The sequence below is a fragment of the Alnus glutinosa genome, chromosome 10, assembly GCF_958979055.1.
Source record: "Alnus glutinosa chromosome 10, dhAlnGlut1.1, whole genome shotgun sequence".
Taxonomy (NCBI): Eukaryota; Viridiplantae; Streptophyta; class Magnoliopsida; order Fagales; family Betulaceae; genus Alnus; species Alnus glutinosa.
This window is the reverse complement of record NC_084895.1, coordinates 15,068,662-15,205,865: the sequence shown is the minus strand read 5'-3', so window position 1 is coordinate 15,205,865 and position 137,204 is coordinate 15,068,662. Positions and strand designations below refer to the sequence as shown.

The following is a 137,204-nucleotide window of genomic DNA, read 5'->3' as shown; positions in this document are numbered from 1 at the left end:
CAAAATTATTTTAAAATTATAGGGTGTACATCATCCCCATTGATCTTAATTTGATACTAACGTTCAATTGTTGGATTTATTATACAACTATCTTTATCTTCAGCTTTTTTCTCCCACAAAAGTACTACACCTCTTAGGCCTACCCAAAAACAAAAAGTTTGTACGGACATGTTGCATATAATTTTGGTTTTAGGTCAGCACAGAGAAATGATTCATTTTTTTTTCCATGGTTTTTTTTCCCATCTTCCTTTTTTCTAAAAGAAATGATACATAGACATTTTTACACATCTCCATACAACTAAGTTTCAACTTCACCAATAGATTTATGAGACTCACACGTAGGAGATGTGTAAAAAATGTATTTATATTATTTCTCTATTCAAAATCACAATTAGATATGTGAGTTCCACACGTGGCCACATATCTAATAGTGATTTTGAAAAGTGAAAAGATTAGACAAAGACCGTATAAGAGCATTCCTAGTAGCCTCACCAAATTTTACTCACCAAAATAACTAAAAATTACTTTTTTCTATTCTGATGAGCCACTTTATTAAAATTCCTCCAGCAGCCTCACCATTTTAACTAGTCAATATTCACTATTCCATTTAAATAATAATTTTTTCATATTTCTTTATTTTTTTTCTATATAATATTTTTATAAAAAATCATTTATATCTATGAAATAAGGACATTATCGTGTGAGAGATGGGAGATGAGAAAAGAAAATGAGAGAAAAAAGGAAAAAAGTGTGCTAATCATGTGAGAGAGAAATGTGAAACAAAATTTGGTGAGTGAGTTGTTGAGTGAAAATGCCTGGTCTAATTTGACTAGTAATTTCAGTCATCAAATTTTTTTGGTTAAAATGGTAAGGCTGCTGGGAGTGGTTTTTAAGAGTTTTCATCAAATTGGCTCACCAAAATAGCTAAAAAACTAATTTGCTGAGGCTACTAAAAATGCTCTAAGGATGCATAACACGTCTCCAGTAGATATCTTCTGGTTGGTTTCTCAAAAAAGAAAAGAAAAATTATCTCATGTGCATTTTTAAATTTTTAAAACCACATGAAAATCACACACTTTTATCACAATTTCAAGTGCTTTCTCCATACTCTCCTCCGACACAAGATTCCCATTTTGCAGGAGGACAAGGTAAACTTGTTCAGCAGAAGTTTTCCGTATCTGGGTTATAATAAGAGTTAAAACGAAAGAAGGCACAGAACCAAAAAGTAAGGATCCATAATCAAGCATACTCTTCTTCATAGCTTATGATTGAGTTGCTTTGAAGATACTATCCCCTAGAGAGAACAGGAGTAAAAGAATAATAAAAGCAAGGAACTTCCCATTAAAAAAGCAATTCAATTTTGATGGTTCTGAAAAGGTTGGATGGGAATGTGAGTGGCAATTCATAATGATAGAGGACAGCCTATTGAAGCAGGTAATAAAGATTGTGGAGGAAGTGTCTATTTACCTTTAATAGAAACAATGACTTTAAGATGAGAATTAATTCATGCCAGTAATCAACATACATGTAAGATTCATATTGCAGGAGACTCTAAGCTGCTTATACACACTCTTATCGCCAGGGCTAATATTCCCTGGAAATTGCTAACTTAATTCAGGGTTGTTGTAAAATTTTGAATAATATTAATGGGGATATTGAGATAAATCATCTTTTTGGAGAAGCTAATCAAGTGGCAGATTTATGGCTTTTATGGGCTTAATTCTTTCTCATACTCTTATTTCGATTTAAAACTTTCCAGTTATTCTATATAGGATCACGTATGAAGATGTTTCTGGTAGAGCCTGTGAGAAATTTTGTTCTGTTTAATTATCCCCCCCAAAAAAAGGTAGATACTTGAATTTATGAGAAAAAAACTACTAAAAGCCTGTGACCCTACACTACAAACCTTAGGATAGCGATGGCCAAGGAAAGTGAGAAGATGAGAGAAGGCCTGAGAGTTGATGGGATCCAAAAGTGAAGCAATATATCCAAGTATTGCAATGCCTGCATATAACTTAGAGAAGTCCTTTGACCCCTTCAATTCGATTGTGAGGGAAGCCAGAACACCAGCACAGAAGATTGGAGTATGAGCCTGGAAAATGATATTGACAGCAGGTCAACTTAAAAATTTCTTCAGACCAAAGATTTATGGCAAAGGGGATATATAACCAAAACACAAAGGAACCACAGTCGTGCTTTTAATGGTTTATACAATAACAAATGATTTAAGTATAATGTCCATGTTACCTATCAAAAAAAAAGTATAATGTCCATGTCAACACCACTGCAAAAAGAGAAAAAGAACGAAACTTCACTTGGTCCATGTTAAAAGATCTAGTGGATAATACAATTGCAACATTTCTGCAGAGTTCAGACAAAGGGATGATGGGATGATAAATGATTAGCAACATCCAGGAACCTCTTAACCAGTTCACCTTTGTAGAATTCCATGTAAATTTTTTGTTAGACAAGCCTAATTTATCCCAGCCTAGAAGAGAGAACAATCAATATAAAACATATAACAAATATCACACTTGGCTATTAGGTACCATTCATCTGATGCCCCTCTCCATCAGATGGATGCGGCCAAACTGCACCAATGACTAATACTTGTGGCTAAGTATGATTGTTGTCAAGAACTGGGGCTAGTAAAAGTGAGCTGAAATAATCTTTTTGCTGAAAAGAATCTCGATGGTCTGAAATAAAGAAGAATTTCATCTAAGGAAAGCTTCAAAAAATAAGGATATAAAGCACAGTAGTATAGGAAGGACATTGTTCTTAAAAAGAAAATACATACACATTGACATATACTGGTACACATGCACATACATAATCAACAAGTAGAGCGCAGAAACATGCAACAGAAATGTTAAAACCAAGGAAGTCCATCGGCCTATAATGTATAGTAGTATAAAACAACTAAATAAAATATATGCAAAGAAAATAGGAAAAAGTATATATACCCCCCTCAAACTACCACAAACTAAAGATTGCATCAACGCCCCCTCCAAAGTACCAAAAATTTGCAATGTACCCCCATGTCCCGAAAAAAGACAAAAATGACCCTAAAAAGTTTTCAATAAGAGAATAATAAACCTATAAATTCCAAGAGAGAGAGAGAGAGAGAGAGAGAGTGGCGGACTGTAACAGAGGGTGGCCAAAACCACCCCCAAATAGCCGAAAAAAATTGAGGGTGTGGCCGAACCACTTCCAACGAGCATGGGAGCGGTTTGACCACCCCTAGATATGGCCAAAGGTGGTGGCCAAACCACTCTCTGGCCATTTGCGGGGTGGCCGCCCCTCCTCCAACCCCCTTTTTCTTTAAAAAATAAAAAATAGTTTGGATTATTATTATTATTATTATTATTTTGGAGGGGGGTAACATTGCAAATTTTTGGTAGTTTGGGGGGTATTGATGCAATCTTTAGTTTGTGGGAGATATTACAAATTTGGTGGTAGTTTGAGGGGGCTATGTGTGCTTTTCCTAAGAAAATATTAAATCATGCACAGTATACCCAAAATATGCAAAATACAGTCTTATCATGGCCAAGTTTCACTAAAGGGGAGTTGGAGGGGGCAGAAGGGCAATCGGACTTTGATACCGATTTGGTGCATGGCTCCATTGTGTTTGATGTGGTGTGTATGAAGGGAATGAAATACACACTGTTTTGAAGATTGTGAGACTGATTTGATAAACTTGAAGAAAATGATGCTACAAACGTTGTTTATGTGGAGAGAAAAAATCCATTTTATGCATGAGTGTTCTTATTTTGAATTTATAGATAGGTGCTCTCTTTTTTCTTTGAATTAAGGGCTTCATGTATACGTCATATGTACTATGGGTTGCGCCCCTTTGCGCTTTTTGAATATACTTATCAAAAAATAAAAAATAACTTTCACTAAAGGAAACCTTCAATTACAAACTTAAACTAATCTTTCAGAAATAAGATGTTTCTAGTAGGATTAATAAGATTAATCATCACAATGAACTAATTAAACTAAAAGTATTGACAACTACTGTCTTGTAGAGTATGGTACAGTTTCTAAGGCAATAGGGAACCTTGACAGTTGATTATCTTTGTGCTCATATTTACTCTTTTTGTTTTTTCTTATTATCATAGTTATTCTTGAAGAAAAAAACATTTTAGCAATCCAACTTGCTTCAATTTATTGTTAAACAACTTTCTTTTATGACTTCTCTGTTGCTAAATTTAGCTAATAAAAATGAATGGCTGATATAGGCAACTATGCAGCCATAATCAGATGGTGATGATCCAGACATACTCTGCATTAGACTGAATGTAAGATGAGATATGCACAAATGGAACCAAAGAGACTACAAAAACTGCAGGCAACCTGCATAAAAATGGTATAGTTTTTTATAAATAAAACAATCAATGAGGCTTATAGCACCATAGCACGCATATCTGATTACAGCTCATGACTTTATATTCAAATCTAGATAAATGGGGAAGACTTGAGCCTCGGATTAAGGGAACCAATCAAGGCAACAAACCATTAAGCAGGTTTGCTTTCTTCAGACGTAAGTCTCACTTCTTTTTCTCCTTGTACACTTTGTCAACAAGAAAAAATATAGTCTGATTACACAGAGCCTATTTCGATTCCTTAACAAATTAAAAATAGGTGTTCTGTAGATGTCTCTTGTTCTCATGATATGAGACGAAGATATATCAGTCTACTGCAGGAAATGACTGGGTTAAAAAAAATAGGAAATAAGATCATCTACTATTCAGTTATTTATGTATTTTGCAGTCTGATCAGAGCAAGCCACATCACAATACACGAAGTGTGGGTATCTTAATTGTAGAGCAAAAGTCATAAGGAAAAGAGCCCTTCAATATTATCTCTATTTTTTAAGTAAAGCAGAAAATAGTCATGTTTCCTACCAAGAGCTTCTCAGTGATTTTACCTTCAGAGTGGGTACAATCACTCTTCACATCTTTTGTACTGATGAAAAATCCAAAGGATGTCATTAGAGAGCATAAACTCTCTGGACATTTTCGCATTGAGGTCTTCTGTTCCAACTGCTTGAAGAAACTCTAACAATGCTGAGATTGATGCCTTCCTCAGTGAATCTTGCAAACCACTAGTAGAGGCAACTAACCCAGATAGGACAGGTCTGCTATAACAATCAAATTGAAGTAACTCTACAAAACGTGGATATGAGAAAGAGGGTGCCTACAAGCAAGTACACAAGGTCCGAACTCAAATTACTTATTAAGTAAACTGTAAAAGAAATGACCTATGCATACTTACACCCCATTGTAAACCTGCATCATTAGGAACAAGTTCTTCCAGCTTTTCCCTGTAAGGTATATACGGAATATAAACCATTTTGTTGTACAAAATCCTTTGAAGAACCTTTGCAGCTGCTTCTCTTAGTTTGTCCATCTTCTCTACAGCTTGCTTACAAATTCCTTCAACCAAGATGGAAGCAAGATTTGCATCAAAAAGCGAGTCCATCTGGTTATTTTTAACCATGACAGAATTTGGAAGCTCTTGTACAGGTTCAACTTCATCTGATCTTCTAGTAGAACCAGTGGAATCTCTCTTACAAAGGATATATGTACATCTCTCCAGGCCATCCATAGCAGCATCACGAACCCAAGAACCCACATCACCTCTGTTATCAACAGAATAGTCCTCTAGAGCTTCAAATAAACTCATCATCACTTCATTTTTTAGCAGAAGAAACAGAGACATGTCCCTAGACTGGATATTTGAATCTTCTCCAGCCCGAGTTAACATCTCACAGACAGATATGAATCCTTTGACAGCATTTACCCGTGCTTCAGCATCTCTGTCTTCTGGGTTATCCTGCACATAAAAAATAAGTAGTTATGTGACTCATTCACTAGTTCTATAAAAGTGGAACATTTCAATGACAAATGCAACTTCTAGTAGATTTACCTCAATAGCACAAGAGCTACAAAGCTTCAAAACCACGTCCCTCCACCTATTAGCCAAAAGATCATAAGGCAAAACACCAAGTGCCAATGCAGATCCTCTTCTTATAGCAACATTCGGATCTGTCAGCATTTGCAGTACTTTGACGTTATATCACCAGTACCTTCAGTGTCAGCAGCAACCAGATACGCTCGAACAAAGTGTTTGAGAGCATTAATAGCAGCATTCTGTACATCATAGGGGGGAACAAAAGTTCAGGGTGTTGCATTGAAATAACATCAGCTGATGAGCAAAATAATCATACCAAAAGACAACTACCTGTATCTGAGAATTGGGATGTCTACGATTCTCATTCAAAGTTTCAAGCAAACTTCGTTTTGTCTTTCCTGTTAATGACAAATGAGATATAGAGATACATTCGATAAACCGGGAAACAGCTGAACGCATTATCTCTCCACCCTTTCCACGATAAAGCCGTGCTTTCTCGATAGCAGGAACTACACCAGCAACAAGCTGCTGTTTATCTGTTGTAAAAGAGAAATTGGACAAAATGATTACATGTTTCTGCATTCATAAGATGAGAACGAGCAGCTAATCACCTTTATTCATAAGCTAGGATACAGAAGAGGACATATTTACCAACTAATGAAAATAGCCGACAAGATACTACCAAATAGCCGACAAGATACGACATATTTACTCGTGGTGGCTGCTAGATCTATGTGGCAGCCACCTTGGTGGTCACTAGATCTACGGGGCAGTCATTGCAATGGCTATCGAATATGGGATTTGATTCTTGTACAACAACTGTACAACAACCCCTCACATGAGGGTAGGCCCCAGTATATGGGACTCACCCTCATGTGAGGGATTGTTGTACAGTTGTTGTATTGGTGTTGTAAATCTAACATTTTCCATCGAATATATCTAGCGGCCTCCACCCCTCACAGACAAGGGGTGCCGGCCGCCACCGTGGAAGCCAGCTTTTAGCAAGCCCAATATTTTTCATTTTCTTTTTTTAATGTTTTGAAAAAAAAAAAAAAATCAGAGTTAAATCAAAACACTTTTCAAGTGACACTTCAATTACCAAACAAGTTCATAAATGTGACGCTGCCAAACATCACTTTTTCAAATGTGCTTCTACAGAAAACATTTCGATTTTCACTTTTTCAAAACACCAAATCAAAAACACTTGTCAAAAACTTTACCAAACAAATCTGATTCATAAAAAATAATTAAAAAAAAAAAAAAAAAACTTTACCAAACAAATCCATAGTTTTTTTTTTAAAAAAAAAAAAAAATCTTCTTCTAGAGTATCCATACATATTTTAATTCATAATTGCCAATTACATAGAAACAAAATTATTGGATGAACCCATTTTGGTGCATTTCAGCAAGAACCATTCAATGCAAGTCATTTACAAAGAAAAAAGTTTATATTCTTCTCTTGTTCAATTGTGAAATTTGTTTCGAGTCTTTCTATGATTTTTTTTTTTTTTTTTCGAGGTATGATGCCTTAGATTTTGTTCATATATTTTACCTCGTTATATATTGCATGTCTTAATATATTTTGTAACTCTTAGAACTAAATCAAATTAATAGATGTAAAAACTAAATGTTATGATCATGTAATTTCATGTAATATCTTATGCTGTATTAATCTACCATACTTTTAATGCTACACTATTCAGTAATATCCAGGCTTTAATTTCACATTTGACATGTTATATATATGAGAATTTATGCACAGTTCCATTACTAGACAAAGTGCTTCTAAAATGTTACTGAAATATTCTGTTTTCCAACCCAAATTTAATGACACAACTGAAAAAAAAATTAACACCTGGCACTATAAATTCCATTCTTAAAGAAGCAAGCATTAAAATATGGACTAAGTGAAGACCCTTAAAGAAAAACCTTTTAGTATATCAGAGACTAATAACTCTAGAAGGACCATAAATAACAAGTCTTTAATACTCCCTCTGTGTTGCAATAAGTACTACAAATGACACACAGTTTAATAAAACAAACACACTTCCTAACATACTCTTAGATGGACCAAAAAAGACCAGTTCAAATCTGTAAGAAAGTAGTTCAAAATTGAAAAAATGTGGATTCAAATCTAAGAGTACCATAGGAAGTTAAATTTCTTCGAAAACTTTCATCAATTATGGTACAACCAAAAAAGGAAAGCACATAATCTATTATCAGACAGTGCGAGTACTATGAATAAGTACTTGCATTCTGATTTGGATCAACTACATAAATTTGAAGAAGGTAAGAGTACCAACCAGAGGAAAGAACACAATCACATTGATGTAGAGCTAAAACAAGTTCACCAGCTGCCAAAGTCGCACCATGGCGCATGCACAAATCAGATGAGAGAGTACAAGGAATTAACTTTTCCACTATGGAGCTTGCAAAATATTCAGGATCATATTTGACAAGAGCAGAAAGAGCCTCCGCAGCAAGTTCTCTCAAGCCTTTATCCTAATCACATCAACCATGAGTAAGCAATGTATTTTATAGATCCCAACAAAATTAGAACAATTAAGATAACTATAAGTAGCTCGTGGTAAAATTTGAATATAGTAAGAAATAACAACTATGAAATTTCCAGCAAACAAAAAAAAAAAAAAAAAACAAAAACAAAAGAAAAGAAAAACAAATAAGTTCAATAGAAAAGGAATGGGGAATAAGGTATCCAGTCGCCAGGTCCCTGCAGAAGGAACTTATTGTTGTTTGGGAAGGACAACATCAAAATAATTACCAATGGCCATCGAATGCTGCATTAAAATTAGTGTGAATTTGCACAAGTAATGAAGACAACCCAGCTCAACCTTGACCCCTTCCCGAGAATCAGAAATTAGTAACATGCTTCACATATTTAAAATTACACAGCACTGAGGATCTCCTTTTCAAACAGACATATTTCATGACTTTTGAGCACAACACTCTTTAGAAGTCCTTAAAAGGTAAAAATGTTTCCAAACTACGAGAAAATATTTCATTTTAAACAAAAAAGGTACATTAACAATTATTTTGCATAGTTTTTTTTTTTTTTTTTTTTTTGATGAATCAAAAAACTTTATAGAACCAAACTCATCAATAAGGTTGAAAATACAAATCTGAGAAAATGGGGAAAAAAGGGAAAAGCAATCATTATATTCACAATTTAAAATCTAACTGTGCAAAACATAAAAACCCAAGCTCTCTCACCTTCCCCAAAACGTCACAATCAAAAAAGAAATACCTCAGTAAGAGAAATATCATTAAAAAACATAAAGAGCAGACAAGTACACAAGGAGTATACAAGAAGCAACTAGTGCGGAGAAGAAAAAAGAACAAAAAAAATCATGAAAGCTAATCACTAAGGGAGTTAGGAACGCAGTTGTCCAAGAGAACAACGAATAAAAAAAAAGAGTTCCAAGTTCCTCAATCGTCCTTTCTTTGTCTTCACAGTTTCTATCATTTCATTCCATCCATAGACACCAAAAAAGGCAAGAATGAACCATCTTCCACATTATAGCACACCAAGAGTGACCACTCGTCTACCAGTAGACAAATAAATCAACCACCTGAAGAGGCATAACCCATGACAAACTGAACCGGCTGAAAATGGCATTTCATAAGGCACGAGCAACCTCACAATGGAGAAAAAGGTGGTCCACAGACTCCCCATTCATTTTGCACAAACAATACCTATCAATCACAATGACATGCCTCTTTCTGAGTGTTCAGTGTAATTAACCAATGTGATCTTTAATATTTGTAATTATAACATAAGTCGATGGCCTGAACGATCAACGTAGGGAGGAATTGGGCCATAAATTGGTTATGCGTTGTAGAAGGCTAAAAGAGACAGCAGTCAAGTACAACAGGTACATGATAAATGGAAAACTGTTCCGCACGCTTGCCCATGATGTGGGAAGGCGGACTCAGAACAGTGGCGTATGTGTTCCAACCGTTGAAGGTGAAACGTGCTACGGGCAGTTAACCGATATAATTGAGGTCGAGTACTATGACAGGACTACGTACGTCCTATTTAAGTGCAATTGGGCAAACCCCACGATGGACAGAGGATTCAAAATGGACGAGTATGGCCTAGTGTTTGTCAACTTCAATCACCTCATCTACAGGGGAGAACTGATTAATGACGAGTCGTACGTGCTTACATCTCAGGTAGATCAAGTATTCTACGTCGAAGATGGAAGGAACCCAAATTGGGTTTGTGCAGTGAGGACTAAACCGCGCAACGTGTACAACGTTGGTCAGGGGGAAGGGAGTAATGAGACAGGTACAACCTATCACGAGTGCGTACCGCTCGTACTAGCCACTGATGAACAACCCAATATGAATGATGAATTCGAGTACAACAGGCCCGACATTGATCCGATTGAAGCTCCCGTTATACAATGATTGATATATTTATTGTTGGTACAATTCGCTTGAACTCAATATAATTTTTTAATTTGCCTAAATTTCATTGTATAATTTGCATATTCATTAGTAATATATGAAATACAAAATTTAATTAATTTGTCTACATTTGTTCGCAGGTATCGATAGACCAGATACTCCTTCCTTGTGCACATCGAGCACCCCGCCTACCCGTGCCCCCACGACCACGCCCACAGCTTCGACGGCACTATATACTGCAGGGTGGCCACACCACCCAGATGCCACGTACAGATCACTGTTGCCGGGTACGGTGGCCGTGTCCACGTCAGATCACGGGCCCACCAGCACAGCTGGATATTCTTGTTCTCCATATGAGATGCCGCCGACGTTCTCACAGATGGGGATCACCTCACCGAGTCATGTGACTCGATGGTGGGTGCGAGAGGGGATGGGGCCACATGGTTATGCGCCGTACTTTTCGTATCCCTATACTGGACCTACGCCCTGTGGATCAGATTGTGAGACACAGGATGATAGGTTCCCGCTGCTACAGACGGGGGAGATGTAGATGCCGGCTATAGAGTTGAGACAGATGCCAGCACCATCAGCGATGAAGGGCCAGATTATGGGGTCGAGACAGATGCCTGCATCGGTAGCGAGCCAGGGGCCGAGGCCTGGGGAGAGCCAGGTGCCTTTATCTGGGGAGAGCTAGGTGCCGATATCTGGAGAGAGTCAGGTGTCACTTTCCTGTGAGAGTCAGATGCCACCTGGCCACGTGTATCATAGTACACACGGCAGACAATTTGCCATGTGTACACAATACATGCGGCTGACTGTCTGCCATGTGTACTGTGATACATGTGGCACAGTGGACACGTGTATCATAGTACACGGGCAGACAATCTGCCACGTGTACACAATACACGCAGCAAAATGTGCATTTAGTTATAACCGGATCTAACACGTGGCCATTGACATGCAGCCACCTGTTAGCCAAGTGTACAGTGTCCATATCACGAGGACCTCTCATGAACTTTTTAAACCATAGGGAGTAAAAAATAATTATAGTATACCACAGGGACTAACGGTACAATTATCCCTTTTCAAAACACCAAATCAAAAACACTTGTCAAAAACTTTACCAAACAAATCCATAGTATTTTTTTTTTTAATCTTCTTCTAGAGTATCCTTACATATTTTAATTCATAATTGCCAATAACATAGAAACAAAATTATTGGATGAACCCATTTTGGTGCATTTCAGCAAGAACCATTCAATGCAAGTCATTTACAATGAAAAAAGTTTATATTCTTCTCTTGTTCAATTGTGAAATTTGTTTCGAGTCTTTCTATGATTTTTTTTTTTCGAGGTATGATGCCTTAGATTTTGTTCATATATTTTACCTCGTTATATATTGTCTTAATATATTTTGTAAATCTTAGAACTAAATCAAATTAATAGATGTAAAAACTAAATGTTATGATCATGTAATTTCATGTAATATCTTATGATGTATTAATCTACCATACTTTTAATGCTACACTATTCAGTAATATCCAGGCTTTAATTTCACATTTGACATGTTTAGACAAGTTATTATTCACAGAAGCAATTTCACAATAGGTCTTGCTTTATGTTATATATGAGAATTTATGCACAGTTCCATTACTAGACAAAGTGCTTCTAAAATGTTACTGAAATATCCTGTTTTCCAACCCAAATTTAATGACACAACAGAAAAAAAATTAACACCTGGCACTATAAATTCCATTCTTAAAGAAGCAAGCATGAAAATATGGACCAAGTGAAGACCCTTAAAGAAAAACCTTTTAGTATATCAGAGACTAATAACTCTAGAAAGACCATAAATAACAAGTTTTTAATACTCCCTCTGCGTTGCAATAGAAGTACTACAAATGACACACATTTTAATAAAACAAACACCCTTCCTAAAATACTCTTAGATGGACCAAAAAAGATCAGTTCAAATCTGTAAGAAAGTAGTTCAAAATTGAAAAAATGTGGATTCAAATCTAAGAGTACCATAGGAAGTTAAATAGATAAATCTTTCGTTCTTCGAAAACTTTCATCTATTATGGAACAACCAAAAAAGGAAAGCACATAATCTATTATCAGACAGTGCGAGTACTATGAATAAGTACTTGCATTCTGATTTGGATCAACTACATAAATTTGAAGAAGGTAAGAGTACCAACCAGAGGAAAGAACACAATCACATTGATGTAGAGCTAAAACAAGTTCACCAGCTGCCAAAGTCGCACCATGGCGCATGCACAAATCAGATGACAGAGTATGAGGAATTAACTTTTCCACTATGGAGCTTGCAAAATATTCAGGATCATATTTGACAAGAGCAGAAAGAGCCTCCGCAGCAAGTTCTCTCAAGCCTTTATCCTAATCACATCAACCATGAGTAAGCAATGTATTTTATAGATCCCAACAAAATTAGAACAATTAAGATAACTATAATACTATATGCTTCCACACCATGAGTTGCTCGTGGTAAAATTTGAATATAGTAAGAAATAACAACTATGAAATTTCCAGCAAACAAAAAACAAAACAAAAGAAAAGAAAAACAAATAAGTTCAATAGAAAAGGAATGGGGAATAAGGTATCCAGTCTCCTGGTCCCTGCAGAAAAGAAAAAAGAAATTCAAATTCTTCCTACCGGAAAGGGAGAATTAGGAAAAAGAAAGGAATATGAAAAAGTTTATTGTTATGGAATATGCCTGCCCGAAATAAAATATACAATGGACATGTGTAAACGTGACTTTCAAGGAACTTAATGTTGTTTGAGAAGGACAACATCAAAATAATTATTAATTACCAATGGCCATCTAATGTTGCATTAAAATTAGTGTGAATTCAAGTAATGAAGACAACCCAGCTCAACCTTGACCCCTTCCCGAGAATCAGAAATTAGTAACACGCTTCACATATTTAAAATTACACAGCACTGAGGATCTCCTTTTCAAACAGACATATTTCATGACTTTTGAGCACAACACTCTTTAGAAGTCCTTAAAAGGTAAAAATGTTTCCGAACTACAAGAAAATATTTCATTTTAAACAAAAAAGGTACAATAACAATTATTTTGCAAAGTTTTTTTTTTTTTTTTTTTTTTGATGAATCAAAAAACTTTATAGAACCAAACTCATCAATAAGGTTGAAAATACAAATCTGAGAAAATCGGGAAAAAAGGGAAAAGCAATCATTATATTCACCATTTAAAATCTAACTGTGCAAAACATAAAAACCCAAGCTCTCTCACCTTCCCCAAAACGTCACAATCAAAAAAGAAATACCTCAGTAAGAGAAATATCATTAAAAAACGTAAAGCACAGACAAGTACACAAGGAGTATACAAGAAGCGACTAGTGCGGAGAATAAAAAAAATCATGAAAGCTAATCACTAAGGGAGTTAGGAACGCAGCAGTGCAAGAGAACAACAAATAAAAAAAGAGAGTTCCAAGCTCCTGAATCGTCCTTTCTTGTCTTCACAGTTTTTATCATTTCGTTCCATCCACAGACACCAAAAAAAGGCAAGAATGAACCATCTTCCACACTATAGCACACCAAGAGCGACCACTTGTCCACCAGCAAACAAATAAATCGACCACCTGAAGAGGCATAACCCAAGACAAACTGAACTGGCTGAAAATGGCATTTCTTAAGGCACGAGCAACCTCACAATGGAGAAAAATGTGGTCCACAGACTCCCCATTCATTTTGCACAAACAATACCTATCAATCACAATGACATGCCTCTTTCCGAGTGTTCACTGTAATTAATCAATATGATCTTTAATATTTGTAATTATAACATAAATCGATGGCCTGGATGATCAACGTAGGGAGGAATTGGGCCACAAATTGGTTATGCGTTGTAGAAGGCTAAAGGAGACAGCAGTCAAGTACAACAGGTACATGGTAAATGGAAAACTGTTCCGAACGTTTGCCCATGATGTGGGAAGGAGGACTCAGAACAGCGGCGTATGTGTTCCAACTGTTAAAGGCGAAACGTACTACAGGCAGTTAACCGATATAGTTGAGGTCGAGTACTATGACAGGACTGCTTTTTAAGTGCAATTGGGCAGACCCCACGATGGACAGAGGATTCAAAATGGACGAGTATGGCCTAGTGTTTGTCAACTACAGGGGGAGAACTGATTAATGACGAGTCGTACGTGCTTACATCTCAGGTAGATCAAGTATTCTACGTTGAAGATGAAAGGAACCCAAATTGGGTTTGTGCAGTGAGGACTAAACCACGCAACGTGTACGACATTGGTCAGGGGGAAGGGAGTAATGACGCAGGTACAACCTATCACGAGTGCGTACCGCTCGTACTAGCGACTGATGACCAACCCGATATGAATGATGAATTCGAGTACGACAGGCCCGACATTGATCTGATTGAAGCTCCCGTTATACAATGATTCATATATTTATTGTTGGTACAATTCGCTTGAACTCAATATAATTTTTTAATTTGCCTAAATTTCATTGTATAATTTGCATATTCATTAGTAATATATAAAATACAAATTTTAATTAATTTGTCTACATTTATTCGCAGGTATCGATGGACCAGATACCCCCTCCTTGTGCACATCGGGCACCCCGCCTACCCGTGCCCCCCAAGACCATGCCCACAGCTTCGGCGGCACTATATACTGCAGGGTGGCCACACCACCCAGATGCCGCTTACAGACCACTGTTACCGAGTACGGCGGCCGTGTCCACGTCAGATCACGGGCCCACCAGCACAGCTGGATATTCTTATTTTCCATATGAGATGCCGCCGACGTTCTCGCAGATGGGGATCACCTCACCGGGTCATGTGACTCGATGGTGGGTACGAGAGGGGATGGGGCCACATGGCTATGCGCCGTACTTTCTGTATCCCTATACTGGATCTACACCCTATGGATCAGATAGTGAGACACAGGATGATAGGTTCCGCTGCTACAGACGGGGGAGATACAGATGCCGACTATGGGGTTGAGACAGATGACAGCACCGGCAACGATGCAGGGCCAGATTATGGGGTCAAGACAGATGCCTGCATCGACAGCGAGCCAGGGGCCAAGGCCTGGGGAGAGCCAGGTGCCTTTATCTGGGGAGAGCCAGGTGCCGATATCTGGAGAGAGTTAGGTGCCACTTTCCTGTGAGAGTTAGATGCCAGATCTGGGGGGGGGGGGCAGATTCCCCATGAGGGAGACGTTGCGATGTTGGGTCCCAATCAGTTGGCCCTCGATAGCCCCCAGGATATGCTTTCAGATGATGATCAACAGCCTCCCCCAGCGGAAGGGGTTGGCGAGAAGGTCGCAAGCGACCCAGCGCATACAGATTGACCAGATTCAGTTGATAGGTAAGTACATATTTAAACATCATTAAAACTCATATTATGTTACCAAAAATTAATATTAAGTTTGAAAGAAAAATAAATTGAATTTAAAATTTATTAATATAATTATGTTTTTTAGTGTTAAACAATTAAATGTTGTATATTTTTGCATTAGGGTACAACCCAGACGGAAGCATATATTATGAGGTGATTAGGGACCCAGATAGAAATTGGGTGCTCCCGAGAGGGAAGAAGATTGTGTTACAGTACAATGCTGCGACACAACCTGTAGGACGAGCCTGCAATCGTTTTAGGCAGGCTACAAGCATGCTTATCAGGAGCGGGTCCTACATACATATGCGGGACGAATGAGCGAGGGTAGATAAGCAGATTAAACAGGCTATGTGGCACGCGCTAATGGTATGGTTATGAATCTAATTTATTTATTTATTTAAATTAAACCTAAGATTAAGTTTTTTTTCTTGAACTTTTAAAATTAATGCTTACATTGAATGTGCAGGAGGAGTTTTATGTACCTATATCAATAAACGAGCGCAAGGCACAACAAGAAGCGTGGAATGATATTGGCCGCAAGCATCGCTCGTGAAAGTCGAAGTTCAAAACCAAGCTAGATATTCAAGACAGTGACACGCCTGAGATTATACGTGCGAGAGTGCCGAACAAAGTTTTTGCGAAGTATGACGTAGAAGATGTGGAGTTCCTGCTGAGTGACTAGTGCACTGAGCAAAAAATGGTATGTAGGTCTTTGATTGTATGATAAAAAAAATGTGTTTTTTTAATAACAGTTAATTTAATTTTGATTACTACTTTAATGGTGTCAATGCTTACATTTTTACCATCATGTTCAATGCGTAGACGACCTCTGAACGGATGAAGCGTTTGCGGGAGCAGAATGACCTCCCCCATTGTACGGAATCCAAAAGTTATGCCAAATTTAATTACGAGGAGGTATGAACAAATATATATAAATACAATATTTGTTACTAATTGTCAATATTTTCTTTTTCTCTGTATGTTATATATTTCAACTGGATGGTGACAGGCATGTACATCTGGCACGCCCCCCACTCGCACCGAGTCGTTCGTGAAGACGCACACAAGGAAAGACGGCACTTACCTGAATGAATGTACACGGGTCCTATACGTATGCTACTCATCTATTTTACTAATATTTCTAAGTTATGTGTATGATATGACATTTTTCAATATATGTGTATTTTATGTTGACGACGTACAGGAGAGGATGACGCAGAATTTATCCAGTGATCCAGCCACCACACAGAGCGTCTCAGAAGACACGGTGCGTTGGGCACCGAACGACGCGTACGAGCAGGCAATTGGGAGGCTTGAGTACGCGGGGAGGGTTCGGCAGGTTGGGTCGAATGTTACTTCTGTTCGTGGGACGTGTTTCTCGTACAGGGCTCACTCACAAGGGGCACCATCTGCGGGCACATCTCGGGATTGGGCCGAAAATGACCAACGGATGTCGGAAATGCAGGTGATGCTACAAGCTAAGCGAGAGAGGAATGATCTCTTGGAGCAGCGCATGCGACAGTTCGAGGCCTTCCTGTCCTCTATGGGAGTATCACCTGCATATGTTGGTGCTCAGCAGTCTTCAACTGCAAACGTAGGTAGTACGTCGTCTGTTAGTAGTGCATCTGCAGGTATAATTCATATTGTGTATACGACAAAATTATTTTAAATTTGTTTTCATTACTTGTTTAAATTTGCGTATAATATTATATATTTTAATTGTTTTTATTACTTGTAGGTAATGCGACAACGATTGGTCCATTGTCGCCCATTAGACGACGACTGAGCCAGCACTCCCCTGTCAGGACACCATCGCCTACTACATCGTCCCTTGCGCAGCAATCGCCGGTAGGCGAGTACACGCCTGGGACAGTACCTCGTGATCCGCAAAGACACCCTTCAGATTCGTAGATATTTTATGTAATTATTTTTTGTTAGTAATGAATATGTTTATTTTTTGTAATTATTTTTTGTTTGTAAAGATTTGTGTAGTTAACAAATACGTTATTAATTAATGATTTGTGTAATTTGATTTTGTGATATTTTGGGGTAAAATAGATTTCGCGATATTTTTGGCTGGAAATAACAAAATTACAACCCAAAAAAAAAAATTATTTAAATTAAAAAAGTAATTAACCCAAAAAAATTACAAAACACATTTAAAAAAGAATTAAATTAAAAAATTAAATTAGTTAAAAAATTATATTAAATAAAAATATAATTTAAATAAAAAATATAATTTAATATTTATTTTTTAAAAAACATTTTGCTATGTGTACTATGATACATGTGTCCACTGTGCCACGTGTATCACAGTACACATGGCAGACAGTCTGCCACGTGTACACATACAGCAACAAAATGTGTATTTAGTTACAATCGGATCTAACACGCGTCGAACACGTGGCCATTGACACGCGGCCACCTATTAGCCACGTGTATAGTATCCGTACACATAGCGAATTGCAAGTGGCGAATTGCAATTTATTTTGTAGTGATGTAATACCAGATAATAAAATTGAGTAATATCATAAATGTGACCAACATATTATTTCACTATTTCTTTAGAAGGTATATTGGACTTTGCATTTGTTTTTAATGTCTCTCTTATTGAGCATTAAGGTGAGTAAGTGACTGTAAAATTACGTTTAAAAAAAAAAGGTGTAAATGTAAAAAAGATTGAATTTTTTGCTCCGTTTATTTTGACATGAAATATTTTTCATTGGAAAATATTTTCAAATAAATCATTTTTTAGAAAAATATTTTTTGCTAAAAATATTTTCGGCACTTAGAACATACGGGAAATCAAAAATATTTTTTATAGCCATTCAATCATATTAAGCTATAAGAATAGATTTTTATTCGTAACATAAAAATATTATGTAAAATAATTAAAAAAACAATTAAACTAATAATTTGAGTTCCAGCAATGGCATGGTAGAGGCTCGTCGATGATTCAGTGATGGCCTGCGGTGGCCCGGTAGTGGTTTAGCGATGGTCTAGTGATGGCTTTGTGGTGGTCCGGCGGTGGCTTGGTGGTGATTCAGCGTTGGCCCGATGCCATCTCGTGATGTGTCGGCAGTGGCCCATGAGTGATCCGATGATGGTTCGGTTGTGGCCAATTGCGGTCTTGTGGTGGCTCAGTAGTGGTCTGACAATAGCCCGACAGTAGTCAAAGGGTGGCTCGATGGTGGTTCGGTGTTAGCCCGAAGGTGGCTCGATGGTGGTCCTGGGGTGGCTTGGTGATGGTCCAAGGGTGGCTTGATGATGGTCCGTTGATAGCTCAATGATGGTATGAGGACGGTTCGGTGGTGGTTTAGGGATGGCTTGATGGATGGCTTGATGGTGCTCTGGTGGTGGAAGAATAAGAAGCTCAAATTCAAAAAATAATTTACGATTTTGAAAAAGAGAACATTTTACAGAAATTAAAAAAAAAAAAAAAAACTTTTTCAGTCAAACCAAAAATGTTTTCAGTTGAGTAATATTATCGCACTAAATACCGAAAAATACAGAAAATGTTTTCTAAAATTCAATTTACGCCGAAACAAACGAAACCTCACATTGAAAAGATATCACAAATATGAGTAATTAATATAGTATAATCGGGCAAAACCTCTTACTAAAAAAAAAAAAGATTTAATGTCGTTTGTACAAAATAACACTATTTAGCGCCGTTTACTGATTAAACGAAACTAATTTAAATTTGGTGTGGTTTAAACAATAAAAATCGTTAAATTTTAATCTCACGTTGATGTTGATAGATAAGCTAAAAATAATCTACCACTATAACCTGATGGAAAAAGATTTCTGGATAGTGCTAATTATTATTTGTTATTAAAATACTTGAAAAGTTGGAAGAAAGAATATACACGTACAAATATAGACTTATAGATGTTTTCTTTATATTATTCGATGGTTTTGGAAAATAATTAAGAAATTATAGCCGCATGCTGTAAAGTAGAAATACTTATCAAACTTTATCATATCCACCCCAAGAAATTAAAATAAGCACCTAAGTCTAATTCAATAATGAAATGAGTTTTTTTTTTTTTTTTTTTTTCAAAAATAGACATTTTGTGTAACACTGATATCAAGAGTATAGGAGAAAGAAAATCCATTCAAGTTAGATACTTCTATATATATACTGAAGCTTAATTAATAGTTGAGATTGTATGATGTGATTTTGTTATATTAATTAAACATTTAATATGTTTGCCTCTCTATTGGTCAATTTTGATTCCTTTCTTTATAAATATTTCTCCTCCTTCATTAATTGATGACTATATGGCCTCGTTTGGTTTGCGGAATAGCCATTCCATCAGAAAAATGTGACAACTTTCACCCAACTATTCTCTTTTTCATGAAGTATCTTCAATCCAAGCTTCATCATGGATGTCTTCTGCCGCTCTTAGACCCAGTCCTCCTTCATTTTTCGCAGCATTATAGCAAATAGGAATGCCACCCCACCAAATTGATTTTCTTGCTACCTTCAGGATTAGACCATAGAAAATCCTTCTGCACTTTGTCTACATAAAGAATGCGTTTTGGAAAAATAGTTATTCCTGAGAATAAAAGCTGGTGGAATGGACTGGCTATTCCTATTCTTTTGTTTAGTAATAACTCACACATTTTAATCGGAGTTCAAATACAATTACTAAAAAAACCCTACATTATATTATTTTTTTTTTTTAAAAAAAATCAAATTAAAAAAATTTGAAATAAACTAGTGGGTGGTCGGCCATCCCCGATGGACTATAGGGGTGGCCGCGGCCACCGCCGAGGGACCCCAGCCACCCCCGACGAGAAATGAGGGTGGCACAGGCCACCCCCACTTGTTCCGAGGGTGGTGCGACCACCCCCGGAACGCCTCAGTGGTCCCCCCGAGGCATTCCAGGGGTGGTCGCACCACCCCTAACCCTCTGACCAACCACTTTGGAGTTTAGATTTACTTTTTTTGTTTTTTTTCCTTTTTGTTTTTTTTTTTTTTATATATAAAAAATGAGTTTTTTTTTTTTTTTTGAAAAATGTTGTCTTTACCTCAAGGAATAGCTATTCCTCTAAAAAATTAAAGGAATAAGTATTCCTCTTTGTAAGGGAATAGCTATTCCATAGAATATATCCCTACCAAACTAAAGAATAGTCATTCCATTCAAATGGCCTATTCCGCAAACCAAACGAGGTCTTAGTATTTTAGAATTACTTTCATATATCTAATTTGTGATGGAGTAATGATAGGCAGGGGCAAACTAGCAGGCCCCTGCCCAACCCTTTTCATTTAAATGAAATTTTTTTTATTAAAAAAGTCGGCTGGGGGATGGTAAAACGTCCCCCAACTATCATTTCCCTTTGTGATGATTTAATTAAGGATATGAGTTTTCGTGAATTTCATCAATTATAATATAATGATGGATGTCTCTTGCTGATTATATTAATTATATATATTAATAGGCTTTAAAATATTTGATTATACTGAATTCTAGTATAATCAATTTTTTTTTTTTTAAATAGGAAAAAGTGTTTCATGTCGTGTGTCAAACGCAAGGATAGTAGGTTTAATTGTAATGCCTCATTTGTTTCCTCGCACGTAGATTATGCACAAGGAACAATGGTTTCCTGGCCAATATTAGTTTGCTGGCACATAATATGGGCCAGGAAAGGTTTCCTGGCACATAATGTATGTGGCAAGAAACTTTCCTAGGTGAAACTATGCTTTAATTGTTTAGTTATTGTGTGAAACTCGGTTTTATAAGGATTTATAGAGAAGCTAGCTCCAAATTAACTAGTGCTTTTAGGGTAATAGCACAAATGTGGCTACAGCTTTTTCGTAAGTCATTAATGAAAAATCTCCTTTTAAGACAGTGAGTTGGAAATCCAACTAGATTAGCTTTTGTTGAATCTTTTAAAATTTTATTAGACTATTCCCTTTGTTGCATGCTAGATATATATGTCACCACTTGAGCATGGTTTCATGAACTTTTAATTAGACCACCATTGACCACAATAATAATGTATAAGCTACTACACAAAAAATAGTCTTTCACGACCAATTTTTTAGCAATGACCCACAAGTCGTACCCAATAATCACTTTTCAAAGACAACATTTTGGGGTCGTCGCCAATGTCATAAAAAGTTTTAACATCAGCGACAAAAATTTTGTCATTGTTAATATTGTGGTGGAATTTTTTTTTCTCACATGAAAAGTATTAGCGACAATATTTAGCTTATTAGCGATTACTATGTTGTCGCTAATAACAGACGTTATTAACGATCACAATAGTCGTCGTTAATACTTGACTATTAACGAGGGCTATTCATGTCGTCGCTAAAATCATCCATAAATAATATATTTGACTCAAATTAACAACGACACATTTTTGCTAATTTGTCATGTATTTTTAACTTACATTAAAAAAAAAAAAAAAATACTTCCACGAAAATATTCTCCGCAGGAGTCTTTGCCACACTCACCAAAATTCCCCCCCAATATACCAAAAATTTCCCTTTGTTTATACAGCTAAGGGCGAAAGCCCGATCCAACAATATTGCGTGAATAAGAGGTAAAAGGAGAGTTGCTCTTCCCCTCCTCAGTACTGGCAATTAATTCTTTGGACGAACCTAGGGTTAGTCATCCTTTAATTTGCTTTATTAAGGTCTCCTCGGAGGGAACAAATGTTTGGTCTTAAGCATCCAAGTCAGTGTCATAAAAGAGTGGACATATAAGCAAGTATACCTAGCCTTGGATTAAACTACCAATACAGAATAGGGGACTTCAAGCAACCGTATTTGAATATAGATATAATATATGGAGAGATCACCCTTATTGTGATCAGTTCCCGAAGTGAGTCAATGAATTGATCCTAGTGCATTAGTGAGATGATCGCGATACGATCAAATGATCAGTCGAAATGTTTGGATTTTGTATTATCCTTATGCATTAGTCCGATCAATCGTAGTGAGATCGAATGATTGATCATTAGTCCAATCGATCTTAGTGCATTAGTTCGATCGATCGTGATACGATCTACTGATCAATCGAACTTTTATGGATTTTGAATTATTTTATTCTTTTGCATTAGTCCGATTGACTGCGATACGATCAAATGATCAATCAAACTTGATACTATTAAAGGTTCGATCAAACGTCTTATTAATCATAGTGCACTAGTCTGATCAATTGAACTCTAAGGATTTTATATCATCCAAGTGTATTAGTCTGATCGACCGTAATACGATCAAATTATTGATAGAACTTGACACAATTCGAGGTTCGATTGAACATCTGATCGATTCTAATGTATTAGTCCGATCAATCGTGATAAGATCGAAGGATTGATCAAACTTGACATGATTGAAGGTTTAATTGAACATGAAATTGCCTCATTAACGTCAATACTATTTGCGACGACTTTGACTGGTCGCCACTAACGTTCGATCGATCATAGTATACTAGTCCAATCGATTATGATAGGATAATATGATCGATAAAAGATCCGATCAATTCTAGTGCATTACTATGATTGATTGTGATAGAGTTCGATCAATCAAACTTGACACAATGAAGGTTTGATCTAACGTTTGATTGATCCTAATGTACTTGTCTGATTGATCACGATAGGATCATAAGATCGATAGAAGATCCGATTGATCCTAGTGCATTACTCCTATCGATCGAATATCCAATTGATCCTAATGCATTAGTCTAATCGATCGTGATAGAGTTTAATCAATCAAACTTACACAGTGAAGGTTCAATTTACTATCTGATTTATCCTATTGTACTAGTCCGATCAATCACGATAGGATAGTAGGATCGATAAAAGATCTGATTGATCCTAGTGCATTACTCCAATCAATCATGATAGAGTTCAAAAATTCAAACCTGACATAGTGAAGGTATGATCTAACGCTCGATTGATCCTAATATACTAGTCCGATCAATCATGATATGATAATAAGATCGATAGAATATCCGATCAATTAAACATCCGATTGATTCTAGGGCATTAGTCTGATTGATCGTGATAGAGTTCGATCAATCAAACTTGATACAGTGAAGATCCAGCGTTCGATTAATCCTAATATACTAGTTTGGTCAATCATGATAGGATCATAGGATCGATAGAAAATCTGATCGATCCTAGTGCATTACTCTGATCAATCAAACATCCAATCGATCCTAGTGCATTAGTCTGATTGATCGTAATAGAGTTCGATCAATCAAACTGGACACAATGAATATTCAATCTAGCGTCCGATTAATCCTAATGTACTAGTCCAATCAATCATGATAGGATCATAGGATCAATATAAAATCTAATCGATCCTAATACATTACTCTGATCGATCGAACATCCAATAGATCCTAGTGCATTACTCCGATCAATCGTGAGTATATGAATTCTGTATTATCCTAGTGCATTAGTCCGATCACAATCACGCTCTTATGAAATTTGGTTGAGCTTATAAGATTTTTTCCATTGAAGGTATTATGAAAGAACTTTGTAGAAGGGTGAAGCAAGCTAATGAAATTATCCCTCAACTAGATATATATTGACACTTACATGAAGGTAACCAATTTGCAAAATCAGTAGTATACTTTTCTGTAATATTCCTAAAATTATGGTAGCTGGGTACATTCTCTTACCATCCCTTTGCTAATGACAACTTGATTAATAGTCCATTTATATTGAAGGACTAAGAAAACTCTCCAAACAGATTGTTTTACTGAAGAAAATGATCAATGATCATGGTCCTATCCTCACTCTAATTGACAGTGATTCTGTTATCATTACTGGCTTTTCAGATTCTCGGGCTAAACAATTGTGCAGACACGCTTGTAGGAGTTGCAATGAAAAAGGGAATTTCAGGTGGTCAAAAGAGAAGGATGACAATAGGTTATGTTGAATGCAAAGTTTACTTGTGTTCCCTTGCTAATAACTGTTTGTCTAAATAAACTTCCAGAATTAGGTATGATTAGGACCCATTTCTAATACATTTGAACATTTTTTTCTCTCATCATAATATAACTTTCCTTAATGCTCTCCTTCACCAAGGAAAATGATTATTGGTCCAACAAAATTAGCGAAACAGGTTAAAGCTCAGTCCCTTTTTAATGCAAATTTATACTACAATTGCAATATGGGTTTGCTATATATATCACAATTGCAATTGCTATATTTTTCTCTTCAAATTGTAAATGGTTTGACATTCAAGGCTTAAAGTTTGTCTTGTTGTAACTTGAAACTGCATCTTAAACTTGGTAAACTGCCTTTTAAATTAGAGAAAAATTTAGCATGGAAACTAAACCTGTAGTAATAGTTTGTGATTGGAGAGATACAAATTTTTGCCATGGACTATTTGAAACTTACCACATCATCTATAAAAAAACTATTTAGAAGAGAAAAAGAGGAAAAAGGAAAATCTTACGAATGTAACGAAGTGAGAAATATTTGAATTTACAAGAGCAATTTGGGTGAAGAGGTCATTAGAACCATAACAATGGAAGATGTTATGTAGTAACTATTACAGGTTGGTTGTGCAAGCTATGGTTGAGGGTACTTTTGTTATAGTAAAATTTGGTAACTATTGCATACTTCCATAATTCATCAAAAGAACTAGATGATTTTATTCAATTAGAAAAAACTTAAGCTTACGTTGCTTAATATATAATTTTTCTGTGACAATAACATTTATCCCCTTATTGTTGATGCACTATTCTGAAATGTTAGATTAGCCAAATAGATAAGATATTTGTAACGCAACTGTTAATCATCTAGGTTTTTCTGTGGGTTTCTGTAAGGATTATGAATGGATTGTAATAAAGAAATGGATATGAAATGATTGTATTGAAATCTAAAATGGAAAGTTTACAAGAACCGGCCAATTTCGAGGATTGAGCCAACCTCCATCTACAAAAACTAAGCTACATATTACAACTAACAAGATACCAAGATTCTGAATGAATACGAACTGTTTTAGAGGAGGTCATGATTATAGATGTTTACAAAAATATTTTTAAGATTAAATTGTAATTAAAAAAAAAAAAACCATACATGATGCGGGTTATATGCATTATCTTAATAGCTCAAGTTTTTTAGACTACTTGAAGTTTGACTTATGTAGATGACAGTGGTAAGGTTGCCTTTCTACTCACAGGGAGGAGTATGAGGATTATACTTCACCCACGCTAGCTTCCAACAATTTGGCTAAAAGTAATAATTAATGCACATATTCCTGGATACAGCTTCTTTGGCTAGTCGCCATAAAAGTTTTGTTGATCTGATACAGGTATATAATTAAATTTGTGTTTTAATAATATGCATTATTTGTCAAGAAATTAAATGTTAATGTTGTTTCTTCTTCGGTCTTCTTTGTAAGGATTTTGATTTTTGGAGAATTTCTAACTTTGAAATTTATAATGTAAAATCAATTGAAGCACTCACAAATCTAGATTTAAGACTTGGAGCCTATACAAATCATAATTGGTTAAATTTTTGGATGCACCCATGTGATAAGCACTTTTCACAGAGAAATTCTCATTTGACGTTCCACTCCAAATTAATTTGTCAACCTGTCTATTGGGGCTTATAGGCAAAGTACAAATTTTTTCAGCCTCATCGGCAGTAAAAATCTCCATTACAAGTTGCATATTCCACCCCCATGTGTCTTTGTCTATGAGACCCTTGAACCTTGCTTCCCTATTTAGTCTCAGAAGTGGTAATTGCACTGCAAACAATGGAGGTGATGGTATCCATTTGTCTTCCCAAATTTTGATAGACCCATTTTCCACCAACCACACCAACCCTACCTTTGGTAGATCCTTCGCCTGCCAAATACTCCTCCACGCGTAAGTCGGCTTCTGACCCAATTCAAACTTCAAAAAATTCTCATTTGAGTAGTATTTCTCCTTAAATATCTATGCAACCAATGTATCAAGCCTTTGGACTAGACGTGTAATAATTTCATTTCTTTTGATGCCTACAATTCACGTTCATAAATAAGGGGTTTTCCATGGAAGTTAATAATTAAGGTCCTCCAACGTCATAAATTTTTTAACGTATATAAATTTCTGGCATATCTACTTGTTTAACTTTTCTATTTTCACATTCATGAAATGTCCATTGTGCATAACTTTTTCCAAGATGGTAATGTCAATTTCAATTAAATTGTCACTAGAACATGGAAAGTCTTTGTTTCCAATATATCCAACATCAATCTAAATTGAATGATGAGAATAATATGAAAGTCTTCAAAATGCATAAATTTCTATTGTTTGCACTATGTAAAACATATAGAGTCGAATGGAGATCACTCTTCAACATCCCACATTTTTTTGGCATCATATTGTATTACAAATCACTCTTTTATAACTTTCAATTTTCTCTTTATTTTTTCCTCCAAGTTTTATTCTTTTATGTTCTTAAATCAAGTCATAAACCTAAGATCAATAATGTCACAACAAATATTAAATTGATTAACTATATTATAAATTGAAAATGAGATGTTAAAAAAAGTTGAACGTAAAAATTTTATTAATAATTTTGCATCTCAAAAGGTGAGAAGAATAATTTCTATATAAAAACTAAAATTTAAGAAAATGTCATCAAAATCTATTGAGTCGGACTTGTATATATATAGTTAATATAATTTTTTTGGTGAATCTCTTGGGACCACCACTGACTATGACATCAGCTACCTTTTAGTAATTAATGTTAATGAGACAGTGAAGCACATGTTGGCTAATGTGAGTTGGCCCAAAGTGTTAGACTTAGATGTGCAGGCCATAGGCCATTGATATTGAGCTTAGATATCTTAGTAAAAATTAGATCAAAGCCTTAAAGGAGCCATGAGTTTTTTTTTTTTTTTTTTAAATTTTTTTTTAACAATAATAATAATAATAATCAATTCCATCTCTAATGATATGCCTGATTTAATGGTTTGATCCATGGGACATGACATATAGGGCAATGAGATTTAAAATCTCATGATTTCAACTTAATATAAATTTTTAATTAATAAGGTGATTTACATACTATTAACCATTGTTTATGAAATTAATCTTTGCGTGATTTTAAGCTCATGCTCCGTTTGATTTGGTGTAAAATGGTTTTCGTCTTAAAATATTTTTAGGAAAGTTATTTTTCAAAAAAACATTTTCCGTCAAAATCATTTTTCGATGTTTGGCGTATACGAAAAATTACAAATATTTTTATTCAATCATATTAATTTATAAAAATCAAATTTTATTCACAACATAAAAAATATTAATGTAAAATTATATATATATATATAAGGAAGGCTTACGGTGTGCTTCTTCCTATGCCAAAAGGCAGTAGGGATATCAAAACAAACTTCACTTTTGATCCTGTCTTCAAAGAGTTGGATTATTTGTTGAGGGGTCTTTTGGCTTAATTGTTCTTCAATTCTTTTAACCTTAATCTCCTCTTGTAAAAACCCTATCTGTTGGGTCTTTGACTTGATTAGGTTAACAGACTTAGAAATTGAATTGCTTTTGAAAGCATTCAATTGACTTAATTCTGGTTTGGCCAGAAACTTAAACTTAACATTTTCATCCATGGGATAGGTAATTAAACCATCCTGGTCTGTTGTAAAAGGATACAACAGAGTAATGAAAGGTAAACCTAGTATGACTTTGTCAGTCATATTTTTAACCAAGACGAATGATGTTTTGAAGCAAACATTGTCTTGACACACATGGGCTTTGCTTATTTCAAAAGTAATTTGCATTTTGCTGCCATTAGCAGAACGCAAATTCTCTTTTGACTTACTGTAATACTTCGTAGGAACAAATCCTTCTTGTATACAGTTCAGATCTGCACCTGTATCAATTAATACAACTACAGATAACTCAAAATCATGAATCTTAATCCTAACCTTGGAATACCATTTCTTAATATGGATTCGGTTGATTAGACTTATACAACTCTCTTCAAATGGAGGAGTGTCTTCAGGCTTAGGCTCAGGTTCGGCTTCGCTATTAGAAGAACTACTAGCGGCTGACTTAAGCTTGTGCTCAATTTTCAAGAGATTAACATCCTGTTTTAACTCTTGATTTTCTTCCTTAAGTATTTTAATCTCAGACTTAATTTGATTAACTTCAAGTTGCAAATCTTTTATTGTGATTTGTTCCTTTGGTTTATCAAATCTTTTAAGCGTGTTGCTTAAACTTATATCAAGACTTTTAGACTTATTAACTTCTCTTTTTGTTAGAAGTTTTCTTAACTTTTCTAAATATTGTCTTTTTAACTCAGGATTCTCAATTTTACTTATAAGATCAAGAAGCAATTCTTCTTGCTCTTCTTCTTTGGTCATAACACCAATTGTTTTGCAACAAGTGTCGTTACAACCGAAACTTATGTTTGGACCGGACTCAGAATCATTGTTACTGCAGGAGCGGTAGCTGTTATCACTTGAACTAATACTTAGTTCAGACTCATAGTCACTGGGCTCAGTGTCTTTTATCTCTAACATTCTTATTAAATTTTCTTTTTCTTCGTTAGAGACTTTTAGGGACTTAATGGTTTCCTTAGCTTTGCAATCCTTTGCAAAGTGACCGGACTTACCACACTTATAACAACCATCTTTGTTGTTCTTAGATCTTTTCTTAGGTTTTCTTTTATCCCTCTTATGGAAATCATTCGGCTCAAAGCTTCTTTTCTTGAATCTTTTAAACCGTTTCTTATGCTTTCTATGTTCTTCATGCTTACGAGACTTCTTATGCTTCTTAGATGGTGCTATTGAAGGTAGACCATACTGCTCACAGAAATTACCCATTTCATACTTAGCCTTCTTCTTATCCTTATTAGCTTGGTTCGATATTTTCATATCGATACACATCTTAAGACCTTCTTTTTGGATAGCACTTATATATATATATATATATTATTATTATTATTATATTTGGCGCATACATATTTTGGCAAAAGTGGCCGGAATTTGGCCATTTTGTGCCAGATAACGGCAAAGATCGCCAGGAATCCGACACAAAACGGTTGGATCCCAACCAGTTGGTCCGAAGACGGCTGTCCTAGTCGAGATCCTGCCGTTCTGGGAGGATCCCGGCCAGATGGCAGAGGATCCGACCGTTCTAGCCAGATCCCGACCGGATCCAACCAAAACAGTCGGATCCGTCAAGGATCCTCGATCATCTCTGTTCTGGCCAAATTCCGGCCAGATTGGATAGAATCTGGCACAATACTGTTGGAATTCGGCGATGGTAGCCAGACATTACTGTTTTCTGGTATAATTTGGCTTGTCGGAATTCGGCAATAATCGACTATTTGAACGTAAAGGTCAACTGAGTTTATCATCAAAGAAAAAGATTTACGCTTTTAAAAAGTGTAAATCATTTTCCAAAATTTACTAAGCATTTTTTGTCAAACGGAAATCATTTTCTGGTTGGCCATTATTTTTGCTCCCTACCAAACACCAAAAAATATCAAAATTATTTTTTAGAAACCATTTTTTGGCAAAACAAACGGAGCATTAGTTCATGAAAATTTTCCGGCAATTGACTGCCTATGGTTTGAAAGAAAGAAAAAAATTACATAGCTCTAACCTTTAGAGTATTCGCATAATGTAATTTTAAAAGTCAAATTAATTTTAAAAAGACTCACAAAAAAAAAAAAACATGAATTTTCTTTTTAAAATTACTCACGTAGGACACATGGTTACCTCATACAACGATCGTGAAAGCTTCACACAAATGGAAAAGGGGACAAAAAAAAAAAAAAATAGAGTTCAACCTAATTCTCACATAAAGACAAAATTTGCAAGGGTAATTAGGACAAACTTATTAGCCGTTCAGTCATTTCTTCTGATATGTCAAAACTTTTTGTAATATTTGGGAGGGCCACGACCTTTCCAGTCTTAACGTGGCTACACCATTGTTTGATGGAAGAAATTGATTTATGATTTATGATTTTTTTTTCTTTTTCTTTTTCATGAACATATGTTGTAGTAAGAAAGATTAAGAAAAAATGTTGAGTTCAGCAAGAAAAGTTTATGTTAGACATCATATGTATCTGAGCTAACCAAAATCGTGAATGTTAATTGCTAGCTTTTCACTCACTTTTTATTTGTTTGTTTGTTTTTTTATTTTTTATTATTCATTTCCAGGAATTGAGATGACAAAGACACGAGGCCAAAATGTCTGGGCTGTTTTGGAAAATTATTGCATTGGCATACTTCTTATATCATGTTATGTTTCGGTAAGTGCCTTGAGGAAAAAGAAAAAAAAAGAAAAAAAAAAAAAAGAATAAGAACTAAAAAAAAAAATCCCATGAACTAACAGTTACTTTTGAAATAGCCCCATGCAGTGACAAGTGCGTTAATGTGATACATCAAACTACCGATATGTTTTAAAAATGTCACTTTTTTTATTATATTTCTATAATACCCTTATTTAATCAAAAACTAAACTAAACTGTTTTTTAAAACAAAAAACAAAAAAAAAAAAAAAAAAAAAAAAAAGAAGAAGAAAATGGAAAAGTACACATATCTCATTCAAACTACCACTTAATTGTGAATGTCTCCCATAAACTACTAATTGTGTCAGTATCTCTCCTCAAACTACCAAAAAATGTCAATGTCATCTCTAAGACCAACGAAAATACAAAAATGACCATAAATTTTTTAAATAAGACAAAAATGTCCCTATAAATTCGAAAACAAAAACTACGACTAAAAAAAACAAAAGAAAAAATAACAGAAATTATAAAAACAATTTATAAAAAAAAACAAAAAGAAAAACAAACGAAAGAAAAAGAGAAAGAAAAAGCAATTTTTTATTAAATTAAAAAAACGAAAAAGAAAGATTTTTTTTTTTTTTTTTTTTTAAAAAGTAACTGAAAATTATAAAAACAATTTTTTTTTTGGTCATTAGGGTGACATTGACATTTTTTTTTTTGTAGTTTAGGGCGAGACATTAATACAATTGGTAGATTGGGGTGACATTGACAATGTGATAGTGATTTGAGGGGATTATGTGTACTTTTCCAAAAAAAAAAATAAAATAAGGGGGTGAATTAATGCAAAAAAAAAAAAAAAAAACTATTTTTTTTTTGGATAAATGCATTTTTTTTTTTTGACATGTTCACACAAGAGGGGGAGGAGGGATTCGAACTAGTGACTTTCGCTTCATGAGGTGGATAAATGCAAAATGAGTCAATGTAGTTGGCTTAAATTACAAATCGCTTCTTGCGGTACAAAAAATAATTCATAAGTCCTTAGGGTAAGCTAAAATAATAATTTAGATCATGCAGTCAAAACATTTGACAAATTTCGTTAGCGTTTACGTCAATACCAATAAAATGATGAAATGTGTAACTCTTAATTAAAAAAATATAAATATATTAAAAATAGGGATCATTGCAAAATCAGTGTCTGTGGTAAATTACAAATCACTCATTATCGTATCAAAGTGAATTCATAGGTCCCTGGGGTATGCCAAAAAAATAATTTAGTCCATAGAGTCAAATTACATTAAAACATTTTATGGATTCCGTTAGGTTCTACGCCAGTGCTAATAAAATAACCACATGTGTCACTCTTAATAAAAAAATACTACATTTATAAACTTAAAAAAATAAAAAATATCATTTTTATAAATGTATATTTTTTATATATTTATATTTTATTTAGTAAGAATGACACATCTCAGCATTTTATTGGTGCTAACGTTGACTTTAACATAATTGGTCAAGTGTTTTTAGGGCATTTGACTACAAAGACTAAACTTTTATTTTGGCCTACCTTGAAGAAGCGATTTGTAATTTAAGCCAACCACATAGACTACTTTTACATTTTTTTTTTTAAAAAAAATAGTTTAGTTTAATTTAGTGTTTTATTTTATTAATTTATCATTTTACTTTGGGGAAAATACATTTAACTCCCCTAAATTTTAACCACTTTCCAATATTGCCTCAAATCTTTAAAAATTTACAACATACTCCAATGAAGTTTTCAAATTTTTCATTGTGGTCACTGTTAGTAATTTCTGTCTGCTCTAATAGAGAGGGCCTCACATGCTCGGCACATGATTTTTTTTTTTCACATGAGTTTCTCCGTTTTACCTTCAAACAAACCCTCAGTTTCTCCGTTTTACCCAACAGTCGTTGTACAAGGACCCATGGCACTAACCCACCTACCCGTATGTCCAAGATTTGTCGGAAAGTTCGAATAGCCATTCTGAAAATGAAAGTCGCAATCAGAGTCATCGAACAGAGAGAATAACCTCGCTAAATCGTTCCTCGATCTTATGATTAGTTCAATCTTTGAAGCTAAGCCATCAAATTCGCTTTCGGCAACTGAAAAGGAGTTAACGTTGCCTGAGGAAGAGTTAGATTCTTTTAAGCGATTGAGGTCAAGGTCGGATCGAAATCGGCGACGAAGCCAGAGATGGCGTTTACGGTGCCGGTACGGGGAGTTTTGTGGTTTTTCGTTTCAGTTTCAGTTCTGGTTCTTTTATTTGATTGGTTATGGTTTGTCGTCGGAATCCAACTCAGATTAAAGAAAAAAAAAAGGTTTGCCCCAAAACTAATGAAAACCATGATGGGAGAAGAAATCTAGATCAAAGCTCGCTCGTCTTCTGCCAAGTCTAGCGATGAGTTTAGGCTAGTATCACCTCCAGTAAACCATGAAGGAAGGTTGCCTATAAAGTACACGTGGGAAGGCTAGGGTACGTTGAAGAACTTGTCTCCGCCGTTGGAATAGTACAATGTGCCCGACGAAACGAAGACCTTGGCCTTTGTGGTTCAAGATATCGATGCTTCGGACCCTAGTGGCCCAATCGTGTCGTGGACCATCTAGGTGGTCGATGAACATTCCTATCATGTTGAAGAGGCTGCCTGAGGGGTTCCCTGGGAAGAAAGATGAACTGGGTGGTGAATATGCTGGAATCAAAGAAGGGCACGATGATTGGAAGGTCTCGGGGTGGCGCGAGCCCAAGTTGCCCTCCATTCGGCGATTCTGGGACCTTCTCCTTGAACTGCCGGTGACGACCTTGGATCAGAAGCAAGCGGCTGTTGATTTCATGGTTTGACCGGGTCCAACTAAGGGTAAAAGAGAAGTTTGCATGGTAAAACTCACGTAAAGAGCACGTGAGGCCCTTTCCGTAAGAGCAGACGAAAATTACTAAAATATTGACCATATTAAAAATTTTAAAAACTTTGTTGGGATACATTGCAAATTTTTAAAAATTTGAGGCAAGATTAAAGAAGTAATCAAACTTTAAGAGCGTTAATTAATTGTATTTTCTCCTTTTACTTTTTAAGACAATTAAGAATATAATAGAAAAGTGGTATTTTTGGCACATGTTGATAGTTTGATGTATTACTTTAGCACACTTATCACTTTATATAGCTATTTAAAAAATGGTTACTAGTTGAAGGTGCATTTTTATATTTTTCCTAAAAATAGAAGGAGAAGAAGGAACCACTTGACTTTAAATTTATGTTATGTTCAAATCAATGTATGTTAACTTTAGCCTTCTCATGATATGCATGATAATGATTTATAGGCGCTCTGGGTTGCTTATATGTAACACCAAAACAATTATCAAATACCTATGAAAATTTAACACGTTTATAACACATCGTTAAGAAAAGTAAATTAAGCTTAGTCAATTGACATTTCACAACTGTTGTGAAGTCAGTTTTGTAAGTATTTATTTATCTCATCTGCTCATTCATAAATTGAGACATTTTGGGTTCCTACTACTGCGAAACATATTCTAAGATTAATAATACTCCTTAATCTATAAATAAAATTCTATTTTCAACATTTCTGGTATACTTTGAATGTTTCAGCATTTCTTTCTTTGAGTGAATTTGGAACTATAGAAATGTATAAAAAATATATAAAAGATGTATGTATATCATTTTTCATAACAAATAGACAAGAAAGAAGACGAAGCAAAGATGCGTAAACAAAGGAGGATTTGTTCAATTTTTGAAAACCTCATTCAAGGGAGTAATCTACATGTCATATAAATGTCCATCAAGTGTCCATCAAATAATGATGTGGCTTTTAAAATTATCATTTGATCAAATTCATCATTTGATTAATTACACGCCCAATAGTGATTTTAAAAGCCACCTCATTATTTGATGGACATTTATATGACATGTAGAATTACTCCATTCAAGGCAGTGAATTTGGCACAAAACATAACGAAATAAGACAACCAAACAGATTTGAAGTGGTGGGTTAGCTTGCTTCTGAAAATATTTTTATTGGGAGATAAAAAGAGAATATAAAAAACAAATAAAGCAGAATTTAAAGCCAACATTCTTTTGGAAAACTTGAATATATAACAGAAAAGAAGAGAGAACAAATAAAAAAAAAGGAAGGATTGAAATAACAAAACTAACAATACGCGCCAGGTAGGGGTCGAACCTACGACTTTCTGCTTAGGAAACAGACGCTCTATCCACTGAGCTACAGGCGCTTCAATGCTCACGTTTAATGTTTTTAGTTTTATATACATTATTTATTACAATATATAAAAATACAAATATAAAAGAACCTCCTTTCCCTCTCTCTCTCTCTCTCTCTGCAACCCTAGTTCTTTCTCTGTCTTTCTCAAATTGAAAACTTTTGACCGGTTTCGTCATCATATCAGACGATCTCCGTGAGCTTGGTGGTTCAATCATCCATCTAACCATAACCCACAGCAAAATTGAGCTCGATGGCCGGTGGTTCCGATGTGGTCGAGACCACTTCTCTCTCCTGCGCTCGATGTGGAAACCCTGCGCACCTTCAGTACGAACAATCTCACTTCTTTAATCAATTCAACAAAACCTGATTCTCTCTTTTGCTCTTACAATCATAAGAACTTCATCGAATTGTAATAAAACGGATAATTTCAATGAAAAAGTCTTAAATTTCATTGAAACTCATCGTTTTATTGGTTTTTATAGTAGTACTAAAGTTCAAGCTATTTGGGCACATAAGAGTTTGTGCATTGTATAAAATTAGATTCCTTTTGCTTTCTTGGCCTTTGTAAGTGCACTTGGTAATTTAATCGGACTAGCATTACTAGGAGATCAAGGTAATTGCGTTGTAGATGAGCTTCGCGATTGGTTTGATTGTTTTTTGGCTGGACTTCTTTGGTTTTGACATCGAGGTTTCTTTTATATTTGTTTAGAATGGTCGATTTATTGGATGGTTAAACAAGGTTTGTTGAAGATGGTTAAAGATTCTTATTCTTGAATTGACTTTGGTTTGTTTTCAGGTGTCCCAAGTGCATGGAATTAAAGCTTCCTCGCGAAGGCGCTGCTTTCTGGTTTGCAATCTTTTCCTGCTTCATGATTATTAATTTGAACAAATATATGTAAATTATCTTTGCATGATTCTTTTTTCAATTCAATTGTTTTTGGGTATTTGAAATAATGTTCATACTGTTACAAAGACTGATTTGGGTATTAATATTTTAGTTTGAAAGCAAGCTTGGAGCCTTCTGTTTGACCGGAAAATCTGATTTCTTGAAGTGGGTGTGTATGGATATTTTCCTGCAAAAATTGTGAGCATGACTTGCCAAATTTAGCATGCAGTACTAAAACTTGATGAGATTGGGTCTCTGTAGAAAGTTGGCATTTTTATGGGAATTCTGATTTTCAGCACCTATCAAGTCATCTAATAATATGTTTACATGCATGTGTGTAAGGCCTTATTGATCACATGACAGTAATGACTCATCTTTGGATCTGAGTTGATTGTTAGTTGTGAAACCTTGGTTGAGAACTCATGATGGAAGGTTAATTATTTAGTGTATTTAAACTTGGGTGTGCTACATGCAGAGCTTGCTCTAAAATCTATACACCTTATTTAGTGAAACGTCATATTCTTTTATATGCCTGGAGGGATCCATTTTTTGAATGTTTGTCCGTCGTCTTGAAAACAATATCATAGGGAATCTGGAGGTCCAATTGAAATTGGCTTGTCCCTTTGAGTTCTATGACACTACACTGAATTTACTTTTCTTAACACTTGTATCTATCAGATAATATTGTAATAAATATATTTCTCTATGCAAAAACTTAGTGAACATTGCATTCAAATGCTATGTAAAACACATTAAATCAATTCAATTTTTGTGGGTGCTGTTAAAGACATATCTAGCCCTAATCTAGATACACATTCAAACGGTTGTTCTCAGGATAGTGATAACTCTAAAGAAAAGATTAGCTAACTCTAAAGATTAGCTATTTAAATTCAAATACTAGATAACTTATAGTTCAGATTTACTTCAGTGTAACACTTAGATTAGAACTCTTAATCTCTTCTCTTATCACTTTGTAATCTCCTAGTTCTTTGTAACTACTTCTCTATAAATACAAGAGCCTTAAACCAATATTTGTTAAGGCAGCACAAAGCATAAACTCAAATCTTTATATGGTATTAGAGCTACACTAGTGACTCACGTCTTTTTTTTTCCCATTTTCGATCATGTCCACTACAAACCCACCACCACAGCCCCCACCCGCCACCAACCCACCTCCTGCTATCATCTCCACCCATTATCAACCCCCTCCATTGGTCACCTTCACCAATTTTAATCCTACCAAACTCACCAACACCAACTATCCGGTCTGGCTGCCTCAGATCGTTCCGCACCTCAAGGGTGGCAACATAGTTGGCTACGTTGATGGCTCCACACCCTGTCCTTCTCCCACTGTGACTTCCACCAAGGATGGCGTCACCACTACGTCCCCCAATTCGGCCTTCCTCCACTGGAGCATGCAAGATCAACTGCTGCTCGGCGCTATCAACTCAGCTCTTTCCGAAAAGATGCTGACCCATGTCACTCGTTATTCTACCTCCCGAGATGCATGGATGACTTTGGAGACTCTCTTCACGTCTCAAACAAAGGCTTGCACCATGCAGGTGCACTATCAATTGGCAACTCTCAAAAAAGGCTCCTCCTCCATCGCCGACTACTTTCACACGTTTCAGACGCTGTGTGACGCCCTTGCTGTTGCTGGCCAACCTCTCAATGGCTTTGAGAAGGTGTCCTTCCTCCTAGCAGGCCTAGGATCTGAATTTGATCCCTTTGTAACATCTGTTACAACCAGAGTTGAACCCCTCTCTGTGGACGAAATCTACGGCCATCTCCTCTCCCATGAGATGCGCTTAGAGCAGCATCAAGCTTCTCTTGATCTCTTGGTTGCCGGTGCTAACTTTGCCACCCGAGGCAACTCTTCTCCACACTCCAACCGTGGCATGCGTGGTTCCCGCGGTCATCACCCTTTTGGCCGAGGCTTCTCTTCTGGTACTTCCAGGCCATTTCGTGGCAGGGGCCGTGGACACTCATCCGGTCGTGGTTCCTCCTCCAACCGCCCATTATGCCAGGTATGCAACCGATATGGACACGTTGCTCTGGACTGCTACAACAGATTCAATGAGGCTTACACTCGGGAACAGCCATTTCTCAAGCTCAGGCCTATCTCTCTGCTCCATCCAGCAGCACTGATTAGAATTGGTACCCCGACTCTGGAGCAACACACCATCTAACGTCAGATCTGGCCAATTTGAACATCAAGGCTGAAGACTACTTGGGCTCGGATCAAATCCGTATTGGCAACGGTAAGGGGCTCTCAATCAAACACATTGGTACAACTCGACTCTCTACTCCTATTTCCCATTTTGATCTCCTTGATATTTTACATGTTCCTCATATCACAAAAAATCTAATCTCTGTTCAGAAATTCACCAAGGACACTAATACGTTTTTTGAATTCCATCCATCCCATTTTTTCTTAAAGGACCGTCGCACGGGGAAACTCCTCCTCCACGGGCCGAATAAACATGGTCTCTATCAGTTCTTCCCTTCCGCAAATAAACACCCCCGTCATGCCATGGTGGGTGAACGTGTTTCTACTTTTCAATGGCACTCACGGCTGGGCCATCCCACCTTGAAGATTGTCCGTTGTGTGCTTTCCCGTTTTCAGCTTCCAGTTGCTTCTACAAAAGACTCCACTGTTTGCACTGCCAGTCTTGGTGCAAAGAACAAGCAACTTCCTTTTTCTTCAACTACCGGATTTGCCAATTGTCCTCTTGACTTAATCTATACTGATGTATGGGGACCAGCCCCTGTTAGCTCTAGGTCCGGTGCAAAATATTATGTTTCCTTTCTTGATGCTCATAGTAAATATACTTGGCTTTATCCAATTTCCTTAAAGAGTGATGTTCTTTCAGTTTTTTGCACTTTTAAGTCTTATGTTGAACGGTTCTTTAGTACCAAAATTAAAGCAATTCAATCCGATTGGGGTGGTGAATACCGCCCTGTCAATAATCTTCTCAAGCAACTTGGCATTCAACATCGTGTATCTTGCCCACATACTCACCAACAGAATGGTGCCATCGAACGGAAACATCGACACATTGTCGAAACCGGTCTAGCATTGCTTTCTCATGCTCATTTACCCTTAAAATTTTGGGATGATGCCTTTTCCACTGCATGCTATTTAATCAATCGCATGCCTACCACAGTTCTACAAAATCATTCTCCGTTTGAAACACTTTTCAAATGTTCTCCCGATTATACCTTCTTACGCACCTTTGGTTGTCTTTGTTGGCGGGCCCAACTTACGTCCATATAATTCAAACAAGTTTCAGCCACGATCTGTCCCTTGTCTTTTTCTCGGCTATAGTCCTCTTCACAAAGGCTACAAATGCCTCCACTTACCCACAAATCATCTCTGCATCTCAAGAGATGTTATTTTCAATGAATCTACTTTTCCATATACTCCTCCCTTATCCTCCATTGAGTCTACCCCTTGCAATACCCGGCAACAGCTCTCCCTGCCCATTCTCATACCACAGCCGGCAGCACAGCTCCCACAACCTGTCCTAGAGCCCTCTTCTCCCCATTCCTCTCACTCTCTGCAATCTACATCATTGCAGCCTCTCTCTTCAGCTTCTTCCAGCTCTGCCGAGTCCCCACTTCCAACTGATTTTTCAGCCTCTTCCATTCCTCCTTTAGTTCCACCTGCATCCTCACATCCCATGGTTACTCGTGCTAGAAATAACATATCCAAGCCTAGAGAGTTTACCGATGGTCGAGTTCGGTACCCTCTCCCGAGAGCCTTACTTGCCGAGTCCTCAGCTGTTGAGATAGAGCCTACTTGTCACTCTATAGCCGTGAAGGATAAAAATTGGAGAGCTGCCATGAACACAGAGTTTGATGCCCTACTGCAGAACCGAACTTGGACACATGTTCCACCTGACTCAGCCACAAACATCATTGGCTACAAATGGGTCTTCGGCTGAAGAGGAAAGCTAATGGATCAATCGACCGGTACAAGGCACGCCTAGTTGCTAAGGGTTTTCATCAACAACCTGGAATAGACTATGGTGAAACCTATAGTCCAGTGTTCAAACCTACTACGGTACGTATTGTTCTGTCTCTTGCTCATTCCCATGGATGGCCCATCCATCAGATTGACATACAGAATGCCTTTCTGCACAACAACATTTCAGAAGTGGTCTATATGTCTCAGCCCCCTGGCTTTGCTCACCCTCAGTTTCCCAATCATCTATGTAAACTCCAAAAGGCCTTCTATGGCCTGAAACAAGCACCAAGGGCTTGGTTTTCTAGATTTAGTGGCAAGCTACTGACACTCGGGTTCAAGGCCTCACAATCGGACACTTCTCTATTTCTCTACCAGTCGGCCACATGCACTATCCCAGTGCTAATCTATGTAGATGACATCTTGATCACTTCTTCCAGCTCCTCTGCCGTCCGTAACCTCTTGTCCACATTGAAACAAGAGTTTGCTGTTAAAGATCTCGGCCTTCTCAATTATTTTCTGGGACTTGAAGTTCTTTCCAGCTCCGGTGGCTTTTTACTATCTCAACATAGATATATACTTGATATTCTCAGCCGGACAAAGATGGCAGAAGCAAAACTGATAAATTGTCCTATGGCATCCTCTACTCACTTGTCAGCACATGAAGGTGACTTATTTTCTGATCCCACTCTCTTCCGCAGCACAGTGGGTGCACTGCAGTATCTATGCATCACCAGACCGGACATTTCCTTTTGTGTCAACAAGTTGGCCCAATTCATGCACAATCCTACAGATCTTCACTGGCAAGCTGTGAAAAGACTACTACGATATCTCAAGCAAATTGTGCACTTTAGCCTTCAATTCTATCGCACAAACTCTGCTTCCATTCAAGCCTACTCCGACGCTGATTGGGCCGGAGACCGAGATGATCGTCGCTCAACGGGCGGCTATTGTATTTTTCTTGGAAAAAATCTCATCTCCTGGAGTTGTAGAAAACAGCACACAATGGCACGGTCAAGCATAGAGGTTGAATACAAATCCCTTGCCAACACTGCAGCCAAACTCTCCTGGATCCTATCTCTCTGCTCTGAGCTTGGATTGAAGCTCACCCAACCACCAACACTATGGTGTGACAATATTGGAGCTACATACTTAACCTCTAATCCGGTTTTTCATGCTCGCACCAAGCATGTCGAAATAGACTTCCACTTTGTCCGGGATATGGTTGCTAAAAAGATCCTACTGATTCAGTTCATCTCCAGCAAAGACCAGTTTGCATACATCTTCACTAAACCACTATCCTCCGCCCGGTTGGCCTTTCTTCGGTCCAATCTCAACGTTCTTCCCATACCGTTGAGATTGCAGGGGCGTGTTAAAGACATATCTAGCCCTAATCTAGATACACATTCAAACGGTTGTTCTCAGGATAGTGATAACTCTAAAGATAAGATTAGCTAACTCTAAAGATAAGATTAGCTATTTAAATTCAAATACTAGATAACTTATAGTTCAGATTTACTTCAGTGTAACACTTAGATTAGAACTCTTAATCTCTTCTCTTATCACTTTGTAATCTCCTGGTTCTTTGTAACTACTTCTCTATAAATACAAGAGCCTTAAACCAATATTTGGTAAGGCAGCACAAAGCATAAACTCAAATCTTTATAGGTGCCAACTTGGTCCTTGAATATGGGTTGCCGAGGTTGTCTCTGTAGATTAAAGGTACGTTTGGTACGCGGGATGACTATTCCATTAGGAAAAATGAATAGCTTTTATTAGGAATGAAAGAAGGTGGAATATAATAGCTTTGAACAAGGATCATATACTCTAAAACTTAGAATAACCACTCCCATTTTAGAGGAGTAGCTATTCCTCAATTTAAGGAATAGTCATTCCCTCATGGGCTATGCGAATGGCTATTCTAAGGCTCTTTCATTCTTAATAAAAGTTATTCATTTTCCTAATGGAATAGTCATTCTGCGTACCAAACGTATCGTGTGTGTTGAATTTATATGCAGACAGGAGGTGTCTTGCCTTGGTGGTAATTCACAACCACTGTTGAATATCTGCTGTGGGATCAACATAAAAGAGTTCAGCGTAGAAACTGCCATTTGTAACTTTGCTTGTTTTTGATACTGTCATGTATTAATATTGGACCCAAGGAGAAAGATGTCTGTTTAACTTCTTTCAATATGGTTTGCATATTGGCCCTTTGATGACAACTTAAATTGTGTATGTTCCTTGAAATTTGGAGTAAACTATGTATTTCTTTATTCTCATATAATGTATTTCTTAACAGCACTCAGGATTGTTTCAAGGCTTCTTGGAGCTCTCATAAATCAGTGCATTTGAAGGCAAAGCTGTCCTCACTTGGGACAGGTCCTCCGCTTGAACAAAATTCCGGCTTACTTGATGAAGGTTGGCTATATTGCTTGAAGAAAGGACAGGCTCGAACTCCAAAACTTCCCCATTTTGATTGGACGGGGTATTTCTCAATGACTACTTCTGCTTCATATTCTACATAACTTAGCTGCTGCTCTTGGCAGACTTTTATGTCTGATGTTTCTGATGCTACTTCTAAGTTGGATAGTTTTTTTAATTACCACATTGTCTTTCTGATTTTTAATTACCAAACATCCACCATTCATCAATTACAAAAAAGCTTATGGACCAATGTGGAAGGGCCTAAGATATTAGATAGTGTTGTTAGCTGGTGATATTTGACTGAGGCGTCTTTATTGTTTTAAATGGTCTTAGAAATATGTATAAAATCTCCTACATTTATTTGGAGATAATAGGACAACTGCCTGAGTAGAAATTTTCTCACATTATGCGAAATAGAGAGAAGACAGATAGTATGCGTGCAGTAGATTATGAAAATTTTGAGTAGGAGAAAAACCAGCCACAGCTAATCTTTTTTTGGGGCAGGGTCCTGATTATGGGCCTTTATTGGAATTAGTTGTGCTTTTCACCTTCTTGTACCTTTTTACGAAAATATTTTTTATTTCTAACTTCTAACATTTTCATGATGTTTGTTGAAGTATGCTTTACTCTTTTAATTTCTTGTTATTGTCAAACCATGACTACTGTATGTTATTGTTCAGGACACTGAGGCCATATCCTATATCTACTAGACGTGCTGTACCTGCACCTATTGAGCAACCTGACTGGGCAGTTGACGTGAGTTGACACATTTATGTGGTTTGATAATTTCTTCTATACACGTCAAGTTTCAATGTCTACGCATACTTGGCATGTGTGCTCTCACTAATGGATGTTTCATCCACAAATATGGATAGACTCAAGTTTTTGAAATGTACTTTGTCTTATTTGATTTAATTGAAGTTGAGCAAAATGCTGAAGCTGCATTTTGTTGTCTCCTCTCTCTCTCTCTCTCTCTCTCTCTCTCTCTCTCTCTCTCTCTTACGCACACACACACACCTTTTATATGGTGTCTAACGTAGTTTTCATGCAACTTTCTTTGCCTTTTAACTTGTAGGGTATCCCAAAAATTGAGCCAAATAGTGATCTGCAGCATGTTGTAGAGGTAGACTTGTGCTCTCAAGTTTGAGTGGCATCCAATGATTTGTATTCAAATTGGACTTTTCCCTTTCTTTAAGTCTCGCCTCTATTCCTCTTTGTTAATTGATGTATTTGTTTTGAAGATCAAAACTCCGGATCAAATCGTGAGAATGAGAGAAACTTGTCGAGTAAGTTTGAATTATAATCGTTCTTTTTTCTTATCAGAGCATATTCTCCTATTCATGCCAATATTGCATCATTCTCTCATCCATGATTTTCCTAAAACTATGCGTCAATTAATTTCATGACTATATGCGTGTATGGGAACACGGCATCCTTCATGCTCTTAAACATAATACAATGGTGTCATCTGATCTGTATCATCGTTCCTAGGGGGAGTGAATCTGGTAGCACTGGCTGGTCTAAGAGTACATTCTAGGAAGACGAATTTTGCAAACATATTTGAGCCCTTCAGTATTGTTGAAATATTTTATTTTTTCATGACTTTTCTCTTTTTCTTTTTATTATTATTATTTTTTTAAATACAAATTATATATGTGGGTGTGCTAAATTGGTTTTGTTAGGCTATTTAAAGTGCCTTTATTGATAATACATATTGAGTCTTTTCTCTACAATAATATTTTACTTATTGTAGGTATCTATTATTTTTAGTTGTACTGAACCTTGGCATATTTATTAAGCCCTTTTCATTGACATATTCTGAAGTTTCCTATTTTACAATCATTATCCTTAGATTGCAAGGGAAGTTTTGGATGCAGCTGCTCGTGTAATTCGTCCCGGTGTGACAACTGATGAGATTGATCGAGTGGTTCATGATGCAACTATTGCAGCTGGTATGAGTTTTTATTCTCCAGAATATATTAGTACTTGTTCTTTTTATAATCCCTCTTTTTTTGTCCTCTTTGAACTCTTTACTCGGACTTTACTTTTAAGCACCAAAGATATGACTGGGTGGAGTAAGTATTATTACATGTTGATGAGAAAGCAAGCAAATTACTTTACCCTAATGGTACTGCACCCATCCTCAAATTGCTGAAGTGGATTCAAATCTTGCTGGCAGTGAAAATTTGAATTTTTTAAAATACATGTGTGCATCAAAGAGGGTGATATTATTCCTCCATTGATTAAGAATTTCAATTTCTGTGAAGTATCATGATCATCCTTTGCTGACGTAAATTGGTTGATGGGTCTTATAGGGGGTTATGTTAGACTGGCCAGGTTAGCTGAAATTGACAGGTTTTGACCTGTTTTTCTTCCTTGTCTGATCTTTTAACTGCCACAAATAGGAAAAACGTTGGACCTGTTCCTTGACCTGACTTCTGTGTTGGTCTACTCTGGAAATTATGGTTTCTATGGGGCAATGCAATTGTTTGTATCCATTATCAAATTGAAATGGATGATGCAATGTCAATACCTTTGATCTATGTTGGACACTGATGCCTGTAAATTCTTTTGGGGATTTTTTATTTTTTATTTTTGATAATTAATCAATATATCACTAAAAGTGTAAGGCGCCTCAATGTACAAGTATACAAGAGAAGCCGCCTAGGTAGTAGGGGCAAAAAGAACAAGAAAATCATGATACCTAATTACTAAGTATTATGATTGTTGTACAACTTTTGACACAACTTTTGTACAACTCCAACAACTTTTGTACAACTCCAACAACTTTTTTTTCAAACTAACCATTGGATCTGTTTTCCTACATGTGGATCCTACATATCCAATGGTTGATTTTAAAAAAAGTTGTTAAAGTTATACAAGAGTTGTACAGAAGTTGTAAACATATCATATCTCAATCACTAAAAGAGAAGCATAAGTAGATGTCCAAAGATTCAAAGTGTTGAAAAATAAAGATTTCAAGTCCTCCAAAGTCCTCTCGCAGTCCTCAAAACACCTATTATTCCTTTCCCTTCATAGACACCACAAAAGGCACAAAAGCACCATCTTCCAAACAGCAGCACTCCAAGTAGTCGATCTTGTGGGTTTTGTTCACTGAATTAGATTTTGGAGTGCCAATTGATCTTGCCAACTCATTCTTTTTGGCGTTTTGGATTAGAAGAAAGGGCACTTGTACAGCTTAAACGATATTCTTTTTTATGCTTGTTTTGGAGAAATTTTTATTAAGGTAAGGTGTTTAAAGAAGCTGCCAAGTTTAATTGGCTAATGATGATGATTGAAGGTTGGGAAGATTTGCCATTTTTTTCTATTACAAAATTGGAGCCACAAATATAGGCTGCCATCATTTTTTGGGTGATAGATTGTCTCAATGCTTAGATTTCTTGGACTATAACTAGGACTGTTGAGCAGAGTGATTGTTATCTTGTATGTAGTGATACAGATGGTAACTTGACTGTCTGAGTCATACTGTAATGTTTGGCCTATTTTTTTTAATTAGGAAATGAATAATGTCAAAGCACACGCCAGGTACGTGTCGAACATAGGACTTTTTTAAGAAGACTCCAAGAGTAATTATCCTTTTTTATATTGATATTAATCGTGGATTCTATAAATCTGTCAATAACATCAAATCAGATTCCTCGCAGTGTGATTGGTTTATGTATCATGGCCATTGGTGGTGTGTTACTTTAATTTTTTGGAGTGCTAGACTATGGGAGTTTGAATTTTTAGCTATATAATCAATTAATGGTGTGCTGAGTGTCCTTAAATATGACTTTACTGCAGGAGGATATCCATCTCCTCTCAATTATCATTTCTTCCCAAAGTCTTGCTGCACGTAGGTACTTCGTTGTATTTATTTACGAACTTTCTCGTGATTGTAGGGTATTGATAAAGTAAATCTTCTTCAATTTTTTTCCATGTTGCAGGTCAATTAATGAAGTAATTTGCCATGGAATTCCAGATGCCAGGTCCATGTTATTTCAATTACATTTGTTTCCTCTTTTAGTCCTGAGCAAATTCCTGTGCATTGTCTGCTCTCTCTTTCTCTCTCTCTCGGGGCAACCAAATTTTGAAACAATAAACTTCTTTCGATCTTGTAATCACCTAAAGTATGCTCTAGCTTTGGGTTACCTGATAATTCTATAGTTATAAAATAACACATTGGTAAGTTTAGGCTGTTTAGCTGGACTGACAGCTCTAAGTCTATCACTTTTAGTTAGTAGTGAGCACTCCTAGGATGATATTTCTGGGAATTTGTGGTACAAGGTGTTACATACCAATGTTAGGAGGCGTAAAAGCATGCAGGCAGTACAGGCAGCCGACACAGCAAGAGAAGAATATGACGAAACCCTAGCTGCAGCAAACCCTAACCCTAGTGGCGGCTGATCCGAATATGGAAAGAGGGAAGGGACAAGTCGGTGCTTGGAGAGCATGACTTGTGGGTAAGAAAATTCCTACGAATAAGGGATTGATATTCCCATTGATAGTAGCTTCCTAAGAATAAGGGACCCAAGTAGTGGCCCTTTGTTGCCCAAAGCTACATTTGTCTCTTCTAACATATAGACGATTAGCTCTTAAAATTTCAAAAACACAGGTTAAATGATGTAGATGATCCCCCCAAGATCAACTATAGATTAATATATCATAAAAAAAAAAAGAACAAACTTACGCAGGATTCTACCAATTTACCAAAGATATCATTCATCAAGGATTGGAAGGTAGATGGGGCATTTGTAAGGCCAAAGGGCATGACCAGAAATTCAAAATGCCCATGGTGTGTCCGGAATGCGGTTTTCTCCACATCGTTGTGGCGGTAGTGGTGGTGTGTTCGCTGGACCCGTGGTTCTTCTCGGCTCGAAAAAATTTTGGGCTCTTCGTTGTGACTGCAATCGCTCCTCATACAGCCTTGCGAGGCCTACTGCTACCGTGAGGGTGGGGGGTCGGGAAGCCTGGACTTCTGGCTTGATTCTTTCCTTAAGGTCGCTTAGGAACCCTTCAATCTGTTGTGCTACCGAGAGTTTGCCAGCCTGGCTCAGCAATCACTCATTCTGTCCTTAATACTCCCTTACAGTCCCTGTTTGTCGCAATTTTGTGAGGTCTCCAAAAAAATCGTTGAATTGCGTAGGACCATACCTTACATGCAACCCTTCCTTCAAGTTTCCCCACAATGCACCCTCCTCAGTTTCTTTAAATAACTTGTACCATAACTGCGCCTCGCCTTCAAGATGGTAAGCCGCCAAGACCACCTTGTCTTCTTCTGCCGTGTCTTGAAAGTCAAAAAATTGCTCTGCACGGCATACCCAACTAGTTGGGTCTTCTGTACCATCATACTTGGGGAAATTCAATTTGGCAACCTTTGGGAAAGAGCTGCCAGATTCCGTTCAGATGAGATCCTTCCCGGCTCGGGATCTGGTGGAACCTGCAGAATTGCTTTGACCTTCTCCCTATAGTGGCTGGAGCTTGATGGCAAGAGCAGCCAATATCTCTTCCATTCTTTTGGTAAGTCTTTCTTCCAATACTGATCCCAACTCCTTTGTGCGATCAAATCTTTGGTCTGTCATGTTGAAACGTGGCTCTGATACCAACATGTTATGGGCCTGTGTTTGGGAATGAGTGATGGGTTTGGTGAGAGGCAAAGCCGCCAGATCGGTTTTCCTGCGCTTACCTATGGTGAGTGTGATAGTAGGGTATTCGAGGTACCCTTGCCTCCCAAGCAACTATAAGAGTTGAGTAAATATTTTCTGCATACTTGTTTATTTCACAAAACCCCTATTTATAGGGTTGCGATTACAAGATGCTAATAAGTGCATAATGGCTAGTGTCTTATTCTTAGGAACTCTTTCCATCTAACAAAGGGGGAATCAATCCCTTATTCTTAGGAAGCTACTATCAATGGGAATATCAATCTCTTATTCTTAGGAATTTCCCTACCCACAAGTCATGCTCTCCAAGCATCGACTTGTCTCTTGCCTCTTTTTATATTCGGATTAGCTGCCACCAACATGTTTGCTACAGCTAGGGTTTCGTCATATTCTTCTCTTGCTGTGTCGGCTGCTTGCATGCTTTTACTCCTCCTAACATAGGTACGTAACACTGCATTCTATATTTTAGGGAAATCAGATCAGGCCCTCTTATGCCTTTTGCTGTTTTGACTTTAAGACCCCATTTTTCAATTTGATAAATTTAAAACTCGAGTTTAGACCGATTATAAATTTGAGACCTTGTTGTTAGCATTTTCTGTTGATTTTTGACAAAAATGATTGTGAAAAGACCATTATTGTAGCACCTCAATTTTTCATCTATTTCTTTTTTTCATATATATATAAAATTCTTGAGGCTCTACTACTATGACGTGACTTTAAGAATAACAACGGAATTTAATTGAATTACGATTGTAAGTACAACACCAGAGCACTAACTGAAAACCTAATTTACACTTATTCACACAACTATACAACTTTGTTTATATTTACATTCTATTATTGTTTCACACTACTTGAAACTATGTTTACATTTTTCTAAGACTACATATATAAACAAACGATACTATTACAACACAAACTTGATCAATCTTCAGCCAAAGCCTTGCCTGGGTTTAAGTTGATGTATTCAACAAGACTCTTCTAGGTAAATGGCTTTGGAGATTTGGGCATGAGGAGCATTCCTTTTGGAGACAAGTGATTGAAGCGAAGTATAGGCTCAAGAGACGAGGTTGGTGCTCAGAGGAAGCTCGATTTCCTTATGGGGTGAGCCTTTGGAGGAATATTAGAAGTGGTTGGGGTTCTTTTTCCAATTTCCTATCCTACAAGGTTGGTGATTGTTCTCACATCAATTTCTGGCATGATGTATGGTGTGGAATAGAGCCACTTAAGCATTCTTTTTCCGATCTCTATTCCATTGCTCAAAACAAGGAGGTCTCTGTGGCTAATTATTTAGACCTGTCCAGTTCCCTTATCCATTGGAATCCTAGTTTTATTAGGGCTGCACATGATTAGGAACTGGAATCTTTTGACTCATTCTTTAGTCTCTTATATTCCTCAAAGTTGCATTCAGGGAAAGTGGACAACTTGTTGTGGACTCCCTCTAGTAGCCAGAAATTTATAGTGAAGAGTTATTATACTCTGTTACAGTCAGAAGTGTTTGGAAGGTCAAGGCCCCTCCTCGCATTGCTTTCTTTTTGTGGCCAACAACACTTGATAGAATTCTTACTGTGGATACTCTTAGAAAGAGGGGCTTTTCTTTAGCTAATTGGTGTTGTTTGTGTAAAAAGAATGAAGAGACGACTAATCACTTTCTCATCCACTGCAAGTATACTTCGGCTCTCTGGCAATTGATCCTTAATCTTTTTGGAGTCTCGTAGGTTATGCCTAACAATATCCAAGAACTTCTTCATTGTTGGAAAGCACAAAGGAGGGGACATCCCAAAGAGACTATCTGGAAAGCTATTCCTGTCCTCCTAATGTGGAACATTTGGAGAGTAAGGAATTGTCGTATTTTCGAGGATAGTGAGACAAACGTGCTCTTTCTAAAATATTTCTTTTTGAGATCTCTCTTGGGTTGGGTTCTTGTTAATGTTCCTAACTTTGTCTCTACAAATCTGGTTGATTTGATTAGCTTTTTACATTGTAGCAGCTTAGAGCATTCCTAGTAGCCTCACCAAATTTTATTCACCAAAATAACTAAAAATTACTTTTTTCTATTCTGATGAGCCACTTTATTAAAATTCCCCCAGCAGCCTCACCATTTTAACTAGTCAATATTCACTATTCCATTTAAATAATAATTTTTTCATATTTCTTTATTTTTTCTCTACATAATATTTTTATAAAAAATCATTTATATCCATGAAATAAGGACATTATCGTGTGAGAGATGGGAGATGAGAGAAGAAAATGAGAGAAAAAAGGAAAAAAGTGTGCTAATCATGTGAGAGAGAAATGTGAAACAAAATTTGGTGAGTGGGTTGTTGAGTGAAAATGCCTGGTCTAATTTGACTAGTAATTTCAGTCATCAAATTTTTTTGGTTAAAATGGTGAGGCTGCTGGGAGTGGTTTTTAAGAGTTTTCATCAAATTGGCTCACCAAAATAGCTAAAAAACTAATTTGGTGAGGCTACTAAAAATGCTCTTATAGGGTTGAGTCTATATTGTATACTCTTCGTGTACGTGAGTTTAACCCTTTTTTTTCTCAATAAGATCTGAATTATTCAAAAAAAAAAAAGCCTCGCTTGGGTTTTCAAAATACTATGTCTTCCTCAGCCTCAAAGGATAGTAGTCAAAGCTATTTGGCTCTCTTGAGTCTGTCCTTTATAACTGTAAATTTATAACAATTTACAAGTGGAATTGTGTGTTCATGGTTCAGTAAGAGCACTAGTAGCAGTTACCCTATATTGGTTCCCTTCCCTATATTTAGGGAAAATTTCATGAAAAACATCAAAAAACCTCCCACAGCAGATGCCCTATATTTAGATGAGGGGGTTGGGAATGAATAGTGATTCCCAATGTATACATGTCTACTATTCATTCCCTATGTATTATTTTAATATAAAAGAAGTATAATTAATTGATATAGGGAAGAGAGAAAAAGTAGGAAAGAAAGAAAAAGAATAAAATAAGAGTAAAAAAATAATATTTAATTGATATAGGGAAAGGTAAGGGAATCTATTGTGGGGTATTTTTTTATAGGGAAGCAAAAAGTAGTTTTGTTCCCTAAACATAGGGAAAATGGTTGGGAATCTGCTGCTAGTGCTCTAAGCAAACGCTATCAACCATGTTGTGTGTGTACTTAAGCCATCTTTTAAAAAATTTCTCTCTTGTTATTGCAAAGAAAATTATTTTTTACTATATCAGAAAATGAGAGACTTTTCTATTTTTCAAACTTCCTAAACATGTCTATACTGAAACATACTTTAAATAAAGCATAAATACACAATCTGAATTACGTTATTGAACTAGTTTTTCCCTTGGACAGTGTTGAACTCCCTACCCCGTTCGACGTGAGGTTATTGAATGTTCTCCCCCATTCAACCAAAAAGGATTGAGCAAACCACCCCTCTCAACTAGGGCTCCATAGATTAACCCCATACGGATTTGGCATTGTTGAATGTTCTCCCTCATTCAAGCAAAAGGGTTGAGCAAACCACCTCACTCAACCAGGGCTCCGCAAATTAACCCTATATAGATTGGGCTTGTTGAGCGCACCACTTTGCCTCATTTGGGCACGTTGAGTGTACTACCCCTGCTCAACCCTGGGTTTTGAACGTATAATCCCCGATTGAAATGGGCTTGCCTTGAGTAAACTTTCCTATTGTAAACTTTATACTTTTCTTTATTCATAAAACTATTCTTGAAAACAACATTTTAAATATACTTTGTACTATATGTATTTTTCATGAATTTCTTTCGAAAACTTTTTTCTCAATTGCAAAAGTTGTAAAGAGCATACTCATATTCTCAAAGATATTCTTGATAAAATCTCTATATCATTTTAGTAAATGCAAGCCAAAAAAAAAAATGTTATCATTGCTGGTAAAGAGATTTACTTATAAATGCATGTAAAAAAAATCTAGATGGTAAGAATATTTACTTACAATGCATGTATAAACACATTTAATACTTAAGCTGGTAAAAATGATTTACTTACGGGTTTTGCTTAAATCTTCGTAAGCTTTTATTTCCTCCATGTACTCATCTGCAATATATCATGTTCATTAGCTAGGATTCTTTGTCTTTGAAAATCCTAACATTTTATCAAAACCCTAGTCAATTAAGTTCTCCAAATTTTCATTTGGCCATTATCTCGTTCGAACGAGATATCTTGCCTTCAATTTTTTGACGTAAAATTTATTCCAATTCCCAATTTTCTCATCACCCATCACTTCCTCTATATCATATCCCAATAATTAACTGAACATGCATTCCAAAATATAAAATGTACTATCAAAATTGATTTATTCTAATCAAAACCCTAATCTTTGGTTTATTTGATCCTTTTAACAATTCTAATGTAATGTAAGCATCATAACATTTAATGCATTGTTACTATAAACATTTAGCGGGCATAATTTAATCACTACTTGAATAAACGGGAAGAAAAATAAGTAGAACTGTTACCTCACTGAGCTTCCTTCGAAGTTTAAATGCAGGGAAGAAACTTATGAATTTTTAAAATCAGAATAACCCTATTTATAGGAAATCTTTACTACTCGTTTGAATGAGATTTCTTCTCATTCGAATGAGAATGTATGTCCAGTCGCTAAGGAGTTTTGACACGTGGCATGACGTGTCGTCTAGGGTGGCAAGACGCCTGACATATCTCGTTCAAACAAGATTGTTTCTTAGCCATTAAGAAATCGTCCTACGTGTGACATGTGGCACCCGACGCAATTTTTGACCTTGCACATGGCTTCTGATGTGGCATCAAGCGTTATTTTGCTGATGTGACAGTGCTATATAACATCTGGCTTGACACGTGGCATGGCATGGCACTGAACGTTGTTGTTGATGTGGTTGATGGTGTGGTAGTGCTGACGTGGCGGATGCGTGTTCGTGCTGACATGGCAAGCTTGTTCGAACAAGCCTTGCCTCGTTCGGATAAATTTTTTTTTAAGTTTTCTCTAGTTTTCATTTTTCTTGCCTTTTATTTCTATTTTCTTCTATCTTTTATTTATTCAAGGTATTACAATTGTACCGTCTAGATGAAAAAAAGAAAGAACTGGTGGCTCATGCTCAAGGTATTACAATTGTACTGTCTATTAGGGGTAACTGTGAGCCAAGTCCTTTGTCAGGGATGGCTACGAACAACCCGTGTCAGGGGTGGCTTGCCCACCCTGCTGTTTAGGGGGTAGCCATGAACCACCCCCTCTATTAGGGTTGACCTCCACACCCCCTCTTTTGGAGGTCATTTGTAGCCACCCCCTAACCCCGTGCGTTGAGTTGTGCCACTTGCGGCCACCGCCATTGTTGGGCGAGGTGAGGTAGCTCAGCTTTTTTTTTTTTTTTTGGGGGGGGGGGGGGGATTTGAGGGTTTTAAAATAATAATAATAATAATAATTAATTTGGGGTAAAAATATCTTTTCACAGCTATTTCCGTTAAAAATTGATGGAAATGCTGGCAGAGGTCTTGAATTTAAAATGAGCCTAAATTCGGATATTAAATTTATCAAATTGAATACAGGGGTTTTAAAGTCAAAATGGCAAAAGGCACAGGGTCCTGATTTGGTCTCCCCATATGTTATTTTATGCGGTCATCATTCTAATGGGGTCCAAGAATTGAGCTTTTGTGTGGCTCTCCTTTTGTGAGCTTTTGCAGTATAAGCATGTATAAGCATGTATTTATCATTGTTCCTGTAATGAGTTCTGCAAGTTTTCAATATTATTGTCTTTAGCATCCTTTATTTTGAGGTTAAGCATAAAGAAAACCTTCCTCAATGGATGCTATTCTATTTGCTGCAGGAAATTAGAGGATGGTGATATTGTCAACGTGGATGTGACTGTGTACTATAAAGGTGTTCATGGTAGGAAGCTTTATACCAATCTGATAGGAGTTCGAATATTTCCAAAGAAGCTGCATATTTAACCAATGGTTGACTCATTATGCAGGTGATCTCAATGAAACATTCTTTGTGGGGAGCGTTGATGAAGAGTCTCAACGGTTGGTCCAATGCACTTATGAGTGCTTGGAGAAAGCAATATCCATCGGTATGTGTTGGATAAACCAATTAAGTGATATCTGAACTTTGTAGGATCTCTCTCTCTCTCTGTGGTTGTGTTTTGGCTGGGACCCTAGTTTTGCCCCTGTTGGGTCTTCGAGACAAAAATGCTCATAGGAGCGGTGCTAATTCCTAGGGCTGTTCATACTGCTGATGGGACCAATAAGACCACATGCACAAACATTTTTGTCTGCTTCTGATAGTCTGGTTTCTGTTTTAGGAAACAGACACCATTGGTCCGGTGCTCAGATTTGGAGGTAGTTTTCCAACAATTACGGAACTAACTGAAGGGGATTTGAATTTTAAATTCCCAAAAGTAAAACTTCTCTGTTTCTTTTCTATATCACCACCACCTCTCTATCTTTTCTTAATTTTAGTTTCCACTTCTGTTATTTTTCTTTTCTTTATTCTCCCTCATCTTCTCCATTCTCTCTCTCTCTCTCTCTCTTTGTATCTTCACAGTTTTTCCCCTTATTTCTCACTGCTGCCCCTCTTTGCATTATTCTCGTTCTTCCCTGAAATCACCTCATTCCCTCCACACCCCCCCCCCCCCCCCCCCCTTTTCCCCTCCCCCAATAACCATCTTTACTCACCCCCAGACGCTAATCTCCACTGCTCTGTTATAGATCTTCATTGTTCTAGTTGACTGTCTGTATCTCTCTCTCTCTCTCTAAAATTGTGAAAAGTTTGTTTGTTGAGATCAACCTGTTTGATCTGAGTTTGCAGAATGTATTATAATTCTGCAAAGATTTTCAGTCTTGTATACAGTTTAAGATCTTGAAATTTAAAATTTGATGTCTGATTCTGGTTTTTTTTTTGTAAAATTTAGTGAAACCTGGAGTGCGATTTCGGGAAATTGGGGAAGTCATTAATCGTCATGCTACAATGTCTGGGTTCTCCGTGGTATGTGTAAAACTGGTCTGCAGTTGTAAGCAACTTTCTATCAAAATGGTTGACAGTGTTTGGTAATTCTTTGCTCTTTCTGCTGCACACATAGGTAAAATCTTATTGCGGTCATGGTATTGGAGAGCTCTTTCACTGCGCACCAAATATTCCTCATTATGGAAGTATCCTAAATTAAGCAGGCTTTTGAGCCCACTATTTTCTATGTTATTGAAGTCCTGTCATTTCGCGTGGGAAGTTACTAATGAAGTATCATAAATGAACTCTCTTTATAATGCTGTAACAATAATTTTTTTTAAAAAAAAATAAAAAAAAAGGAAAAGAAAAGAAAACCTATTCTTTCTTGCTTGCCTCATGTATTTGTGACCTTAACCCAAGCAGGAAATAAAGCAGTTGGTGTGATGAAGGCAGGACAGACCTTTACAATCGAACCAATGATCAATGCTGGTATTTTGCAAATTGTTTAAATTTGTGAGCATACTAGTTGAATTGATTCTTTATTTGCTAGCTACATCTAAAGAAATGTTCTGAATAGGTGTTTGGCGTGATCGGATGTGGCCTGATGGATGGACTGCCGTCACTGCTGATGGCAAGTGCAGTGCTCAGTTTGAACACACTCTTTTGGTAACTGTGAATTTCCTTCTTCTTTCAGCATTGTTTCTTTGGCAGTTTGGTCTAAGTAACTGTAACTGCTTTACAATGTTCATATAAGAATATAATTGAGACTCCCAAGCCTTCATCTAAAATCTTGTAATTCAGGTGCACTGTCCTTTTCCTCCAGGAATCATCACCCTTCTTGATAATTTTACATATGCACGAGACATTCTTGATTTTCTTCTAAAATCCTTAATCTTAGGAATCATTTGTGAGGTTTGTTGGGGTTCTTAGTTTTAGTATGTTACCTCAGTTGATTCAGCTGAGCTCTTGAATTTAGAAATGCTAGGATGGTGTGGTGTTTACGTGCATGCTAGCCGGATAAGTTAATTATTCAAACTTGTATAAACCTTAAGTTTTATTATGTCAGCACCATAGTTTTCAAATTATCCAGGGCAAGGCTAGGTGTAAGCCTCGAGGCCCGATGGTCATTCTCAACTTTTGAGTTCTTTTTTGTTATAAATAAATAATGAATAAAGTAAAAGGTTAGAAATTGTAAATTACAAACTAAATTGACTTTTTTTTTTTTTCAAAAAAAGGCTTAGTTGTAGCTTTGTTTAAAGCAATAACCCAATACTCACAATAAAAGTGAATATCAAGAATAATCTCCTGATATAGAATGTTATTCCATAATATGCTTTTTCTTCATGCAGTTCATTAAAAATTGTAACATGGCCTGAGGATGTGATAAATTGGTAGAACTCGTCTCAAGTTGAAAGGATTAAACAAACCAACTAAAACAACTGAGCAAAGCATTAAAATCCTGAAAAATTAGCAAGAACACTTTCCAAAGAGTGAAAATACTATAAGTTTCAATATTTGACCTATATGTCTGAAAATTGAGAATGGTGTGAGCAAAAGACATGAATAGTTCTTTGGGGGCAGAAGAGGGTGTTGGAGGCCTGACTTCTAGTGCTCGTTGACTCTTGCTTTCGGGAAAAAAAACAGAAGAGAAAAATTAAAGGTGTGTGCATACCCATATGAGGTGCCCACCTTTTAGGCTTCCAAATGTTGGCAGTTTGTGGCATTTGGTTCTGCCTGAGATAGGTGCATGCGTGTAAAAACTATGATCAGCACCCATGAAATTTATCAATCAGGCTTGTGCTCTTATTGACCTTCCTTTACCCGTATCTCTTGTCAATGGAATTATAGTGCCACCATTGGAAGAAACACAGAGAGCAACAAGTTGTGTGATTTTTGACCAGTCGATGGTATTAGCATTTTCATAGTTGATGCAAATTCTTTTACTGTGTAACCGAATTCATGACCTCGTTTGTGTGATTTGGGTTCTGTATACATTTTAATAAACCTTGTGAAACATCACATCCAATACCATTTATGCTTTATGTATGTTGGTAAATGACAATGGTCTCATGAGTAGATGTTTATGACTTAATTTATGCTCTTAAATCCCTCTTTAGAAATTGGATATGCATAATTGCTTGTGTTGGATAGGTCTATATCTCTTTCCTGTGTTATCTATCATTTAGGTGACGGAGACCGGAGTTGAGGTTCTTACAGCGCGGTTGCCTTCCTCCCCAAATGTGTTTCCTTGGCTAAGTGCTTAAGCGTTGGCAGGTGTCTATATGGTAAACCTGGATGGTGGATGCAAGAGAGTGATCTACCAATACCGTACCATCAGTAAACCGCAGTAAATCATCGAGTGAGGAATTACTACGATTTCCTTTTGCTGGATGCGGAATGTTGTTTGTAACTTGATAAATAACCATCAATTAATATAAAACTTCCCAATTGTGATTTGGTGTTTCACAGTTGCTTTGTGCACTATCTTGTCCTTTTTCTAGTTGCTACTGGTGCTAGTTTTGGCCCATCGGATGCACCAAGCATGCTATTTTGTTTTTTTGTGGTAACTATGTAATAAAATGCAGGCTTTGATCTTAATTTGAAATCAGAGCTTGAAATTTCAATCGTATGAATTTCATCTTGTAATTTAGAAATTTTTGCTATTGGAACTGTAATGAATTTCTGTTAAATGTAAGTTATACTTGAGATCTAATTGGGTACAAAAAAATATATATATATCTCCATGTAAATGCAGATGGTATTTGGGCATGTTAAAATCCTTGATCCATAGTTAGACTTAAATAAAGATATACCATTTTGGCTTTTTAGTGCCCATATAAATCTTGAATGGTTTCTATACTCTTGGTTAACGGTAACTCAATTAGGATCTAAACCAAAATTATTTTAAAATTATAGGGTGTACATCATCCCCATTGATCTTAATTTGATACCAACGTTCAATTATTGGATTTATTATACAACTATCTTTATCTTCAGCTTCTTTCTCCAACAAAAGTACTACACCTCTTAGGCCTACCCCCCCCCCCAAAAAAAAAAAAAAAAAAAAAAAAAAAACTGTACGGACATGATACATATAAATTATTTTATTTTATTTTATTTTTTTAGGTCAGCACATAGGAAAATGATTCATTTCTTCCCATGGTCCTTTTCTCCCATCTTCCTATTTTCTAAAAGAACTAATACACGTACATTTTCTACACATCTCCATACAATCAAGTTTCAACTTCACCAATAGATTTATGAGACTCGCATGTAGGAGATGTGTAAAAAATGTATTTATATTATTTCTCTTTTCAAAATTACAATTAGATCCGTAAGTTCCACAAATGGCACATATCTAATGGTGAAAAGGATGCATAACACGTCTCCAATAGATATCTTCTAGTTGGTTTCTCAAAAAAGAAAAGAACAAAGATCTCACGTGCATTTTTAAATTTTTAAAACCACGTGAAAATCACATACACTTCAATCACAAAAAGAGCTGAAGCGTTGTGGCATAGCAGTTGCAAATGAGAAGGCATTCCAAGCTTTAGGTTTAAATACCTCTTGAATTCACTCTGCTCATAGATAAATGCTCTCAAGAGATACATCAATACAACTTTACCAAAAATGCCTTAATAAAAAGAGGTTGAAAATTAACAATAAAGTTAAAACACTCAATTAAACAATCAGAACCCAGTTGACCCAACTAAAGAGGAATACGATGCATTTTCATCAGCAGGAGTTTTCTTCCGGCCACCCTTGTTTGAAACATCGTTAGTCTTGTGAAGTAGTCCTGTTTCCAGACCAGCCAGATTGAACAATTCCAATCTTTGTTGCTTTGCCACCTCTATATCACCTTCCCAGCAAGTTTCAGAAACAATTTCAAGTGCTTTCTCCATACTCTCCTCCGACACAAGATTCCCATTTTGCAGGAGGACAAGGTAAACTTGTTCAGCAGAAGTTTTCCGTATCTGGGTTATAATAAGAGTTAAAAGGAAAGAAGGCACAGAACCAATAAGTAAGGATCCATAATCAAGCATACTCTTCTTCGTAGCTTATGATTGAGTTGCTTTGAAGATACTATCACCTAGAGAGAACAGGAGTAAAAGAATAATAAAAGCAAGGAACTTCCCTAAAAAAAAGCAATTCAATTTTGATGGTTCTGAAAAGGTTGGTTGGGAATGTGAGTGGCAATTCATAATGATAGAGGACAGCCTATTGAAACAGGTAATAAAGATTGTGGAGGAAGTTTCTATGTACCTTCAATAGAAACAATGACTTTAAGATGAGAATTAATTCATGCCAGTAATTAACATACATGTAAGATTCATATTGCAGGAGACTCTAAGCTGCTTATACACACTCTTATCGCCAGGGCAAATATTCCCCGGAAATTGCTAACTTAATTCAGGATTGTTGTAAAATTTTGCATAATATTAATGGGAATATTGAGATAAATCATCTTTTTGGAGAAGCTAATCAAGTCGCAGATTTATGGCTTTTATGGGCTTAATTCTTTCTGATACTCTTATTTCGATTTAAAACTTTCCAGTTATTCTATAGAGAAATGATTGTTGTACAACTCTTGGCACAACTCTTATACAACTTCAACAACTTTTTTTTTTTTCAAACTAACTATTGAATCTGTTTTCCTACATGTGGGTCCTACATATTCAATGGTTGATTTAAAAAAAAAAAAAATTCTTGAAGTTGTACAAAAGTTATACAGAAATTGAAAACGTATCATATCTCTATTATATATAGGATCACGTATGAAGATATTTTTAGTAGAGCTTGTGAAAAATTTTGTTCTGTTTAATTATCCCTCCAAAAAAAAAAAAAGGTAGATATTTAAATTTATAAGGAAAAAACTACTAAAAGCCTGTGACCCTATATTACAAACCTTAGGATAGCGATGGCCAAGGAAAGTGAGAAGATGAGAGAAGGTCCGAGAGTTAATGGGATCCAAAAGTGAAGCAATATATCCAAGTATTGCAATGCCTGCATATAACTTAGAGAAGTCCTTTGACCCCTTCAATTCGATTGTGAGGGAAGCCAGAACACCAGCGCAGAAGGTTGGAGTATGAGCCTGGAAAATGATATTGACAGCAGGTCAACTTAAAAATTTGTTCAGACCAAAGATTTATAGCAAAGGGGATATATAACCAAAACACAAAGGAACCACAGTCATGCTTTTAATGGTTTATACAATAACAAATGATTTAAGTATAATGTCCATGTCAACACCACTGCAAAAAGAGAAAAAGAACGAAACTTCACTTGGTCCATGTTAAAAGATCTAGTGGATAATACAATTGCAGCATTTCTGCAGAGTTCAGACAAAGGGATGATGGGATGATTAGCAACATCCAGGAACCTCTTAACCAGTTCACCTTTGTAGAATTCCATGTATATTTTTTGCTAGACAAGCCTAATTTATCCCAGCCTAGAACACATAACAAATATCACACTTGGCTATTAGGTACCATTCATCCGATGCCCCTCTTCATCAGATGGATGTGCCCAAACTACACCAATGACTAATGCTTGTGGCTAAGTATGTTAATTGTTGTCAAGAACTGGGGCTAGTAAAAGTGAGCTCTTTCAGATTAATGCATTGCTCCTGATTGAATTCACCTGGAACATAGACCACCACCATGCAGGAGGAAAATAGGCACCGGAATGCCACTTACCCATATTTCTTTAGGACAAGGTGGAGCCTATATAGCCCAGGTAGATTGGTTCACAAGTAACAATGTCATTAGGTGATTTGGAGCCGAGACTGTCTTTCCACTTGATGGAAGACGACGCATAGAACCTACTTCTAAATTGCATAAGTAATTCAACACTTATAGAAATATGCTTGAAATAACTGACCAATTTAAGGGCACAAGACAATCTACTCTTTATTTGCATTGGTATCTTGATGTGTAATGGTCACTGCCCACAAAAATTCATATCTTTTTTAATTTAATCTCATTATAAAGCGTAGAGGGGAAAACTTCATATCTTTTTAGTTTCAGGTGATTGCTTTAAAAGTGAAAAGAAATACAAAGAAACTGTTGGGTCTCTGAACTTAGTGTTCTGGTTTTGCAGCATGTTTTGGATTGTGTAATACAGATTGCAGTTTCTAGGTTAGTGGCAATTGTGGTAATCCAGTTCCTTATAAACATGCTCCGGAACAGTTGTGTTAATAATAACAATAATTATGAGATAATTTTTCAGCTCCAATGCAATTAGAAGAAAGAAAATGAGATACTAACAGCATTGATAAACTGGGTGAGGCAACTGAAAAAGAAAAGCTCACAATTTTTCAGCTCCAATGCAATTAGATGAAGGAAAATGAGATACTAACAGCATTGATAAACTGGGTGAGGCAACAGAAAAAGAAAAGTCAACTAACCTCCATATTTAAGAATATCTTTTTGCTGAAAAGAATCTCGATGGTCTGAAATAAAGAAGAATTTCATCTAAGGAAAGCTTCAAAAAATAAGGATATAAAGCACAGTAGTATATAGGAAGGACATTGTTCTTAAAAAGAAAATATATATACATAGACATATACTGGTACACATGCACATACATAAGCAACAAGTAGAGTGCAGAAACATGCAACAGAAATGTCAAAACCAAGGAAGTCCATCCGCCTATAATGTATAGCAGTATAAAACAACTAAAGAAAATATATGCAAAGAAAATAGGAAAAAGTATATATAACCCACTCAAACTACCACAAACTAAAGATTGCATCAATGTCCCCTCCAAAGTACCAAAAATTTGCAATGGACCCCCATGTCCAGGAAAAAGACAAAAATGACCTTAAAAAGTTTTCAATAAGACAATAATACCCCTATAAATTCAAAAAAAGAAAGGGGTGGGGGAGGGGGGCTATAACAGGGGGTGGTTTTAAAATGACTGAAAAAATTGAGGGTGTGGCCGAACAACTCCCAACGGGTGTGGGGGTGGTTTGACCACCCCTAGATATGGCCGAAGGGGGTGGCCAAACCACCCCCTGGCCATTTGGGGGGTGGCCACCCCTCCCCCAACCCCCTTTTTCTTAAAATAAATAAATAATAGTTTTGATTGATTTTTCTTTTTAGTGCTTTTCCCAAGAAAATATTACATCATTCACATGAAAGTTGTATAAGAAGTATACCCAAAATATCCAAAATACAGTCTTATCATGGCCAAGTTTCACTCCTTCAATTACAAACTTGAACTAATCTTTCAGAAATAAGATGTTTCTAGCAGGATTAATAAGATTAATCATCACAATGAACTAATTAAACTAAAAGTATTGACAACTACTGTCTTGTAGAGTATGGTACAGTTTCTAAGGCAATAGGGACCCTTGACAGTTGATTATCCTTGTGCTCATATTTACTCTTTTTTGTTTTTTCTTATTATCATAGTTATTTAAAAAAAAAAAAAAAAAAACATTTTAGCAATCCAACATGCTTCAATTGATTGTTAAACAACTTTCTTTTATGACTTCTCTGTTGCTAAATTTAGCTAATAAAAAAGAATGGCTGATATTGGCAACTATGCAGCCATAATCAGATGGTGATGATCTAGACATACTCTGAATTAGACTGAATGTAAGATGAGATATGCACAAATGGAACCAAAGAGACTACAAAAACTGCAGGCAACCCGCATAAAAATGGTATAGTTTTTTATAAAAAAAAAAAATTAAAAAAAAAAAGAAAAAAAAAAAAGAAGAAGAAGAAGAAGAAGAAATCAATGAGGCTTATAGCACCATAGCACGCATATCTGATTACAGCTCATGACTTTATATTCAAATCTAAGATAAATGGGGAAGACTTGAGCCTCGGATTAAGGGAACCAATCAAAGCAACAAACCAGTAAGCAGGTTTGCTTTTCTTGAGACATAAGTCTCACTTCTTTTTCTCCTTGTACACTTAGTCAACAAGAAAAAATATAGTCTGATGACACACAGCCTATTTCGATTCCTTAACCAATTAAAAATAGGTGCTCTGTAGATGTCTCTTGTTCTCACGATATGAAATGAAGATATAATCAGTCTACTGCAGGAAATGACTGGGTTAAAAAAATAGGAAATAAGATCATCTACTATACAGTTATTTATGTATTTTGCAGTCTGATCAGAGCAAGCCACATCACAATACACGAAGTGTTGGTATCTTAATTGTCGAGCAAAAGTCATAAGGAAAAGGGCCCTTCAACCGTATCTCTATTTTTGAAGTAAAGCAGTAAATAGTCATGTTTCCTACCAAGAGCTTCTCAGTGATTTTACCTTCAGAGTGGGTACAATCACTCTATCACATCTTTTGTACTGTTGAAAAATCCAAAGGATGTCATTAGAGAGCATAAACTCTCTGGACCTTTTCGCATTGAGGTCTTCGGTTCCAACTGCTTGAAGAAACTCTAACAATGCTGAGATTGATGCCTTCCTCAGTGAATCTTGCAAACCACCAGTAGAGGCAACTAACCCAGATAGGACAGGTCTACTATAACAATCAAATTGAAGTAACTCTACAAAACGTGGATATGAGAAAGCGGGTACCTACAAGCAAGTACACAAGGTCCTTTTCGTCAAAGAACTCATTACTTATTAAGTAAACTGTAAAAGAAATGACCTATGCATACTTACACCCCATTGTAAACCTGCATCATTAGGAACAAGTTCTTCCAGCTTTTCCCTGTAAGGTATATAGGGAATATAAACCATTTTGTTGTACAAAATCCTTTGAAGAACTTTTGCAGCTGCTTCTCTTAGTTTGTCCATCTTCTCCACAGCTTGCTTACAAATTCCTCCAATCAAGATGGAAGCAAGATTTGCATCAAAAAGCGAGTCCATCTGGTTATTTTTAACCACGACAGAATTTGGAAGCTCTTGTGCAGGTTCAACTTCATCTGATCTTCTAGTAGAACCAGTGGAATCTCTCTTACAAAGGATATATGTACATCTCTCCAGGCCATCCAAAGCTGCATCACGAACCCAAGAACCCACATCACCTCTGTTATCAACAGAGTAGTCATCTAGAGCTTTAAATAAACTCATCATCACTTCATTTTTTAGCAGAAGAAATGTAGACATGTCCCTAGACTGGATATTTGAATCTTCTCCAGCCTGAGTTAACATCTCACAGACAGATATGAGTCCTTTGACAGCATTTACCCGTGCTTCAACATCTCTGTCTTCTGGGTTATCCTGCACATAAAAAATAAGTAGTTATGAGACTCATTCACTAGTTCTATAAAAGTGGAACATTTCAATGACAAATGCAACTTCCAGTAGAATTACCTCAATAGCACAAGAGCTACAAAGCTTCAAAAGCACGTCCCTCCACCTATTAGCCAAAAGATCATAAGGCAAAACACCAAGTGCCAATGCAGATCCTCTTCTTATAGCAACATTTGGATCAGTCAGCATTTGCAGGTACTTTGACGCTATATCACCAGTACCTCCAGTGTCAGCGGCAACCAGATATGCTCGAACAAAGTGTTTGAAAGCATTAATAGCAGCATACTGTACATCATAGGGGGGAACAAAAGTTCAGGGTGTTGCAGAGAAATAACATCAGCTGACGAGCAAAATAATCATACCAAAAGACAACTACCTGTATCTGAGAATTAGGATGTCTAAGATTCTCATTCAAAGTATCAAGCAAAGTTCGTTTTATCTTTCCTGTTAATGACAAATGAGATATAGAGATACATTCAATAAACCGGGAAACAGCTGAACGCATTATCTCTCCACCCTTTCCACGATAAAGCCGTGCTTTCTCAATAGCAGGAACTACACCAGCAACAAGCTGCTGTTTATCTGTTGTAAAAGAGAAATTGGACAAAATGATAACATGTTTCTGCATTCATAAGATGAGAAGAAAAAGAAAAAAGAAAAAAAAAAAAAAGAGCAGCTAATCACCTATATTCATAAGCTAGGATACAGAAGAGGACATATTTACCAACTAATGAAAATAGCCGACAAGATACTACCAAATTGAAATTTTACAAGTTCTTCCTCGATCAGCACACTTATGCTATCACCAAGATAGCTGGATGAGGTGGCTCTGACTCATGTCAGCCTGGAGGGGCCTAACCTCAACCTCCTTTAAAATTTAATCCTCAACCATTTTTCACTTTGTGGGTTGCAGGCAGGTGGATAGATGAGATTTATGATCCTTGGAGTTCCATCATTCATTTGAATAAAGCTCGCTTTGATGCGTATTCATACACACGGTGTGTCATAAAAAAATAATAGGCCGAACACAATTTAACATACATTCATATGAGATACTTCCAAAGAATTATCTTGTCCTTAATTCTAGAGTCTTAATCAATAATTTCGTATCTATTGATTCTGAGTGATCAAATTACAAATTACACACATTGTTCACCCTCAAAACCTAAAAAGTGCTTCAAACATTTTTCAAACAATAGTTATCCAAATGAGTTTTTAGATGTGGCCCCATAGAAAATAATTTTCAGTTTTCGTTTTCAAAAACACTTTTTAAAGCACAAAACACGTTACACTTTCCACAAAAATATTTTCGTTGTTTATTTTCTAGAAAACATGTATGGTAATTGGTCTAAAAACTGGTTTTAAAAATCAAAAAATAGAAACCAGTACCCAATATGTGCGGTTTGAAAGTTACAAAAAAGAAAAAGAAAAAAAGTGTTAGATATGTGTCTAGCCTGATGGTTCTGTGTGACAAACCCGTGTGGCGGCCACTGTGGTGGTTGCCGGATCTGGCTAGCAGCCTCACGGTGGCTGCTAGATCTATGTGGTGGTCACTAGATCTATGTGGCAGTCATTATTATGGCCATCGAATCTATCTACTCCACCCGTCACAGACAAGGGGTGCTGGCCGCCACCATGGAGGCCAGCTTCTAGCAAGCCCAATGTTTTTTTTTTTTTTTTTTTCTATTTTTAATGTTTTGAAAAAAGAAATCAGAATTAAATCAAAACACTTTTCAGAAACACTTCAATTACCAAACAAGTTTACAAATGTGACCCCGCCAAACAACACTTTTTCAAATGTGGCCCCCACAGAAAACATTTCGATTTTCAATTTTTCAAAACACCAAATAAAAAACACTTGTCAAAAACTTTACCAAACAAATCTGATTCATCAAAAAAAAAAAAAATTAACTGTACCAAACAAATCCATAGTTTTTTTTTTTCTTTTTATCTTCGTCTAGAGTATCCATACATGTTTTTTTTTTCGAGGTATGATGCCTTCCTTAGATTTTGATCATATATTTTACCTCATTATGTATTGTCTTAATATATTTTGTAAAACTAAATCAAATTAATAGATGGAAAAACTAAATGTTATGATTATGTAATTTCATGAAATATCATATGCTGCATTAATCTACCATACTTTTAACGCACACTATTCGGTAATATCTAGGCTTTAATTTCACATTTGACATGTATAGACAAGTTAATTCACAGAAGCAACTTCGGTATGCAATAAGTCTTGCTTTATGTTATATATAGAATTTATGCACAGTTCCATTACTAGGCAAAGTGCTTCTAAAATGTTACTGAAACATTCTGTTTTCCAACCCAAATTTAATGACACTACTGAAAAAAATTTAACACCTGGCACTATAAATTCCATTCTTAAAGAAGCAAGCATGAAAATACGGACTAAGTGAAGACCCTTAAAGAAAAACCTTTTAGTATATCAGAGACTAATAACTCTAGAAGGACCATAAATAACAAGTTTTTAATACTCCCTCTGGGTTGCAATAGAAGTACTACAAATGACACACATTTTAATAAAACAAACACACTTCCTAAAATACTCTTAGATGGACCAAAAAAGATCAGTTCAAAATTGAAAAAATGTGGATTCAAATCTAAGAGTACCATAGGAAGTTAAATAGATAAATTTTTCGTTATTCGAAAACTTTCATCTATTATGGTACAGCCAAAAAAGGAAAGCACATAATCTATTATCAGACAGTGCGAGTACTACGAATAAGTACTTGCATTCTGATTTGGATCAACTACATAAATTTGAAGAAGGTAAGAGTACCAACCAGAGGAAAGAACACAATCACATTGATGTAGAGCTAAAACAAGTTCACCAGCTGCCAAAGTCGCACCATGGCGCATGCACAAATCAGATGAGAGAGTACAAGGAATTAACTTTTCCACTACGGAGCTTGCAAAATATTCAGGATCATATTTGACAAGAGCAGAAAGAGCCTCTGCAGCAAGTTCTCTCAAGCCTTTATCCTAATCACATCAACCATGAGTAAGCAATGTATTTTATAGATCCCAACAAAATTAGAACATAACTATAATACTATGCTTCCACACCATGAGTTGCTCGTGGTAAAATTTGAATATAGTAAGAAATAACAACTATGAAATTTCCATCAAAAAAAGAAAAGAAAAGAAAAACAAATAAGTTCAATAGAAAAGGAATGGGGAATAAGGTATCCAGTCTCCAGGTCCCTGCAGAAAGGAAAAAAGAAATTCACATTCTTCCTACCGGAAAGGGAGAATTAGGAAAACGAAAGGAATATGAAAAAGTTTATTGTTATGGAATATGCCTGCCCGAAATAAAATCCACTATGGACATGTGTAAACGTGACTTTCAAGGAACTTAATGTTATTTGGGAAGGACAACATCAAAATAATTACCAATGGCCATCTAATGTTGCATTAAAATTAGTGTGAATTTGCACAAGTAATGAAGACAACCCGGCTCAACCTTGACCCCTTCCCGAGAATCAGAAATTAGTAACACGCTTCACATATTTAAAATTACACAGCACTGAGGATCTCCTTTTCAAACAGACATATTTCATGACTTTTGAGCATAACACTCTTTAGAAGTCCTTAAAAGGTAAAAATGTTTCCAAACTACAAGAAAATATTTCATTTTCAACAAAAAAGGTACAATAACAATTATTTTGCATAGTTTTGTTTTTTTTTTTTTTTTGGATGAATCAAAAAACTTTATAGAACCAAACTCATCAATAAGGTTGAAAATACAAATCTGAGAAAATGGGGAAAAAAGGGAAAAGCAATCATTATATTCACCATTTAAAATCTAACTGTGCAAAACATAAAAACCCAAGCTCTCTCACCTTCCCCAAAACGTCATAATCAAAAAAGAAATAACTTCTTTTTTTTTTTTATTGAAGTAAGAGAAATATCATTAAAAAACGTAAAGCGCAGACAAGCACACATGGAGTATACAAGAAGCAACTAGTGTGGAGAAGAAAAAAGAACAAAAAAAATCATGAAAGCTAATCACTAAGGGAGTTAGGAACGCAAACAGTCCAAGAGAACGACGACTAAAAAAAGAGAGTTTTGAGCTCCTCAATCGTCCTTTATTTGTCTTCGCAGTTTTTATCATTTCGTTCCATCCACAGACACCAAAAAAGGCAAGAATGAACCATCTTCCATACTCAGCACACCAAGAGTGATCACCCGTCCACCAGCAAACGAATAAATCGACCACCCGAAAAGGCATAACCTAAGACAAACTGAAGCAGCTGAAAATGACATTTCATAAAGAACGAGCAACCTCACAATGGAGAAGAAGGTGGTCCATAGACTCCCCATTCATTTTGCACAAACAACACCTATCAATCACAATGACATGCCTCTTTTTGAGATTATCCAAGATAAGGATCTTCCCGTGCGCCGCCGACCAAGCAAAAAAAGCCACTTTCAAGGGAACTTTGGTCCGCCAAATACTTTTCCAAGAAAAGAAGCTTTCTCTTTGCAAACAAGGACCTTATAGAAAGAACTAACATCAAACTTCCCTTTGTGAGGAGTCCACCAAAGCTTGTCATCCCCTTCACTCCTCACTCTAATGGAATACAACAAGGTGAAGAAGAAAGCCAAGACTTCCACCTCCCAGTCGTGGGTTGCTCGAATAAAGCTAATGTCCCACTGAAGTGAACCACTCTCTGGAACCAAGTGAGCTGCAACAAGCGCCTCCTTGTCACGAGCAAAGCCATATAAAACCGGGAAAGCTTCCTTGAGGGTCATCTCTCCAAACCACACATCATACCAAAATTTGATCCTGGACCCATGTCCTAAATAAATCTAGTATGACTACAAAACAAACTCCACCCCTTCCTAATATTCTTCCAAAGCCCCACTCCATGAGACCCAAAGGGATCTAAGGAGCACCACCCATCCCACACACCACCATACTTAGCATCCACAATAAGTTTCCACCAAGCCTCTCTCTCATGCACATAACACCATAACCACTTCCCTAACAGAGCCCTGTTAAAATCCTCAAATTCTATATGCCCAAGCCTCCTTCAGAAATAGGGGAACAAACCTTGGACTAGCTAACCAGGTTATATTTGAACTCTTCACCTAGACTTCTCTATAAGAAATACGATGGAGCTTCTCAATACGATTTGCCACACTAGCAAGATTAGGAAAAAGAGACAAGAAAAACGTAGGGAGATTGGAAAGAGTGTTCTTTATAAGGGTAACCCTACCACCCTTGGACAGGTACATCCGCTTCCAGCTAGCCAACCGCCTCTCAATCTTTCCAAGAACACCATCCCAAATAGACTTGGCCTTAAAAGAGGCCCCCCAACGGAAGACCAAGATACTTTAAAGGTAACGAGGAAACCCCACAACCCAAGATGCTAGCCAAACCATCCACACAACCCACTACAACCAAAATAGACTTAGCCAAGTTAATCTTCAAACCTGAAACAGCTTCGAAGCACAAGAACAACACACGAAGAAAGCGAAGCTAGTTAGGATTAGCCCCACAAAAAACCAAGTATTGTCCGCGAACAACATATGTGAAAAGTTTACCACCTCAAAGCGACTAGAACCCACATAGAAGCTTGAAAGAAGACCTCTCTGGATAGTAGCAGTGATCAACTTACTTAGAGCCTCCATAACAATGACAAACAGAAGAGGAGACAGAGGATCACCCTGTCTAAGCCTGCGAGAGCTACTAAAAAATTAGACGGAGTGCTGTTCACCAAGATAGAGAAACGCACCGAAGAGCTGTAATGCACTATCCAAGAACATCATTTCTCCCCAAAACCACATCTTCTCCAACTAAGCTCCTCCTGAAGAATAGAATTCTCCAAATCTCTAATAACCAAATATTTCCTCTCCTTCTCTTCAGGAGTTCAACTACAAAATTTCTCTACTCTATCAAGAGCACTTAACTCTTCATTCAAAGCTTTTTTAAGAAACTCCATGTTACCAAACTCCTCCTCGTTCCACCTCTTAAGATCAACATTTAAGGCCTTAAGCTTTTGAGCAAAGATGAAGCTAGGAGGGCCTTGAAAGTGATAAGACGATATTAAATCACCACTTATCCCAAAAGCTTAAACTTATAGGAAGAGATAAATTTAATCACTTAATCAATACTTTAACATTCCCCCTTACATGGGGGCTCAGACTTCCTTTTAATAGGTGAGGCCCAACAGGCAGAATATTTAATTGAAATGTGATGTAAATGACGAAATCAAGGTTCAAACTTAGGACCTTTGGCTCTAATACCATCAACAACAACAATGGTGTGTTGAAAGGAAACATCGACATCTAATAGAGACTACACTAGCCTTACTAGCTGATAGTACCCTCAATAAATATTTTCAATCCACTGGCATTATTTATCGTGTTTCCTATCCACACACCCATCAACAACAAGGGTGTGTTGAAAGGAAACATCGACATCTAATAGAGACTACACTAGCCCTACTAGCTAATACTTCTCTCCCCAAAACCTTTTGCGATGAAGCTTGGTCTTGCTTCTTGTTACTTGATCAACCGGATGCCCACTCCTTTGTTGAAAAATCTCTCCTTTTGAAAAACTCTTCTTTCGGGTCCCGGATTATAAATTCCTTAAAGTTTTTGGGTGTGCTTGCTTTCCTAATCTTAAACCCTACAATTCCCATAAGTTTTCTTTGTGATCCAAACAATGTGTGTTCTTAGGATATAGTTCACACCATAAAGGCTACAAATGCTATCATCATGAATCTGGCTATATGTATATTTCTCAGGATGTAGTCTTCCATGAGGATGTTTTTCCCTTCCTTCAAACCTCATGAAAGTTAGTTCAATCTCCTTCATATTCACCTACTTACAGCTCTTTCTCCCGTCCAATTAATAATATCAATGTCTCGGTTCCAACTCTTCCATCTCCATCTTCATTAAATACAAATTCCAGCAACACTCACTCTCCTACCAGCTCTTCCTCAATTCATGTAGAGCCAGATGTTACTACTGTCCAATCACTGGACATGGCACCTCCTAGACTTCACCCTATGCGAACCAGATCTCAGAACAATGTTAGACAGATCCGGCAACTCACAGATGGTACGGTTAGAAATCCTCTACCTCGGGCTTTACTCTTAGAAGCTGCACTTCTTGAACCCACTTGCTTCTCCAATGTTGTCAAGGTCAGTGAATGGCATAATGCCATGCAAGTTGAGTTCAATGCTCTCCTCAAAAACCGCACATGGTCCTTTGTTCCTCCACAGGCAACCAAAAATGTTGTAGGCTGCAAATGGGTGTTTAAACTCAAGCGCAAGACGTCTTTTGAGAGTGAAATGGGCCCATGGACTTTGATATGGTATGGGAGCCAAGTTTCTTCCGATTGTTGGGCCTTTCCCCCCGTTCTGTTCACGTGTTTGGCCAATAGTCTCACACGTGAGGGGGCGAATTAAAAGTGCTCCACATCGTCTAGTTTATATTCTTCCTAACCTCTTTATAAGTTATGGTATCTCCTCTTCTCTCAAAGCGTCTTTGACTGTGAAATGGGCCCATGGACTTTGATAGACGACCACCAAAGTCTCACACTATCCACAAACTCATCAGACTTTAACCACATATTCTCAAACTTGAACAGTCTAGAATCCCAATGAATACCACCACAGTAAAGGAGGATAGGAAAGTGATCAGAGCACAATCTAGGAAACCTTTTCTGGAGAAGACCTGGAAACTTGACTTACCAATATGGAGAAACGAGGAACCTATCAAGACGAGACCAAGAGGAGATATCCTGATTATTAGACCACGTAAACGACCATCTTGCTAGAGGAAGATCCATAAGACCCTGCATAGAAATAAAGTACCTTCTGATAATGTCATTACAAGGACCGTAGACCCCCGTGAAAGCCCAAGAAAAGTCATCAGCTACGCTTCTAAAAGAGCAGGCAAGAACAAACTCTCCCACGTACACTTCAATCTTTTCTACTAGCCTCTTGTCCCACATAAGCATAATACCACCAGAAGCCCCACAAGAGGCTGCATAACACCAATCAACAAATTGACAACCCCACAAGCTCCTCACAATGTTGTTAGAAATAATCTCCAGTTTAGTTTCTTGTAAGCAAATAACATCCGCCTTCCATTGCCTAATGAGATTTCTAACTCTCAAATGCTTACCACCCTCATTTAACCCTCTAACATTCTAAGAAAGAATTTTAAGCTTCATAACAATCCTCTATGCACCCTCCCATTGCTCCTGCCACAAGAAGCGCTGCCACAGTGTGCGTCATAATTAATAGAACAAGCTTACCTGTTCACTTCCCTCGTACCTTTATTGCCCAATTTCATGCTAGGACCCTCTTCCTTTTCATCATTTCTAGCTACAATATCCTCAAACAAGGCCAAAAGTCGTCCTTCGAAACCATTGCATGAAAGCCCCACCAAATGACTGAACTCCTAAACCAAATGCAAAACCCAATCTGAAGACCGCTTCCCAGACTTCCCCCCAAACTTATTTACTGGACAGCAAGACAAAGGAGAAGGCTCCTCCTCCGAAAACAAATCCAATTCCATATGACTCCTTTGCCCCCAACTCAGAAAATTCAGGGGAGGTGCAAGTAAACAGGACAGCCACCAAAGAATCCTCCGAAGAGCCATGAGGACTGAGAATGGGTACATGCAACACGGCACTCGGCACAGCACCATCGGGAGAGGCACCCGAAGAGTCCAACCCAGCCTAACCAATCACAGCTTCACTAGAAACCACCAAAGCTTTATCTGCAGAAACCAAAGACACTACTGGGCCCAAGGTTGTCTCTCTAGCAGAGGTTGAAAATCGGCAAGATCTATCCCAGAAGCCATCTTTGGCTAAGGAAAAAAACTCGCCGAAAAAGGAAAAATAGGGGAAGGAGGCGGAACCGAGCCACTGGCATCCTCTATCTAGGCCGGAGGCGACCCAACAGTCCCAACACCAGAAGAAACTGACCCTGAAAACAACTCTGGAAGAGGAGTAGAGTTTGCCGAAATAGGAACAACAGGGGAAGGAGGCGGAACCAAGCCACCGACGTCCTCTGTCTCGGCCGAAGGTGACCCAACGATCCCAACACTAGAAGAAATTGACCCTGAAAACAACTCCGGAAGGGGAGAAGAGTTTGTCGAAATAGGAACAAGGGAAGGAGGCAGAACCGAACCATCAGCTTCCTCTAGCTCTGCCAGAGATGACCGAACAGTTCCAACACCGCCAGACCCCATCACCGGAGCCAAACAATCCATCGGGAGTACAACCGGCAACGCAGAACCTTGTAAATCTCCAAGCTTTAGGACTTGAGCCTCTTGACGCTGCCACCTCAAGGAACCTATCGGCTACATTATCACCTCTCCTAACAATGAGAACGTTCAACCCCTCCCTAAATGACTTGACAAAATCCTTTTTTTTTTGATAAGTAATGTCAATTCATTAATAAAGCATAGAGAGACGCAACCCTAATATACAGGAAGTATATAAGAGTACCCCTAATAGGATCGAACAGAAAATAAATTTAAAAAATCTGCATAAGTAAAAGCATTCAAACTATGATGAGTCGTTGTCCAAATATATAACGTGTTAAGAAAACGCTTCCGTAGTTCTAACATCAATGTCTCTACATCTTCAAAATGCCGCGTATTCCGCTCCCGCCAAATACACCACATTATACACATCGGAACTAACAGCTAAACTTCCTTATTGGAACCATACCCAAACGACGCTTCCCAACTATTCAACAATCTCATCACCCTTCATGGCATCACCCACTCTACCCCAAATAGAGTAAGAAGATAGCTCCATAGATCGCAAACAACTTCGCAATGAAGTAGCATATGTTCAATGGACTCCCCACTCTTTTTACGCATACAACACCATTCAATCACCACGACATTCATCTTTCGCAAATTGTCATGCGTCGAAATTTTACCTAAAGCTGCTGTCCATACAAAGAAAGCCTCCCTTGCTGAAGCCTTAACACACCAGATACTCTTCCAAGGAAATGAAGGGTCATCTTTCCTATTTAGCACCTCATAATAGGACTTCCCTTCAAATAGACCCCTTTTGGAGAGGCTCCAAACTAACCTATCATCCGCTCCATGTCGAACCGAACTAGAATAAAGCCGAGCGAAGAAGGAAAGTACGATCTCCAGCTCCCAATCTTGAACTGGACGCGTAAAAATAATATTCCATTGAATAACTCCATTTTGAACAACCAAGTTATCTGCCACCATCGCATCTTTATTCCTCACAATACTAAGCAACACTGGAAAGCATTGCTTCAAAGATCTTTCCTCACACCATCAATCATGCCAGAAACTTACTTGTAACCCAACCCCAACCTCAAAACGAACAAGGGTACGAAACTTATCCCACCCCCTCCTAATTTGTTTCCACACTCCCACTACAAAAGTATCCAATACTGCTTTGGAATACCACTCACCCCTTAGACTCTCAAATTTAACGTCAATCACCAATCGCCATAATGTCTCTCTCTCCCTACCATACCTCCACAACCATTTCCCCAGAAGAACTCGATTAAACTGGATGAAATTATGAACTCCCAACCCCCTCCTAATTTGTTTCCACACTCCCACTCCAAAAGTACCCAACACTGCTTTAGAATACCACCCACCCCTTAGACTCTCAAATTTAACGTCAATCACCAATCGCCAAAATGCCTCTCTCTCCCTACCATACCTCTACAACCATTTCCCGGAAGAACTCGATTAAACTGGATGAAATTATGAACTCCCAACCCACCTAATTGTAATGGAGTACAAAATCCTTTTCCAATTCACTAAATGAAATTTTGCCTCATTTCCAATGCCACCCCATAAAAAATCCCTTTGAAGTTTATCAAGTGGATTAGCCACACCCATTGGAATAGGGAAAAACGACAGATAATATGTAGGAAGGTTAGAAAAAGTTCTTTTAAGAAGAGTCAACCGACCACCCTTCGACAAATATATCCACTTCCATCCAACCAGCCGCCATTCCATTTTCTCAATGACACCATTCCAAATAGAAACGGCCTTATAAAAAGCACCCAACAGCAAACCCAAGTATGTCATAGGCAAAGATGCGACCCAACATCAGCCAACCCTTCAACATCCTCCACCTCACCGATAGGAACAATTTCTGAATTTCCTAAATTAATCCGCAAACTTGAAGCTGCCTCAAAGCATAAGAAGATACAGCGCATATGTCTAATTTGTTCTACTTGCGTACCATAAAAAATAACGTGTCATCGACAAACAGTAAATGATTCCCAACTAAAGCATTAGAATCCCTGGGACCCACTGAAAACCTTGCAAGTTACCCTAATCCATTGCCGCAATCAGCATCCGACTCAATGCCTCCATAACCACTACAAACAATAAAGGGGAAAGTGGGTCCCCTTGTTGCAATACACGAGTGCTATTAAAAAAACCAGACGGGATTCCATTCACAAGAACAGAAAATCTCACCGTAGAAATACAAAATCGTATCCAAGTCCTCCATTTCTCTCCAAAACCACAACACTGCAACAAATAGAGCAAGAAGTCCCAATTAACATGATCATATGCCTTTTCCAAATCCAACTTGCACAGTAGCCCAAATTCCCCCAATCGAATTTGACTATCCAAGCATTCATTAGCAATAAGCATTGAATCCAAAATTTGTCAACCGCCAATAAAAGCATTCTGTGTGTTGGAGATAATCTTGCCCAATACTGACTTAAAGCTGTTCGCGAGCACCATGGAGATAATCTTATACATCCCTCCCACAAAACTAATGGGCGAAAATCTTTAACATCCATAGCACAAGTCTTCTTTGGAATTAGAGACACAAAATTAGCATTAAGACTCTTCTCAAACTGACAACTGAAAACCGCAACATATTCTCCATCGTCGAAGCCAACCAAGCTAAGCTCTAAACTCCCAAATAAGCCGACTCAGAGAAACTCCTCCTTTCTTCCACTCTAAGCACTGAGGATCCTTCTACCACCGAGAGCACAAAAGTTTTTTAGCCTCCACAAAACACCAACTCTCCATGACTTTTAGAGGAACAATATTATAAATTTATTCCATGTTCATTTTGTAATCATACAAGTTAAGAAACATAAATAAATAAATACTACTTCAAACAAACTTGCTAATAACAACTAATAACTTCACAGACCACTTTCAAATATAGTGTTCATTCAGCAAATTAAGTACAGTTCTTATAAAAATTGAGGACACAATGAATATATGGTATAATCGAGATTTTCTTGTGAAACATTTGGCTGCTGAAAATTCATTTTAGAGAAAACAAACTAGAATCTATTTACCAGTGTTAAAAGACCATCAAGCTGGAAAAAAGACAAAACAAGTCATATTCCATAAAATTCTATTAATATGCTTTCTCAAATAACAAAGTTGAAAGACATGAAAAGAAGATTAAGTTAGATACCCAGTGACAGATCTTGTTATTCAGCAGTTCATCCACAAACTGGTAAAGATACCCCTCATATTGAGCAATACAAACAGCAACATGAAGGTAAGAGTTTGCCCGCGAAGAAAGTGAAAAATAATCTGCAGTGTTCACTATATCAATGCCATGCGGGTAATTCCCTTGTCTTCCAACATTCTCCTGGAAAGCAGCTGCAGCTGCTCTTCTACAGTTAACCTAAGCATTAGATGTTAAAAGCTTTAGCAATGATGAAATCAGAAATAAACAATTTCACCAGGTCAATTAAAATTACAAAACAAAACAAAAAGGTAATAGCAAAACGTCAACACCTCACGATCATAGCAAGCCACAGTTAGGAGGTGTGGAGCAAGCCGTTCTAATATGTTTCTCATATCTGTGTGATAATATGCACGACCAAAGGCCCAACAAACATAGGCAGCAGCATCACGAACGTGAGATCCAACACTATGAGGACCTCTTCGAATATCATAATGCAGTGCCTGCAAAAAGGATTTATTGGTCAGTGTTGGTGTTGCAATACAGGGATTTTTTGCTCCAAGGTTTTTATCTCTCTAATTCTTGAGTCTTTAGAAAAACAAATGTCCAATAAATATAAAGATGAATGAAAAGAAGAGGTATTAAATGAGGCCAAGACATGTAAAAGCCAATAAAAAAAAAATTCAAAATTTTACCACCACATTAACTTCATCCATTGGGTAAGATTTTTTTGGGGGGAAAAAAAGAAAAAAGAGCAATCATTGATACAATAATAAGGACTATAACTAAAATCCATAAATGACAAGGCTAGAGGATGGAATACAATTAGTACACAGATTTTGATAAGTATAATTAGTACACACAGATGAAAGGATAGAGTAGTATTCCTTAATGAAATGCCACGGGAGAGCATCTATGCCACATTAGAATTAACTCAATTAAGTACTCAATCTACCATAACATAACTTCCCACTTGAATGTCTCCTAAATTTTCAAGTCTGGACCTATAACTTGGAAAGTAAAATAAATTAGCATCAAGCAGACATGTAAAAAAACACTCAACTAGCACTAAAGGTCACGTCACCCAGGTTGTAGAAAAGAAACTCAAATATGTCATCTTCCACCCAGAAGTAATTTGTCATGACATCTTACACTTTACTATTACATGGCGCGTTTGATTCATGGAATTTAACATTCCCCCATCATCTACATTCCCAGGAATGTGATGCATGGGAATCTAGACTACCAGGAATGCGACTAAATCCACGTTGGAAATGATTAGATGATAGGATTCTCGGGAATATGAGATTTCCATGTCTGATTTACTCGTAGGCATCTAGTAGGAATTATTTTTACTTCCCAAAATATTCTTATGTTTCTCTCTTCAAGTGCATAAGGATATTTGATACAAAATTATTTAAAAATAAAATAAAAAATGACAGGGAAGAAAAACTATATATAAACCATGATTTTTCTTTCATTTCCCAATATATAAATTGTCTATACTATTTGATTTTTTTTCTTTCTTTTTTTATCTACAACAAAATAAAACCTATTCATTTCCATTTTTTGTTAAATAAAATAGTTTCACTTTTATATACAAATTATTTTTTAAATATCTTTCTACCTTAATGCATTATAATACATTTCATGAAAGTACTCCAACCTTTTAATCACTATCATAAAGGCAATTTGAATCTTCTACTATTAGTGAAAGAAAGGCTACAAAATATTCTAATGACAAACAGTATAACTTTATTTTGATAGAACATAATATTGCATTTATTGGATTCTTTACTAATTTTACAAATAAACTCATTTTCTCAATTTACCAACAACAAAATTATAATTAGCAATAAACACTTTTTGGTGGTCCCTGGGGTTCATTAGATTTGTGCACTATACAAAGAGAGATATTTTTGGATCCTTAATTTCTTTTTTTAGAGTACAAGTAGGACTCTATTTTTATGTTTTGTATGCTAAAAAAAAACCTTTGAGTTGAGCAAGTTGACACCCATAACATTGCACTCATTTGGTTATAAAAGTTTTTATTAGTTTATCACCAGACTAGAATGTTATTGACACGTTCTATTTATTTCTAAATTTTATTAACTTTGCTATTATTGCCTATTAATTCTTTTATTAAAACTTTAATAAACATTAAATATTAATATAGGCATAGAACTCAATTTTGTCTTGATTAATGATAAAAACAGATAGAAGGAACAACAAAAAGAATGTAGCCATTTTTGTCATTTAAAAAAAAAAAAAACATTCTTAAGGCCAGGGGAATGTGGATTCCCAAAGAAGGGAATCTATGTTCCCAGCAAAAGGCAATTGGGAGGGAATGACTTTCCCTTGGGTATCTGGATTCCCTCCACTAAAATGCAACCAAATGAGATAATCTTTTAGGATCCATAGATTTTCCCCATTCAAACGCCCCATTGATATATCAAACATAGATGAGGAAATAAGAAGAGCAAGTAATAATTTTAGGGAACTAACAGAATATCCTGTTTTTAGGAAAAAGTTTTATAACAAAAATCAAAGAGAAAGAATTCTAGCATAAAATGACAAAAACAAAACTTCAAATTCATTGGTTCTAGTTTTATATATTTACAGGTACTACCTTCACCACAACAGGTACAACTTTGGGAAGACCGATAGGTAAGAGCAATCCTCTACGTGCCAGTTCAGCCAACGCTAAGCAACCCCCATGCCATGATCCATCACCCTAGAAATATATAATATGTCATAAGATCTCTACACCTCAAACTTGGTATGCTATTAAATAGCTTACATTCTCACAGGAAACAAGATGCAAAAAAGAGCAACGGCAATATTATACCTCACTTGGTGAAAACAGCTCCAAGACAGATGATAGGACCTCTTCTGAAAGGGCAGACGTGAGATGTGAGGTTACGCGGCCTATACCTTTTGCAGCAGACCAACGCACAACAGTGTCCTGCATTACCATACCAATAATGCCAACATCAAATCACTAGTATAAATGATGAAAATGAAATTAGCGAATCATACAAAAATTAGAAGTGCACTTAGAGAGGTTTTTTTTTTTTTTGAGGGAGGGGTGGGGGGGGTGGTGACTTAAATAAAAATGGGGAGGGAATGATATATTCCTCTGTTTTGGATGTTTAATTGGGAAGGAAGGAATCGCAGGGACAACATATACACTTCAACTAACAAAGAGGAAAGGCAAAATTTATATTTAAAATAAAAAATAAAAATTGGCTACAAATAGGTTTCTTTCTTTTCTCCTCCACTTTAAAATCAAACAAGGAAAATTCAATCTCGAACATCAAAAATAAAGAAAGAAATCGCAGTCCTTTCCTTTGCATTCCCTCTTCATTCATCAGTTTCTTTTTTTTTCTTTTCTTTTTATAAGTGTAAAAATATATTAAAAAAAGCGTAAAGCGCCCAAGTACACAAATTGTATACACAGGAACAACCAAACCAGCCCAAAAAAAAGAAAGAAAACCAAAAACCTGCTAGACCCTAAAACCCTAAAACTCAAGACGCACTCAACACTACATCATGTGAGCCTTCCCTTGCCAACGCTGAAAAGGTGCGCTTGCATTGCCATAGTTAATGGAGCTTTTCAAGTTCAACAGCTCCCTCATAGCTTTGGTCTTTTGGCGCGCAACCATAGTTTTCCAATGAAACTCCTCATCAATGGCATCCAAGATTGCCAAGGATGGATCGTCGTCCTCATCACCATCCAACGCGCAATCCAATGGCATGTCGAGATGTAAAACACCCAAAGGGTAAGGGGAATCTCCATCCTCCCCATACCAAAACTTGTCGCCCTGATCCCACATTATGCTCTCCCCATTCAGGCCAAAGCCTACCGGCCACTTTTGAGACTGAATCAAACCATTAAACCCAGAATCCTCATCCTTTCCAACGTTAGGAGAGCCGCAACCACCCAAAAGGGAAGGAGTCCCTTCTACCCCAACTTCCTTAGCAACAAGAGTCGATGACGACACAACTGACACTTAAGGCAAGAGAGTGGGTTGCATTGACCGATTGAGAAACCCCCTTCGAATAAATCCCCTCGCCGGAGAAGTTTGCTTAACAACAGCCTTCATAGAAACTGCCTTACTGGAATCCTCCACTGTAGAGCGCTGCAAAGACTTGGTCCCACCGACAATATCTGTCCCCATTGTTGCCATCATCTCTACAAATAAGCTCTCATCCAAATGCATTGCTCTGCCTTCTCTAGCCCTCTTATAGTAACTCTGAAACGGCTTAGATACCAACAACACTGGAGAAGAGAAACGTAACCTTTCTCCCAACTCAAACACACCAGAGAAAGTCACCGGAAGAAAAAGGTTTCTGCCTAGTGGAGGAAGACTGAATCTGCTACTCGACAGACCCATCACCAAAACCTACTGGTGCCAAAGAAGACACCTCAGACCTGAGGGAAACTTCCAGAGACACCGCAGACAGTGTCTCTGTTGTCCGATAAAGGGCTATATCGACAGAAAACAACGGATCAGAAGAGAAAGTCGAGGAGGGAGGAAAAACAAACCTTGGAGGAACAGGGTTTGCGATCAAGAAAGAAGGTAGAGCTACATCCTCCAACACCGACACCAAGACAGGATCTAAAGATACCGCCTGAGTTGAAACACACCCACCGGCGACAGCAAACCTCACCTGAGAAGACCCACTCTACTGGACTTCGAAATTCCCGGTTGCAAAAGAAGATGGCACTTCGACTGTCGATGGTGAAGAAACAAGTCTCACTGAAGACCTACGACATCTTCAGGCAAAGAAATAGACCCAGGATCCGAAAGAACCCTAGAACCCGCTCGAGGCACCGAACCCAAGCCATATTCTCACGAACCAGTTTGGCTTAGATGCGAACCGGCCTAGACAAAACCCTTTAAAACCCACTGTGGGTAAATGATCCAGCCCATAACCAATCCCCCGACCCACTTCGGTCTTAATCCGATTGGACAACTTTCTCCAAGCAAACCCTAGAATCTTCTTCTACGAGCGATTGACGAGAGTACCCTTCATCTTCTTTGCCTTCTTCATTGACCCAGAGCTCTCCTCTAAATCAGCCTCCACCCTCTTCTCCATAATCTTCTTCATCTCAGAACAATCCACCGCCCATCTCAGATTCTCACCACTTCTCCCACTCAAAACAAGCCGCCACCAGAAACAGATCAAGAAGGCCCAAAATCGGCTTCTTTAACCCACCAAAGTCCGTGGGAGAACTAATAGTAGCCCACACCACTTCCATGAAAGAGCGCCCAGACGAAGAAGCCTTCACGCCTGCTCCCAACTGCTACCCCACCGAAGAAAACTCAACAGAACTCTACAATTCAGGTTTGGCTTAAAAAGATGCCAACAACTGACGCAACTCTCCCGCAAACCTATGCCATCCCCACCGCCACGACCCTCAAGAAGCCAAATGATACCTTTCTGACCACCCTCTGCAGAAACCGCTACCTCCATATAACGGCCGGCCTTATTTCTGCCCCCACGAACCATTACCACCTTCTCAACTTCACGATAAGACTTGGCGAAGTCTTCTATACCCAGAGACTTCAACACCTCTTCAACTGTATCCACCAGCCAAACGGAACATTGTACACCCAAGAACACACACCCAACAAAATCTTTCCTCCTTTCCTCCAAACAAAATTCTGCCTTATCTTCACACACCGAAAAGAAGAATTTTTTTCGCTTCCACAAAGAAACACCGCTCCATATCAAATTTCGCCTCTATGAAGGATCAATTCTTCATACCCAAACTCAGACGACCAACCCAGAAGAAACTCGTACCATCGCCGGAGAAGAAAACCACTCAAACATAAAACCCACCAGCCAAAGCCCCTTCACGATCTAAGTAGAGTGACCCAAAAGCACACCTTTGTTTCTCAAACTCTGATCCTACACAGCAACCAAGCTCCTAGATGACGAAACGTAGCAAACCCCTCGCTTGACGCGCTTTCACGCGCCACCGCTATGGCAGCGAGAGAAAGAGGAAGATGAGAGTTGAGAGGAGAGAGGAGAGTTGTGTAGGATCAGAGTGTTCTCCTGTAAAGAAAACTCTAGTATTCATGAAAAGGTGGTTTTATCAACTCAAGTTGCTGTTTGATGAAATCCACAAGTTCGTGTCAAACTTTCTTTTTTTATTTTTGATGAATAATAATTTATTAAAGAAAAAAGGTAACACCCTCTTACATGAAAAGTATTCAAGACAAACAACCACCCTAAAGGCGTCTGAAATCTAAAAAGATAACTAGATCTAAAATATTCGAAGAGGAAAAGTTGGGAACATAGACAACAGCCCAATCCAAGAGAGATCTCCAAAATGAAGCTTTTAAACATATCACATTGGATTTGCAATCCTCGAGAAGACATCGTTTCCTTTCTCTCCAAATGCTCTACATTAAAAACACCGGAATGACTTTCCGAATAGCCTCCTTAGGGAGGGCTAATGCTAAGGAGCAGCATTTTTTTATCCGGAATTCATCCAGAAAAAGTGCTGCTCCATGACACATTTGTAATTATTCATGGCACATTTAATTATAAATGTGCCATGGAGCAGCACTTTTTCCAGACGAATTCTGGAAAAAGTGCTGCTATGTAGCATCACTCCCTTAGGGAGTCCCCGCCCTTGAGTCCAACAATGAAGTAGCTCTTGAATGTTGTTTGGCATCGTCCACGAAACACCGAATAAATTAAGAACTAATAGATCGCTAGTGTTCTCGCAATGGAGAAGAAAGTGATTAACAGTCTCCTCATTCTTTTTGCAGGGGCAACACCAATTTACAAGAATGATACCCCGCCTTCTGAGATTATCAACCATAAGAATTCCACCCCAAGCTACTGTCCAAGTAAAGAACCCCATGCGGTGCGGGGCCTTAACCTTCCAAACACCTTTTCAGGAGAACAAGCACAACTCTCCAATCTATAAAGTGTTATAAAAGCTTTCCACTACAAAGTCCTCATTGCTGGTTGGGGTCCTTAACAATCTATCAGTTTCCCCCGGATTGATTTTAAAGGAGTAAAACCGAGGGAAAAGAGTCGAGAGATTCTAATTCCCAAACTTGTACCGCCCTAATGAAACTCGGATTCCAATGAAAGGAGGAACTAGAAGATTCCAAGTAATCCAACACCAGAGCCTCTTTGTCACAAGCTATCACATACAATTCTAGGAATAAGGATTTGAGATTAACTTCGACACCAAACATCATGTCAAAACCGAATACAAGACCCGTTCCCAACCCTGAAAGAGACAAGTTGGAGAAGGTTCCCCATTCATTCCTAATATTCTTCCAAAGGCATACCCCATAGGACTTCCAGGCTTCCTCTGAACACCAACCCCCACTCATGACCCCGTATTTCTCAACAATCACTTGTCCCTATAGAGAAGACTCCTCTTGCAAGAATCTCCAAAGCCATTTACCAAGTAAAGCTTTATTAAAAGACATTGAGATTTTTAATTCCCAACACTCCTATGGGAACTGGGGAATAGATAATCTTCAAGTTCACCAGATGAAGTTTGGGCTCAAAGCCTAGTCCCTCCCAAAGAAAGTCCCTTTGAAGGCGGTCCAAACATCTAGCTACACCGGCAAATAATGTCTCTTGATTAAGTTCAAGTGACCACCCCGAAACAAGTAAATCTTCTTTCATTCCGCCAATCTTCTTTCCATTTTCTCAACTACCTTTTCTCATATGGCTTTTGATTCAAAAGAAGCACCCAATGGGAGTCTCAAATAAGTCAAAGGCAAAGAGGAGATGTTGTAGTTGGGAATACAGGGGCCAGCTCTTCCTGATACAGAACTTCCCCAATGCTACCGTGACCGATTTCAAAGATTAACCTTTATACTAGAGATTGCCTCAAAACACAGAAGAATATGGCCCAAGTTATAGATTTGATCCCAGTGTGATATTTCCAACGAAACATTGTTTTGAATCCCTGCTCTAAATCCAGATGGGTAGCCACCAACCATAGCTCTAGAGAGCGTCCTACTAAGAGCCTCCATCTCAAGAAGAGGAGAGGCGAGAGAGGACCTCGTAGCAGAGGCCCCAGGAGCTACAAAAGAAGCCATGAGGACTACCATTGATCAAGATAGAGAAGTGGGTCGTGGTAATACAGGCAGATATCCAGTTTCTCCATTTAACACCGAAGCCAAGACACCCCAAGAGATAAAGGAGGAACTCTCAGTTGACGTGATCGTAGGCTTTCTCCAAGTCCAACTTACACATAAACCTTGGAATACCCGATTTCAGCCTTCTATCCAGACACTCATTTGCTATTAGAACCAAGTCAAGAATTTGTCTGCCCCCTATAAATGCATTATGATTGTTCGATATGAGCGATCCCAACACCTATTTCATTTTGATTGCTAGGACTTTAGCTAGAATTTTATATACACTCCCCACCAAACTAATGGGTCTAAAATTCTTTACTTCCAACTGCGTCAAGAATTTTATATACACTCATTTTGCTATTAGAACTGAGTCAAGAATTTGTCTTCCCCTATAAATGCATTATGATTGCTCAATATGAGCAATCCCAACACCTGTTTATCCTGATTTCTAGGACTTTAACCAGAATTTTATATATACTCCGCACCAGACTAATGGGTCTAAAATCCTTTACTTCCAATTGCCTAATCTTTTTAGGAATGAGAGCAATGAAAGTAGCGGATTAAGGCTCTTCTCAAATCTGTCATGCTCATGCAAATTGTGGAAAACACACATCAGATCATCCTTCACTATAGTCCAACAAGACTGAAAGAAAGCAATAGTGAAGCCGTCAGGGCCAAGTGCTTTGTCTCCATCCATACTAAGCAACACCTGAATCTAACAAAGGAAACTCCAACCCATCCAATTTAGGGTGCCAAAGAACTATTTCATTCAAGCGATTCTTGTAAAACTGGATGATTGTATTATTAATAGTCTTCTGATTAGAAGTAGTAGTGTCATCTATACGAAGACTGGAAATAATATTGTTTCTCCCATGAGAATTCGCAATTCAGCGAAAAAAGCTCGTGTTGTTATCCTCTTCTTTTAGCCAAGTCACCCTAGATTTTTGCCTCCAACTAACTTCTTGCTGAAGAGCAGGCTTCTCCAAATCTTCTCCTCTTCTAAATGATCAAGAGACTATAACTCCTCCAAAAGGAACTTCTTCCTTTCCTCTATATTATCAAATATGTCCTTGTTCCATCGTTTTAAATCTAATTTCAGCCTTTTCAGTTTATTAACCAAAATAAAACAGGGAGTACCAAGGAACTAATAGGAATCCCTCTGCTGTTTCACCATATCCACGATACCCTCCACTTTTAGCCACATGTTTTCAAATTTAAAAAAGTGTGGTCTTCTAGACAAGCCTCCACTATCAAGTAAAGTGGTTTATTGTAAATGTTCCTAATTTTGACTGGGAGAATCTGGTAGATTTGATTTGCTTTTAAGATTGCAGTAGTCTTTAGGGTATTCGATTCTCTTGTATACTCCTTTTGTCTGTCAATGATATTATTATTATTATTCATAAAAAGAAAAATGGTCAAGGAAGGCGGCGCTGGATTAGATCTGGGAAATGCTCTTCCCAATGTTGAGAAATGCTCTGGATTAGTTCTCACTATCGAATCCATATTTTCACCCCTTAAACTTCAATCATATGGAATTCATAAAGTATTAACATACATATTGACTTTTTATTGCACAAAAACAAGGAGAATCTCTGTAAAACTTTATCCCAAATATAACAAATTAAACCTCCAATGAACCATCTTAAAAAATCTGTAATGTTCCAGTGTATGAAATATTTTTATGGGAGATCTCATCCATCAACATTTAAACCAATTAAGATGACACGCATACGAAGATCACCAATATATCATATCAAAATTTTTACCATTGGATAAACTCAGTATACATGAGAAAATAATCAAGTTTACAAAAGATTCTCACCCTTCAGACATACCGTATCTCTCAATCCAGAGAGCAACATCTCAATCATCTCTTCTACGATATCTGGAACATCCATATCTTCATCTTGCATGCAATATGAGCTTTGTTCTGAGTTGGAGGAGTCTATGTTAAGATCATGACTGCATTGATCAGTTTTTCTGGATGCAGGCAAAGAAATAGTCTCCCCAAGTGAACTAGTTCTGCCCTGCTTTGATGGTTCAAGGGAACAAAAATCCAGTTGAGTAGCACATTATTTGGAAGCCTACAACAATTGAACTAATAAACTACAACCTTCCATAAGGGCATCATAGATAAGCCTTAGAAAAACAAAGACACCACTTGCCCAGGGGGTGGGGGGAGACTACAATCACATTGACTTCAATGTTACTGATATTGCCATCAAATAAGTAGCATAAAATCGGCAGGAAAAAAAAAAAAACAGACATATAGGGAAGAAGAATGTACCAGCACAGAAAGAGACAGATTTAATTCAACTATTTTACCCAAGAAACTAAAATTTATAAAACCAAAATTTGACTCGGTAGGATTTTTTGAAATTGGGAGAAAAACAAATAGAATATAACTCTTAACTCTCTGCTCAACTGGCATAATCTTAATAATATTTTCAACAAACATCTTGTTGTCAATCATATAACAAGAATTAGTTTTATAGTATTGTTGAAAACTTAGAAAAAAAAATGCTCAAACAGCAGAAAGCTGTGAAAAAAAAAAAAAAAAAAATTCTGGAAGACAAGACTGACAAGCAAGAAAGAACCTTTTACTTTGACTTTTTTTTATCCCTACTGGCCTGAAAAATAGACCCTCTTCTTTGTACATTCTCCAAAAATTTGAAAGGGAAAATTGCTAAATTGGTCCTTGGTGTTTGACCTCATATCAAATAAACCTTTGGGGTTTCAAAACGATCTTATAAATCCTTGTAGTATGCCTTTGTATCAAAATAATTCTGTCAGAATTTAAATTATGATTAAATTCATCACTTCCTATCAGCTTAAGCTTTTGGGATAAGTGGTTTAAAATGGTATTAGAGACACTCAATAACGTCATGTGATACTAAAGCACTGGATGATGCGGCCCTGATGAGGACATCAGTAGCCCACATTGAGTAGGTGGTTTATAAAAGGCACTCATGGGTATTAAGTCTCACATTGCTTACCTACTAGTGAAACTAAAAAATTATAAGCGATTTTAGGGAAGCTCCAAATTTACTAATCTTTTTGGGATGGTAGAGCAGATGTAGCTAGCGTTTTCCTTGGGTTGATAAAAATGGCATCAAAGCAAAGGTCCTAAATTTGAACATTGTCTTCGTCATTGATCTCCCATTTCAATTAAATATTTCACGTGTTAAGGCTCACTTATTAAGAGGGAGTTTGAGTTCACACGTGAGGGGAAATGTTAAAATATAAATTAAATTATTAAATTCATCAATTCCTATCGGCTTAAACTTTTGAGATAAGTGGTGGTTTAACAAATTATTCCGTACTAATTCCGGGCATTTTTCCAACAGAGCCTTGGCGAAATTACAATCTACCCTCCATTAAAAAGTTACAATAATAATAATAAATTTAAAAGTTATAACAATTTACCCTCTGGCCAACCATGGACCTTTGGGGGTGGTTCAATTACCCCAAAACTGGCCGCAAGCCCATGCCCAGCCATAGTGGGTGGCCGACCACCCCAAAAGGCAACTCTTAACCAAGTTTTTTTCTTCTTTTCTATTATATTTATTTTTTATTTGAAGGGCTTTGTTAGAAAAATGGTGGGAACTTGTATGAAGGGATCATTTTTAGATAGGCATACCACAAGTGTTTATAAGATCATTTTGAAACCCCGAGAATTTATTGATACAATATTAAACCCCAATGACCAATTTAGTCATTTTTCCAATTTAAAATTATGGTTACATGAAATTAAAGTGCTTATGGAGAGAACGCAATGATAGACAGTTCGAGGACAAAGAAAGAACCATTGAGAAACTCATTTCCTTTTTCTTTCATTCTTTTTACTCTTGGACGGTTGTGTTTCTCGCACCTTTAGTGTTTAGTTTTAATGATTTCCTTATTTTGTTTTCTTCTTCCTCTTAGATGCCTTTTTTGTATACTTCCTGTGTACTTGATTACGCTTTGCGCTTCTTAATGATATTTCTCTTACTTATCAAAAAAAAAAAATTAAACCCCCCGGCGCAAAAACCCTATCGATGGATAAATACACGAATGAAGTCACCAAGGTGGCCTTGGGCATGCCTGTTAAAGATTTATTGTATTAGTCGGGGAAAACCTTAGTGATTGGTGTTGGAAATGATAAACTAGAGAGAGAGAGAGAGAGAGAGAAAGAGAGAGATTATTGGGCATTGACTGTCAAGCAAAAACTTAAGTGAGCAGCAATCGACCACATATAGCAAACTTGAGTAGCTTGTGATTGGCTATCGATGGCAAAATCAAGTGGCTCACAACAATCTTGAGACTGTCAGCAATGACCTTAAAGTGACTAATTATAGATGTTAGGCAAACTGACAAGGAACCCATATTATCCCCCCTGGCCACATATAACAACACCACCTCCCCCGTGGTGTTGTTATACATGCCATAAATAGGATTAAAAAATCCAAATGGATGGTGATATGCAATCCAAATGGTCATATCAAATATTTAACATGGAGAATTTTGCTTCATTCAACCTCTATACATGGCAAGCTGAATGTGGACAAAATGCAAGTGTTGAAGAGAGCAAGAATTGAAATACCTTTTACCAATTGATCAATTTTGCAGTAGCACATAAATATAAGCACATCTCTATGGTTATACCACCTTTGTTATCCCATTTCCAAAATATTACTCTTCATATGGGGCGATGGCTAACAGGAAAAGAAAGAAACACATAGGCATCCTGGGAACTTCACATGAGCATGCTGGAACTTTGTACAAAAGCGGAACCCCTCACATAAGATGTGTTCAAACAACGTACTATATTATGAGCTCAACAACTGGTAATACACTTAAGTATCTAAATTACATACAGGATAACAAACATCTCAATGGTTCTGCTCTGTGAAGGTTGGTATTGCATAATATGACCAAGACGTTAGAATTGAAATTTTAAAATGGGAATAAAATTCAAGTGACAATCACAGTGGATGCTGCCAGAGCATGCAGCCAGCAATACAATGATCTTAAAACCATGGATTCAAGTAAGTTCATTTCAACACTATTAAAAGGTAAGTTATTCCTCTTACACCAAACTGTCCACATAAGGCAAAGTGGAATTGCACCTTAAATCACACCACTCTCATGATGATTAAACCTCCCTTTTGAGCCTGCCAACACCTCAACCACCACTAGGCATCACCTAATGTACCCCAAACAATGATAAACATCATAGCAACCCCTACTAAAAGAGTTATAAACTCTAACTGCAAAGCAAATACCAATCAGAGACAAAGGCAGCAAACTCAAAGGAGTGCAGGGCAAGCATACAAGATATTATTATCTCAAAATGTTGATATGTGAAATGTATATCATGGAAAGGTTTAGAATGAGAATATTAAAAATCTCAGCATGACTGACCACATAGCGCCAGGAAGGAGACCGGTGTGGGAGGCAAGCAAGCCCAATTCGTTGAATTAACTTCACCAGATATTTGCGAAGTAAAGGACTCCGAGCTGCAGCACTGGACTTGATCAATACTGAGACATCATTCCAAATCATTGGAATCACATCAAGCAAGAGTTTTCGATCACCAGCCTGTCTATGATGACTGATATGTAAGAGATGAAGCACTTAAGAAGGTGGTAGTTAATATGAATGCTATTGGATATAACAAACAGACAAAAAAATGCTTGAGTGACAAGATTTATGGCATCTGTAAAACATACACCTCTCTCTCTCTCTTTTTTTTTTTTTTTGTCAACCCCTATTTTAAGAAGAAAAGAAGGGGGGGGGGGGGGGTATATATTGGAGTGGAAGGGAAATGTACATAGAAAAATGTTACAAAGGAGAAATCTAGAGCCAAAAAAATCTCTATGCCAAGATTAAATGATTGAAGAAAAGCTACAGTACATCCCAAATGAAAATAAGTATCAAACAGCCCTGCATATTATGCATCACTACTGTCTCTTGATAACTATAAAAGAAATGAATCGTGTGTTGCCACTTAGAGAGAGAATAATCATCACATTCAGCAGATTTTGTTAGCAAAGCATAACCTCTTGCCATGCATCATTCCCTACTCCAATTTACACACATCAGTGATTTCTTATCTGGAATTATTTAGCATTGCACGTTGTAAGGATGCATGGGTGGCGGGTCATATGCAATTCCAAAATGGAAATATTCATTGGAATATATTCTTTACAAGACCAATGCATGATTGGGAGGTAGAAGTGGTCTCTTCTTTATTTGAGTTGTTGTATTCTCAAGGAGTAAGGTAAGCAGGTGAGGATAGAATTTGTTGGATCCCTTCCAAAAGGAAAAATTTTGAAGTGAAGTCTTACGATCATGAGTTATCCATTCCTATAAGTTCCCATTTTCCTTGGAAGAGTATTTAGAAAGTTATGCTCCTTCGAGAGTGGCACTCTTTGTATGGACGGCAGCTTTAGGGAAAATATTGACTTTGGATAACTTAAGAAAGAGAAACGTTATTGTGGTGGATTGGTGTTATATGTGCAAAAAAAAAAAAGTGGGAAATCTCCTTCTTCATTGTGAGATTGCAAAAGAATTATGGAGTTTACTTTTCGATTTGCTTGGTGTTGTTTGGGTTATGCCTGGAAGGGTGAGAGAAATGTTGATGAGTTGGAGAGGCCAAATGGGAAAACCATAATGCTCTGGAAGTGTGGAGGTTGGCTCATTTGTGTTTAATGTGATGTATTTCGAGAGAGCAGAATGTAAGTAGATTGAGAGACTGCGATGTTAGAGCTGAAAAAGATGTTCCAACCCTCTACACATGGATAGCAACATTCAATAGCTTGCCCGTTTCTAATTTTTTTGAGTTTTTGGATTTTTGTTCCTCTTTTTCTCCATATTAGGGGTTTCTCTTGTATACTTCATATGTACTAAGATTGCACCTCTCTGAGCTTTAATTGAATTGAATTACTTATAAAAATTAAAAATTAAAAAATAAAAAAAAAAAGAAAAAAAAAAAAAAAAAAAGAGAGGAATGACCCAAGATGAAAACCATAAGTCAATAGGGGAAAAAGGTACGAAAAGAAAATGTATCCTTGCAATCCTAAGTATCAAACCAGCACATAACCATAAGTCAGAGTTCACCAAGGAGTCCTGTTAACAGTTTTTGTCAATTCCAATTAAGAGTGTTTCCATTGAATTTCAGACATCCAGGCAAAGGAACCACATGTTATGGTGAAGAAAACCAGCCTAATTGTTCCCAAATCAACTGCTGAAATCATCAACAGAGCATTCATCCCACAAATGATTTAAAAATCTATTTTGGAGAATCAACTGCAATAGTGTAATCCTTCCATACTTTATGATAATGACTTTCTAGTTTACATTTAATATTTCAGACTTAAGAGCAAATGGTTCTTCAGCCATAATCTTTTTGAAAATGTATAGAGGAACCACTATGAATAATGCTTTGATGCTTTGGCATGGAATAGTACGGAATGAAAAGAATCAAAAGCAAACCTTGAAAATCGAAGCCAACGCTTCAACAGCACCAAGTAACCGGAAGTGAATCAAGACATCATCACTAAAAGAAGATAGGACTCCATGAGTCCATTCAACGAAGCTGAAGAAGTCAAAAAAGAAATAAGTCAGCTCAAGCAGAAAAGTTAAATGAATTCCTGAACCACAACATATATAATTTTTTTTATTTTTTTTTTTGGATGAATAATATATTTAAAGTTTCACTCCAGCATGATAGCTGAAACCAAAAATCTACAAGGAGCAAAAATGTTTACAACATAAACAAACCAAACGAACCATGCACAAAATGGTTGGTTTGGCTTGTGTCAGGAATAATATAAGAAATGGGCTGCCATGGTGCCATTAAATCAGCAGAAGAAAAACCATTATTAAAAATACTTTAAGAATAAAGAAATTAATCAGCATTACTGAGCTTGATTTCTATCGAAAAAGCCAAATGATTCACTATAGGTATAAGACACACAACATGAGAACAAGTTGATCAGTGCATTGTGACAGCTACCTGAAAAGGGCCTTTGGCATATCTGGCCGTGTAAGAAGCCTAGAGAGCAGTAATCCAGCTATAGTGCGCATAGGGCCCGCATTCGACAGGTAATCCTTAGAAAAACCTATTATCCTCAGTACGAGAGGGGCCAGCTCAAGGTCATCCAGATTGCTGTTGTTTGCAATACTAGTATCAATGGTAGAGATATCAAACGGAACCAAAACGAGTATGGAAAGCCACAAAAGTATTACACATTTAGCCTCCATCTCTCCTGTACTTTCCTGCCGTAATGATGTCAATGAATTCATATTGTGGCACTTCTCAAGTAGAGATACAGCTAGTTCTAAATCAGACACTTGATGAGGGAAGAACTTGATGACAGCCTTGTATCCACAAACTGTGACGAGAGAATATATAATGATGCATATAGGCTTGATTACTTCAAGAATTTCATCCGAAGCTACACCTGGTTCAATTGTTTTAGAACGAATAATGAACATCAGAGGGCAAACTATGCTCTCCAGGTAAGGCTCTAGTAGTTGACCCTGTTCCTGATACTTGTCCATCTGCAAACGAGTGAGAAATATTTCAACATGGTAAGCAAAAAGTTCCTTGCAAAACCAAATATGTGTTGCATAATATATTTAAGGTCCCAAAACATGTAATTCACACAGATTTCAGGAGAAAAAAAACTGCAATTACATTACTTTAAATACCTAAAAATCCGTAACTGGTCAAGGTGGCCGACATATCATTTGCTGTTTTCACTGAATATAAAGTCCAAACACTACCTAAACTTATTATCATAGCGAACCAAGTTCACACTTCAACGTGAGAAGGAAAACCCTCATTTAATAGAAGGTAGTTTTCACACGAGTCTTATGATTTTAGGATGAAGAGCAAAAAACAAAAGAAAAATGCCAAAGCAAACCCACCAGCAGGAATTGAGACAGTGTAGAAGTATGTTAGCAGTGGCAAACCTTTCAATTAAAGCTACAACAGCAGAGGTGTAAAATTATGATCTCAAGGTACATAATAGAATTACAACCCGAAAATGCAGATTCATTCATAATCTGCAGTTCTGACTTCAAATTCCAATACTGCTAAAACGAATCAACAAAACACTATCTCCCTCACAATCCAAGTGTTTTACTTTCCTTTTTGAGATGTCCAAAATATAAATCAACTTTCTCAAAGTGAAAGTTTTATTTCTACAAATAAAGATTCTTATTAACAGTCGTGCCACCTCTAACATATTAGAGCAAAGGACATTTGAGAAAGATCATTATATGTTTACATTTCTTATGGAAACGTAAAATGATGTGTGTATCAAAAATGTTTATATTTGAGAAAGATCAAAAATGTAAACGTATAATATATGTTTACAGTAGTACTAATAATCGTGTTATGTAAACATACAATGACGTGCGTATCCAAAATGCAAACAAATAACGATATGTTTACATTTGTACTAACAATCGTGTCATTTCAATCAAATTCATCTATTTTGGATCAAAATAAGTATGCCACAAAAATACAAACAGCTCATCTGGAAAATAACCACAGTATAAAGCCTTGATAAGCAAAACCCAATTCACATTACAATCACTGGAAATAGGGTAAGCACTTCAATTGAGTCGAATCACAAAATCTCAATCCCCAAAATGCATCATAGCTAATCCATTACAATATATACACATATAATACAAGATAGGGTGAGAGAGAGAGAGAGAGAGAGAGAGAGAGAGAGAGGAGTACGATGAATCGGATGGTGTGGACAGAGGAGGGGTCGGAGACGCGGCCATTGGAGACGATGTTGTTTAGGAGGGACTTGACGAACTTCCACTCAATGAGGAAGTACTTCTGGAGGACAAGCTCCTTGGATTCGTGCTCGCCGTCTTCTACGTCGTACACTGGCATTCCCAAATCCGATGTGTCTTCAGCCGTGACCGCCATTCGTGACAGCCGGAGAGAGAGTATAAACGGCTCGTCGTCTGGAGACTAGAAAAGAGTGAGTTTGTGTGAGGGAGAACGATGGCGCTTACTTCATCAATTCCCGCCTGTGTGTGATCTCCGTAAAGATCCGTTCACTTGGGCATTCTGTAAATTATTTAAGATTGTTAAAAAAATATATATATATATATTATTTTTAATTTCTGATGACAAATATTCGAATGGTAAAGATCGAATTTTTAATTAGAGATCATTTTTATAATTTTTATTTTTTTAATGTAAAAATTACCTTAAAAATTCTTGATCCTTCTGCCATCAACAGATTTTGTTGTGATTTTAGAGGCATTATGGATTCCACAGCCAAAAGACTGATATTTGAGAGGGAGGAGATTAACGGAAAATTTAAAAAAATAAAATAAATAAATAATCTCTTTCCCTTAGTGGAATCAAGATTTTGGTTCAAAGGCACAAGATTGAAAGATGAGAACAAAAAATGCTTAAAAATATTAAAAAATAAAACAAATGAAATAAATAAATAAATAGTTCAACAAAATTTAATTATGGATTAAAACATATAAATGTAACTTATAAGTTATTTTGTCATGTCTAGCGTTAATTTACTCAATTATCCTCGTTTAGTTTTCATATTTTAAAATCGTTGTATGATTTTTTTTCGTTGTTAATAGTCTTGAATACATCATTCTTAATATACGTAACCAAACAATCATTTACCCACTAACTAGGGAGGTGAAAATTTAATTTTGAATGGTTTATTTCATAAAATAAAAAATGATATTTTCAAATTATGAGGAGTTCCCCTTACCCACTGATCTTACTTTCAGTAGCGTAAACGACTTTTAATACTACTCATTGTTAAAAATGCTTTCTCAACAATAGTTATTGCAACTGACAGAATCAATGACAATGTTACTAGGAATAAATTAATGGATACACAATATCCTTTTTCATCTCTACCATATTCTCAGCAAGTTTTCCAATTATTTTGAGTGTTGCAAAATTTTTACTAGCATACATGTCAATGATGTATATTTCAAGTTAGTACCCAATGTAATAAGTTGAATTGTTGAAAGATCATTAGAATAAAACTAAGCATGCCGAATTAATTTCATATTATTAAAGGAGTAATCTAGCCTAAAGCACGCAACACAAAGTAATAATTCAAAATTCACCTCATCAAAGCGACTGTTAAGTTTCAAAAATTGCACATCTATAACAGTATAATAAAGTTTCACGTGAAAATAATTTGAATTTTTCATGCTTTGAGTTTTTGATCATGAACATGGTTGGCATAAATCATTCATACTATGAACAACAATATTTATTTCTGGCACAAAATGCACATATATTTCTTAAAATAGAGAGTTTCACCCATCATCTCGTATAGATTGTAAACACTACTTTGGAAGTTCAGCCAACTTTATTGCATTCATAATATTTTGATATTTTCATTGTAATGCTTAAGATAACTCACATGCAATCTTCAAAATACTTTTTATCAAATGTAAATTGGAAACAAATTCAAAAGTTGGAGCAAATTAATTATTATTTTTGTTTCCGTTTTCTGTTCAAAGTATAAATCATCTTCCACAATAACTTTAACCACATAAATGACAAGAAAAGAGAGAGAGAGAGAAGATAAACATGTGAATAAAGCTAACAAGTGCATCACAATAAGAATTCCAACGCATATCTCAATGTAATTTTAGATTCATTTCTTAATTTAAGCCGCAACCAGTAGAAATTTCATTATTTCATAGTGCTTTCTCAACTTTGGTAGTTCATTTTTCACGAAGCATCGCACGTCGCCTGCATAATGCTCTAACAACATTAAAAACACTATTAACTAAGCTATAAAAAGTAGCAATTTGGATATAGTTTTTGCAACAACAATTAATGTTAGTTGAAACTAATGCGCACAACAATGAACATATATGGGCACACGAATTATCTTTCAAAATAAGTATTTTAAGTCCACTCAACTCACTGTGCATATTGCTATCTCCATCTTATCTTTGTCCCCGCAACCTGCTAATTCTTAACCTATGCTTGCTAAGTACTGACTTAATTGTCATATTCACTTTTGCAGTTGTGGTATTGCTAACATGTGTAAGCTCATTCCGTTGTGCCAAGGCCCTAAGGACAAAAACATCTAGTGGGTGTTTTTTGGCATTTAAAAGACCACCTACATGGCTACATGTACCGTCTCTCCTACCTCCTCGTTATCCCCCACATTTCCATTGGGTGTGAATCTTCATTAGACTAAAATAAAAACTTTTTCGCATAATAGCATTAAGTGTCATTATAGCATTAAGTTTTTAAAAAATCTAAAATTAAAAACTTTTACTTATCATCTCTCTCTCACACATACATATAAAATCCGAGTTCTAACTTAAAAACGTAATACGTATCACACTAATAATATCAGAGATTCTTACTATTAATCCTACTATTAATGCTTTGATAATGAGAATCTAGATTTTTCTTATCACACTAATAATATCAGAGATTCTTACTATTAATCCTACTATTAATGGTTTGATAATGAGAATCTAGATTTTTCTCTTGCTACTTTTTTCTCTTTACACTTCTTTCCATTTTAAACTACACATTTGAAAATATTTTAAATGTTTTAATTTATATGAATTAAAACTAAAATTATGGTTCTTTTGACAGTAAAATTTTATGTAATTTATATATTTTTGCAATGTTTTATGTGCAATAGAAATGTTCCTTTAAGTTTCAAAATTAAATTATAATTAATAATCCCGCACATTGCGCAAATTATGAACTAGTGGTATTAAAAAAACATAAGCACGTACTATTAAATTCGTGTGTGAGACTTACCCATCAAAAGAAAATTACAGAATTCAGTAGTGTAACACTAAACAACCCATTATATACTGTAATACTCTTTCATGATTATGTATTTTCTCCCAAAAGACAAAAAGTGTTCAATTCCTGTCAGTGTCAAATAAAATCAACGAAAACCAAAATAAATAAGCCAACAACCAAGTAATAGGGTACATTATCTCTTTTTAGTTTTTTGGTTAAATACTTGAATTGCATGTTACAAGAATTTCCAATTACTGCTCTAAATCTAAATTGTCTTGAAAACAAAAGAGCTTATCCTGTAGCCTGTTGCTCATGCTATTTCGTATGACTCCTGGAGACTGGAATGTGCAGATCCTCACATATCCAATGGTCCGAATAGGTCATCAGAGGATTGTGTATCTCCTAAAATAGGTCTAGCTGGTTGATTTCTCCCAAGAGGGAAGTTCCAAAATGAATCAGAGTGCTGAAAGAATCCGTAAAATGCAACAGCCGATGCCAAAAACATTCCTAAAAGCAGTAAATAGATCTGCCACTCTGCATGTTTGACAGATATGGGGGTTAATAGTTGCCAAATGCCAAAACATTTAGAGAGAGAGAGAGAGAGAGAGAGAGAGAGAGAGAGAGAGAGAGAGAAACCTTTCCAATCGGCAGGAACATTTAGCTTAGTCACCACAGCTCCCCATTCAGAAGAAGTAGTAAGAACAACCCTGCAGAAAGGAATGCAACCCACATAAAATTAAGAAGCCAAAACCAAAAAGGAAAACCATAAAATGTCACCGAATATATCTCTTCAGAGGATTGTGGATAAGTTCATATTGCAATGAAGTCTCTTAATTTTGTTTGCTTTCAAATGACATGCCACGACTGAAACTCAAAATTAAATAACTAGCAAACTAGAACTATAACAGAGTGACTTAAAACTTTAGCATTTAAAAATTTTATAATTGAAGGATAAGAAAAAAAAAAAAAGCATTAAAACGGATGTCAAGGTCACCAAATATCTGGATGGAGGAATCAAAAAATGCCAGATTAGCAACTCTAAAGATCGGACTCCCAAACTTTGGCTTCTAATCACTGATCTCAGAACCAACTACTATTCATTAAAAAAGGGGGAAAAAAAAAAAACTAGAGTTATATTTTGGTGGAAAGACCAAAAACGCCCCTAGTCGCAAGTTTTATTTTGTTTTTCTTCTTGATTCGGCCAGTTATGCCACAAGTATGTTGTTATGATTCCTTAAAGTGCTACCCCTTACTTCATGGTTGTTGCTCCATAAGCTGAGAGCCTCCTAAGGGCATCAGTCCTTCTGGCGTCAATTTGATTCCTCTATTTAACATACTTAACTTATATTTGATCAATAGAAATCCAACCTTTATCCATAACCTTTACAAGATTGAAGATTAAAAACATCACAGAAAATCCTACAATAATGGTACAGCACTTTGTCTAGAACTTTGTAGAGGCTAATAAGGATTTCCGACAAAGTGAGGGCAACTGGTTTCATCAATAGACCAGGATTTTATACCCATTATTTCTCATTGTAATCTACAATAAGCATATTTCCATGTTAGATTGTATTACTCTTCTATTAAGCTCATGTAACTGTATGGTAGAATCATCAATGAAATAAGACAATATTTTCCGCTTCTTCCTCCAATTTTTTCTTATTTTCTTTCAACTTTAAGAGGACAGACAAAACATTCAATAAAAAAGAAGAAGAAGAAGAAGATTCATACAAAAATTGGCAGAGCATAATTTATGTAGCTTATCATATTTTGAAGGATGGATAACCAGACAAAGGCCTTTGAAGCTGCATGTCTTTCGTTGTGCTTAGTTTAGATCTTAGAAAGAAAAAATAAAGCAAAGGTAACCTTGGAGACACCAAAAGGTTATAAAAAGAAAAAATCAAATTTCTATATGTCAAGCATCAAGTTAGGATGCAGAGCCTTTCTAAAACATTCAGTATATCATTTATTTGTAGAAAGGTCTTTTGATGTTGAATTATCGACCTATAGTCTGATTCTAGACTTTCTTCCTGACAAAGATCAAGGACCTTTTCTCATGAATGTATTGATTTCTAAGAATTAAGCGAAAAAAATATGGCAATTTAGCTGACACCAACGCAATAAGAAATTTATACATTAATAAATAACAAAATTTTATCTGTGGACCTTACCTTTCAGTGGGACAAAACTCTAGCACTGCAATACACGCACCGAGGTGTAGCCTCTTACTCCAGTGAGAGACCTCCATTTTCTTTACCTCAACTACACATATATCTCCGTCTTTGCTTCCCCTAGAGGAAGAAAAATTGGCATATAGTCAGAAAAATATCACAGAATTCCGCAAAAGTATACTAACTCCCATCAAAGCAACATTTTCCAACTAAGAAACAACATAGTGAACTTATATTTCTTATTTTTGCATATAAAGGACACATTGATCATTTGGAAGCTATATATATATATATATATATATATCATTGCAAGAGGGTGTGCATGATCAATTACACCTGGTGAATAACTAATTATGTTTCATATTTTTCCCCACTGTTGGATTACATGTTCTCCTCATACTTGTCATGCACATCAAAGGGGGAAAACACTTCTATGTATCCATAAGCTTATATTGTTTAGATGTAAAAGTAACAGAAAATTTTAATTTTGAGCACCGACCAAAAAAAATAGCACATAATCTCTTATCAAATTGATATTTAGCATGCACAGCAGGCATGTGAAAAGCACATACTCCAACAATTGGTAAAGAAAATTACGAGTCTCAGGAAAAGTTATTGAAGGAAGTAATATTGGCTAATTCTTTTTCCCAACATGTATAACTTTCTCCTGACTCTATACATACATATGTGGGTGAGCACCTACACAATCACTCAGTTCATGCACGAATGCTTGGCTTGGAAATTCTATGACCACTATATTTCAACATTAAAAAAGCAAAGCTCCTATAAATAGAACCAGTTTGCAATAGTTCTATTCTGCCAGATTGAATAGTCAACAGCATAGATAGCTACATGGTCAGTACGGCACGCTAAGCATGTGCAGCTTCTCTCACTCTATATTTTTCCTTTCTCTTCGCTACTTAAATAGCTTTTTATGTGTAACGTAGTGGAGCATCCTATGATAAGAGAGATTCAAAAGTGTTGAGTTTTTGTTAAGAAAGCAGTGGATAAGGTGCTAAAATTTTAAATTGCATGAAGTTAACTAGTATTTTTTTTTACAGTAACATATTAGGCATGGTCTAGTGATTCAATGTCAAATCCATCCACAAGAAGAGTTTCCTCTATTTAATGGTATTGATGAAAGTAAATAATTACAGGAAATGTTGAAAATGCAAGCCCATACACCAGTCAAAGCAAGTTTCCTTACTCTGCAATTAACAGTAACATAAGCCTAGTCATCAAATAACTAAAGTCCAAATAGGTTAAATGCTTACAGAGCAAGATATTTCCCATCCAGGCTTGTGGACATTACAGAAGCAGGTTTTCTAAGCAGCCTCTTATGGCCAATTTTCTTCCATGTACTTATGTCCCAGACAGCAGTGATGGCCTTATCACCTGTTCATTAAGTACAAGTACACTCTAAGTTGCTGAATAGAAATGATTAAATAGTTTAAACTTCAAATTTGAGGTTATGACCTTTCTGAACAGTGCAAAATAGAAATGGCTTTGTTCCATCCTTCGAAAACCGACATAATTCAATCTTTTCATCCTGCAGGAAGGCAAACCACGTGAGACACCAAGATATAAGAGTTATCTGCACAATACCACCAGACTGTTCAATTTGATAAACCATACCGAGTTGCGAGTCAAAGTAGTCAAGGGAAGACCATCTTCCGTCTTCCATATTCTTGCTGAACCATCAGTAGATGTTGAAGCTAAAAACTCAGAGTCTAGGCTGGATAATGAACAAAGAAGGCACAAAATTCAGTATCTAGGCCTGCAATATCTCCAACTCTCTTTCAAAATTCTTTTCAGCCAACAGTTTGGGTGAGGGGTACGAAGGCATTGTTATTTCATTCACACTTTCTTTTTGTTATATAAATATAACTATAGGATATTCAGTTGACATTCTGATGGTTCTCCAATAACAGTCAATGATCCTTTGTAGAAGTATTGCAAGAGAACATTATGGTCTCCTCTCACGCTCCAAAACCACACTTTCATTGAAGAATATATTTGTTCATAGGCCCTCATAAGATTATACAAATATATGAAGCCAGCACCTTCATTTCTTGAACAAAAGTACTGGTCTTTCACTTGGCCTCTCACCTAATAGAATTTCCTATTATTATTATTATTATTATTATTATTATTATTATTATTATTTTAAATATTTTATTTACTTTAATAATAAAAAATGTAAATGAAAGTCTCTTTCCCATTGTCAGAACAAAAATATCACGTGTATCGTTATGGAAATATTTGGTACTTGAATCGGTGATCTGATGATAATATACATATAAAGAATAAGCACAAAAGTCCTTTCCTTGAAACCCACCTCCACTTATGAATAACTTCCTTTCAAATATCAAATCCCATAAACTCCTACCTTCGAAAAAAAATACAAATAAAAGAAAGGGGGGACGCTCTTTCAAGAGGCTAGTTTATCAAAAATATCAAGAGGGAAAAACTGTCCATATGGCTGCAGCAACCCTATCCAACCAAGTGTACACTTAATTTAAGTATGTTTTGCCTGAAATGTTTTTAGTGCATTGACACGCTCAATTAACATAAACAAATATGTTTAATGACTTTAAAGAGACAATACACAAACAATAAGCAAAACTTACCTAAAATCCATATCACGTACAGATTTATGTGCTTTTGGTTCATCTAAAATAACACGCACGCTTGGCCACTCCAAGATTCTGAGATGCCCATCCTATATTTGATTAAAAAATATACCAAAGTACATTGGTGTGATATAAAAAAATTTCAAACAAGGGCTGGACACCATATGATAATGAATGTTTGGATTATTGTTCTTGCTTACCACCCCACCAGTAGCAAATTTAGATCCATCAACACTAAAAGACATGCATTTCTGCTGACCAACACCTTGGAGAGGAGGTAGTTCCTTGGCCAACAGCCTTGTACTTGATTCTCGACCATACAACTCAAACAATCTGCATGTCACAAGAAACATTTAGTTATATTTCTACACCTTCTTGCATGAATGGATACCTAGCAAGGCTTAAGGGGATGCAGTTTCCACTACAATGTCAACAATTTGACAAGTAAAAGCTCCCCCCTCTCCAAACCAGTCCCCAGCAAAAATAAATAAAATAAAATGATCAAAGAAAATAGTGGGGCAAGAGGAACTAGCAATTGATACAAGAAAATGTCTGGAACACCTTTCGCTCTGTCTCAACCCAAAACCCTTCAGAGATCATTATAAAACCTACTGTAAGATTTACACAATATCTTGAACACAAAATGATGTTCTGCAGATTGATGAGAATCAAGTCTCTGCATAAAAAGAAAATTTCATGAATGGATCTAACAGAGAACACCATTAAATCATCTGGCTTCCAAGCACCCAAGCAAGCACTGAGCATAGAACTAGAGTAACCTAGGTAAGCCTTGAATAAGCACAAGCCTTGAGCCTAAACAACTAAGCCTACAACAAACTATGCCCTGGTGAGCACAACTAGTCCAATGAAAAACAGATACATGAACCATATCACTAACACGAACTAGCACAAAAAGGAGTTCTCATGCAGATCCTATTCACGCGCTAACAATTACGGTTTCTGATAACATTAGACACTGTTTTTTTTTCAATGGAAAGATTAAATTAGATTCATGGTCCTGCAGGACAGAAAGGCTAACTGCCCTGAGGTATTTCACTTGTTATTGCACTTGCCCACAAAGGTGGTTGAGCTTGCTATGCTGTCTATAAGCAATACCACTAAATCAACATTAGTTGATAATATCTCTAAATTCATTCAACTGAGAAGGACGCACATTCATAAATTAATCTTTTATTGCATTAAAATACATGATACACATACAAAGCCCCCTAACAAAGAGAAAAAGCTCCAAGGGACATTTATTTAGATGTCCATATTATTTCATTTCAACACTTTTATACTATCAGCTAGCTCCCAAGTAAGTACTTTGAAAAATGAAGAAAGAAGAAACGTAGCAATTCCTCTGGGATTTAAATCCGTACAACGAAGTTGTTATACACTTCCACACCACCCCTACCAAAATTAGGACCATTTGCAAATATGAATACGTCAAAATTCTCTCCTTTTTTTTTTTCTTTTTTTCTTTTTTTCCTGTAGGAAGGGAGGGGAGGGGAATAAAACATAGACTCATACAACAACAACAACAACAACAAAAAAGAAATAGAAACCATAATTCCCATGAAATTAACAAGAACCCCAGAAAATCTCTTGCAAAAGGGTATCAAAAATTGTGAAAATTTATAGCAAAGAGACTCACTTGCAGCCACCATTAGTCGTAGAGCACACGATATCGTCCCCGCTGGGGTGCACCGCAATCGAAACGGGATCGCCATCCACTTGCTCAATAACGTACGTGGTCTAAACCAAGAACAAGAAAAAAAAAACACACACACACACCGAGTCAGATAAATTCCATACCCATGTTCCTCTGTTTCGTCGGTGAGAAATTTAAGGAAAAACTAAGCTAACAAATCCCATCATGTAGTTCAAAATAGGCAGGGTTGCGTCAACGGTCAACGGAAACAGTTACGTTTAATTAAGAAAAAAAATATTAACGAACTGAAAACGACAGCGTTTAACAGAAACACATTGGTTTAAGCTTTAGAAAGAGACCAGAGGAGAGGGAGAGACAGAGGCGGTCTTGGGGTCGAAGGAGAAGATCTCGAGAACGGAAGGAGAGGAGTCCCCAAGCCTCGACCTGCCCAGCACCAGCAGATTCACTTTCTCGGGCCTCCGGATCCACGACCCGCACGTCACTGGACCCTGCTTCGACCCACCACCCTCCATGAATCGAAGACAGAGCGAAAATTGCTTTAGCAGATGAACGACGAAACCGCTGTTGGAAATTAAACACACTTGTCTTTCTCCTATTTATTGACAACGTTATATATATATATATATATATAACGCAAGGTGCACAGGTACAGAGAGGCACGATTTTGTTTGTCGCAGATTAAAATAGGATTTTTGTTGTGAGGTGGGGATGGATATATTTGGGTGGGTCGTACTTAAGAAACACCGTCGAAACAACAGTGGTGGGAAGAGCAATGTCAACTCTTATGGAGTCTTTGGTTTATATATAAATAGAAAAAGGAAAGTTTTGGGTTTGGCGGATATTCCCTCAGGATCCCGCGGGAAGAGGCATCATGTCGTTTATTTTTTTTTATTTTTTTTTCCGAATTAAAGTGCACAAATGTTTCATTAAAAAAAAAGTTTTGATGGGAAATAAAAGTGAAAGAAATTTTAATTTTTTAATAAATTTTTTTTATAGATCAATTTTTTAATAAAGTTAGTTGTTAATATTTTGACCTTTTTTTTTAAGAAAAAAATAATGAGTTTTAATAATTGTGTGGTTCAACCCCTTCATCCTCAGGGAGCTAGTAGACTACTCAAAAGTGTAATTGAGGTAGAGTGTACATTTAGAATGGAAATTAACTGTCTCCATCCGTTATTCGCCATTCGTACATATGTATGCGTATGTGGATCCAGTTAGTAAAAATATTATCCGTATACATTTTACATATAATATATATTTTATATTTAATAAATTCATCACAATATACCAAAATAACGTTGTTTAGGATTAGGAATAAGTTATGTTTACATTGGTTTGGTCGGTTGTATTGCTCTCTCATGTAATACTTTGACAAAAATAAAAAAGTAATGTGAAATTATTTTCAAAAGCCAAAATACCAAAAACTAGCCTAAATTATTTTTAAAATCGTTTAAAATATGCTATATTGGAGAATCAAAGAAGGCCCAAAAGGCCCATTACCTAATATATGGATAGCAGATAATAACTGCAACAATCGCACGGATGCGGTTAGTAAAAAATATAATGCAGATGTGGATGCAGATATCTAAAATTAATATCTGCATTATACAGATATGGATATTACAAGTAACCGCATCCACATTCACGTATACGCTTCTAAATTTAGGTAGGTCGACCATCCCTAAAAAATGTAACAGAGTGATCATTTACCCTAAAGTATAATTTGGGTGGGCCAATCACCCGTCAAAGGGTAATAACACCAAAATTAAAAGAGTTACAACAAAATTTTTCATTTAAAAAAGGGCATCAATTTAGGTAGTTCGATTTTTAATTGAGGTGCGTTTAGGTCAGGTTTTGTTATATGTTATGGTTAATGGCGGAGCCATTTATAGGCTAGCAGGGTTATGGTTGAAAAAAAAAAAAAAAAAAAAAAGAATGAAGAAAGAGTGTACTTCTTCTCTTCCAAGTAAATGATAAATGCATTTTCTTTTTCTTTTTCTTTTTCTTTTTCTTTTCTTTTTTTAATTTCTTTATAGTCTTGTCTATTTTTTTTAGATGATAATTTAAAATATTAGATTGCATAAACAAAGTATTGTGTTTACTATATAGTGTAATATGAATTTAATTTTTTTTTGCTTGAAACGTGTAAAGTAGTTGAATAAGTTACAATAGTGTTACTATGTCCATGTTAGTGAAGAAATTTATATACCAATTTTTAAGCAAGCGCCTTCGGTAATAAAGTTAGGATTTCATGCTTGATGAGCCCAATTCAACTCAACAAACATACATTTTTGGTTCCGCCATTTATTATGATTACTCTAATAATTAACTAATAGAGAAAGTAATCTAGGCACTTCGAGTGGCCAATCCTCCAACACAAGGCTTTGAGCAATTGCTACGATGCCCTTTTTCATTGATTAAAATTAACTTAAATAGAATACAAGTACAATTGCACACAGAACACCTCTATCAGCATGCCACAATCAACGACTAGACCCCAGATAGAGATCCAATTATTATTATTATTTTTAATTAAAAAGGTAGGTGAGGTCATACGGGAGATTGATTGTAGATATTTTATCTAGCTGTGACTATAATAGTATATTTTCATTAGGAGCGTACAAGAGGAGCTTAGATGAGGAACCGCATGCACTTATTAAAATTCGACTAATACATAGCCTAACCTAAGTCCATCAAAATATCAATGGAATTTAAGGCGGCTAATATTAATAGGATTGAAAATTTATATTTCGGTAATCAAACTCTCACCTTAGTATATGTCAAACCACTTTTGAGATTTCCTTAAAGTCACTGAACTACCACCGCTTACAGTAAATTCTAATAATTTTGCTCATAAATTATAGTAATTCAAAATGTAAATATAAGAGAGCCTATACGAGACTCACCGGTCAAAGTAGATCTCAAGCCGTTTGTCTATCTATTCGCATAGATAAGCTCAATACCTATTTCATAATTATTGTTCAAATTGATACAATTCTAAATAGCAAATTGTTACGGGTCTGAATATCTACACAACCACAAGAAAAATAATGGCCCTTAACTTGACCGGACTTGCAACATATATGCAATTGACTCAATGGACTTTACACAACTTTAAGAGAAATTATATTTATACAACAAATTTACACAACACATTTATATAGGGTGTGATTTATGTGTGAGTTTCGCTCCATATGAATGTGTTGTGTAAAAGTTGTATAAATCTTATTGTGTAAGAATCACAATCTTAACTTTAATGACTTAGAAAAAGTAAAAAATTAAATTAAATTATTAAAAAAAAAAAAAAAAACCCACTTGTGGCCCAACCTCCTCCTATCCACAAAGCCCCTTTTTCAACTAAATATCTCTGGCATTAATTTCAACGTGGCACTCCATGAACCATTCGTGAAATTCATGCCACTAATAGACTAAAACCACATCGCATCATGATCTAATCCTTTCAAATTCTTTAGATCAGATATTCTCAAATTATTTACATGAAATTTTAAAAGATTTTGATAGATGATTGTTAGAAATAAATGATTAGATAGTGTAATTTTTATTTAGGCAGATAAATTTTATAAGTGATTTTTCTTAATTATTTATCTAAATTCTCTCAAATTTATATAAATAATTTGAAAGAATCCTAATAAGTGGTTACTTTTATGCTTTCTAATAGAAAAAGACGTAAGTGATTGGGTAGTCTAATTTTTATTTGAGCAGATAAATTTTAAAAGTGATTTCTCATAATTATTTATCTAAATTCTCTTAAATTGTGATAAATAAACTAAAAGGATCTTACTAAGCGGTTACTTTTATGCTTTCTATTAGAAAAAGACGAAGTAATGAACTAATGATGGCCAAAACGACTTTTTTTTTATTACTATTATTCTCTAGTTTATTGTGTTGCTGTATTTAATATAAATAAATAAAGAATAAATATATTTTATTTTCATAAATTTCATGTGAAAACAATTATTAGAAATTATACCTCATTATATTGATAACTACAAAATATTTAAGAAAAACTTCACTTATACTTGCAATCATAATTTCGAAATTTAAAAATTTGTAAGGTTGGTATTCCATGTTTCAATCCTTTCTCATTTTTTTCATTTTTTTTTTTTTGTTAAAATGTCTTTATTTTTATTTTTATTTTTAAAAAAAAAAAAAAAAAAAAAGTGAAAATTTGCCATGGGTCAGTCCAGACCTTGAGTCCAAGGCATTTTTTTATATTTTATATTTTGAATTCTCACTTTTGTTTTTTTTTTTAAAAAAAAAAATGGGTGAAATTAAAATGAACGGAAATATGAAATATCCATGTTGCAGATTTTCAAATTTCTAGATAATGATTGCAAAACCAATTCTACTTCGAAGGGTGTAAGTAAAATTTCTCCAAATATTTATATCGTACAAACACCATTTATTTTTATAATTTATTTATTTCTCCATTATGTTATGAGTTAATTCTCATGTAACCTACAGGCATCATATTTTCATGCAAAGATGCCTTGTCACTCTTAAGATAGAATATATACGTGTGTCATGCATGTTGAACGAGAATATTATCTTCTTTATACACTGTTTTAAGGGCAAAGAAATATTTTTTTATTTTTGGAATTTTTGTTCGATGGGTATATAGTTGCAACGTGTATCCATCAAACAAAAATGTATCATTAGACATATTGAGATGTATAGCAGAATATCGTCGTATGGTTGTGCAAGCCGGCACTCTTATTAATTATCTATCGTGACCTTGTTGTTATAAAGTAATAGCAGCAGTTTCTTTAAATTTTATTTTCTTCTTTAAAAGTAGAGAAAACCTTTTAAAAAAGCCATACATGATCTTTTCCTCTTTACTTGTTAAATGATTTTCACAAACTAATAAAGAAAAAGAAAAAAGAGGTGGAATGGGATGCAACAGGCCGGTCGCTTGTTTGGGAATCGAAGGGAAAAGGAAATGAGAAGCTTTTAAACTTGTTTTAAGGGAAATTATTAAGAGAAATGCTATATACTATATTATTATTCCACTATAATTACACTATAATGATGCGATATCACTAATTCATCATTAATTTTTGTTTTAATTCATTGATAAATTGACAGTATCACGTTAGCATATTGGAATAATAGTATAGTATAAAGCTAGAGGTAATTTTTGATATCTAAACATGACTATTGTAGTTATTAGATGAATTATGATGTTTTATTAAGATTGCAAGTTAAACCGGTAGTGTAATTATGTGACTATAAATATTGTCCAGATGTTATAGACGTAGAAAAATAAAAAATGTTATAGCATTGTTCGCTGCAAGTTATTGTCAAGGTTTAACAGTAATGCATCAAAATATTTATAAATTCATAAATATTAGGGGTCGCACCTCTGTCAAGGTCGCAGAGACTCCAAAGGTCGTGAAGCTACATGATCTCTACAAAGGGTGTTGCAAAGCTTCCACGACCCACCCTTTATGGAGGTTGCAGAGGCAACCTTGCGACCCACCCTTTGCGGAGGTCACGGTGTCTCCACGACTTCCACCCATATGGTGGGGTGAATGGGAACCCCTAGCCGACCATGGAAAGAGAACTGGCCAGATTTTTTATTTATTTTTAGAACTTTTTAACATAACAATGTCGTTGACATTTAGTAGTATATAACATAATATATGACAAGTGATGCTAATATGTCAAATATGAGATGGTGTGGTATACACGTGGCGTGATTTTACATGCGACGACCTCACCACACGTGTAGGTGGCAAAATAGCGATTAATATTTTTAATGGAATATTAACGAATGTTCTAAAAACAAAAATTTGTAAAACTCATATTACATACTTGACAATTTAAAAAACTCAGGTAGCTATTTGGTAAACTAGCAAACCATCGGTACAAAAATGGTATTTAACCCATTATGTTTTAAGATTTGGGCTTTCAACTTTTATATGGAGACTTCTTGTGTTTTTTAAAATTTTGAAAAACTTCACTTAACTCCCCCGAACTTTCATCATATTTGCAATTATTCTCATAAACTTAAAAAATTCTAAATTTAGTCGATCCATTTTTCAATTTTATTCAATTTTACCCATCCATTAAGACAAAAAAAATAAAATAAAATAAAATCGTAAGTTACCAACTATTTAGAACCTCTCTCTCCACGTCATCACTACCTTTGAAGGGAAACGCGCGGGAAAAGTATTGTGACTCAAGATTGTCGCGTGAGGGCGCATCTGAGCTGGAGTGGGTTGCCGAAGGTGGGGGATGATGATTATACATGGTCTATTGTTCGTTCTGATTGTGTTCGAATGCTAGAAGGATTTGTGTAATTCGGGTGGTGGTGTGGAGATATGGCGAAAAAAGCTAGTAAGGGTCGAGGTCGAGGTCGAGGTCAAGGTCAGGGAAAGGTGTCTGGAACTATCGGGAAGATTGTTGTGCCGATTGTGGAAAGTGATCGATCTCCTAGTTTGGTGACTGAAGAATCATTGAAGCCTGAGGTTTTTGATGATGCGATTGATCCTGAGGGATCGGAATTGGAGAATCGGGTTGATAAATTGGATATGGAGATTGATCAGCATGAGGATTTTGATGAAGATTCCTTTGCTGAACAAGGAATTGAGCAGAATGATGGATTTGTGGCTGGGGAGATGGTTTATCATAGTGTTGGACAGGAAGAAATTCCTATTCATGATGGCCCCGATGATCCCCTAAGGTGGGGGATTGGGCGAATTTGTTCAAATCCGATAGAACTATGGGTTCTCTTCAATATTTTGAACCTAAGAAGAATGGGGGTAAAACTTGTGTTTTCCCGCCTGATGCTATTGTTGAGGAAGGTATTGTGAAATGGAAGTCCAGTTTAGTGGGGCAATTCATGGATAAACAATTGCCATATTTCCTTGTGAAGAAATCTGTGGAATCAATGTGGAAACAGTATAGTGCAGTTGAAGTGTTTTCCCTGGATAATGGCATGTTTATTTTCAGATTTCAGGATGAGGCTACCTGGGAGGAAATTCTGGAGAACAAGCTATGGCATGTAGCAAACAAGCCATTGATTCTGCGTAAATGGCAGCCAGGTATGCAGGTTCTCAAATTATCTCTTATTTCGGTTCCAGTTTGGGTTAAATTTCTCCATTTACCTATGGAGTTTTGGACTCCTACTGGCCTTGGTTTTGTGGCTAGTGGCATAGGCAAACCTTTGTATGCTGATAAGGTTACTGAGGAACAGAAACGCTTAGGCTTTGCCTGGGTATTGATTGAAATTGATATTACTTTGGAATGCCCTAAGGAGATAGATATTTGTAGAGAAAATGGGGATACTATTAATATAGTAGTTGAATACCCTTGGTTGCTTCCAAAGTGCTCTATTTGTGGAGGGTTTGGCCATGCTGCCTATGCATGTGTCAAGAAGGATAAGAAGGAAAAAAAATGTGTGGATTCCTAAGGTACAGAGGAAAGAACCAGTGAGGGACACTAGTCTCCAGACAAAGCAAAAATTGTCTTTTGATAGGACAATTAGGAAGCCTATGGGGGCATCAACTTCCAAAGAGAAATCGGGGGGTATCCGATTGTCTAATTCCTTTGAGCGGTTAGCGAAGGAGGACAAGGAAAATGAGGAAGTTCAGAGTAGGCAACCTATCACTTTCATGGATGTGTTTGAAAATGCCATTTCTTCTAAGGGTAAAGGGAAAGCCAAGGTGGGTAAGGGTAGTTTGGATGTGTGGGGATTTTCCCCTACTTTGGTGTTATGAATATCCTCTTTCGGAATGTTAGGGGATTGAATATGCCCCTAAAACAAAAAGAGGTTAGGAAAATGGTGAGAAAGCTTAGAATTTCTATTCTTTGTCTAGTGGAAACTAGGGTTAAACGAGAGAATTTTTCGAAAATTGTTGTTTCTATGCTTCCGGGATGGGAGGTGATTAATAACTATTATGCTCATATTTTAGGAAGGATATGGGTTTGTTGGGACCCAGGTATATCCTCCCTCAAGGCCTTGGACATTCATGAGCAAGTTATTACTTGCCAAGTTGACTCTGTAGTTACTGGTTCTCCATGGGCTCTCTCTGTGGTTTATGGCACTACTAAGGGACTGGATAGAAAAGATCTGTTACAAAGGTTGAATTTTCTTAAGTTCTCTGCTGGGTGCTTGCCTTGGCTTGATAGTAGGGGATTTTAATGTGGTTCGGACAACTCAAGAGAAATGGGGTTCTACTAGTTTGACTTGTTATGTGAAGGAATTTAGGGATTGTGTTTTTAGTCTAGAGGTGGATGATCTTGCTTATTATGGTTTTTTTCACACTTGGACTAATAAGCAGGCTGGTTCTGATTTTGTCTCAAGGAAACTTGATAGGGTTATGGCTAATGTTAATTGGTTGCAACACTATGGTAATACCTCTGTGGATTTTTTGGAAAAAGGTTTATCTGATCATTCTCCTTCTCTTGTTTCTGTTGCAAAGTATGTTAGCTATAGGCCTAAACCTTTTAAGTTTTTTAATTTCTGGGCTGAACATGCTCAATTCCTAGATTGGGTTGATGAGGGTTGGAAGATAGAGGTTACTGGTTATGCTATGTTCAGAATGTATTCTATGCTAAATCTGTGAAAGATATTCTCAAGATAAAAAATCTTGAAGTTTTTGGTGGCTTAAGTCAAAAGGTTGTCTAGGCTAGGCAGAATCTTGCCATAGCTCAATCTGAATTTCTGTCTTCTGGAGGTAGTATTGCTTGTCAAAGAAAGGAGAGAGAGTGTTTACATCACTTCATTTCAGTTTCGAATGCAAAAGAGAATTTTCTCAAACAGAAATCCAGAAATAGGTGGCTGAACTTGGGAGATGGGAATAATTCTTTTTTCCATAATTCAGTTAAGATTAGAAATTCTTCTAATCTTATCAAACAGCTGAAGGATGAGAAGGGTAATTGTTTTTATGATTTTCAGCAGATCAAAGAGTTATCTATTGAGTTTTATCAGAAGCTAATTGGTAGTTCTTCCCACGTGTTCTCTCAAGATAAGGTTCATCGGGTATCTGGGCTTATCAAGAAGAAGTTTTCTGCAGCTAGCATTTTGGGGATGAATACTGATATTACTAGAATTGAAATTCGAAAAGTTTTATTTTCCAGAGTAAGAATAAAGCTCCAGGCCTGGATGGGTTTTCTGCTGTTATCTTTCATTCAGCCTGGCCTATTATTGGTGATAATGTGTGTGAAGCTGTGCTGAAATTCTTTCATCATTGCAAGCTTCTCAAAGAAGTTAATTCTACTATCATTACTTTAGTTCCCAAGAGGAAGAACCCCTCTTGTATGGGGGACTATCGAGCCAATTCTTGCTGCAACATTATATACAAATGTATTACCAAAATTTTGGCTAACAGGATGATCCCGGGGTTGGAAGAAGTTATTAGTTCTAATCAAGGTCCCTTCATTCCTGGTAGGGGGATAGCTGAGAATATTTTGTTGGCTCAAGAAGTGGTTAGTGATTATCATAAGGAGAAGGGTAAAGCTAGATGTACTCTTAAGGTGGATTTGATGAAAGCGTATGACTCCTTGAGTTGGGAGTATATTATACATTACCTTCATTGTTTTGGTGCTCCTTCTAGTATATTGCTTGGATTCGGGAATGCATCATTAGTCCCAGCTTTTCTATAGCCCTCAATGGAACTTTGGTAGGCTATTTCAAAGGAAGGAAATGTTTAAGGCAAGGGGATCATATTTCCCCCTACCTATTTGTGTTAGCTATGGAGGGTCTTTCTCTCTTGTTAGAAGAGGCTGCTTCTAAATCTCTTTTTAGCTATCATCCTAAGTGCAGTGTGATTAAGCTCTCTCATCTTTGCTTTGCGGACGATTTATTAATTTTTTCTGCAGCTACTTTAGCTTCTGTTCAGTGCTGCATTGGTGCTCTTGCTGAATTTGAAGCTCTTTCAGGTTTGAAGGCTAATCCTTCCAAGAGTTCAGTCTTCCTTGCTGGAGTTACCCCTGCTGCTAAACAAAATCTTTTTGAGTTATTGCATATGCCAAAAAAGGGTCCTTCCTGTGAGATACTTGGGCGTCCCTCTCATCTCCAAAAGGCTCTCTGTTGCAGATTGTGATAGCCTTATTTCCAAGATGTCCTCTAGGATTGATTCTTGGCTAGTAAGGAAGCTATCCTTTGCTGGAAGATTACATCTTCTATCTTATGTTTTGGTTAGCCTGCAAATGTTTTTGGGCTCGGGTTTTTATATTACCAAGAAGGTTATACAGCTCTTGGAACAGAAATTTAATAGGTTTCTTTGGTCTGGGAGTGATGTGAAGTCTAAGGCCAAAGTTTCTTGGGAAAATCTCTATTTTTCAAAGAAGGAGGGTGGCTTAGGGATCAAAAGAGTTGCTATTTGGAATCAGGCTTCAATGTTAAACCATATTTGGAGCTTATTTACCAAAGCTGGTTCATTATGGGTGGCTTGAATTGAGGCCAATTGGTTGAAAGGTAGAAGTTTGTGGCAAATCCCTATTCCTAAGTCATGTTCTTGGAGTTGGAAGAAACTTTTGAGGCTTAGGGATATTGCTATGGCCAATCCTGAGCATGCTTTCTTTAGTTGGTTGGTGTTTTGTGATGCACTTGTCACTAAACATAAGATGGCATGTTGGGGTTTTTCTGAAAAATTGGAGTGCCTTTTCTGCTATGGTCAGATTGAGTGAAGAGACCATCTCTTCTTCAGCTGCAGCTTTAGTCGTCATATATGAAAGGCTATTATGGCAACTTGTGAGTTCCCTAATCCTCCTATTTTTTGGGATGAAGTTGTAGATTGGGCTAGAGAAAATATTTGTGGAAAGACCCTTCAGTCGTTCTTAGGAAGATTATGTGTTGGTGCGATGATTTATCATCTATGGAGGCACCGTAATGATCTCCTTCATGGCAATTCCCTTCGATTTGAAGAAGCTATTCTGGTGCAAATCCTGTGGGAAGTTCGTGGTAGAGTGCTGGCTAAAGGATGGTTTAGGAATTGTCCAAAGACTTAAGTCTTGTGTAAAGATGGAATTTGCATATCTTGTTGTAATTTCTGCTTGTTGCAGTTGTTGTAGGTGGATGGAGGTTCTTCTGTAGTTTCGTTGCTGTAGTTGCCGAGTAGCAGTTGGTTCTGCTACAGATTTTAGTTTCTGCGGTAGTAGCTAAGAGTTGCTACTCTGTATGGTGTTTGTTCTGCTTAGTTGTTGCAGAATTGGGGTCCTTGTTTCTTGGACTAGTTCCAGTTTTTACTAAAGGGTTATAATGGTGTGTTCTTGCTTTTAATAGATTTGATTCATCCAAAAAAAAAAAAAAAAAAAATCATAATGGATGGGTGTGGAAATTCTTAAAATAACCCTAATTTTTAAGGAAAAAGAAAAAAGAAATTGCAAGGATTTCAGATTTGGTCAGGATTTAATGAAATTTACAAAAATAATTACACCTAAATCTTCATTTTTTTAAAAACAAAATTGGTATTTTGGGAATTTTGGTTTAATTTAACGAAAAATCCAAAGAATGAGTGAAATTGAAAAAAATTAAAAGATTGATAAGCTAAATTGAGAGTTTTTGAAGTTTAAGGGGATAATTGCAAAAACGACGATAATTCTAGGGGTTAAGTGAAGTTTCTCCTAAAAATTTAGGAAAAAAAATAATATTTAACCCTAAGTTTTCATTTGATTTGAATTTAGCCATTGAGATTTCAATTTTAATAATAAGATCCTTATGTTTTACTCAAGTTTTAATTTAGTTCCTTTATCACTTTAAAGTTAACGATTTTCTATTTGTCACGTGTGTTTCTTTTGACACGTCATGGTCTATCTTAACGTCAAAGTTAATGGTTTTTCCTCAAACGCTACAAATCTAGAAGATTAATATGACAAAGAAAATGGTTTTTTGTTTTTGGAGTTGGGGTCTTTTTTTTTTTTTCTTTTTTTTTTTCCTTCTTTTTTTGATGATTTTGCACTTAATGATATGACATTGATATTTGGGTGTTGATATGAACGCTAGCTTGTTAATTGAGACACACGTGACATATGACAAACCATTTATTTTAACGGAAAAGTGGTAGATGGATCTATTTAAAATATGAACAAAACCTAAGGACCATATTCTATAAATTATGAACCCAATGACCAAATTCAAATAAGATAAAATCATAGGGGCTAAATATGATTTTTCTCAAAAATTTATAATCAAAGACTTTCGTGAAGAACAAAGAGAAATTGGAAGAGTATACTTTTTTTCTTTAAAAAAAAAAAAATCTATTGGCAAACGAAAGTAAATAAGGACGGAGGTAACATTTAAAATCATGAGAATCGTTCATTACAATTGGGAAAAGTCCACGTGCCCTCTTCAAATTACCACTCAATTGACAATATCCTCTCCAAACGTTCAATTGGGAAAATGTCCCCTCCAAATTTAAAAATTTAAAAATTTTCAATTTGGTCAATCGGGTGGTAGTATTTTTCAATTTTTAATTTTTTTTTTGTAAATATAATTTTTAATTTCGTTGTTTCTAGAATTTTTTATTTTATTTTATTAAGGGTATTTTTGTCATTATGGGGGACATTGACAATTTTTGCTAGTTTTGGGGGACATTGTCCTAATTGAAAGTTTTGGAAGAGGTACGTTGTCAATTGAATGGTAGTTTGATGTGGGTATATAGACTTAATGACAAAAATACTTGGATAAAAACAAAATAAAAAATGACAAAAATTCAAAAAAAGCAAAAAATTCAAAATAGTCCAACGTGATGCTCTTTTTTATTTATTTATTTTTATTTTTTTTAAGCATGGTAGTTTTGTTATTTTGAGTCATGTAATGGGGAAATTGTGTTTGGAAATTTATCCTATTTTCTAATACCCGTGAAATGCAAATAATAAGAAAACAACAAAATTAAATCAATCACACACGACACTAACATTTAAGTGGTTCTTTCAATATGAGGTACGTTCACCAGCAGAGGAAATCACGAATAAATTCACTATGAAGATGGAGTACAAAATAGTAGTGAAAAAATCACTCAGAACCCAAAGTCACAATACACTCTATTTTTCTCTCTCACTATAACACATTTTTCTTTTTCTCTCTTGTTTGGCTCCTCCAAAACCAAGAAGAAAAAATTCACGCTGCTGCTCTGATTGCACTCTATATTTCTCTTGGTTCACTCTTGAAACCAATAAGAAATCCAACAGGTGCGGCGCCTCCTTTCTTTTATTGCACACTATCTCACCGAAAGGCTAACCATGCCTTTATATAAAACCAAAGTCGGTCAATACTCCTATACCTAGGAAGATTGTTAGGAATATAAGGTTATAAGAAGAAGAATCAAAACAAAACACTAAAATTGTTAGGAAAAAATTATGTGATGAAGAACAAAAATCTGAAACAAAAAGATAGCTTTGAGGTACGATGAATCGCTATCTTTAAGATGATATTTTCCCCCACTCAGAATGATTTTGTTAATAGGTTTCTAGCAAATCATCTCCATAATACAATAAAACTTATAAATTCTACAGATAGCAATTCTAGAGAATTCCTACAATTTCACTTGTAAACTTCTAAAATTGAGAATGAAAAACTAAATCATAAAATCGGTGGAGGAATGTTATATTGCACATGTGAAAAGTCATAAATTTTCATTTTGTGTAACTGACAGCAGTTTTGATATGAATACTTTTATCGGTTCCATAATACCCAATAGAGTAGTTGGCCTAGTGGATAGGTGCCTCACTTCATCATCTAATGCCTGGGTTCAAGTCCTCGTAATTGTAATTATGCGGTTAAAATCTTTTAGCCAATAAAGACATCAAAATCGACATTGACCGCAATTATGTATGCGGTTAAAATCTTTTAGCCAATAAATACATCAAAACCGACATTTTGCAAGGGATTGGTTTTGAACCCCATGCACTCCAATTCAATGAGAAACAATTAAACCACTAAATGACACTTGTAATATTACAATTTAACAATAATATATAAGAACGACTCGGTGGGCTCCAATACAAAACCAAATAGGACTTGTAAAGAGTCTGCTAACCAAAACCAAAGGGAATGTAAAGAAACAGGTGGGGCCCACCATGTTGATGGATTTTAAGTCACCCATACCTTAACAATCTCCACCTTGACTTGAAATCCATCAAGTCACAACCACCTCTCAGTATGCTTCTGCCCATTGCCCCCAAGGACAATCATAATCTACAAGTATCACTCAAGTCCAAGCATCTCTTGAACTTAAGAATTGGACTTGGTTTAGACAGACTACCACGCTTCTCTACCAATCCTCTTGGCCACATAGTTTTCTCTGGTGACTATTTCTTCCTGTAGACCCATTTGCACCCTTTAGCCTTATTTCCTTTGAGCAATCCAACCAACTATCAAGCTTTACCTTTTTGTAGTAACTCCACATCTTTCGGCATATCATTCTGAACAAATGATGGATCTCCATTACAAGGTTGTCAGAGCAAAAGAAACCATATCAATAAAGTCATACCTCTTCGGTGCTTTTCAATCACATTTCTTTCTGCCTCTTGCTAAAGAATAAGGCTCTTTTGATGCTTTAAGTCTCTTGAAAAATCTTCGTCATCACATTTGTCTGTGAGTTAACGCTGTTTATCAAGCTCCACCTCCACGATTTGTTTTCATTTCTGGCTGTCAGTCAATGCTTCGTCTTCTTGAACCCTGTTATGCACTGTGTTCCCTAGAAGCTCATCTAAGCTGACAAACTCAAACTTCTCAGATTCCATCTCTATACCCACATGTTATGCACTTGACCTGTCCTTGTACACAACATGTTCATTAAAAGTAATTTTCCTACTTCTAATGATCTTCCAGTTTTGATTATCCCAAAACCTATGGCCAAATGCCTCATTAACTGTATCTCTAATATTTGTAGTCATATAGAGAGTATTTGTCTTGTATCCACGAGCCAAAATCCTGGCTCTCATGCTAACGTTCTACTTACCATTGTGAAAGCTAATAGCATACCCTTCTTCATCCAGTTGTCATACTGAAATCAAATTGTCCTTCTGTACTGGTTAATGTCTGATTTTCTACCGTTTCCATACCGAGTTATTGTTGACTTTAATGCGAATATCACCCATGCCCACAATATCCAACGCCGATTCGTTAGCCAAGTACACCACCAGCAACATAGATTCCAGTCTTCTTCCTTGGTTCCTTGCACCTTCTTAAAGTGCTAGTCTTGCCACAGTTCCAGCATTCTGGTTGATTACCAAATCCAGATTCGCTTTTACCTTTTCTGGATCTTGATCTGCCTCGACTAGAGTTTCAACCGTATCCTTTATCCTTTGTCTCGAGGTTTAAGGCAGCATCAGAACATGAGGCTTCGCTAGAATCCTTTCTGCACACCTTCTCACTTAGAATCAAATCCTGTATATCCTCATACTTGAGCTTACTCTTCCCTGCAGAACTGCTGATACCCATTCTCATGGCCTCCCAATTATTTGGCGCGTCATTTTTTTCAATTAAAAAATAATAAAATTTAAAACAATTTAAATATCAAAGAAAAAAAACAAAAAAAGAGAGAAAAATACTTTATTTATATTTATTTATTTTGTATTTTTTTTTTCATATTTTAAATTTTTCTCTGTGTTTTAAATTTAAATTTTAAATTGTTTTAAATTTTATTATTTTTTAATGGGATTTGATTCTTGTACAACACCAATACAACAACCCCTCACATAGGGTGGGCCCCAGTATTTGGGACCCACCCTCATGTGAGGGATTGTTGTACAGTTGTTATATTGGTGTCGTAAATCTAACATTTTCCTTTTTTAATTGAAAAAATAACACGTGGCAATGGTATTATGGGAATATTTCGACAAATAGGGTTTTCTTTGAGAAAATTACATTTAAACCTTCCAAACTACCAGCCGTTTTGTAAGTATCCCTCAGGCTACCAACCCTTGGGCTGGTCGACCACCCCAACCACCCCCGACTTTTTTGGTGGGTGGCTGACCACCCACTGGTTTTCAAGTTTTTTTATATAAATATAATTTGAGTTTTTTTTTTTTTTAGTAATTTTGATTCGATTCCAACTAAAGTATATGTGTTGTCACCAAACTAAGGAGTAGGAATACCGAATATCTATTCCATTACACTCTCTTTTAGGATGCATTTGAAATTGCGATTTCGTAGACAAAAAGTTCGATTTTAAACCAAATCGTAGAATATAAACCGTTTGAAAATTGAGTTTTTAAAAAATTGCAATTTGAAAATGCAGAAAACTATTTTTTTCAAATCGCAGGCAATTTGGTATTTTTTTGAAAATACAAAATTTTAAAAGGTTAACATGCAATTTGAAAGGTCAAATTATAATTTTACCAAACACTTAATTACAATTTTAAAAATTAATTTTTTAAATCGCACATTTTAAAATCTCGGACCTTGTTGCCGATAATATCAATTCCTTTGCTTTTTTATATGCAGTAATCAATTAACTTGATCCTCCTTCCTAACTCCAGCAACTTAACAACTACTCTCTCACTCTCTCTCACTCAATCTCTCTCGCTGTCTGTCCCTTCATTTCACACAGCGGAAAAAGCTATCGCTGCTAATCATGAGGCTCTTGTTTTGTACGCCACCCTCTCTCCGCCCCAATTCCTATCTCGTACGCCACCGCGTGTACACCACGACGACGAGCACCACCACCGACCTTCCTCTCTTTTCCTCCGCTTGGCTCACTCCGAAGCCGTCTCCTCCTGTACGTCTCCACCTTCTCTATCGTGCGCCGTTCGCTCCTCCCTTACGCCCTCCCTACTCTTCTGCGTGCATCCCACGCGCCGCCACCGGAGACTTCCTTCACGACGCCGGAGCCACCGCGGCTCTCATTGCCGGAGCCTACGCCCTTGTCTCCACCTTCGATCTCCTCACCCAGCGAAACCTCATTCCACAGGTTCAAATTTCTTCTTTTTTTTTTTGGATAAAATTAGTTCATATCTACATATATTTTGATCAAGGAATAAATTGAACAAATGATTAGATTGGCACTCTATAATTCTTAAATTAATTTATTATTATTATTCTTTTATGTGTTGGGTCCAGTCGTCGAACATGGATACTTTATGAACTCTTTTTTATTGTGTTACTGTGTTAGGACGGGGCAACTGTGATGCGTTGACCAATTTATAGCATGTCAGTTTTACATTGGGTTTTTGTCCTCAGACTCAGAGCCTTAGAATTACTCCAAAGCTCCATTAATATTTGCGTTGCTAAGCATTTTTTTCTTTCAATTAGAGAGAGTTGCTCACATTTATATATTGAGCTTGACTAATTAGATCCCTTATAATGTTAGGAACTTAGATACATTGAATTTGCAGGTTGTAATTTTTTGAATGCATCAGAATTTAGATTATAGAGTTGAAATACGTACCTCTGAATCAACTAAAGATACTAGGAACTTCGTTTGTTTCAACGTAAAGTATTCTGCAACTGCAAACATTTTGCAGAAAAACTATTCCTTTAGAATGAGGAGGGAGGCCAAGAAAAGTGTATCCCAGAAAAACTTCAAGTGCTTTTCTTGACTTATTATCTTTCTGGCTAGGTGTATCCCATATATACTCTGTGTACTTGGGCTGAGCTTTTTGCGCTTTTCTTGATATTTTGATTACTTATTAAAAAAAAACTAATGATTTTTTAGTGTTTTGCTGTCATCTTAAAAACAATTTTCATTGTTTGACTGATACTGAATTTTTCACTGTTGGGTGGCTCCTGTGGTGTTGGTGCTAGCAGGAGAAGGAGCGGTGTCTCGGGTGTGTCATGGTGTGAGAGTATGTTGGGAGGGGGTTTGAAGAAAGGAGCTGTAGACGGAAAATGTTTTACACCTTTTAAAAAACGTAAACCATTTTATGAAGAACAAGGGGTTGTATTATGGTTGATAAAAAATGTTTTACGGCTGACCAAGGTTTTCAAATGTAGCCAAACACCGGAAAATAATGAAAAAGTTTAATGTTGAAACAAATGGAAATATCTATGTCTCCGGCATTTTTAGTTTCTAGGAAGTAATGTTTGAAGTATCTTGTACCAGTTTTCTTGACATGAAGTGTCGTAGTTGGACTTCTTAACTGGTGTCTGTTGAATCTTTTTGATTTTGTACATACAATGCCTTCCAAATGCGCGCGTGCGCACACATATATATTTAATGGAAGAGTCAATTTGTTTGGTAATTTTCCTTGTGACAAGAAGGGATAATTGCGTTTTACCCCTATGCGGTTAGCTCGTAAAAACACAAAACCTCCCTACAGTTTAGGCCATAATTTTTAACCCCCTAATAGTCATGTCCAAAGAGTAGAAGTTAACATAAAAGCTACACATTACCTCTTAACCAATCAGAAAATGCCTAGTCATTGAGTTTTTTTTTTCCTCACTTTTCCTTAATTTTTCACTTAATTCCTTCACAATAAAAAATTGGTAGGACCTCTTTTTTCATTGAAAAAAAGAAACCAATTTGGCCATACATGATGATAGTGTGGATGAAGGTGTACAATTAATTCGTGATGTGACATAATGGAATTAGTTATTCTATTATCAGGCGATGGGTTGAGGTCTTGGGCGGGCAGCACAGCCTCCGGAGACACGGTTTTTTTTATTTTTATTTTTTTTTATTTATTAAATAAATTTATATATATATATATATATAGCTTGGTAACCCATCTTTACTTCTCTTTGACAAAATTTCTTTTCTCTACCGATTGGAGCAGAGTTTGAGCAGAAAGCTGGTGCATATATTATCTGGGCTGCTTTTCATGGCTTCTTGGCCAATTTTCAGGTATCCCTGCTCTCTGGATTCAAAATTGTAACCAGTTTATTATATTAACACCAGTGGTTCGAGTTGCTCTCCTCCTTAACTACTTCAGTTGGTCATTTAATCCTAGGATAGCACCTCAACAAAGGCTCGCTACTTTGCTTCTCTGGTTCCTCTTGTGAATTGCACGAGGCTTGTCATCCATGGTCTCTCATTGGCTTCTGATGAAGGACTCATAAAATCTGTTACTCGAGAAGGCAAACCAGAGTAATTTTTTTTCCACTTGTCATTGTCAATCTATTTGGATTCGTCTCTTTGTGATAGGAGAGATATTATTAGTGATTTTGCTTCGATATTTCCATGCTTGTAGGGAGTTGCTTAGAGGTCCTCTATATTATGTTCTAGTGTTGATTTTATGTGCTCTTGTCTTTTGGCGTGAATCTCCGGTTGGAGTGATCTCACTAGCAATGATGTGTGGTGGTGATGGTAATACCTGTTCCATCTCCAAATTCAGCTGTGCCTAACTCCTTCCAATCATTAACTTTTAAGTTGATGGCTTATAGGTGTTGCTGATATCATGGGTAGAAGATTCGGGTCCTCGAAACTTCCTTATAATCAACAGAAGAGTTGGGCGGGTAGCATTTCCATGTTTGTTTTTGGATTCCTGATTTCCATTGGGTGCGTTTGAAGCCAAATACTTTATCAAAACTTAAGTGCTATATATTGATTTTGGCATTCACATGAAAATTATCTTTGCACTGTAGGATGCTGTATTACTATTCAGTTCTTGGATATTTCCAATTGGATTGGATTTCGACGGCTCAAAAGGTTGCTGTAGTATCTCTGGCTGCAACTGTGGTGGAGTCCCTTCCAACCACGGAGGCAGTAGATGACAACATATCTGTTCCTTTGGCAAGCATGGCAGCGGCATTTTTGAGTTTTGGTTTCTAGCTCATTGCACTCTTTTTTTTTTTTTTTCCCCCCCCTTCCTTAGATTAGTCCTGTAATTGATGTGTTGTCTATTGTGGGTCTCCTTAAATGTCCTGTAAATCATTGCCTCTGTGACACATTTGTTAATGTTGTAATGAGTCAAACAATTAAGATGCTTTCTCTTTTTTATTGAACCAAATGAACATAGTTTATTACTTTACTATCTTGACTTTCAGAACAAATCCTATGGCTTTATTTCATAGCATAAGCCAACAAAATAGTCTTATCCAAAACCATTTGGAATTGATCATGAAGAGCTCTTTTGCCTTTTAATGACCTTTTTGATTTACTTTTTCATGTACATCTTATCTTTACTTTCTTTTTGTTTGATTTGTATCTTTCCTTCATATGGTTCTTGAATTTGCTATATTTTTCTTTAGGACTAAAGATTATTGAGGGCAAATGGTAAAGATCAGCTAGTTGTCCTAGTATAGATCATAATTTGCAAACCTTAAAGGGTGTTTTAGTGACCTAGCGCTAGGTACTAGCATTTCATCTTTTTAGGTTCCTCTTCACTTCCCTCTCCCTTAAAGTCATATTTAAGAGTTGCTAACAATCTTGTTTGTCACTTAGGTCTGATTATTGATTACATGAAGATTGTTAAATAGTGAGCACAACCTTATTAAAATTGAGTAATGCTATTTTTCACGCTTATTTATTATATTTATATTATGCCGTCTGATGTTGCGTGCTTTAAATGGTTTTTCATTCAACCACTTAATAAAAAAAAATGTTAGTCATTTACAATGCATTATGTCAGCTGGTATGACATGAGCATGAATAGCAGTATCACTCATTATAGTTTTAGTAATTGTTGTCAGGCTTTCAAAGCTGCAAGACCTCAGGGCATACTTGCTTTGTTAAAGTAAGCAAAATCATTTACTTCTATAAACTTTTTATTATATTTACTTCTTAGCAAGATGCCTGCAAATTTGAAAGATCATAGAGGTGAAAGATGATCAATGTTAAAAATTAAAAGAATAACAATTCTGTTCAGCATAATAAAACCCTACCCTTGCTTCATTCGTTTAGCAAGCCAATGAAATAGTCTTATTTATCCCGAAACGTCCGGACTTGTCAATGGCAACGTTCTTTTGATTTATGCCTTTTTTGATCTTGTTTGATTTGTATCTCTCTTTCCCTAACATATGCTGATGCTTCTCCGTTAATTTGGCAGTTCCAAAATCATATTTGGCACAAGTAATATATATAGCAACTACTGAACTGGATTCCAGGATATAAGATTTAATTTTTGTTCCAAATCTTGAAGAAGGTTCATATCTACAATGATTCCTAACCGTTCTACCAACAATTAAAGTTCATGGAAAAGAAAATAGACAATATAATTAAGCGAAAAAGCCAGAGAAGTGTTCTTAGATGAATTACACACGAACTTACAATCTATTACAAGAGTGCACATATATATATATATATATATATATATATATATATATATATATATATATATATATATATATATATATATATATATATGAAGAGAGTACCTTGAGGACAAACCACTAAGGTCATGATCCTTCATAAGACACTTTAATGGGGTAGGGTTGACCTGAATGAAGAGATAGTTTCCAACGAAAAGATCACCAAAGTGAGCCTGACTCTCCTTCAATCTCTTCAACACCCCACCCCAAGAAACCCTGACTGAAGACAGCAGCCTAACAGCCTAACTTTCCTCTAGAATCTTCTCAAGCTTGGGACCTTAAGCCTGAATCTCCTCCTTGAAGGCACCCTTTTGGACCTGCTGTACCAGTTCCTCGATATCAAGATTTATGCCTTTTTCGATCCTGTTTGATTTCTATCTTTCCTTTTTATGGCAACAGTTCTTTGCTCCCTTAAAGTTTAACAACTACCAACAATCTTGTTCGACAACTTAAGTATTTTTTATTACTATAAGATTGTTAAATAGTGTGCACAAACCTATATGATCTTCATAAATGTTGTCAAAAACATTTTAATGTCCTAAGACATTGGAGCATGCTAGTTTTGTTTCCATTGCAAAATCATCTGCCGATATATACTTGCGAGAAATTCTATGTCACACAGGGCTAAGAATGACCATTACACAAGATTAAGGAAGTAGCAATTCCATTCATCAACAAACCAATTATCTTTATTCTTTTTGAGAAAATGACTAGGATTATATTACAAAATAAGTAAAATTAGTTCTAGAATAGAACACATCAGAAATAACTGTAGAAAGAGAAGTTTATAACTCAAAGCCTCACATCTATCAATCTCAAGCTGCTGAGGTTGCCTAATTTTATGTTGTCACTCGGCAATTCTTCAAGCTGATCAATTGGGAACACTGGTTGGCTTCAAAAGTGATCATGTAGCAATTAGGAACACTGTTTGGCTTCATGCTGTTGCTTTTGTAGTGGTATGTTGCAACATTATTATGCTACTCTGCCTTGTATGGCAATAGTGTTAATATTGGCAGTACAACTCTCATTTCCCAAGAACAAAGATATCACAAAATTAGCCATTTCATGAATAGAAGAAAAATTCATGGAAACCTGAGCTCAAAGCTAAAGTGCTGACTCAAACAACAATGTTAAAGAAATAAGAATCACCTGAAAATATATACACTTGATCGTTGATGGATAAATATGAGTAATCTCAACAATTTACAAGAATCTGATCAGAATCCATAATCTTTCCAAGCTACCAAATCAACCAAAAGAGCAAGAGAAAGAGATTAGTGAATAAATGCATGTCCCATTATCTTAGTTTCAGTACCAAGAAAAGCTACCGATATACATAAACAATCAAGTAATTAAGCACCAGCTGAAAGTACTAACTAAATCAAATATTTGAACAAGTTTAAATAAATACATTCAAACAAAGTAAATCCCAATGTAATTAACAATTAACTCAAAAAACAACAGGTCTTCAACAACCTTTAAGATAAATGCTTTTAAGATTTGGAATTTGATACTTTGAAAGATAGTAGAGGACCATGGGAGAGAGACAGGGACAAAGGAAAACAAATATAAAATTCCCAAATGTTGCAATCAGCACACTAAACCCCAATAAATCATAGCAGTAGAGCTATCAAGACAAACACTAGAAACCCAACCAAATATTTATATTTAAAAATGAGAGACAAATACAAAAAAAATTAAGAACTAGTAGCAGTTAATAATAGGGAAAAAAAAAAAGCTTACCAAGCAATGCTCAAACTCAAAGAACCCAGCTGTGTAAGTCATCCTCACGCTCCCCTACACCTCTTCCATTTGACATCAACAGCATCATCAAAAAGAACAAGAACCATCCATATTTTCTTCACTAAAAAAAAGAAAAAGAAAAAAGAAGAATAAGAAACTGAAAAACATGACCAAAAACCAAAATCAAAGAAAACCAAACGTTTCGATACTGAGAGAAAAATGAAGAAAATGAAGGTGAAGAAGGTGGGTACTTCAAGTTCTATGAAAGATGAAAATAAAAATGACGATTAATTTACCTGATTAAGTCGAAGATGCATGGGTGCTTGAATGTTCTTCTTGCTGAGACGGATACAGTAAGTCTAACTCTGGAATGTGAGAAATTTTTGCCCAATCCTCACCTGTGTCTCTCTTGCATCTTCGCAATAAGATGGGACAATCCTTAATTTTTAGCCTCTGCAAAGAAGTTAGCCTACCCATTCCTTCGGGCAGCGATGTCAAATTGGAGCATCGAGAAATTTCAAAGACTTTAAGGGATTTGCAGTTGTGGATCCAGTCTGGTACAGCCGTCAAGTTTTCACAATTGTTAATCTTGAGATTTTCTAGAGTGGTAGCATGTTGAAGCCCTGAGGGAAGAGACAACAATTTTGAAAGTCCAAAGAAGTGAAGAGAGAAGAGGCTCTTAAGGCCTTGCCATTGCATCTCATCCTCATCGTTGGCAAACTCAAGCTCTGGACAATCCCCAAGCTGCAGGCGTTGGAGGGAAGTTAGTTGTTGGAGTGGCAGGGTTACTAGATCTGTAATGGAATGTAGTGTTAAACGCTTCAATTTCGAGAGAGGAATGGATGAAGAGGATGTTGTTGCTGCTGATATAGGGCTTTGCGGCGTTGCCATATTCATCATCATTGTATGTTGCAATGGCTTCCAGCTAGTATTATTTAGGACCAACTCTTCTTCAAGATGTGGAAACATTGGTATGGAAGTCAACATTGGGGACCCACTGATCTTTAATTTTGAGAGACGAGGAAAGGAAGGGAGTGAAGGATGCTCTGTTATTTCAACGAAATTGACCTCCACCGGAGAATCCCTCCTCCTCCACCAGCCCTTGAGATTATTGCAATAATAGAGCTCGATACACTCGAGGGATGGGAAGAATGGTTCTAGCGTTGATGAAGAAGAAGAAGAGAAGTCATTGCTATCTGATATGTACTGGATACCATCCATATTTTTAAGAATAAGAGTCTTGAGAGAAGGCAGTTGACTCAATGGTGGCAGATATTGGCATTTCTTACACTTGTATAATTCAAATTTAATAAGATTTGTGAGTGATGAAACCCAACTCGTAATCCTTAAACCCGGATAGTCATTCAAATATAAATCTTTCAGATTTGGGGGCAGTTGGAAGCCTTCAAATGATGTTCCATCCTCGACAACGTCCCAATCTCTTTCAAGATCCGAATTCCAAAATAAACGCAAATCATGAAGATGTTGTAAATCCTTTAGAGTTGCATCCTTAAATTCTGATGCAACACCTTTCACATGACCTAGATTTGTAATATTTAAGAATCCTCTCAGCTGATTTAGTCCGTTCAATTCTCGTAAATCAGCGCAATGACTGGAGTGAGAACCCGAGGGGACCACAAAGTTTGTTAACATCCGAAGATTATTCAGTTGCCCCAATCCACGTGGCATATAAGTCAAAGCATCACAAAAATCTATCTCAAGATGCTTGAGATTGACCAATTTTTTAATGTCTCTCGGCAATTCTTCAAGCGATTTACAACATACGAGTCTTAGTGTTTGCAAATTATGCAAACTGGTTATAGAATCGGGTAACTTCTTCATTTTTGGATTTACAGAGAGATTAAGATGCCTTAAATGCTTCAACTCCCCAATAGAGCTTGGCACAGAATCAAGATATCTACACGACAAATCCAACATGCGCAAGAACTTGAAACTTGAAAAAAGCTCATCACAATCAATCTTATACCCATAGCTATTGAAGAAAAGAATTGTTCGCATCCTACTTGCTTCACACAATGAAGAAATACGTCTATCGTAACCAACAAGTAATGATACATGACGATTTTTCTTATCAACGTTTGTCTTCTTATCATCCAATGTGGCGATCAACGATCCTGCCACTGATATGGCAAGATCATGCATGAGGTCATGCATTTTGCAATGAATTACGTCACCGAAGTCATCCGTTTCAGCTTCTTGAAAGAATGATCTCCATAGTAATTCCTTCAAATACTCATTACCAACCTCTTCTAAACATCGGTTTTGATCATCAGATGACAAGACAAATCCTTGTGCTATCCAATGCATAACCAGTTCTGATATACAAAACTTGTAATCCTTTGGAAACAGACAGCAATAAGCAAAGCAGTGCTTCAAATGTGAAGGAAGATGATCATAACTCAGTTTCAGAGTTGGTATGATGCCATTTTCTTCTTGAGAAATTTTTGAGAGTTCATTGTTCTTAAACGACAACCACTCTTTTTCGGAATTTTTGGAGCCTAGTAAACTTCCGATTGTCGTTATGGCCAGAGGGACACCTGAACACTTTCCTACCATCTCCTTCCCAAGTGCGACGATGTTTGAATTATTCGGCTCTTGTCCCTTCTCAAACGCCTTCAGCTTGAATAAAGACCATGACTCGTCTTCACCTAAACCCTTCAAGGGATATGATTCAACTGTTCCGATAATCTTTGCAACGCTTTCTTGTCGAATGGTCCTTGCAACGACTTCATTGCGGGTAGTCACCAATATTCTACTGCCTCTTGCACCACCCATCAGCACTACTTTCAAGCGACACCATTTTTCATGATCGCCATTCCACACATCATCCAACACGAGGAAGTATTTCTTTCCTTCGATTTCTTTTAGGAGATTTTTTACCAATGTATCCATTTCAACGGTTGCTGGTTTCTCCTTGTCTTTCTCCTTGTCTTTCTTATTGTCTTCTGCAGATTTTAAGATTTTTGCAACAATATTTTTAACATCGAAGATATCAGAGACACACACCCACATTTTGGGTTCAAAGCCATTTTGAACCTCCTCATCATTATATACGAGTTGAGCAAGTGTAGTCTTTCCCAATCCACCGATGCTAACAATTGGAAGGACTGAAACATTCTCTTCAACTTTGGAGTCCATCAAACAGTCAATAACAGCCTTCTTATCATTCTCTCGCCCAATAACCAGTTCCTCGCGTACCAAAGAATGAGTTTGATCCCTCTCCCTGTTCACGACTCGTGTCTCCACATGGCGTACCTCCAACTGGAATTTCTGCCTATCGGCGTTGATGGCATCTAACCTCTTTCTTATAGCCTTAATCTTCCGGGCCATTATGACACGATAGGCAAGCTGGTTTGATTTGGAAAAGAAGATGCGTACCTTTTTGGCCTTCTTATCACGGGTCATTATGTCTCTCCGTAGAGCTTCAGTGGAAACGGCATCCAGCAAGTCATCCGCATCGTAAACGACATCTTCTAGCCTTCCGAGCCAACGACTAACAGCACGATCTCCAGCAGCCTGTTTCTCCTCCGCATCGAGAAGCACATCTTTGATTGTTGAAACGGTGTTGGCCAGGCTTTCAATCTCATCTCTGACACCCCAGAGCAGTCCGATCTTTTTGGCAGCCGATGAGCACAAAGCCTCAATGAGTCGCTCCACAGGAACGAAGAGAAGTTCGGCCATTTCTTGAAAGTGAGTGAAGAAGGAATGTTCAAAACTCTAAAGTGAAGTAATTGAAGACCGATCGAGTTGAAAGAAGAGTGAGTAACCCAGAGTAACGAGTGGAAGGCAAACGTGTTTGGAGCAAATTATTTTTGAATATGCGTGACAGCAGCAACTCTGTCCTATATTTCAGCCAGCTGTCTACAAAATATTTGGGTTAAAACAAATAATAATAATAAAAAGTAAAAAAAATTGAAATATTTGAAAGTTAACTATCTTAGAAAAAAATAGAGAATGAGGTAGAGCCAGTAGCGGTTGGAAAGTTAATTATCATGTTTGTTTCGTTTCACAACTGAGGTACCTTTAAATGTTATTATTGAATTTGTAATAAATTATAATTTAATTTTGAGAAAAAAAAAAAATATTTCCACCCTATATAATTATGTACACAATTAATAATAAAAAGTAAAAAGTAAAAAGTAAAAAAGTTGAAATGTTGAAATGTTGGACAAAATTTGGAGTTGGCTTGGGAATGAGTGGAAACGTGACTCAGGGAAATCTTATCGTGGTTTTTGAGACAGATGACTTCACGTGAATAAAGGTGTTGATTCTTTAAAAAAAAAAAAAGAATAAAGAATAAAGGTGTTGATTCTTTCAAAAAAAAAGAAAAAAGAATAAAGGTGTTGATGAATAGACTACTCTACTTTCTCTTCACTCGATGCTTTGGCTTTTATCTTCAAATTCATTAGATTAAATTTTGTTCCTGGAAAATACTCTATTTTTAAAATTTTTATTTTTAAAAATAATTTTCAAACGATATTTCATCATTTTATATATCTTATATCTTATAAGAATATAACATATTTTTTAAAATGATAAATTACAAAAAATTATAATATATTATTTAAAAATTAAATTTTGAGAAAAAATTTTGAATGTGTAGTACTTCTCTTTGTTCATTCAAACCTCAATCAGTTTATCAAAAACAATAAATTCTGCACTACAGTGTCCTTTTTTTTTTTTTTTTTTTTTCTTTTAGGAAAAGAAAACCTTTCATTGAGATCAAATAGCGTTACAACAGCAGACACCACAAGAGTGAAGCATAAAACAGACACCCTAAAGGTGTTCAAACATCTCAATACAGTACAGACAGTTGCTACTAAATAAACCCAGCCAACAGAATGATGCCTCTGCGTTGACATACACTTTTACTTGAACAGGGAGTCGGTCACACATTCTGGGCGACTGCCAATGACTAGATTAATGTACGTACAAAGCAAACTGTCCAAAGAAACACAACCTATAACAAAACAGGAAAAGCTCAACAGAGAAAACTGTCTGCCGGGAAAGCTGTCTTAATATCAAAATAATTTATTTTAAATTTTTAGTAATAATAAAATAATTTTATAGCCTACGCACATTCGATAAAAACCAAAGGAATCCCTTGTGCGACACAGCAGGTACTTTTAAGAAAAGCATTATTAACCCTTTACTCCACCCAGTTGTCTACAAAATGTTTTATATTGCGTTCATGATTTACCAGTAAAAAAAAAAAAAAAAAAAAAAACCCTTTATATCATAAATAGAAACAGCTTCATTGAATTTTCAAAAGAGTAAAAAGGGGTACATTTAAACAGTGGGTTGAATTCAAAAGAGACAGCAGGCCATTTTCATTCTATGGAAATAGTTTAATAGAAGAAAACTTTCATTCAAATCTTTCAAAATTAAAGCAACAGTAGTAGTTAGTTTATATTATTATTATTATTATTATTATTTTATGTTTAAAGAAAATTTTATGAAAAATATCAAAAAAATCTCCAACAACAAATGCTCTATAATTAGATAAGTGAGTTGGAAATGAATAATTATTCCATATATATACATGTCTACTATACATTTATCCCTTCAAAAAAAAAATAAAAATGTCTACTATACATTTTCTATGCATTATTTTAATGTAAAAAAAAGTATATTTAATTGATTTAGAAAAGAGTTGAAAGTAGGAAATAAAGAAAAAAATTAAATAAGAGTAAAAAAGTAATATTTAATTGATATAAAAAATTTAAGGGAATATATTGTAGGACGTTTTTTTATAAGGAAATAAAAAGTAATTTTATTTTCTAAATATAAGAAAAATAGTTGAAAATTTGCTGCTAGTACTCTTTATAAGTTAAACACTTAATTTTAAAGATTTTATTTTTTAAAAAAATAAAAATAAAAAATGTAGCATGAGAGATCAATTGTGATTGTTTTAGTTGGGCATAATTAAAATATTATAAAATTTTTATTCTAAGTTTGATTGAGTTATAATCTGACTTAGTTCCATTGATCATCAAAATATTAGTAAAATTCTTGACGATTAATATTAATAAAATTTTTTAAAAAAATTATTATTTTGAGAGTCACCCAACAGCACTTTAAGAATTTTGTTGAGACCACCATTGTCAATTTGTCATTCAATTTTGAGACTTGTTTGTTGATTATATACTGCAAAACTTTCCTCTAAAGTTTATGGTCACCATAGTAATTTCCATCCCTTTTCTTCTACACTATCAATTAAATCTAACATGAAATTCAAATTCTGATTAGAGAAATCCCGAAAGTATCATAGATTATAGAGGTGATTTTTATCTGCTTTGTTTCTGCTTCATCAATTACTCGCCCGTGCCCACCAAAAGATAGAGTTTGCCTTCACATTTCCAAGATAAAGGGAAAAGAGGGCTGCCTAAATAGACAATTGGTTGAGCAGCCACTGCTTTAATTTATAAAACAGTTGATAATTCAATTTTCTCCTTTGTTAAATTGTGTGGGTTTGATAGAAAAAATGGTTAACATTCGTTGAAGCCTCACTCCACTCCCATTGTCTCAAGACTATCCACCGTCCCTAATATGCCTTCAAAACATGGACATTAAATTTTATATTTTTTATTAAAAAAAATCTAGTTGATGGTTTAAATTAAAAATGCAAAGCCAGCATTAAAAGTGAAATACATCTTTCCATTCAGCATACATTAATAATTATCGGTATTTCTTTTTTTCTTTTCAAATAATATTGGATGAGACATGCCAAGTCAAACAAAGGGCTCTTTTAGCAAAGAAATGGGCATTTCCCTTTCCCATTTATCCCAAAAATAACTAACTTCAAAACATTCCAACTTTATATCACATCAATAATTTTTTATTATTATTTAAATAAAAAAATTCACTACAATACAAATTTTTTTCACTTTTCTATACAAATTCTTTTTACTTTATATCATATCAATCAATTCTAATTTCCACTATCAATTCTCCTTCCATTACCAAACAAGCCCAAAATAAACTCTAAAATGCCAGTAAAAACGCGTCTGGAAATTGATTTGAAGAAAAATAAGCACGCTCTCATCACTGGGCCTACCAGTAAACACACTAAATGGCCCTCGAAATGACAACACGATGACTTCAAATGTTTGACAAAATTTGGAGCAATTATTGTTGGGAATCTTACCGTGGTTTATGAGACAACGCTTGGCAATTCGAGTTCACGGATTGGGTTCGTGTCAACCCGGCCGACCCGATTGTATAAACGGGTTCGACACGAACACGACCCGATTAATAATTGAGTAACCCGAACACGACTTGATAAACACGATTAGTAATCGGGTAACCCGTTAACCCGACACAACTCGTATACACATATCCAAATGGACATTGCTGATAATCCTTAGCTTCCAGGTATACATTCAATTATTCAAACAGACTTAGAAGACGTTCGCAATTACAGGCTGATCAATGATCCATGGCCCATATCAAATAATTCAGAAAAATCAATCAAAACCCATATTTATATACATGTTTTTGTTTGAGTGAGCATCAGGGTGTACCAGGGAGAGAGCCGGAGAGAAGATGCAGAGGGCAGAGAGACGAGATCGAAGTGGCCAATGAGTATTACTTCTTTCCGAGCTAGGAGAACGGTGATGGTGATTCGGTGAAGACTGTCAAGTGGTGATTCCAAATTCCAATTTCCACAGATTCGGGCACTAAAGAGTTGAAAAGTGATGAAGCCTGAAGGGCGTGCGGCGGTACTGTAGTGCGGCCGTGATGCAGTACAGCGGTGCGGCGGTAGCAGCGGTACTTCGGTGTGGCTGTGATGCGGTAGCAACGGTACTTCAGTGCGGCCGTGCGGGTCTGCAGTCTACTGCGGCTAGGGTTTTGTTCCCTAGTCTAATGCCTCACTAATTTCTAATTCAGATTCAATGATTCTTCACGGAATCACGATTTCATTTTCACGTTTTTTTATAAATAAATAAATAAATAAAAAGGGTAGCCGGGTCACAATCGTATTCGTGGGTCAACCCGCGGATTGACCTGCAAAACACGATTATAATCGGGTAAAAATCGGGCTGACCCGATTATGATCCGATTATGACCCGAACCCAATAATACTAAACTCAAACCCGAATTTTTCGTGTTGGGTCCTCTAGTCGTATCAAAAATTGCCAACCCTAGGAACAAAGATGTCTTCACGTGAATAAACATGTCTACTTCTTTTCACCCGATGCTTTTGTCTTTTTTATTCAAATTCATTGTATTAGATTTTGTTGATTCAGACCACTCAACCCTCTGATGTTTATGGTCACCAGAAATTTCCATCCCTTTTCTTCTGCACCATCAATTAAATCCAATATGAAATTTAAATTGTGATTAGACAAATCCCAAAAGTATCATAAATTATAGAGGTGATTTTTATCCAATTTGTTTTTACTTCATTAATTCACTGGTGCCCACCAAAGAGACAGTTTAGTTTCACATTTTCAGATGATTTTTTTTTTTTTTTTTTGAAATTTAAAAAAGTACACTTTTTATGTTTTCAAATCTCAATTTCAAGTAATTCTTCCTTTTGAGATTATGTTTACGAAATTACAAGGTCAAACGTCTTTCAATTCACATTTTCATTTCAAGCTAAGGGGAAAAGAGGGTTCTGTAAATAAACAAAATCAATTGCGCAGCCACCGTCTTAACTTAAAAAACAGGTGATAATTCATTTTTCTTCTGATAAATTTCGTGAATTTCATAAAATGGTTTGCTTTCATTGAAGCCTTCGCTCCACTCCCATAGTCTACGGACTCTTTATTGTCTCTAGTATGCCTCAAAACATGGAAATTACGAGAGAAAAAAAAATCTTCTTGATGGTTTAAAAAATTTATTTTATGGTTTAAATTAAAACCTGCAACAAAAATAAGGACGCGCTCACCACTGGGCCTACCATAGAAAAACGCTTCGGCCCTTGATGTGACAACACACTGCCTTGACCCTCACCCCACACTGTTTATTGGCTATAGTACCGTTTATGGAAATCTTACCGTGGCTCTATGAGACAAAGATGTCTTTCACATGATTAAATATAATGTATTTATCTATTAAATATATATATATATATATTTATGGACATTATATTTAAATGGACTATTATGTCGTGATATTAAACAATAATAAATTTTTTTATATAAAATGATTAAATTAATTAAATAACTCATAAACAAACTCAAATGAATAAAACTTGAATAGATTATCTAGTGCAAATTTTTTAGAATGTAATTTATGACACTTTAATAAAGGGGCTAGAGCACTCATAATGGTTTATATAAATTTTTATACAAAATAACTAACTAATACTCATAATGGTGCGTTTGAAATTGCGGTTTCGTAGAGAAAAAGTACGATTTTAAACTAAATCACAAAAAATAAACCATTTGAAAACTGCATTTTTAAAAAATTGTGATTTTAAAACGCAAAAAAATGCTTATTCAAATCGCAAGCAATGTGGTACTTTTTTGAAAACGCAGTATTTTAAAAGGTTAACTTGAAATTTTAGAGGTCAAACTGTGATTTTGCCAAACGCTTAACTGCGTTTTTAAAAATCACTTTTTAAAATCGCAATTTATAAATTACATTTTTTAAAATTGTAAACCCAAACGGACCCTGACTTAGCAAACTACCTTTTAAGACCATACAACAATTTATCCAAACCCTTTCTCTGTTTTATTAAAATAATAAATTTTAGAATATTTTATTTATTTTAATTAAAAACTCATCTCTACAACCGGGAGAAAAAAAAAAAAAAAAACTCTTTTCTAACAGCATAATCACAACCTTTTTCTCCATCAATCACCAACATAAGATCACCAAAAAAACTATTAGACAAAACCAAATAATGATTATGAATCACAAGATTTAAGAAGGATATATCATTTTTTAATATTGAAGAAGCTATGAGCCAAATATCATTTCAAACTGAAAAACTATACAAAATAAGAAGTTATATTTTGCTTGATGAAATAAACCAGCTGTACACTTGCTTTATATACAGGAAATGAACCCTTCAATTTTGCCTTTAGTACATTGTATTTCTTTTACTGTCTTTTTTTTTTCAATTTTTTTTTTCTTTTCATCCATACATTTTTCTTACGGTCA

General features: G+C 36.2%; 5 protein-coding genes, 1 non-coding gene and 1 pseudogene across 12 annotated transcripts; 2 read left to right on the top strand and 5 right to left on the bottom strand.

The window, feature by feature from the left end:
* Positions 1-2,297: 2,297 nt before the first annotated feature.
* Positions 2,298-11,189, bottom strand: LOC133879090 (tubulin-folding cofactor D-like; annotated as a pseudogene).
* A 23,966-nt stretch (positions 11,190-35,155) lies between these two features.
* TRNAR-CCU (transfer RNA arginine (anticodon CCU)) lies at positions 35,156-35,228 on the bottom strand. The gene has a single exon. It is a non-coding gene; the product is annotated as a tRNA-Arg (tRNA).
* Positions 35,229-35,331: 103 nt separating this feature from the next.
* Positions 35,332-57,719, top strand: LOC133879688 (methionine aminopeptidase 1A). Of its 2 annotated transcripts, XM_062318379.1 has the most exons (17): positions 35,382-35,542; positions 36,015-36,065; positions 36,217-36,302; positions 42,371-42,556; positions 43,176-43,251; positions 43,571-43,618; positions 43,737-43,781; positions 44,348-44,447; positions 46,300-46,351; positions 46,443-46,484; positions 53,969-54,030; positions 54,116-54,214; positions 55,055-55,128; positions 55,223-55,292; positions 55,510-55,575; positions 55,664-55,752; positions 57,273-57,719. In XM_062318379.1, exons 1-17 carry the CDS (start codon positions 35,519-35,521, stop codon positions 57,348-57,350), a joined length of 1,248 nt encoding a protein of 415 aa, XP_062174363.1. In that variant the 5' UTR covers positions 35,382-35,518; the 3' UTR covers positions 57,351-57,719. The 2 variants fall into 2 exon arrangements, with proteins under 2 accessions (XP_062174364.1, XP_062174363.1); XM_062318380.1 differs by lacking the exon at positions 36,217-36,302 and having other exon boundaries at positions 35,332-35,542.
* A 916-nt stretch (positions 57,720-58,635) lies between these two features.
* LOC133879681 (tubulin-folding cofactor D) lies at positions 58,636-94,965 on the bottom strand. 3 transcript variants are annotated; one of them, XM_062318362.1, is made up of 17 exons: positions 94,638-94,965; positions 92,898-93,445; positions 92,375-92,477; positions 90,302-90,478; positions 86,734-86,928; positions 79,618-79,734; positions 79,399-79,503; positions 77,102-77,272; positions 76,773-76,988; positions 67,132-67,330; positions 64,695-64,900; positions 64,379-64,603; positions 63,725-64,285; positions 63,368-63,637; positions 61,493-61,537; positions 59,993-60,178; positions 58,636-59,060 (listed from the first exon to the last, which is right to left on the bottom strand). In XM_062318362.1, exons 1-17 carry the CDS (start codon positions 94,833-94,835, stop codon positions 58,776-58,778), a joined length of 3,807 nt encoding a protein of 1,268 aa, XP_062174346.1. In that variant the 5' UTR covers positions 94,836-94,965; the 3' UTR covers positions 58,636-58,775. The 3 variants fall into 3 exon arrangements, with proteins under 3 accessions (XP_062174346.1, XP_062174348.1, XP_062174347.1); XM_062318364.1 differs by having other exon boundaries at positions 86,734-86,925; XM_062318363.1 differs by having other exon boundaries at positions 92,375-92,485; positions 92,906-93,445.
* Positions 94,966-97,801: 2,836 nt separating this feature from the next.
* LOC133880462 (SEC12-like protein 1) lies at positions 97,802-104,916 on the bottom strand. Its single transcript, XM_062319410.1, has 10 exons — positions 104,506-104,916; positions 104,150-104,250; positions 102,693-102,825; positions 102,490-102,581; positions 101,495-101,594; positions 101,336-101,408; positions 101,134-101,254; positions 99,860-99,979; positions 98,322-98,392; positions 97,802-98,219 (listed from the first exon to the last, which is right to left on the bottom strand). The coding sequence occupies exons 1-10, from the start codon at positions 104,677-104,679 to the stop codon at positions 98,041-98,043; spliced, it is 1,164 nt and encodes a 387-aa protein (XP_062175394.1). The 5' UTR covers positions 104,680-104,916; the 3' UTR covers positions 97,802-98,040.
* A 15,680-nt stretch (positions 104,917-120,596) lies between these two features.
* LOC133880704 (probable phytol kinase 1, chloroplastic) lies at positions 120,597-124,048 on the top strand. 2 transcript variants are annotated; one of them, XM_062319697.1, is made up of 6 exons: positions 120,597-121,050; positions 122,855-122,922; positions 123,034-123,165; positions 123,269-123,384; positions 123,462-123,533; positions 123,663-124,048. In XM_062319697.1, the coding sequence occupies exons 1-6, from the start codon at positions 120,715-120,717 to the stop codon at positions 123,734-123,736; spliced, it is 798 nt and encodes a 265-aa protein (XP_062175681.1). In that variant the 5' UTR covers positions 120,597-120,714; the 3' UTR covers positions 123,737-124,048. The 2 variants fall into 2 exon arrangements, with proteins under 2 accessions (XP_062175681.1, XP_062175680.1); XM_062319696.1 differs by having other exon boundaries at positions 123,462-123,576.
* A 1,926-nt stretch (positions 124,049-125,974) lies between these two features.
* LOC133879764 (putative disease resistance protein RGA4) lies at positions 125,975-131,141 on the bottom strand. 3 transcript variants are annotated; one of them, XM_062318542.1, is made up of 4 exons: positions 127,367-131,141; positions 127,071-127,186; positions 126,477-126,567; positions 125,975-126,313 (listed from the first exon to the last, which is right to left on the bottom strand). In XM_062318542.1, exon 1 carries the CDS (start codon positions 130,770-130,772, stop codon positions 127,371-127,373), a length of 3,402 nt encoding a protein of 1,133 aa, XP_062174526.1. In that variant the 5' UTR covers positions 130,773-131,141; the 3' UTR covers positions 125,975-126,313; positions 126,477-126,567; positions 127,071-127,186; positions 127,367-127,370. The 3 variants fall into 3 exon arrangements, with proteins under 3 accessions (XP_062174526.1, XP_062174524.1, XP_062174525.1); XM_062318540.1 differs by having other exon boundaries at positions 127,071-127,191; positions 127,367-131,121; XM_062318541.1 differs by having other exon boundaries at positions 125,975-126,309; positions 127,071-127,191; positions 127,367-131,121.
* Between the last annotated feature and the right edge of the window lie 6,063 nt (positions 131,142-137,204).

Coding starts and splice junctions, on each gene's coding strand:
- LOC133880704 (XM_062319696.1), top strand. CDS start 120,715: ATGAGGCTCTTGTTTTGTACGCCACCCTCTCTCCGCCCCAATTCCTAT. Junction 121,051..122,854: donor AGCGAAACCTCATTCCACAG/GTTCAAATTTCT, acceptor CGATTGGAGCAG/AGTTTGAGCAGAAAGCTGGT. Junction 123,166..123,268: donor ACTCGAGAAGGCAAACCAGA/GTAATTTTTTTT, acceptor CCATGCTTGTAG/GGAGTTGCTTAGAGGTCCTC.
- LOC133880462 (XM_062319410.1), bottom strand. CDS start 104,679: ATGGAGGGTGGTGGGTCGAAGCAGGGTCCAGTGACGTGCGGGTCGTGG. Junction 102,582..102,692: donor AATTTGCTACTGGTGGGGTG/GTAAGCAAGAAC, acceptor AATCAAATATAG/GATGGGCATCTCAGAATCTT. Junction 99,980..101,133: donor GATGGGAAATATCTTGCTCT/GTAAGCATTTAA, acceptor TTCTTCCTCTAG/GGGAAGCAAAGACGGAGATA.
- LOC133879764 (XM_062318542.1), bottom strand. CDS start 130,772: ATGGCCGAACTTCTCTTCGTTCCTGTGGAGCGACTCATTGAGGCTTTG.
- LOC133879681 (XM_062318362.1), bottom strand. CDS start 94,835: ATGGCGGTCACGGCTGAAGACACATCGGATTTGGGAATGCCAGTGTAC. Junction 79,735..86,733: donor TCTCTGGATTGAGAGATACG/GTATGTCTGAAG, acceptor ATGGTAATGCAG/GACACTGTTGTGCGTTGGTC. Junction 63,638..63,724: donor ATGCAGGTTTACAATGGGGT/GTAAGTATGCAT, acceptor ACTTGCTTGTAG/GTACCCGCTTTCTCATATCC.
- LOC133879688 (XM_062318379.1), top strand. CDS start 35,519: ATGTGGAAACCCTGCGCACCTTCA. Junction 44,448..46,299: donor TGATGCAACTATTGCAGCTG/GTATGAGTTTTT, acceptor ACTTTACTGCAG/GAGGATATCCATCTCCTCTC. Junction 46,485..53,968: donor CATGGAATTCCAGATGCCAG/GTCCATGTTATT, acceptor TATTTGCTGCAG/GAAATTAGAGGATGGTGATA.